Source organism: Lates calcarifer, linkage group LG10, assembly GCF_001640805.2.
Source record: "Lates calcarifer isolate ASB-BC8 linkage group LG10, TLL_Latcal_v3, whole genome shotgun sequence".
In the NCBI taxonomy this organism is placed as follows: domain Eukaryota; kingdom Metazoa; phylum Chordata; class Actinopteri; family Centropomidae; genus Lates; species Lates calcarifer.
Genome location: NC_066842.1, coordinates 13,059,017 through 13,179,641, shown reverse-complemented (window position 1 = coordinate 13,179,641; position 120,625 = coordinate 13,059,017). Strand labels below are relative to the sequence as shown.

Sequence of the window (120,625 nt, the reverse complement as noted above, 5' to 3'; positions counted from 1 at the left end):
GCTGTAGCACATTTGTATTTAAGCCTTAACGTCTCATCTGACAACACGGTTGAAGTACTGCTGCAATAAAATGCCGCGTCATTGTCACTTCATCCAGTTTCTTTCTCTCTGAGATACCTTGTCTGTAACTGGTCATTTCTAGACACATTTTAGATTCTAGAAATGGGAAATAGGTTCTAGTTCTTGATGCATGTCGCTTCACATGGTTTTTGTGAATAATAGTGCGTTGTCTGGTTCTGCTGCTTCATGTAGAAACATACTGATTTACAAAACAGAAAGTCATCAGGTACATGAAGCTTTATCAGATCTGACTATATCACATGTTTTTTTTTAAACATTCCTGGTGGTAAACTCATGCACTTGGCTCATCAGTGAGTCAGTGTTTGCAGAAATCTTCTCTTTATTATTGCTGTCTTCTTTTCCCAGGTGTCTTATTGAAAGAGGATCAACATGCTCAGGGAAAATCGCATTTAGTGCTCTGCTGTAGAATGTGATTGGTGATAGATCAGACTGTATTAGGTAACAAAAGACTTGAATTAACTGGCTGTCAAATCAATAACACTGTCTCTCCCTCCCTCCCTCCCTCTCACTGTCTGACTCAGTCTTTGTGTGTACGTGTTTGTGGGGATTATTGTTATATACTGCATATATTTTTAAAACTGTATCTTGGTCTTATATTTGGTATAGCAAGTTAGTAGTATGTTAACGTATTTTATAGGACAGTGGCTCCTGACTGTGGGGTGGGGACAACAGTACAGGTCACATGATTTATATCTGAGTTATGAAACAATTGACAAGATAGAAACACATGAAAAAATTTTTATGCTATTGTTGATAGGGAAACAGCATTCTTTTGTTGACATAGTCATAAGCAGTGCACATATATAACTGGTGATGATGGGTATCATGTAGACCTTACTTCATTTTGAGGGATCACACAAACAGTGGCTCTTTTTGTTGATTGTTGGGAAATTCATGCAGCAACATACATGACCGCCCTTTATCTATGTGTCTCCTATTTCCTCCCTCTTTATGTGTCTGCATGACAGATAATATGTGCATGTAGTTGTGTGTTCACTCTGTGTATTTCTGCATGCTTGTCTGTCATTGTGTGTCTGCTATGCTAGCTTGTGTATCACTGGGCACTCCTAAGGTCAGAACAGACTTAGCCTGCTTATTTTTGTCAGAGTCGACAGCCTGTTTGGTGAGAACTCTAATCTGGAGCTGTCAGAGTCTCTCTCATAAATGTATATGACCTTGTTACCAGGGAGACTTTGCTCTTTGTCAAATGAAGGTCCATCTAGTTTATTTGCGAAAAATGCGTCATTCGGGCTTCATGGGTTACATCTTATTTTGAAAGAGGGAGTTTCGGATGGTATATTTTATAATTGAATGTCTTAACTTTGCTTATCCCCCTGAGATTAACAAAAGTACTCAAGGACATTCTGTGGGGATTTACAACAGACACTTCAGAGCATGAAACTGCACTTCACTAATTTGAAGACAGACTCTCCAAACCATGACAACATGTTACCACTGAACCAGTCAGACATTTTCACCGGCCAAAAACACAAACTAATGACATTAGACATATAAACCTGACCACAGTCAAAACATTCTCTAGACTGGTTAAAGCCCTGATGAATGAAGTCCAAGCAATTTCCAGGAACATGATGAGTTTGAGCCAATCAGAACTGATATGGGATGTTTTTTTGTTTGTTTTTTTTTTTTACTGCAAAAATGATGCAAATCTAGACACTTAGCAGACTGTTTCATTAAACTGTACTCTACAAGAATACATGCTGTGTGATCTTGCCTTACTCACAGAGTTGCTGAATTAGATGCTGTGTTGAATATATGCATGAATGATCTTCAATTAGTTTACTTGGAGAATACAAAATACAATAAATATCACATTGAGATTTACATACTAGTTTTTGTGTGCACCAGCGTGCTAAAAGTCAGCATGTGCTAACCAGCATGATATATTATTTTGGCAGTTAGTATACATGAAATGACAACACTTTACTATTTTGTGCTAACAAGAAACAACACAAAACCAAATCAGCATGAATCAAACTGTAACTTTTGCAGCACCACTGTCAATGTTAAATTTGGACACTTATCATAGAGACAGTAAAATGTTGTTTTTTTTTCTTTCTGTTTTTGAGATTCAGGCAAAAGTGAGATTTTTAAACATGATTTTCAATATATTTCTAACCATTCACATTGTTGATATGCTGTAGTTGAACCATGCATGCTTTCTGTTTCAGATTTATTTAGCAGCACCTGCACAAACTCACTGGGCTGATGGTTGAGGATTGTAGCAGAGAGTTCTTCCTTTCGTGCAGCCATTTGATTCCACTGATTTCACACAGCTGTTAGGCCCAGATGTGCCTTTTTAGCCACCTGAAGCCCTCATGCTTTCTCCTCCTCACCAAAACTCAACCACAACCCAGTCTGCCACAAACTTGATTTGTACCTCCTGAAGTGGCTGCCAATGTCTGTCAAGAGGAAATGTGATGTTCATCCATTCTAAGTTAAGCTATATCTTTCCTACTTAAGGTATATTTTTAATGATAAGGTCTTCATTTCATGGTAGTAAATGTGATTAATTGGCAGTAATTTATGCTCTCCTTGGAGGGCGGGATGACATTTTATTCTCATTTCTGTATGACAACCCTCCCATACACCGATCCAGCCTAATACATGAGAAGAATATTAAATTGTTAGAGCAGGAAGTGTTGAGTGGATGTGTGGATATATTCATTTTTCTTGCAAACCCAGTGAATTGAGATAAGTGAGAATGAAGGCAATGATGAAAAAAGAAGAGAAGAAATGTATCAATTTATCACTTCAGACTGTTGTGTACCACAGCATCTGCAGCTTCACACAGGAGTAGGACTCAAGGAGATTAAAGTAGAGGCCAGGAGACAGAGAGAGCAGGGCATGTTTCCAAGGAAACAGGCTGTGCTAAGGACAAGGACTTTTTGATGGCAGCAGTGTCAATATTCAGACGAGTCTTGCTCTAGCAGATGTCCGCCTGATTATTCAGCTACACAGGGAAACATTCACATCTGAGATTTTAGAAACTTAACACAAAAGTCATGTACATCAAAGGTGCATTTATATTAATGGAAATAGAAGTTATAAAATCACAAGTATTTACTGCACACATGACAGACAGCTTTAAAGGTATGGTTCAACATTTTGGAGAATACATTTATTCACTATGTATGTTAGCCTTGATGGACTGGCCTCCATTTTTGTACAGATTAAACATACCAGATATAATGTGTTAACTATTAAACTTAAGAGGTGCTGGTTTTTTACATTTGGACAGAGCCAGAGCTGTTTTTCCCCTGATTAGAGTCTTCATGCTAAGCTAAGCTAACCAGCTGCAAGCTAGTGTCTCAACCCTTTTAACTTATTAAGATTAATGATTAATGTCAAAAATGAACATGATGGCTTGAAACAGCAAAAAAAAAAAAAAGTGTGCAGTGTGTGTGTGTGGGTTGTAATACTGTCAACAGATCCACTGCTGCTGTCTGCAGTTCAGATGTGGCAGACACTATGAAGGTTTGACATGTGTGTGGTATTTATGACTCCTTTCAGGCTAGACGGCCTACATTGACTTGCACTATGCATTATTTAAAACTCTGACAGAGGGTGTTTTCAAGTATGTCCAACTATTTTTCCCCTCTCTCTCTCTCTTTTTCCCCCTCCAGCTTTTCCCGCTTGTGTTCGACTGGGTGCCAAAATGTGGCTGCGTGCAGCAGTGCTGGAATATATCGCACATTGGTGGGAAAAGCAGAGGGGATCTCTGTGTGTGGCAGAGGCCTACACTTGGATTAATTTGTGTGATGTGAATTAATGGCTCACTGGAGTGTGGTTGACGCCCTTCGGTATCACCCACAAACTACGCTCTAGATGAGATGCCCGTTGCATTAGATCACCCACCGAGCTGTGCAGGGATGGTAGACGCAGAACCAAATGAAACGATCTTGTCACCTAAATCTGTTTTTGTCTGTCTGGTGCAATCTTCTCCAGGGTAATACTTTAGTTACAACTTCTTCTCCCCTTGATTGGACTGGAAACGCTCTCATCCCTCACGATTAACCTGGGTTCAAAACGTGAAAAAGACCCAGAAGTATCAGACACTCATCATCACTATCTCTCTCATCCGACCAATAATATGCTATTCTGGGAGCTCGGCTATCTTTCTTTGTCACTAACTGTACTCTACTTGCTTTTTCTTCCAGAGAAAAAATCATATCTTTCATGCGAAGGCTGTCATTGTACCTGGGGAATAGAGACAGGGGAAACAGATGATCTATGGGTGGGTGTGGGTGTGTGTGTGTGTGCGCGTGCACCCATGTCCATGTGTGTGTTGTTCAAACTAGAGGTGTCCTTTGCTTCCTGCATGTGATTAATATATAACCCTATTCTATAAGGTTCAGGCTTGAGAGTGAGATTACAGCCACACGTTGCCTTGAACACAAACACAGGCCCCATTCAGAAAGCCACTTTGTCTTCTTTTTAAGCAGTGAGCATTATTGCCTGTATCCCTCAGTGCTGAGTGAGGAATCAATCATGCTTTTATTTCTGTAATTTCAGGTTTAGTCCACTTCAGGAACAACTTGAGCACCAGATAGCAATTGGCAGCGTGACCGTACTATGCTTAGGTATTGATTTTCTGTTTTGTGTTGTTGGCTGTGGTATTTTCAAACCTGCTTTGTCTGAAGCCAAATCATTGTTTTTCTGTGCTTCTGCGCCTGCCGCGGACAACAATGCAATATGAGCAATAGACTGCCTTAATAGTGTGTCCTTAGAGGGACTGGAGAGTGTAATGAGTCTGGGGCACCGAGTTAAAAATAAGCTGAACTACAGAAAGTTCCAGTTAAACTTTATCTGTTTTTTAGAAGTCAAATAGTCAAGAGTTTTACTTGTTCTGTATTTTAACATGATGACATGCTGATTACAGTGTATTAAATGTCAAGTATCATTGCTTTTGTCAGTGCTTAAATAGGCCACTTGTAACATTTTAGCATCAATAAAACAAACACAGATGAGGCTGGCAACATCTACTTGGTGTTCTACTTCATGTGCCACCTGGTTGAATATTGTAGGAAATCTGCTCGATGCTCGACAAGATAAAACAGAAGGAGGAAGCTGCTCTTCCAGCTCTAATGAAGCATTCAGATTTTCTCACAATGACAGATGGAGGAAGAGAGACGCCAATAGAATAATCGTTATCCTCTTTACTGGAGAAAAACAGGATCATTTAGATGAACGGGATTTACAAGGTGCTAATGCTGACACGATTGCCAACAATATCACAGCAGAGACAAGTGATCATCTCAACTTAGGTCTATAATTTGTTCAATTATAACTTTTTTTAATGGCAGAGAGGTTAGAGAGACTCCCAAGGATCACAAGTATGAGAGCACACTGAGTCGAGGCTTTCATGATTCCCTGACTGCTAATTTAGCTATTTATGTTTTGATGCCTTAAAGATTTCACATAACAGACCACAGGCAACATGTACAAACAGTAGTTGTCAGTCAAACAATGCTAATCTCTGTTCTTTGGAGAGGTCAGAGTTCACATCTTGAAAAGAAAACAACAAACCTATAAGTGGTAAGAAACACACAAACTGCAGCGCTCGTGGCATTTAGGGCTGGAAACCAAACCAGGATATAAAACCACTGGCTTTTGGGCAAAAACACTGAATCACTCACCAACTCCGAAAAACAATTTCTAGTGTGCAACACAGTTTTTCCAAAAGAGTACTGTACAATATTATATTGCATTTTATGTCGATTTAAACTTTGCCATCCAGCCCTGGAACTGTTTCTATCTGTTCTGCAGCCATCTACATAGATTTGCTGTAAATCGATACGGCTGGCATCTGAAAATCCTTGCACTTTTAACAAACATAACAAAATATACAGCAAGTCTTGTACAGCTAGCAGCAAGCAATGGACTATTCATAGACAAAATATTAGTGCTATGATGTACGTACTGTATTTCTCTTATTACAGTAAAAGGGATTTTCTGAGTGTTGTCAAGTAAGACCGTGCCTGACAGCAATCATTTCACATTTAGCTCGAAAGCAGTGACCTTGAAACAAGGTGGAGCTGTGTATTCTGAGCTCTGGACGATTTGTCTCTCCAATTTCGCTGCAATTCTTGCAGTCCATCACTGTCATAAGCTCATTATTGATCAGAGACTGATGCGTCTCATGTTCACAGTTAGTTGTTTCCTACTTATATCTCTTTGCACTGTTATATGTGTGGCATCAGAACTGTAAAATAAAACAGGATCTTCAAGTATGATTTCCAGCAACAATAACAACATTGGTACTATCATATTGAGTGCACTCTGATGTTCAGGTGTCTTTATTTATGGGTATTTGTGAGAGGTCGTAGATAAATGATTTTCTTTCAACTGCAGTAGTTCAAAGAGACAAAGTGTAGTATCAGTGATTGCGACTCTGACTGGGCAGCCCTTGTGTCTCCCTTTATAGAGTCAGGAAATGATAAGTAGTTAGTGTCATAAGCCCCTTTTATACAGCCTGTTCAAGATGCAGAATTTTGTCCTGTATAAAAGGTACCAAGGTGGAAATGTGGGAGTGTTGTTGTCCCACCTTTAAACCAGGAGTACAAGTATAGTCACAGAGCTGAATCAATGTCTAAATAAAATGGAGATCCAGCACACTGACCGACACAAAGGTTGTGGTGTTACAAATCATGCCTCTGATTCCACAATGCTGACATGCTATCTAAAATCCCATACCGAGGCAGCTTTGTTTGGTTCAGTATAAACAATCAAAGGTGCTATAATCAAAGGTCTTCTTAATGGCAATACAGTGCAATATCTCTGTCTGCATTACCAATTGGCCCTACCAGGTACAGGCCAAGGGCCCTTAGACCACAGCATCTGTATGAAGTGACAGTGAACATTAATTGTTGAAAAGCCAACCAAATAACTACAAGGAGACCCAAGATAACTACTACTAGATGCTAAATGACAAAAAAGAGACAAAACAACTAAAAAATGACACAAATCAACAACACAAGTACAAAGTTGCTCCTACGTAGGAGGTTTGTAAGGTCTGTTTACATGTCTGCGTCTAGGGACCCATTGTCTCATCATCTGTCTGTGGCTGTAGGTTATAGGGTTACAGATAGCAACTTTCTGTTTAATGTTTTAAGTTGCTGCATCATTTATCACACCAAATAAACAATATAATTATTAACACTGAATACTCATTTTAGAAAATGTGTCCCCCTTCTTTAAAACTGTGCTGCAGTCTACATCAACAATCTGCTTTCCAACAAAACCCAAACGCAGCCTGAAGTGCTTCACTGTACAAATAGCAGCAGGAAATCATTCTAAATAGTACCCAGAAACGTGAGTATGTGAACAAAATGCCCCGTGCGAGTGTCTCAAATCATCCTGCAAATGTCTGAGGACTTCTATGAAGCATGAAAGGAACATTCATCTCATTTAAATAAGTCAACTACTCCAAGAGTATTTAGATTTCAGGCTCGGCAGACACAGGGTGACTCTGCGGGAGACGCCCCCCGGCATGTTAGTTTTCTGTTGATTGACTCAGCGGGCTCTCATTATCACGAGGAGAATGAGCTGTAAATGTTCTCACTCCCTTGTCTGTTTATTTTCAGGTTACACTGTAGTTGAGGAATGTCACTTCAATGCCAGTTTTGTTTTTCTCTCAAATTGAGAGGAGCAATTACCACAGTATTTGCAGTATGACATGCTGTATTTAGTATTCCCACAAGAATAATCACAAAACCTCTTTGTTGGTACAGTGAGTGAAACACTTGCAATCTCTTCAAAGCTGTGGCTCTACAGTTTATATACTGCCCTCTCCATTTCTTTTTATGCACAACACCTTGCAGGATCTACGAGTACACAGTGGTTTTATTATGTTTGTCCTCAGGCTACGATCTTCAAGTGAGATACCATAACTCTCAATAATGTCAGCAGCAGTGAAGCAGTGAACGACTGAGGACCTACAGAGGTCTGCAGCTAAAGAAAAGATATAAATGCTCTCATGCATCAAAGAGCTCAGAGAAATGTTTTCTCGTCTCGACTCGAACAGGAATCAATACAAGCTCTCCTCTTTTAACTCTCAAGTAAAGCCAAGGCGGTATTTTAACAATACAACCTCTCTGTCTGCTGAGGATTATCTGCTTATCCAGTTTCACATATTTATTTGACATTATGTGTCTACAAAGATGAAGAAATAAGCAGCTCTCAGTTTCAAACTTTTGTTTTTGACTATTTTAAGAAGATAATCAGTCAGCTGTTGAATTGAACAAAAGCTACAAGGAATTTTCATTTGTTCACATAGTACATTAATCCATACAAATTGCAAGCTTCTAATTGCAGCTTTTTTTGGACTGCAGACAAGAGGCAATGTAATTTAGCAAAGTACATTAAGGGAATGGTGAGGAATGTTGTAAATGAGTAGTGTGTGAAATATTTCTCTTCCCTGATGCACAGGGCATAAATTCTACACTGCGTTTACACTATATCTGTCTGATGCTTCAGTACGTTGCCCATAACTATATTCTGCTGCTTTCCATTTCAGATCATTTTGATAACTACATTTCTTCTGACAGATTCTTTAAGAAATGTAGAGTGCTGTGAAGTTCAGACAGTTCAGATTTACATTATTTTAAGGCAATGATTGAAACTGCTAGCGCATGTTTTCAAAGGATTAAATCTTGGCCAAAAAGAAAGAAAAAATAAAAATAAAAATAAAAATAAAAAACACACACAAAAATACAGAATTTCAACCCCTTGCAGTGCAGCCTGAGCTTCCAGCAGTTTACATTAATTAACGTGCCATACAGTCAAGCTCGCATCTTGAATTACAATGTTTTCCTCATTTACTTCAGAAGCTCTTATCAAAAGTGATAGACCTGGCAAGATCAAAGTGCAGCCTAGTGATTTTCCCTCTGGCACTTTCCAACTGGGAAAGCAAGCTTTTAAAGGACTTGTGACAAGCACATTGCCTTTGAAGCGGATTAGTATTGTTACCGTCTCATGTTGCACAATGATGTTCAGAGCATACTGTCCCCCAGAACTTGGTGGTTTAAACTATCTGGACGAAAGAGCCCCACACAAATTTCCCAGTAGTGAAATATTTGTTCTCACAATTTCAAAGCGGCCCCTTGAGCCCTATAGTGCCGCACTATGATCATAATGAACAGGACACTATAGGCCCCCAAAAAGCTGCTGCTGATAAAAACTTATTAAGCTTCTTTTTCATGCCCCTGAGGAAAGATTGATTGCACTAAGAGCCTTTTAATGCAAATATATTATCTCCCAAAAGTGATATGAAATCTCACTCTGAAAACTGCTGCTCCGACACTTTTATCAATGGAAACGTGATCAGAGGACATCTAAGACTGCAGCACATTTTTAATTCTGCAGCTACAGTATACAGCTGAATAAGTGGCTCAGTATTTTTTGTCTCGATTGAAAAAAAAATCTAATTGTTTCTTTCACCTTGAATATTGACATCATATTATCTCTTGCTGTTCACCGGATTCCTTTCAGTTTCAAACAGGGGAAGTATTAAAAGACAGTTCATCCTTGACTGCCAGACAGCTAATAATGGAAAATCACTGCTACATTATTTTCTCACCAGCAGCCAATTTGTGCACCTACTGTTGTTTATCACCAAGAAACTGGACCAAAGAGTAAACAAGATTTCTCAATGAGAAAAACACTCTTCGCATGATTTTCCTCAGCAGACAGAGTTAGGCCAGTATGAACTCGATGTTTGAGTTTGAGCACTTTAAAAGAAATAGGCATTACTGCATTCTTTGCGAGTTAGATGAGAAGATTGATACCACTCTCATATCTGTCTCTTAGCTTAGCATAAAGACTGGAAACAGGAAGCAGCCAAATAGCTTAGCTTAGCATAAAGCTTCGCATAAAGACTAGAAATGGGAAGCAGCTAGCCTACTGTCATGGGTGCTAGTAGGCAGGTGTCGTTTCAGACAGACCAGCCTAGCAGACCCATAAAGCTCACAAATGAACACACAAGTCAAAGTGTTTTGGGGGGTTTGTGTCTCTGACTACTTCTTGGATGGGAGCAGTAACTTTCTGTCCAGCACATAACAACCAGTAAAACCACAATTTGTCAAAGATTTTGTGCAAATGAAACAAAAGAGATTAGAATGTGCTTATAATTGAGTTTTCGAGGTGCTGGTAGTGGCACTAGCCTCTTATCTAACAAACAGATATTAGAGTGATCTTGATATTGTTCATGTTCAATCTCACCACAAGGAAAAAAAATACTATTACCTTTATCAGACACCAAATTATGTTCAGGTTTGTTGCAAATTATTCAGTTACTACCTGCCTGGAAACATTAATTCCCAATCAGTCTGACTGATTTAAAACTCCCTTCTCAAATAAAATGTTTAAGTGACTATACATAAGAGCTACTACCATGCCAGTGACGCTAAGCTGAAACACAAATGTGATTTCAATAGAGCTGAAGCTGATGAATAAACAGTTGCTACATGTCTCTCCCCCTTTTTTTAAGTCGTGTGAGTAAAGCAGGGTCTAGGATTAACAAGGACAGGTTGAATTACAGCTTGAGTTTGGGGGCAATTCAATAGGAAGTGAATCAATCTGAGGATTAATTGTTGCACCACATCCTGAGCAGCAGACACTTGATACAGCCAGAGGGAGACTGCTATAATGGAAGTGAAATACAGACAGCACACAGCTATAGCTGCTTAACCCTTCACAGCTCTGACAACATGTTTTATGTCTGATTAAAACACTTGTTCAACGAGAAAAAAATCCACAATAGTGACACGAGATCAGCTAAAGCATTGCAGTGAATTTTTTAGGTATTTTGGGTGAAATCTCTCTAGGTTGTGGGTTGTGGCCTTTTGAGGCTCAAGGATCTATGACAAATATATATGTATATGAAGGATGGTGAAATTGGCCTTTAGGTGGTCAGTGGTGTGTGGGCCAGTGTGATTTAGTTCTGTTCATTATTTCCTATATTTCTGTTGTCATCACTGTTCTATGAAAATGATTCCAAAACTGCAAGATTTGTGAAAATTATTTTATCAGACAATCTAATAGGTTGCAAGAGGGTTATTTAGCATAAGAAGTATGAGAATTTCCTCAACCCACAAAGGACCTTAAACCTTTGGTTTATGAAAAAGTCAGAATAAGATAAAGTGGAAAGTGTGCATATTGTATGTGCATACACTATTGACACACGTGGATTATTTTCCTCAAGCAACTGAGCTGTCTCTTGTTTTGTTATCTCATGTAATATTACTGTGATATTTCAAGGCCCCTGGGATTATTAGATATTTGATGAGATTCGCAAACCTTTGTTTGCCTCAGACTATTTCATAACAAACACACTGTCTCTCTGTGTGGTTTGCTTTGCATCAGAATAGTTTCGAGCAATAAAGAAGGCAAAGGTTACACGTGCTCCAAATGAAACGCAAAGGTCATGTCGAGCAATGATCTCAAGAGATTGAAATACATGGATGGAGGCAAAAATATGTTTTTCTGTGCATACAATATTTAGTTTTTTTTTTCTGGATTCAAATGTCATTTTATATGAAGTATCTTGGCACCAGTGACTCCAGTTGACAACTCTTGAATTGCAAACAACAACTGACAAAATAATCACATATCTAAGTCCATTTAGTAGCTGTTCTGGAGCTTTCAGTATCACATGATATTCCCCAGTTCTAGAGATCCAGAGATTTCTGATGAAGTTTCTCTTTGGTCTTGGTCTTCCCAAAAGTTTTGAGTGTCTGCTATGCTGTTACTCCACGTCAATAATACTTTTAAATGAATGTTAGGGTGTATTGACTGATAATATTTTGTGAAGCCATGAACTAAAGCACAAGAAGAAAAATGACTGAGGTACCGCTGTTTTGTTATTTTAATGAAAATCAGTGATCACATCTGTTGCTGCACATATTACATTCTCTCTCCATCTAAGGTGGACTTCTTGTCAGACAGTAAGTGTACACATATCCCCATAGAAATCTTGCAGATTTTTGCCCTAGCTGAGCTTTATTGCAGGAAATTGATTCCTCTTGGACATTATTCTTCCAAAAAGATGCAGCTATGATGTGAAGCAGGTATACACTGTCATTTGTCCAGTGTCTCTGCGAGCGCTCTTATGCTTTGACTTATCGCATCTGGATTGGCTGGAGAGAAGATAGGCTCTTAAACAAATGGCTGCTGTCAGGCAGGGGGAGGCAGCCTTTAATGAGCCTGTCTTCACAATTGGCATGGTCCTGTGTCAAGCCATTATGAAAAAAACTGTGCCTCCAAACCTGTTCTATATCAAATCTGTAATGCTTTAAATGTTTGGTTTTTCTCATTACTATTGAACTGAATATGTTAATGCTTTTATCCTTTAAGAAATGCTGCAGGTAAAGGTGCAAGATTTCTCACAGAGCAGTGTCCCTGGAGTTGGAGAGTTGGGTAAACTGCTCAAAGGCACTTCAGCAGGGCAGGTGCTGGCTGAACCAGTTGATCAACACTTTCTGAGCATGCTGCCCGTCCAACTACATATATAGTGTATTCTTTGTGTTGTCACGTCTGAACAGGTTAAACTTACTGTAAACTGGCTGCTGATGAATAAATGAGGAATGGAGTTCATGTCAGGAACATACCACAAAATGAACAAAGCTAATTTATGCTAATTGTTAACTCCAGGCAAAAATCTGTATTCTCGGATGCTTTGGATGTAAAGTCATAGCATTTCACGCCTCATTAAAATTACTGACTTACTTCGATAAAATGTGAAAGCTGACATTTGAAATAGAGCTCAAGCTCAGTTACGTTGTTAATACTCCAACACTTTGGAAAGACACTGGTTTGTTGTCTTACCAGGAATTAGTTGAGAGTATTTTTTTAGGGTTAGCTTGGCACAAACAGTGGAAGCAGAGGGAAGCAGCTAGCATCGGCAACTGGAGGAAAATGTAAAAAGCTTGACATACTTTATGTCTTGGACAATTAAACACAGTTAGTTTCAGAACCAATCTGCCCTGGGCTGAAGCATGTAGCCTAGTGATAATGGTTTAGCCTAGGAAGTTTTTGCTAGGGACATCTACAATGCCTCAGGGATTACTCAGAAGAGATGTATATATTTTGATCAGAATATGAACATATTTCAGGAAAATAGCCTAAGTTCATCACAGTAGACTTTTATGATTTAATGCAAGAAGGTGGACTGACAGTGATGATGCTGGAAAAATCTTTACAGGGCTATTTTCAAATACAATATCCACTAGGTAAAATCGATTTGTCTTCATGCTTTAATCTCTTACAGTTATTCTGTGTTTTTAAGGCATGGGCGGGGGGGTCACCAATAACAAAGGATCTTCAGCACTGCTAAGTAATACAGTCGTCTTATCTTAAAGCCTCTCAGATTAAGATAAATGGGTCAATTTGAAAACTAATTAGCTAACCTAAAGCCTATGCATGTTTCTAGAATATCTGCCTTTTTATCACAGTGTGTGCCAAACCCGCGATTGGCTCTCCTCTCCTTTGTTCTCTGGAAAGTGAGTCTGCTTAGAGAGAATAGAAATGATTGATTTGCAATACTGCTCTCTCTCTGTTCCTGACATTACTAAAATACCCATTCAGTATAATGCCCCAACAAGACAATGAGGGAAGTACATGGTAAAAAGCTATAAGATACGCAGTCGTACGAATCTCAATTACTTTATCACACAAAGGTTAGAGAAACAATTAAAGACATTAAGTCAGTGAGGCAGACAAAGCCTTCATGAAGGTTTTGAGTTGTCAAATGAACAGAATATGTTCCACAGAGAGTGCATTGTGTCTTTGAAGACTGGAGACAGATTTATTGCAAAGGCGTATCAAAGCAGGCACCCTCTCAGAGATAAATACCTCCATCTAATTTTTTTTCTCTCTGAGAGATAAGGGCCCAAGCTGATGATCCTGCCTTGCATTTCAGATGGCATGTGTTCTATCTCAGAATAGACTTTGAATATTCCCAGTGGTTATCCAGACCCGGGGCTCTCTCTCTGTTTCCTTTTAATCATGCAAAAGGCAGGTAAATTGATAGGGGAGTTCGCCTGAGTGGACACAGTTCAGAATCGAATCAGAATCAGCTTTATTCACCAAATTCATGTACAAGTAGTCTGACTTGCTACCACTGGTGCTAAGATACATGCAGCTGAGATGCAATAGGATAGAACATGATGAGACAACTTGTGCAAAAAGGGGTCACAGTTACCAGGCATTAGACTGCTATATACAAATACAAATAAGAGTCTACAGACACACCAGTAACCTGTAAGAGGCACAGAAGTGTTAAAGTTTTCATCACTTCACAAGTTCAAAACCAATAATGAATTGTTCCCACTAACAAGAATTGTGTGTAGCCAAACCATGATACAGCTTATTCGTCTTAGTATTGCAGTAAATAGCATTAATACAGTAGTCATAATGTAGGAATGCAATGAATGTTGAAGGGTTGATCAAAAGCAAAGCTTCACAGAGTTCTACTTGGCATGCTCAAAACCCCGACGGTGACAAACACAGATGCAGACACCCACAGGATTAATTTCTATTCATGATAAAGCATTGTTTTTTTAAAGAAATGACTTTGAACAATAATCCAGGGAATTCAGTTTTTGTTTTGCACCATGTTATAACAAACACATTAACAAGCCAGTTTTGCATGATACCAGCTGATATTCTGTTTCATGCTTTTTGCTGTCCGATGTCAGCTTTGTTCAGATTTGGATTGTGCCGGTTGTCGTGACTCAAGTCTGCATTAAGAGGTGGGAAACTAGTTTCAAACATCTGTCAGCCAGTTAATGTGAATACTGCAGCAGAGATTTCTGCTCTGCTGCTGTATGGAAATAAGGCAGTTTTGTTTCACACCATTAAACTCTCCCAGTAGGCAGAAGTGTGTTAAATAGTCATTTACATTTTAAAGTGCTTTATGAAGAGTAAACTGAGAATTGCAAGTCTGTTAGGAGTGTCAGCAGAATAATAAATCCTCTGTTTCATTAAGGTTTCCTGGGAAAGCAAAGAGGACGGCTCAGCGTTCATAGTCAAAATGTAAACTATGTACAGTATAATTCATAAGCTGTATACATCTTTCTTATATCCATCATCATTATTGGCTTTTGGGGTTTAGTTGAGGCAGTCCATTTTTCCGTGGTATAATGAGCGTAATTTCCTTTTTTCTGGCTTTTTTTTTTTCTATATGAGGTGAAAATAAATTGACTCTCTCTCTAAGTCTGGGTTTTGTGAATCTGAACACTATAGACAAACTTACCAAATAACCCTTGAAGCAGGCAATTGCCGGAGTAATTTCGTACAACTGATCACAATTACCTGCGTCTGCACTCCAAAGTGCAGAAGTCACAGAACAATTTTGAGTGTTATCTGCTATTATTTGTAATCTCCAGCAATGATGAGACGATTTAAAATTATAGTATATATACGATAAGTGCATGTAATATTTATTATTATTGTTATGAATGAGCACAAATATTATTTAGCCTTAAATAAGAAGAAGAAGTGATATTTTACATATAAAAGCCTGCCGTTTGTAATAAGCATCATTCACACCAACAAGTGTCTCCCTCACATGGTTGAAACACACTACAAAGTCTCTCTTCTCTTGCATGGCTTATTAATTATATAACATTTCTGTGATTTGTGTGTTATTGTAAATGTTCCAACAATCATGAATAAACACTTAGGATCACATAATCTATTTTCGTTACTGCTTTTCCTCCCACTTTTCCCTGCCTGCCTGTCACAGTACAGCATGAAATTGTAGGGAGAAAGGGTTGATTAACAATCATTTTCCAAAGGCAAATACCCTCATCTGCAGATGAAAGCTTGAGCTTGTCTGTCTCTCATCCTCTTCCCTGCTTCAAAGTGGCAGGGAAACAAGTCATTTTCTGTCATTGTGTTTGGCACTTTGTCTCATATATGCTCCAAATTTCAAACGACAGGAGCCATATAGATTCAGACATATATCGGGCTGGTTTTTCCCTTGCATGCATCTCACTCTCTCTCTCTGCTGCTGGAGCAGAGCTGCACATAATGGTTGGCTCTGTGCTCCTGCCTGCTGGACAGGCTCTTAAAGTCAGGCATGGTTTTTGAGGGTACTTCAAATAGATTAAAAGAGCTGCCTTGTTGTTTATGCAGACACAGAAAACAGAGCTGATGAAAAACACTGCTGATGTATAAGTGCATATACATTCACACCCACTGAAGGATAATTTTATCACACACTGAAATCCATTTGATGCTTCACTGGATGTAATGGGAAAGGGAAGGTCCTCCAGTCACCTGTGCAACATTCAGTACATCTACACTTCATCACACTGTTCATGCTCCCTGAGAAATGATAACTTATTCTTACTGAGGGAATTTCAGTATTCTCAGTACTTCCGATGCACATATGACTATAACTTTCTATTATTTTCACTGTAGTTTACTGTTAGTTACAGATTCTCATTTTCTTGCCAGTAAATTGGATCACACAATATGTCATCAAAAATACAACATCCACTCTCCAGGTTTGTCTACAGCTTTCAACCAATTAACACGCTTTTACATGTTTTTTTGTCATTATATTTTTAATGCCTTTACTGCATCTTTTGAAAATAGACACTCAAATAGCGAGCTCCCATTCTTCCAACTCCATCACTGCCATTTCATAACCACCTAACATTACTCTACCCTATAACCTCAAAATAACATAAAAAGTATCAACGAGATTATAGAGGAAAAGAGAAAATGGTAACACTGTGCAAGAAGACACAGAAAATCTTGAGTAGTTTCTACGGGCGGAGTGAAGGACGAATTGGAACCGACATGAGAATTGATGAATCCAAAATATCTCTGTATGGAGGACTATGCAGTAGATAAGGATGAGTTACCACCTGGGAGACTCTACATTAGTGAATCATTAGGTAATGATTAGTTACTCACCACTAAACTACATCTAACCTGACCACTTTCTTCATGAGTCGTTCCTGATTAACTCTGAACCAGCCACTGAGCATCACAAAACTAGTACCGACTCATTACGTACTAATTATTTAATCATTAACTACTCTTGTTTGCACCTTCAAGTAAAGTATAGTGAGAAGTTGCTTGTGATACCTTGTTACTTCATTATTACAACCAGGAGGGTCATTTCCGATTACTCTCTCTCTTGTTCTTCAGTAAGTATTAAAAGATTTTGAGTATCTTACCATTAAGTGTTGAATCCCAAAATACTGTCTGACTATTGACTGTTAGTGTTCGTTTACTTGGATTCCCAGAAGCTGTCACATGTGCTATTTCACATTTCATGCAATTATGTACATCACTTACTTGAAACAGGTCATTAAATAAAATAAATTAAAGTACAAGACTTGTTAATAATACAATCAGCTGTAGTGCAGAATGTATCATAACCAGATCTCTGCTGACTGCACAGTCTATAAACATAGCGTAAAACAAAACATTCCCCCAATTAATAAACTACATAAATGTTGCATCAGTCAGGAATATCCCTACTCATTTTTCAGGATTTAAAAAGAATCTCTAATTACTCATCCTCTGTACATAACAGTTTTACTTCAGGGTTGTGGTAGAGCTATCTTTTCTGTTGTTATTTGTCTAGTTTGGTAATTCACATTCCCAACATTACCAATGAACTATCATTGATGATTACAAAGGCCTGTTTTCCAGTTGCTATTTAGATAAAAATCTTCTGCATAAATGTTACATAATGACAATAATGCCCTATATCGTGCCACCTACTGTACTGTTTAATTGAAAATGTCATAGAGGTATAGGCATTTATTCCTCAGCCATATGTTTTAGTAAAGAGTAAAATCAACACGTTCAACCTGCTGTCAGCTGCAGCTCGACTTCATGACAGGACTCTGACTCACTACCAGGCAGAATGACTGACACCTCATGTGATTACCTGTTAGTGTACTGGTAGTTTCAGTTTCAGCTGCAGTTTCACATTGTTTTCTCTATACTGTATTATTACACTGTCGAGTTAAAGCAGTTTGTTTCTGCAGCCACAACTGCTGATGCAGATATTGACTCCTTTAAGCTGTAATCATTTCATAAATTAAATCAAACTGTAAAGCTACTACCAGTTCAGATGAAGAGGCTGAACTAATTAACATGGTTAAGCTCTGCAACATCACTCTCCAAGGCACTGCTCTCTGGTATTAATTAGGTCACAGCTAAGCTGACAAGCTCCACTGGAAGTGAGTTAGTTTATTTTCTCACCATAATGATGTGAGGGCAGATGAGTGACGGTTCAAGCTTTGACTCGGTGTTTAATACTCTGCTCTTTGATTGGCTACAGTTTGATTATGAGAGTGACTTATCAGTGTGTAATGAATTCAAATCCTATCTCATAGTTGGGTAATATCTATCGGTTCAGTTATTGATATTCATTCATACCTCACAATGATCATCTGCAACCAGGTTGCCACAGACAGTCTACAGTTGCCATGGAGATGGCCGGAGATTTCATCAATGTCACTGCAGGTGGAAGCAAGCAAGATTCCAGGTTTTAATGTTTGTGTCAACATGTCACAGGTGAAATTCATTTCTGTTAAAAAAACAATAACATGCTGAACCGCAATGTAAGTCAAACTAGTTTCTTTTTAACGTTTTGAATATCACATTTCTTGAAATTGCTGCGCCCCTGTGTCATAGAGCGCGCCATTTCCAGCAGGACAAACAGGTTGTGGATGTGTGGGAATATGCACCCAAAGCCCATGAAGTATTCATGTAACCCGTTTCCCTCTGTCAAATGTCTCACCAGAGACACACTATCAGCCTCATTGCCTTCTCTGGGCCCCATCAATAGACTGAAATTAATACCACTTTAAGTATCTTCAGGGCAATCTTTCTTTTTCAGAGGCAATGAGATTACATGTATCTCTATTGACTTGGTGTTATACAGTATGTAAGTGATCTATTTTAATAGGATTAAGGCATGTTGTAAGAGTACTAGGACTCGAAATGTGTGAGCAGCAGTGTGTCCATTAAGTTCTAATGTCTGAACCTTTGGCTCACAAGCTATTGCTGTCTACTCATGACTACCCAAGCCTCAAAAAGTGCACAGCAGTGCCAGACAGCCAATCGAATCATACGGCACTAATTAACTTTCAAGACTATGCAGAGTCATTTCATTACAAATGCTGTTTCCTTTCATCATATCTCTTTGGCCATGTTTCAGCAATCAGTCTCTGAAAGATTGAAAACTAAATTGAGTTTGTGTGCAATGCACCTCAGCTGTCGGTGAATGCTAATTTTGCTGTCAGCAAGTCAAACAACAGAGTGAAAAAATACTACCTGTGGATGAGGCTGTGCAGCAGCACTGACATTAGCATCCTTTTAATGGCACATAGAGCTCCGACACTAATAATTATCTCATCAGGTCAGTATTGTATAACAATATTAAGCTCAGTATCCATGGGAATCACATCCACATTAGACAACTCTGCACCTCATCTGCACTCACATCTATGAATGCCAATATGCAGTGCCTACGTAAAGATTTTGTGTTTGGGTTACCTCATGCAGGAGATCTGGATTTAATGTTTGCCTTTTTATATATATAGTCACGATCTTTCCCTAACCTTTAGCTTACTACAATATCAAGTAAAATAAAATGTCTCTTTGTGTTCACCTGATGAAGTCTAACATCCACTCTCCTTTTAGTTCTGTCATGGTCTCCACCTACTCCTGAGAAAAACATCTGCAAGAGATTTTGTTGCTTATTGCTCCACTATGTTCATTGGCTAGTTGCTAACTGTGTTTGTGTGTCATTTGGTGTCAAGCAGATAATGTACAGTGGGTCTGCTTAAAAAAAAAACTGCCAAAACAATGAGCTGAAAGACGATGTACCACAGAGCAGAGAGGAACTGCAGAGCTGGATTGAACTCTCACTTACAACAAGGTTCATCTCCAGCAAGTGACCACTTTGACAAACAAGTAGGTATTATATCTTACATAGTGATCATAGCTGCTTTAACTGTTCTGTAGTCATCATATGCAAATCTTGTAGAAAACTAGAATTTTAAAATCATTGTCATTGGACATTTAAGAACATTTTCAGAATCATCCAATTAATATTGAAGTTCTTGACAATAGGGTTAATAATATTTTTATACTTTTATCTAGTTGTTATGTTTAAATTTAACAGCACATTTAGCTATTGTATTGTAGAATCACAGAGCCCTGTTATCCTCTCCAGTAAAAGCTGATTTTGTGTCCTGTTTGAGCCGCAGTGACTGTGTGACTGAGCGTCCTGACCGCCGGTCAAGTAGCTTTGTCTGATGACTTAATTAAGGTCACAGGCTGAGAGCACAGTTTGCCCATCCTCTGCCTTATTAACATATCTCTTTGTTCAATACGCTGATGTGAAGCAATGATTTACAGTTAATCAGCCTCACGGCATTACACCTCTTATTATGTGTCCTGAAAAACGCTCTAATGAGATTTCATTTAATGGAATATTTTGTTTACAATGTGACTTATTTGACCAAAACATCATCTATAACATTTTAGGCAGACACTCTCACAAACAGCTTGCACTCTCCATTGCTGCTGCATTGAGCTCATTTACCCAGCACTGAGAGAAAGGTGATAGCTGACAGTGTGAAGTAATCTGCTCTATTGATCATGCTGTCAGAGAGTGACTTCAGTAACTGCAAAAGCAAACAGAGCGAATATTAACCCTTTACTAGGAGGGACAGGAGACGGACAAACAAAGCAACAACGTTATGAGGATGACACCAAAACATTACAGGGTTGTACATTTTGAATATATTCAACAATTTGCTTTCATAACATCACACCTCCCTCTCTTGTGTGAATTTGGGTTGGTCCTGCAGCATGCTTTTACCTGTAAGGAGAGGAGTGCGCTGCGAGGATCATTTACTGACACTGGCGTCTATGGTTTTGGAGATCAGAGGGTGAATCCCGAGGGGGTGTTGATGCAGACTTGTGCTTTGGTTCGAGGATCTGTATTACGTTGCTCCGTCAAGCCCCCCCTTCCATCAAGTTCAGGGAAACAGAGCCCGCTGTTACCCATAAGCCCATGTGTCATTGAATATTTATCATGTATCTGATTTGAGGGGGAGAGATTCCTGAGATGTGGCAGCCCCCCCCTGAGGCCTGCAACTCAACACCCTGTAATAGAAGCCCTAAAATGTGGCTGTCATTTTCTGCCTCTGGGACATGGTTAATTAATTACACATTGGCCTCTACACTTTAACTCTCTGAGCAAACCTCTCCACTTTATTTCACAACTTTATCTAGACTCTGAACTGGCACTGTGGTACTGTATAATACTGTATGTATTCATCTGAGAGAATATGAAATGGAAACCAAATTCAGAGAAGACACAGAGCAGCCTCAACATTTCCTCTGACTGTCAGACAGTAGCTGTCTCTATAGCATTATTAATGTTAATAAGTCGGTCAGCTGATGGAGAATGCAGTGCAACCACTGATGCTCTGTGGTTGCAGCAGACAAACAGAGCAGATGGCAATTATCAGCTTCAGCATTTTAAATTTGTCAGCTCGTTTACACAGGAAGAAGTAACACAACAGATTAGACAGTAATGTGTGAAGGGCATCTAGCTTAAGCTATTTTGAAGGTCTCTCAAATTCAGGTTAAAACATCAAAACAAACAAGTGGGCAAATCAGATTTCACAGAACGAGACTAAGATGGCTACAGCCACACTAGCAGTCAGAAGATCACCAAAATGATTACAATTCGTCCTCCAAAAAACATCAACCTGGTGGTGACACTAGAGGAACAATCAGAAGACCATCAACGTAATTAGGGTTCAATGTCTGGCAGCCACGAGTGTCTGTGTAAAATGTCTAAAATGTGTTAATCCGTTTAGTAGATGTTGAGACATTTCACAGGTTAAGTGAAAACTTTGACCTGCTGATGACACTAGATTAATAGTCAGAGGATCACCAAAGTTAGAGGATCACCAGCGTCAGAAGGATTCATCCTCTGGGACCCATGAACATCTGTACAAAATGTCATGGCAATTTGTCCAAAGGGTGTTGAGATATTTCATTCTCCTTTTTTCCCCCTTTTTTGGGTTTAGTCACTTTTTCAGTTGTGTAAGACAAACAAGTGTTTGATCAAATTGCTACAAACATTACAACCATTATTTTTGAAAACCCCAAAAATGTTGATCTTTGCTACAGTTGCTACAGTAAACTGTCTGAAATTCTAAAAATATCAACTATTCATGTGATTCTTTGTTCAATCTACTATTTTCATGGCTACCAGAAAGATTGTGTGTCTGTGTGATGGTTGCATGCAGACGTCATACTGTATGTACAGCACTGTTAGCACCTTATGTGTTTGATGTACTTTCACTCCTCGTCGCTCTGTGCATTTCAGTTAGAGCCGCTCTGGTGTGGAGGAGATCGATTTTCTGCAACAGGAACATTAGTGATTCTCGAGCCAAGGGTATTAAACTCAAATCATTGTGTTCTATTGTTTGGCATGTCATATTGATTATCTCCTGGGTTTCACTGGCAAGAGTGAAATATTGTAGCCTCAACAGTCTTGCACACACTGGATCCATTTGAAAACAAATAACTTGTGCAAAGTGATACAAAATATCTGTTTAGATTTAATCTTTTCATTTGTGCCATGCTGGTGAGTAAATAGCACATATAAGTGGCAGAATGTGAAACAGCATGTTATACCAAGTTTAAAGGTGAGGTGGGTGTGGATTGCATGGAATGGCGACATAGAGTTCCCATGTGTTGCTGTCCTGTGGTTGCCCCATGGTTCAGATTTACAGTGGGAGGAACAAACTGACAGCAGCATCACTGCAACATGTTAATACAGCAGTGTTTTGCAGTTAGACAATGACAGCACAAAAGGAGGGAAAAACAGTTCAATTATCGATCCTCTGGCTCAAATCCCTCATTATTTCATAGTACCTGTTAGAGTGAAGTCCCCGAGGACGCAACGGCAGAGTCTTCACAGTAGACTGGCTCTGCGTTCACAGAGATGCTTTGTGCATGATAACAATGATGAAACCCCCATTCAGCTAAAATCAATATTCTGATCCATGAGTCACTTTTGCTCTTCTATCTCTCGAATTAGACACAGCAGGTACGGAGAGAAAATGTCCGTTTCTGAGGCTCAGTGAGTCTCACTGAGAACAAAGATTTTTCCAGTGCCATTGCATCATGTTAGTGAATGTGATGAAACTGACCTTTTTCCCCAAACGCAAATGTGAGTTTGAATTGTATAGTTTTCACCTCCCCAGTTCATCTTGTTATCCTGTGCCATCTAATTATGCAGCTTTTATTGCAGCAAACAGCAGTTCTGTCTATTGTCACCACACTCAGCACTGATTCATTGTTTTTAATTAATTTTAAATGTGAACCCATCAATACTCTGCAAATCTTCTGGGAGAAACTGATAAATACAAAAGCTCCATCCCCATTGTACCAGAAACAAAGCAACAGAAATCCATCAATTCACAGAAAAGTTAAAACAATAAACATTATAAAATATGCAGAAGACAGCATGGTGGCTTTTTCTTAGCTGTATTCATCTACTGTGCTTTGTTTTACTATCAGTGTGACATTTACTGTATAGGCTCCATTGAATATGTCACTCAGAAGCATTGTTTCCGTGACTGATGAATTTCGAGTCAAGACGAAGCATGAATTTATTACCCAGAGTGCATATATTACAGCACAAACAACATGTATATTTGACAGTCTACATTGGATCTTCTTGGGTAGATCTGAGCCAGGGGAATGTGGTGTGGAAAATATGGTTATTTGCCCTCAATTCAAATGCATCACTAAGTCTTGTTTTGTTTATGCCTGTTGAATTCTGCATTGAAGGTTGAAACCCACCATTATCCTCTGTTCCCTGGCTGAGTTATTCATCTGGGTCTCCTGTCGTGTCTCCTAAATAAAAAGCCTGCAGCGCCTCGCCAACCTCCCACTCTTCAAGCACTGCAGGGTCTCTCACAAAGCTAATGGTCACACCGGGGCCTGTCAGCCTTCTCTAAAGCTCATCCTTTGTACACGCTCTGCTCCAGTCTTACCCCTGCTGCCCTGCACCTTACTACAAATGTCAAAGAATATTGATTTGGTTCAGAGTGACAAAGTCTTCACTGAGACAGCTGCCTTTGTACTACTGCAATAAAGAAAAAGACCTGACCTTTATACATGCTGCAGCTAGACACTATCAATGATTCATCTCAAACTGAAAATTTGCAGCTGAATTTCCGTCTTATAAATGATTTCATGAGGCATATCCAACCGCCAGCTGCAGCACCGCAGTGGTATAATTGCAAAAATGCTGCCAGGTTGTGAGCAAGCCTCATGAATGCTGCGCCTCTGATGAACACGCCGTCTCTTTTAGAAACAAGCTTCTGAAGCAGCACAAATATTCCTATGAGCCTTTTAGCCTTTTAGTGCGGCTGATAAAAACAGTGAGGAAGCCAGAAGACATCAGCTATATTTCTGACTGATATCAGATTTTAAAAAGAGCATCAGAGCAGTGCCGCAGATAAACAAAGCAGAGGAGGAACAAAGAAAACAAGAGGACAACAAGTGGGCATTTGTGTTGGCATTTGAAAAACCACACATAGTTCCAGCTTTTACCTCTTCAAGATTTGTGACATATTTCAGCCAAAACCTCTGGTTGTAGAGGCCGTTGTTTGAACACCTTAATGTGCTTTGTATCATGGATACAAAAATTGAATATAATGTCCGATAAGCTGCCCCATTATTTGTCAGTGTGAAACAAAAGCATGGCGCTTATCAGAAATGTAATGACGAATGACGAATTGTTGCGCTGACTCAGTGTGGCATGATGCCCGGTGTTCTTACGTCTTGCATGGCTGATATCTAATTGTTTCGGCAGAAAACTCATTAGGAGTCAGTTGGCTGGAAATTCTCGCAAGAGAATCACTGCAGTCATCTGATAACCTCCACGTTCCCTTTCAGAGGAGTTTATTCCAAATCCTCTTACAGAGACACCAAGAACAAAAAGCCTCTGATTTCCCTGAGGTGTAGTGATATTAGCACACCTGATTATATTGTAGGAAGTCAAAATACACTGTGTATACTGTATATACTCCACTAAGGCAGTGTTGTATGTTCTGTGACATCTCGGTGACTTTCCACACTGATAGTAATAAATCTGAAGGGCAAACAATGACTAATACTTTTTCATTTATTCAGATAAATCAGGTAGGTAATTAAGTGTGTGAGGCAAATTAAACGTCAGTTATTGGTATTCAGTCGATTCTGACTCAAGGACTCTGATGGCTTTTTAAGTCTCTGATGAATGTGAGGCAGTGTCTGGATGCCTCATCAGGTTTTTCCTGCAGTCATCAGTCCGAGTTCAGAGGCAGTTTGCCCTCTGCCTGTACTTGTACGTATCCCGGTCCCTCTCCTCTCGCCCTGCTCACTCAGGGGAGCACTTCTCTGTAACGCTAGATGCATCCGTTGCATCTTCATCCCTCATTATTTTACCCCTCAAAGACCTTTGCTGGAAACAAGAGATGCTCCAATCTGAAAGAAAGGTTTAACTCTTTGTTGTGTCACACCGTGAGCTGCCGTGGCTTAACTTTCTGTCTAGACATGCTTTGATAAACTTGCCTGATATTAAATAAAGGACTCAAATTTTTTTTAAATATGTGAAATAAATTTTGTTGTTGCTGAGATACTAACCTATCGACACAGATGCCACCAAAATGCTCAGTGAGATTTTTTAGAAAATTATGTAGTGACTAGTGGCTAAAATTTATATGTTTATATAAAAATAATATATCATGTGCTTGTGTGTGAAAGGTGCCACTTGTAGTAATGAACCCACAGAGAATCATGACCTGACTCTGCAGTTCTTCTCAACTTGACAGAATATTTTAGTATCTTTCAGGTCATTATTTTGGTTTACATTCAATCTCACCACTCTCATCAGCATCATCGCCAGATGCAGAGGTAGATGTCTATTAGCAAAGAAGTTCTATAAACCCACTGCACACGACCTTTCCAGCACCAAACAGCAGCAGACAAAGTTAGCAACTAGCTCGAACACTGGCAGATAATTCCTCAGGAATTAGTGGAGACCAAGTGCAAAAAAGAAAGAAGATACTGGACTTCTTTTCATCAGGTAGCCAGAAACAAGACTCAAGGAAAATGCTAATGTTGCTCCATACCTGCTGCTTGTTTGCTAAGACATTCACTGTATCATCTTTTTAAGTGATGTCACTGTCTTGTTTCCACTGCAACCAAGTGGCCAAAAAATCTGTTATTGTGGGTTACATTGCTTTAAGAGGTAAAAAAAAAAAAAAAAAAAAAAAGGTTAAAAAAAAACATTTCATGCTATTATTATTATTATTATTATCATTATTATATTTTATATATTAACAGAGTTATTGTCCTTACTGTGAACAGTTTCTTTCATTTATAGTTTGTCTAAATACAGTATGTGACCACAGTCAGGCAAAGAGTTTTAAAAAAGCTAATTTAAAAATCGATTGCAGATGCAGTAAAATTTGCTTTTCTTATATGTGCTTAAATAAATCTGTCTGATTGCACCACTAACAGACAAAACTCAATTGTGAAACCCAGCTGATGGTTTCTCTCTGTACTTTACTGCCTGATCTGTTCCACTTTTCAAAGACTCAGTCTGTCTGTCCCCAGAGGCTTTCACCCTGCTACATAATGATTGATTGCCATTTCTATTTCATTTAGGAGTCAGGCTATAGAACAGGTAAATGAATTGTGGGTGGGTGCCTCTATTCTATGAGAGGGGCACTGAATACAGCGTATAAATTATCACAGTTTGACTGACATTTAATACCCTGACATTATTTTAGCTGACAGACAAGAATTATTAGTGTGTCGCTCCGAAACAGCTCGGCTCAGTTTGATTGTGTCACAGATGACAACTAAACGTGCCTGATAAACAGGAAAATAGAGATTGATGTCTAAATTCTTGTAAAATAAATATTACTTTGGCATCTCTTTAGATAGTTTTTCTATTTCTGTTATGCTTTTGTGTACAATGGCCTGGAATTGCTTCATTTTTGAGAGAATGAAGGTATCAAAAACCTTCAGTGCCACAGAGAGAAAATGCCCAGTGACAGCCTATTAAAGACATTTTTTTAAATTGCAGAATAACAGTCAGTGTGCAAAATGTACAGGAGAAACTGAAGAGTGAGTTACCACTGCAGGCTTTGGCTGCAGTTTTGCAGAATTTCAAGTTATTCCAAGTGGAATGCCAAAGAAATCCATCAAATGATTATGTTGTGAGGTAAAATCAATGATGTGTTAAATAAATGATGTTGTTAAGTTGAAGGTGCATTAAATAAATGGTGTTAAGTGTGATGTTGGAATTAGTTCTAATCTAATCTGACAAGGTACCTCTGTTGCTGCTGGCGGTGCTCTAAACTGATCCTGATCCGAGCTGAGCCTTTTAATTGCACTTGAGAGGAATACAGGGAATGCATATTTTTCTAGAGAACGATCAATCAGTCAAAAGGTTTCTTTTGTGGAATTAAATACAAAGTGCTTGGACATGCTAATGAGAAAGGAACACTGATTATCAACAAACCTGGTGTGAAACAAAATGTGAATGTAATAAATTTATGTCTAGTGGTAAAAATCTGCAGTGAGGCTGCAGTTTGATGTTGGTGTTTCTTTCTTGTGTGTAGACAGAAACTTGCGGTCTGTGGCAGGAAGTTGGTGAGGAAATAAAAACTGCAGTCATTATTAATTGTCAGAGTTTGTTGTGCTGAGTGATCAATCTACTGGAGCTGGATTGGTGGGAGGTTGGTAATGGAGTTGGCCATCTGAGTTTGAGACTGAGTCTCTGCAGCCTGACGCACATATTGATGTGCTCCTGCTGCAGAGTAACTCACCACACTGCAGACTTAAGGATCATTCTAGTGTGTTACTTTGTTTTAGCATAGTCAGAAGAGCTTATGTATCTATATGTTTAAATATGCTTTTTTATATTTGTTTAGCTTGTTATCTTTGCCAGCTACATGTATTCTTTAGCCAGTTTGTTTTCTGAGTGTGAATATAACATTCAGTGTATTGCCTAAGATCATGGCCTGCAACATGCAATGCAATTCTTCCTAATTTACAGTGTACAGGAACAGTGTATACCAATGTATACATGTAGGCACAACGGTATGAAATGTGAAATTAGAGAATAAGGGGGAACAACCTGGGAATTTATGGAGAATTTCTACTGTAAGTGTAGCTGCCTGTGAGATAACTATTCCTATATCGATTCCTGTCTAACAATTGACTGCAAAGTATGTCTCTTTTGTGGTGCAGTTTATACTATAACTGGAGCTACAGTTTGCTCAGCCTCAAACTCTCCAATTCTCCATCCTCTCAAAGGTCAGTGCTGTCAGGGTGTTTGGTTTTAACGGCACAAATTAGCATGTTTAAGTTCACCAAAATTGAGCCCCACACAGTTTTACTTCCTCTTTGTGAGAATATCTACCCTGTTCCATTAAAATTAAGTGGTTTTGTTCTGAAATTTCACTGTAAATGCTGGTGTGAACAGGTCATTAAATTGCTATGTAAATGACCATAAATAAAATGAACAAACATACTGCACATTCGTATACAAAGCAAATAAATGCACTTCTATATGACCTGTGTTTCCTGATCTTGATTAAAATCAGTATGAAGTATCATCCATGTCTCACATACATATACTCACATTATGCAAACACTCATTAGCTCCATGTCAGGGGAATAAAGAAGCTGGAGCTGCAGGAAACAGGTGGCTTGCTTTCTCTCTCTCTGTCTCTTTTTTTTTTTGCCAAATGTGAATATTTTGGTCGTCTGCCCTGGACTGAGCTAAAGTTTGGACCTGCTGTGGTTGGCTTCTGGGCTTAGTTCCGCTAGGCACAGGGTCAGTGTACCAGAGTGCCATAATTACATTTGGCTCCCACTCCCACAACAGGATTAGATGATTTGTGGCCAAGAGGCCTTTATAATTGCCCCTGATTACCAGTTGCCAGTGCAGTGTAGAGAAAGGTCAGTTGGTCTGCCGTTCAGACACCCTTTTGGCCCATAATCCCTCAGCACCCCATGTCTGTGTCATCCTCCTCCCACCACTACATCTCTGAGCATGCACAGCGATCTGGATCACTACTGTTGCCTCTCATTGTCTGAATTTTAATTGTAACTCATTTGCCTTCGCTGTTCAGTGGATAGAAAACAGAAAACAAAGAAATACTGCAGCTGATGTTGTAGTATTTCCTCCATGTATGTGGTCTGTGTTCCTCTTTTCAGAGCCATGGGTCGCTCATTATCTTCGGCTGAAAATATGTGACCTTGTTTGGTACTACAAGAAAATAGACATCGCAGAGGTGCATTGTATGAAAGCAATTGCGTCTTTCCTCTTTCCCATTTTCGCCTCTCGTTAAGCTTCATAAGGGCTTTGAAAAATTCCCTCAAGCCTCCTCAGTGTTTTTTCCCCAAATGGAGGGATCCCCCCCCGACCCCCTTTTTTTTTGTTTGCTGCTGAAAGGGAGCCGCTTGTACAGAAATAATTAGCTGTATTATGTGTAGAGATATAGGCATCTCCCAACTGAGGTGAAAATCCTCCTATTCATCTTACTTCATGAAAGTCCAATGTATCTTTAGACTTAAGCCTGTCAGCACAGGCTTTTACTCCATAGAGGGTGAATTCAGCAAAAATGTGAGATAATCTGATATTATTTCACTGGCTTTGTTCCAGACAGTTTGCATATGTAATATCTGCATATTCAGCTGAAAGTCATGGAAGTATTGTTGTGCTGCTGTTATACACTAGATAGTTGGAAGTGTATTTATTAAACTGGCAACTTGTGAAATCTGAACAATGCCTGTGTATGCATTTTCTCTTCTGTCTGTTTTACATGATCTCAGTGCATCTCTGTTATTCACACTCCATTAAAAAGCTAAGTTGTGGCAAAGGATTACACTCTTAAAAACTGTTATATTAATTCACCGAATGAATCCCCAACCTGAGACACTTCTGCAGTCCCCAGGGGATACCTAGCAAGATTGTGGATGGTGAACGGTGATTTTAATATACAATACTTGAACACCTATGTATTTGTGTTTCGAAGAAAAATAAATACACAAATTGGATAACATACGACATGATGCTGTTCTTTACTATACTATTGTTTAGAGCAGAAACAGTTAGTCGATTAACCAATTTGTTGATTAGTCAGTTATTATAGATATATTGTAAGGATCTGGTTCCAGCTTCTCAATTGTGAAGACTGACCCTGTTTTTCTCTGTTTTGTATTGAATATCTTTTGGCTTTTACTGTTTTCTGACATTTTATAGACCACACAATTAACTGATTAATCAGGAATACAAATCAGCAGATTAATTGCTAATGAAAATAATCATTAGATGCAGCTCTAGTGGTGTCAATCTATTATTACGCCATCAACTCTCTAGCTGTAAACGTATGACTGCACTGGAACATACCTCGGTTTTCCAGTCAGTTTTAACACCTTAAGACCAAGAGCACTACAAAACTACTTATAAAGTGAGCAGAACAGTCGACAAAGTAATGAAAGGTTAAAATACCCAGCTTAATGCTAACTTGACAAAACCTACTGACACTGAACCAAAACATAAACAATGCCACACAATCACTGTGTCTTGCATGGATTCATGTGTGTAGCCACCGCAGCCTCTGTTGTTCTCTCTGCAGTGACATAGTGTTGAATCACCTAATCAATACAGTATTTTGCTCTTAGCATGTTTTTTTTTGTAATGCAGCCAATTAGAAAAGTGTCCTCCACTCTCACAGAGGCTGGTTTTAATATCTGCAGTCTCATAACAAATCCTTTTGATTTGTCTTTGATGAGCACTTCCCCCTGTAAAACCATGTTAGCTGCCTCTGGATGAAGGACTCTGAGTGGGAATTATAAAAAATTTATGTGAGAAATGCCACTTTAAAAAGTGTCAGTGAAGTATCACAACATGTGCGTTATTGTTCATCGTTGGGTGCAGCCAGCCCACCTCCTGAGGTCCTCGGCTTTTCAGATAATGTGAATGACCCAGCATGACTGTTTGTTCTCCAATTTGTTCTGCAGTTTCTCTGGGTCCTGAGAAGTGCCTTTGGCTTGAAGCAGTGCTGCCTCTGAAGCTGACTAAATTGCTTAACTGGGTGAGAAATGAAGATTTATCTGCACATATGTGAGGCGCTCTGGGTTCAGTGTTTCTTAACCTCCCAGTGCAAGCAGTCAAGAGTACACCAACTGAAGAAAATATTATACATTTGAGGTTTTTGTTCAAGCACAAATCAACATATATAAGGTTTCTATCCATTGCTTATCATAACTTTTAGTTTCACACACACTTGCAGTATAAAATAGTGACTCAACTTATTCTGTACTTACTTGGACTATTTTATTTATTCTGGCTCAAGCCCCACACTATCGCCCAAACTGCCACTCCACCTTCATTTCCTGCCAGGCCCCACTGTGGGCTCTCCCTCATCTGACCTCTCACACAGTGAACCCCATGAATGGACAATAGTGCCCTTCAGTGGGGCCCCATGACCATAGCGAAGCCTGCAGCTGGAGCGCATAGCAAGGCTGCTCCGGCCCGAGGGCACGCAAACAGCTGAGGAAGATCACTGAACTGCCAAGGGGATTTTTGGAAATGCTCGGGGAATCACAGATGTGAGGGATGAAATGTGGTCTCGACACCATGTGAGGGGATCAAGAGTTGGAGCTGTTTATTAGATGCCAAGGAGAAGCGGCCTTTAGCAGGTGCTCAGGGGCTGGATGGTGGATCTAGAGGAGGGCTGCATGAGGATGAACCTCTGGAAAGCCCCAGGGCTATTTTTCATTAAACAAAGGAAGCAGGGGATTAGGGCAGTTACTATAAAATCCACTGGATTTCTTCCTGGATGTCAAAATAAATTGACAAAATAATTAAAAAAAAAGAATACTATGTTTCTGGGTGAAGGAATAAAAAGCGAATTCTGTTTTTGCCAGTTACATGATTAAATAAAGTGGAGTTTAGTTTTGAGGTACTTGCACTTTACTTGAATATTTGGATGTTATGCTACATTATACTGCCCACTTCACTACATTTCAGAGGGAAATATTGTACTTTAGATGGATAGCGCAGACAAAAAGCTAATACTGAAATTCCTCATGTGAAATAACAGGAACTACTGTAACTTTGTCATAAAACTGTGTGTTTATTTAGGACCCCATCATAATAGTATGAAGCTAATTGAGAAAAAAAATACTTAATATAATGGAACATTATGAGTTATTCAGACCCATTAATTTTCATTGTAAAGATAGATCAAGTATTTTGTTTTGTTTGACCAAATTACATGCTCCATGTGGCTCACAGAGAGCTGATGGTGAATTTAATGGTGTTATGGAGCTTGCTGATGGAGTATTGACCTTTGCATTGCTTGTGTAATGAATGATCAATGTCTTTTAGTGAACAGGGGTCTGTAACATGCTGTCATTGCGGCACGGCTTCTTCTGACATCTTTGTATCGAAAACTTTGGCATCTAAGCAATCACTGTTTGGTGATTAGGAGCTTGTTTTGGTGCCTCTGTCTTTCCCCTGAAGGATTTCTAATTAGATGAGAAAATCAATTATGACTAACACACACCAAACATGTCTTATCTTCAGTTGCCAGAAAGATATTTGGTAGTTTGTGCCACGGGGCAAGTGCAAGCAGAAAAAAATATATATGCTAATGAGAAGCAAGAGGAAAAAAAAAGTCAGTGTGGGAATAAATCCATCAGTGTAGTCTCTGGACAAGATAAACAAGTTTAAAATTCTGCCATCATCATCATCATCATCATCACCATCACAAGCCTTCCTTCTCCTCCAGTCCTGTAATGATATGCTGTCCAAGAAGCCATTTGCTCCAGCCAGCCCGGCTGCACAGTGAAGTCGTCCAAATACTTGCCGGCGCCCCCGCTCTGCCTCTCCAAATGAGTTTTCATTAGCATAATGGTGTGTGCTGCTGCTTGGTGATTTCTTTTAATCAACCCCGGAGTCACTGGTAATTAGTAACAGACGACTAATGGATTCTGATGGACACTCTTGGCATTCTCTGACTTCTCGACGGCCGATTTTATAGTAAAAGGAATATCAGTGGCAGCTGCGGCCGACAAATGTATTCATATCGTGGGAATGCAGGCGAATTAAAATAGGTTGACATAGATTTTAAAACAGCTGTCTCGTACTGAATTCAGCACATTTCCATGTTTGCTCCTACCTCAGCCTTTGTCACTCAGCACTGGCTGTCCTCAGCAACATTTTTAGCTCATTCGATCTCAGATTTGACATCAACCTAATCTTCCCCCACAGGAAAAAAAAACTGTTCTCTGTGCTGATTGGAGGAAATTGACATTCCCTCCGCTGTTTCTATCTTTGACTGTGTCTCGCAGCTTTGTTTCTCCACAGGACATGTGGTGATTGGAGTTCTGAAAGGTAATAGGAAGACTAATATCCAGCAGTGCAGAGACACAGAGTGAGACACTCGATGCGTCTGCGGGGGGAGGGGTGGGGGGTAAAAAAAAGTTGTTAAAATTCATAGGACAAAAAAAGGAATCAACTGCAGAATATATTACACAGCATCGACTGTTCCAAGGACAGGAAAGGTCAGACTGCTCGTCTGGCACACTGTCTAGCAGTCAATGGGACTGGTGGGACCACATTGTAGAAAAATCGGGGATTAAAGCTGCAGAATGGCAAACCCCAAATCCATACACACAATCTGTGATGGCTTCACTGCATCACTGTACACGTGTATTGGTATATCTGTCCCCTGACAGCATGTGTGGGCTTTTATATCTGTGGCACAAGCAAGCCCATCCACAGTAGCCACTGACCCATTTCTCCTTTCAAAATTACCAGCCACACAACATCTTGATGCTGCTCTGCACTCGGTTGCTCTGACCTTTGATAGAGACAGACTTGGAGATCATGTACCCTGCAGACAGAGTGCTTGTCTCCAACCTAATCTGTCCTGAGGCCGAGATTGATGCCGTCCAGGGCTTAGAGACATTCAACACAGACATGTTCCTTCAGCAAAAATTCAACAGGATGTGTTACGGCAGGATTGCAAATTACCAAAGTTGTTTAATCACGGATTGATAAGAACAATAGTTTCCCAGGAGACCAGACTACTACGCATTTAGCTCCCAGACATACAACCTCCCATACGTCATTCTTTGTCGTTGTGTTTGCTTATGGCCCTACTGTTTCTTAAATATACACAGATCACTCACGCCTACACACATAGATACACACACACAGAGTGCCCAAACTGGAGCGAAAAATTCAATAACCTTTAACTTCCCTTTCTTTTCTCACGACTTTCCACTCTATCACCCTCTAACCATCAGCTCCAAACGTACACTCGCTTTTCTTCCTCAAAGTTCCTTGTTCAAAGTTATGGCAAAGTGAGATCAAATTCACGCAGAAACCCCACCCAGCCCGCCTCCCCCTCCTTCCCAGGGACTCAGTATTTCAACACAGGCCGGGAGGCTGGGTGTATGTACGAGTGAGAGCCACACCCCGCAGCTGTGCACCTGGAACTACTCCCATTCCAGCATGGCAGTGAACCCACACACCTGTTCACACCTGAGGCCTGCGCCTCTGGACCGCCACCTCCTCGCCTGCCTTTGTTTCATCCATCAGCTCATGAAACTGACACAGAGAGCAGGCAGTAGAGAAAAAAGAGAGAGAGAAGGAAAGAGAAAGAAAAAGGTGTCAAGACTATCCATGTCTCACCAGAGTAATGTCAGGTATGTAGCAGCCGGAGCTCAGTGAACCAAACATTATACGAAGAGGTCTGCGTCTGGTTCGATTAGACATTTGTGCTGTTTTTCTCATCACTGTGTAATCTCACCCAGCCAGTTAAGCCAACACCTAACACGACATGTTAGAAAGATGAATTCCAAGAAAATGGTCGACTTGTTTTCCTACTTGGCGATCAGTTCAGGATAGAAAAGGCCGTATCAGTTCTGTCAATACTTCATAGTAAGAACAGGTGTTGTGTGATAATTTGCAGCTGTATGTTCTTTATCACATCACTGAGCTGTATTTATGTCTGTGAGCTGCTGGTTATTTTATTGAGGAGGCTCTGCAAGAAAGATAAAAGAGCAGGTTCAGTGAGGAGGGTTGGTGTGTCTGTGGCTATGGATGAGAAAGGCTGAACTAAATTTCAGAATTTTATAGTTTCCAGCATCAGATTTCCTCTAATTGTGCAAACACTCATCACCATCCCTGGAATAATGCCTCTCTTTCAACTCTCATGCTTTTACTGGCTCAAAAATATACAGTACAGTAATGATTAGATATTTCACATCCTTTTACTTTATGTGTACACATAAAGTTACCCTGGACTGGACAAAATCACAACTGTCTTTGACAGCAGAGATTTTTAATTCCCAATTTCAACACTTACATTTATGCATTTTTACATAAATAACCCTTAAAATGCCTGAAAAGTTCAGCTTTATTTTTAATTTTGAGTAAATACAACTGTGGTAAAATATTCTAAAGTCAACTTTCACTAATTTGACTTTTCATTGATCTTTGGATGATGCTCCAGGGGCTTCCTTTGATGTTTATAACATGGTCAAAAGCTCCATGAAAATAGAATGTTATTTAAACCTGAAAACAGTGTTTCAAATCTCACATCTCAGTGACTCACTGACCAAAGACCAAAGTTAGAAAGAAATTTTAAGAGTCTTGGTCATAAATCAATAACAGTGTAACAATTAAAAACTCTGCTAATCTGCGTCATCAGGATTGTGTATGAGTGGTTTGATTAAAACTGATTGACAGGCATCTCCCTGCCAACACAAACAAGCAACTCAATGTCTGTCAGATTATGATTTAGATTCTTATGTTGTTTGATTCCAATTATGTAAAAAAATACCTGGCATCACCTTTTTCCAACACAGCCCCACCCTCCTCCAACCAGAGAGATGACTAATCAGAAAAACAGACCTGTCTCATGTGAAACAAGTTAGCACATCAATATGCATGACTGACAGTGGCCCTAAAGAATACTAGTTATAAAAAAAATCTGTTAGCTTTTTTTAAAGATTTGATCATAATGGTGAAATAATATGAGTTTTGTTTCTGTTTGTTATAAAATCCTTTTGGCCACCTGTCAGCGTCTCATTGCAAGGCCAGCACAAACACTCTTTGCTAATGACTTGACCACTCCAAACAAATCTGGGAGGTCTTGAGCAGACTCAGTTGCTCCACAGTGGGGGCTCCCTGCTCTCTCTCCCCCATGCCTGCTGACAGGTATCGTATCAGACCATCTGTTGTGCTCTCTCACTGGTGTTCCACCTTGACAAAATGGACGGAGTTAACAAGGGAATCATCTGCTTCTGCAAGGGATGACCACCAGCATGCACAAACACCACAGAGAAAACAGTGGACAAGAGCAAAATGGCATCTGTTCAACATGCCTCATTTCATTCTACATCAGTTAAGTTTCCTACATGTCCCAGAACAACTTTCAACAACTCCCAGAAAAGGAACATGAACTTTCCATGTTAATCTGTGACTATATAGTTTTTTCGGAACATTTTCTCCAACATGGTTGTATATCTTTCCCCCTCTGCTGATAATCAAAGGATTTTTCATCAGTGTGGTTTTACATTTGATCTAAGTTTTTGATGGTGGAAAAATACATATCTGATATCTCTCTTTGCTCCAGTTTCTAGTTTCAGTTTTTGGCTTTGAACTATAATGCCTGACAGGGACAGAACTTGGACAAATCATCTACAGAATGTCCTACCATTTTTTTTTTTTTTTTACAATTTTTCACACTTTCATTTGTATGGAATGAATCCACTGTCCCATATCAATGCAAAGCCCAACTACAAGTGATAAATCACTGCTATTCAAAAATATTAGAGTATGCTTTTTAGGTTCATGTATATACAAGCAAAGCAAATGTATTATTTTAAAGTTTCTTGTAGAGAGAGATGAAGTACTGCACAGATCTGGTATCATGTAAATAAAACAATTAATTAATAATAAGAAATAACTTTTGGTATTCTTCTGTATGACTGTATTCTGAGAACTGACCACGTAATTTTTCTCTGGTTTGTGTATAATTTGCTCATACATTATTATGGGCCTGTAATCTAATGTTAAACTCTATTGTAGTTGCCTAGAAAATACGTTGACATGACTCTACATCAACTTTGTTTTCATCATGTGAAAACGGAAAAAACAGAACATCTCTAAATAACAAAATGGATCCAAAAACTGAAGGTACACTGCCAATGTCTGTTTTTATTTATTCTTCCATTTTCCAAGAAGGGCATATTGGTTTGATTATCATCTTGATTTAAGTTTATTAGAGAATAAAGCAGTGTGCCTGAGAAAACAATAACGCCAATAGCACTGGAATGTCTCAACAATGAGCGCTGTTGTCAGTTTAAATGCCAGCCATGCGTCTCTGCTGGGAACGGATGTCGTTCCAGTTTGGCACAGATCCCACTGAGGTAGCTCCAAAAGGAGGCCACCTTTCATTCTCCTCAGTCTCTAAGAATAATAAACTGTATTCTCTCCCCTCTCTATTTGTATCTGACCAATGCTCTGTATTAGCCAAGGCCATCACTGGTGAGAGCCCAATTAGAGGTCTGAGACCGCCCCGAGGGCTTATTTTCTGCTCTGTGTTTTGGGAAGCCAGTTGCCAGGCACTGCCATGTGCAGTGAAATCATTAGCAACTCTCTGGCACGTCACTCTGGGACTCTAAATACTTTAATTCTCTGTGGTTGCCTCTGAATTGACTAGTTGGTCATCCACGAATAACACAGGCTTTTCTATCTGAACAAGCATTCAGAGTGCTGATATGGAGCTCTGCTTTTATGTTGCTGTCACATTAAAACTTTAGCTGCTCAGGGTCTAATTGGCAAAAACATTAAATTTATTAGTCTTTTTATTTTTATTAGACCTTTTATGAGTTACCTCTAAATCAGCCTTTGAACAGCTTCATGTGTTACACCTTCATTTGTTTTACTAGATGCGGTAACAGCTTGAAATATTTGTATTGTCATGTAATGTATTCAGTTTTGCAACAAGAATTATTACTGTTAAAGCTATGCCAGGTTCAACTGTAACATCATCTTTGCCAAACCTGCTGCTAACTCAAAAGTAAGGAGACATTTGAGGAGGAAAAAAATATATCCTACACATTTTCACATCATGTGACATGAATAACATGGCAAATAATAGCAATATAAACTGCCAAAAGTAAAAGGTCAGTGACTGAAGTCAACTAGAGATTGTTACATCAGTATATCAGAGACAGCTGGACTGTTCAAAACAGACCCAAAACACTTGTGGTCTCATGCAACAAGTGTTCATAGTGTAAGACCACCCACACAGTCAACACACTCTGACAAAAATCACAATTTGTTTTTATTGCACCAGCCTAAAAATATTGAAGAATTCCACCTGAATGAGCTGCTACAAGATATATGATGTGTGTAACATGCCTTTGCATTTTAACATTTTAATCCAAGCCTGAAGATTTAAGATTTAGGTCAGTAGGCATTATGAATGGAGGCAGTTAAAATACTATAGATTGTAATTCACAACAAAAGTATCACAGCTACTTGTAATGTTAAGTTGTCATGTTATCAAAACAAATATGGATGCACCTGCAGTGGCAATGGGCACAGAACAGAGCCAACTAAATCTTTCCATGATTTATTGGAGGAGAAAAATATTAGCATCAACAAAGGAAAAGAAAAGAGAAAGAAAAGAAAACATGTTGGTCTGGTCAGATTAACCAGTGAATATTGTTCCACTGTTAAACACCAAATCTGTATATTGATCATGTCTTTTCAAAATTAATATGTGCAGGAGATGATGTATTTTTGTTATGAACTTTAGTTACACAAGTGTTATTTCCTTTCCTACACAGACCTACAACCTTGTAGTACTTATGTTAGTGATCTTGATCTATTGTGGCACCATTTGGTGCAAAAGACTCAAACCAACAAATCAATCAACGTACATCACTTTGTACAGAAATAACTGGTCATTCATTAATGTTAGTTATTAGATCTGTGGGACCCTGTGAAATCCTTGCAGCACTCACCAATGATGGGTACGCTGGGGTGAAAACGATCTCACTCATCTCCTGTCCATTTGTGGGATTAATCAGGTGTGACTCCTGAGGTTCAACAGCCACAACCTGAAACATGTCGAGGATGTGGTGTTAATTTAGAGGTTGTGATAAACCAACAACATTAAAGGGGACTCAACCCAATCATCATATAATTCATTAGAAATTAACATGAACCACATAACCATCCTTATATTAAATACATTTTGCGTGGTGTTTGCGATGATGAAGATGGTGATGTGTGTTGGAAATGGTGTCTTTGTCTAGTCCATGGTTCTACATGTATTTTTTATGGGAGAGAAACATTGCTTTAGTTCTCTGTATCGACTTTTCTTCCACATAATATTCATCAGTATATGAACATATGTAAATTAATGTAGAACTGCATTATAAAAATACATGTGTATGTGTGTATTAATAGCATTAAACATATTAACAATGTGGAGGTCCCCTAAGTGCAAATTTACCATATGGCCTCAGCAACAAAACCACATAGTCTGAGAGGAGGGGGGGCGGAAGAAAAGCCCTGACCTTTGGCTGTCTACAAAGCATTCCCCAGACTATGGACCCATTGAACTGAGGTTCTTCAGAGGTTTTATATAAAGAGCATCTCTAATGTGACCGCCATGCACAACTCACCGCAAATACTAATGTCACCCAGGAAACTAATTCTCTGTGCAACTGCCAATGAGCTGTCATTACTCTCCAACTAGACTGCAGGATGAGCCCGCTGCATTCACGGCCTTGTTGTTTAGGTGCTTTGTTCTTATGTAAAACATGTACTCTTGTGTTTTCTCTCTTTGTCACACACACATGCACAGGCCTTCACACACACGCGCACACACACACACATACACATGAAACCCAAATGTCATGTGTCCGTCAGTGCAGTTTGTAAATCCAGTTGGTATTCTTGGCTTCACTCCACCGAGGATATCTGTCTCCAATTCAACATCTGTTTAACAGTCCTGTCAGCTGGAACAGTGGATAATCTCTAATTCTTCCAAATGTGGCACGAGTCGTGCACAACGCTGGCTACAAGTCAGGGAATATAAGAAAAATAAAAGCACATCCAAGAAGCTCTGCCAGGATATAGATTAACTGCAACTGGCTCTTACTTATGCATTTGGTTGGTACTATCTGAATTTTACAGTATCACTGTGCCTCCAATGGTCCAAAATATAAACACTGAGACTCATATTTAATTTATTGGCTGCGATGTTATTTTTAGTTTAGACCATATTTAGGTTTTTGAAGCCACTGGGCTGTCAGTTACTTCAGATGTTGTAGAAATGGCTGTTAGAAACTCTCAACACATTTTAAAAAGTCTTATCCGCTCATTGTGTTTGCTCAGCCTGTATACTCCATCTAACTTCTTGGATTTAGTTGGTGTTTTTATGATGTTTATCAGGTGTGACAGCTCTTTGTCGCGACGATCTTCATGCTTCATAATGTCTTCAACATAATCTACCGCAGACCCAAAAAAAGGATGAAAGGGAAAATATCTGCAAAATAAGTGGGAACACAGAGTGATGTGTCACCCATGCCTCTTGTGAATAGCTTGATTAGGATCTAGCAACAGCACATTTTTTTTGCACTTTCAGCCGAGACTTATGTTGTTATTCCTCCGCTCCACTGAGAAGGCAGAGGAGGGCTTGGTGTAAACACAACACCTAGAGAGGGCTTTCACTCTCTTTCTATGCAGGTGAGAAGCAGCAGCAGCAGCAGCGGCTCTCGCTCCACAATACACCTCTGGAACATGAGCAACCCCCCCGCAACAGCTATCTTTTCACTGGGTTCGGAGGGGTCACTATTTTCCCACCAGGGAAACTCTCTCTAAGTACATATGCGATGGATGCATTATGGCCTCTGAATGAGCATCGTAGCTTTCAATGTGCATTCCACTGGGTTTCTGTTCTTACAGAGGACCAGTGAATAAGAAATCAGCATCTCTATAAAACGCTCTTTTTGGCACACCCCACCCCACCCCTCCTCCTAACTCCATCTCCATCCGCCCCCCCTCCCCGCCATTCTGTGAAGTTTGGAATCCATAGGAGGTTTATTTGAGATGCAAGCGCGAGTGTGAGAACACTGGGCTTGGGAAAAATCCCTTCCTTTGCCCTGAATGGGGGCATTTCAAAAACCGGACGTTTTTTCAGGAACTCCTTCAGCGGCCTCGTCCTCTGTCAGCTGAACAAAACACTGCTGCCATTCAAGAGAAATAAAGCTTCATTACTAGCTAATTTGATTGAGTGTTATTGTGATAAAGGATTTGACTCATTTAAAGTCTCTCCCCCCTGTGTTGTTACTGTTTAGTCATATCAGGATAATAATTGTAACAGTCCTATCTGGTAAATATGTTCAAGGCCTGACAATCATTTGAGGGCACGGATCAGATGCTTTATCCATAGCTGAGGTTCTGCTTAGCTACTGGTGCTCAGAAATGAAAAGAAAAGTCAGTCACACAGTGATACCCAGCTGTTTCATTCAACTCAGCTTCCATTTACACTTTCTACAAAACATCAAAGTCGGTCGCCGTCAGAGTTGAATCACAGAAAAAAGGACTGGGAGGAGGAAAAAAGTGCAGAAGTCCCTTTAAACTCAACATCAAATTGGCTTTCATGAGGACCAGTTTAAATGTCACAGACGTGAATAATACATTGCATTTGGAGGTTATTGGGTTAATTTGTTATTTTAAGACTTAATCGTTTATGGCGTTTTTTTTCTATTCATGTAGTACAGAACATATTTTATGGTATAAAAAACAACCTTATTTACATGCACCCTCTCTGCACACATTTCAACAACTCAATGTTTGGTTGAGTCCATATTTCTCTTGCTCCACCTCATAGGAGAGACAAGAAGAAGTATTTTCTGTTGACACCCTGATTGTATTTTCAGTAAGGAACTACCACTACAGACCAGATGAAAGGATGATACTGTATTTGCAGAGGCCTTGCCAGTGCAGCATAATGAGGTGAATTCAATAACATTGTTGTAGAAACCATTCATAATGAGGACTAATGCACAGATATGGACAGCAAAAGGAGGCTGGCTCTGAATACTAACTCAGACTTGGCTCGTCTGTTGCCAGATTCTTTGTTGTTTTCCCTCCCGGTGGCTTTTGCTCAATTTTTGCTCTGCACCCAAATTTAGAGACTTCTAATGACATCGTTCAGACTTATTCAGAAGGGAGGCTTTCAGTAAGCCCGTTGCATAATCACCCACAGACTTTACATATCAATGTTGTTGATGCTGAAAATGAGTAATGCAGCTATTTTTGCACAGCACAAAGTAGTTTAATTCTCTTTAATTTTAGAAATATTTTGACAAATTAACTTCACAAATCTTTATTCTGCTGCTTGCCCAGGATTCCCATAGTGAGATTATGTCAAGTTGCAACTGATTTTGAAAATAATCTACAAACACAGTCCTTGTGTTTACTTCCAAATGAGCCTCTACAGTACAGTGCCTGGATGAATTGGATCAATGTGTTGTAACTGATGTTGTCTCATTGTGCTGAATATTACGACTTTCTGGGAACAAAGGTCCCAAGAGATGAAGTTGACACAAATCCAATTGTGCAGGGGACGTTGAACATTTGTGTTTCATTCAGTCTGCTGTAGCTGATTTGTGTCTGTACGCCTGGGGCTGAAACATGGTAGAATAACGTCATGTGAGCTCAGAAAAGGAAAAGTGTGTAAAATGACTAAGTCCTTTCTCCATCCAAAAATGATGTGATTCTGCATGGGGATACAACTAATGATTATTTTCTCAATGAAATCATGGTCATGTTTTAGTTTTTATCCACACAGTCCAAAATGAAAAAGTCTGTAGTATCATACTATGAAGTATTATATGGGACTGTATCTAATGATTTTCTTCATGAATCATCTATAAAATGTTAGAAAACAATGAAAAAAGATTTTTTTTATAATTTGTTAGATCACAAGGTAATGTCTTGTGCACTAAACATTCCAAAATCCAAAGATATTCGGTTTACTGCAGAAAAGTTTCAAATCCTCACATTTGAAACAACAGCAAAATGACCTTTCAGTTATCATAACATTTGCCGGTTTATTTTCTGTCAATCAATTAATCAATTAATCAATTAATCAATTAATCGTTGCAGCTCTACTATTAATATATAACAGAAGAAAACATAAAACTTGCACATTTGAGAGGCTAAACCTAGTCAGTGTTTGGCATTTTAGCCTGATAAATAGCAGAAATCGGATCAACTAATCAATTCATTGGCTAATGTTTCAGCTTTAATTCTTCACACACATCTTCTCAATTGAGTTCATTTCAGTGCACTGCTGTTCACTGAGAACAGATTGTATTGTAATTATAAAGTCATTAACTGATATCCAGTGCATCAAAATTCAGAAAAAAATGTTACCTTAATATTCGGTTTCTTTGCACTTTACATTCTCACTATAATATGTGCAGCTAAACAACGACCAAGCTGTTGGAATAAACAGCTTTTTGGGAGGTCTATCACTTTAATTAACAGAGAGGGTGAGTCTGACAGCTGTGATGGCAATGGGCGAGCCAATCACAGGTGCTGTGTGGGGCTCAGGGAGGAATGTGAGGGAGTGTTTGACAGAAGAGGCCATGTGCAGAAATAAGATGACAGGTGGTTGGCCTGATCCAACGCCATGCTGCCAAAATGAGTTTGCCTCTGGGAGCTCCGGAGAAACATGACAGTGTTAATGAAAATGGCAGCGTTTAAATGTGCTACGCTCCACAACAGCATATCCCAAGGTTAGGGTAGAAAAAGTAACGGCTTTAAATGAACTGAAATAGAAATTCATGAATGGCACGAATGGAAGGTATTTTTTCCAGCTGACCCGTGGACTCATTTGAACTTCACTGGAAATATCCAGACATTTTCTTCACACATGTTTCAGTTAAGTTTTAAAAATAAAAATGGCTCCTGAGCATCAACAGTCAAGCACTCAGATTTTCACAACAACCTGGCATTCTATGTGTGTTTTTGGGTCTCAGTGGGAGTTGCTCTAAATACCTCATAGCTTCCAGGAAGTGGAGGCAGACAGCCCCAGGTGCAACAGTACAAGAGTGACACACATGTGAGCACAGAAACATGCAAAGAACATGTTTCTTTTTTTTTTAAATGAAGGCTTTTTCCTAGGTGTGAAGCTTAGCACCATTTGTCTCTCAACCCTTTCACAAGAAGTATCTTCCATCAAAAATCTGTATATCCAACAAATGCTCGCTGACCCATCATTTACTTACAGAACAACAATGTAAAATATTACATTACAAGTTAAAGTCTATTATATCTTATATTATTAGATTGTTAATACTGATGAATATGTAAGCAGCATTATACTGTCAAAGCTAGTTTTAACTACTTTGTATTTTAAGTTCAGCAGTGCCAAACCTGGGGTTGGGTTGAGGGGTCATGTCTGTTTCTTAAATGAAACCACTCGGTGGAAAAGTGACACGAGGCCAACTAGACACAAAAATGTAAGTGGTCACACATCAAAAACACTGAGAGCCAGTGGTTTTATCTTTAATTATGTATTTTATAATGTAAAACCTTAACTAGCTGTCAGATAGATGTATGGGGGTAAAAAGTGTAACAATTTTCTATGAAGTGTGGTTACACATCCCTGTTTCCTTCTCCTGCCAGCAAGACCAAACGAAATTCATGCTTTTCTCCCAACTTGACACATTTTTTTTTACCCTCACGTTTCACTTACTATTTCATGCAAGAATGAAGACATCCACCTTTTTCTGGTGTTTTCTGCCAACCCACACATTAATTCCAAGTAAAATGTCTGTGATGATGTTTGGGATCAAACACAAAATAAGTTTCCAGACATCTACAAGGTACCGCAGGAGAATACTGCTAAGCACATACACAAAAACATTCCCAGTGGTAACCGTACAAATTTGTCCTGTGGGCATGTATTTGTGTATGTATGGATGTGTTCTCATCCCTGCCAGGAGTATTCCTCCATATCACTGTAGATGTTCTCAGTGTCAGCTAAGTTTCCATAGCGTTGCTGCTGTGTGAGGAGCTGTGCATGCTGGGGCCTGTCTCTTAAGCCTGCCATTCTGACACACACAAAGGTGCTGCTCATCCAGGCTTTGTGTCGAGGATTAGCTGAGCAGATATGCTGCAGCCACAGAGAGACACATTCAAAATTGCTTCTTCCGTTTTCTCACATACCCTCAACATTTTAAATGGACAGTAAATTCCTCAGAGTATGACACAGGATTGTCCCACGTGGAACAGTGAAATTATCAGCAGCAGCCGGTGCTGTCAGGGAGTCTAAAAAGTGAAATCTAACTACAGTAAGTGTAATTAGTGGAGTTGCCATGAGGGAAAATGGTTAAACCGATAATCCAGAGTGTTATTAGCAAACAAAGTAGACTGTCGGAAAATAATTTAACGAGCCTGACGAGTTAAGGGTTTTATCGCTGAGCTCACAGCTCAACACAAAGGGCGTCCAGTTGTTTCTAACTGGTTTTTGACCAAAGAACAGCATGAGCCATCAAGTCCAATCAGCATTGCACACTTATGTCACAACCCAGAGGTTCAGAGCGCTGGTCTGAGAGCAGCAGGAAAGGATTAATGGTCTCTGGAGCAAGTTGAGGTAGTCAGAAATAGACAGCAGAAATGGGTTAAATTCTCAGACTAAACTTTCTTTATCCAGGGTCCAGGTTCTTTTGAAACTGAATGCTGTTCTGAGTCTCAGTCTTTGCTTTCTCTGAGCTTTTATTTGCTCACTAAATAAACTGTTTGCAATTGTTCTCACAGTTTTCATGGAAGATGCATTATTCTCTGCTTGATCATATATCAATCTCTGATGTGTGTTTGCAAGAGAAGCTTGAGAAAGAGGACTTTAAAAGAAGAGTTAAAACATGGCATGAAAGCACTGATTAAGCAAGAATAAAGACTGATGTTGTCACTGCATGCATGGCTGTCAATATAATGGATGATTTTTAATGTCTACGCCAAATAAACCTCTCTTCGACGTATTTGCTTTGCTTTCAGTTGTGTTGATAAAAGCAAGAATCCAGCTGCATGGATGTCAGCGGAGCTCTGGATTGCTGTGAGGCCTGTCTATGCTCATCTCTGGATCTTCCAGCTCCCTTTTCTTACACCCTTCATGCTTTCTGTATCTGTCTAAGTCTTCCCTGCCTGGTTTTATTTGAGCCGTTTGCCTGTGTGGTTCCAATTGGATGCCTTAGAAGATTTTTTTTTTTTCTCTAACCTCCATTGTGCAAAAACTATACCGGCTGACAGTTGCCTCTGTGAAACCAGGGCTTCAGTTCTTTGTCAGGCTGCTGCATTGTGACAGAAGACTCGCAGGTGCAAAAAGAAGGCCCTGGTAAATGAATAGAAAAATATTGTGGGAAAGCTATGTGTCTGAGTGCGCATGCAAAAGAAAGACAGATTCTAAGAGACAAAAAGAGAAAGCAGGAAGACGTAAAATCTCCACCAACTCAGGATGTTTTAAAATAATAGAAATGAGCCCTGTGGATATTTCAATGGATGCATATGGGTCACAGGTGAGAGTACTTCATACAAAAAAAGATAATGCTGACAAAAAAACAAAACTGGAAACTCCATTCTTGAACAGCTTCTCCCACTACAAATCAACTTGCAAAAGTAGTCAATCAATACTGTTAAAATGCATCAGAAGACAAGTATGGGCAGATTCTCCAGGTTTGCACAGCAGACTTCTTGGCTCTGAGATCTGACAGAAATTGAGTTTCTTATCTAAAATGGCAGAGTGATTTCAGATTTCCTCTGCGTGGGCTGCACTGACTGAGAGTTCTCGATTTATTTCCAGTTTTCCTTATATGGATGGCAGTGCCAGTGTGCCAGAAACACACCCTTAAGGTATTAAGGTATTAAAGAGATACTGTGGATAAAATCCAATCAAACTCTAAATCTATCCTTGAATTTAGTCTCATCTTGTTTATTTATGATGTATCCACTGTCTATCTACTAGGCACTTATTCTCATATGTATGGGGTGTGGTTGTGTTTTCCATATGGGGTAAAGTTGGGTTTCAGACGAGAGACGCTGAGTGTTTGACTGCTGATACCCTGGAATTTGCTGCAAAGATACAGCTGGGATCATGAGTGCAGATCACCTTACTGTGAAAAAGAGACTGATAGCAGCTGGAAAGCAAATGAACATGTGTCAGCCATCTGGAAAAGTCACCCAAAACACTATGCATCCTCTGTGCTGAGACAAAGGAGTCATTTTACTTTATGAAAAGACTTGTTCCCCTTTTTCCTCTACAGATGAGGCAGAAAACCATGGTTACATTTTAGTCAGTTACAACACAACTGTGATCAATGCAACAAATTCTGGCTTTTGCATGCTCACTGAAGTCTCCATCAAATCACATCTCACATTCTATAGACTTACAACATGTCCACCCCCACATTTGATGTACATAAGCTAAAAATTTTCTGGTTCCTGTGCCCTTAAATTTGTCTATAGACTCTACTGCGCTTTGATTATGTGCTCCAAGTGAACTGCACCTGCTGCTGTCAAAAGCCACTGGCTAAAAGCCTGACTTTGGTGATTATAAGAACTTTATAATCTAACAGTTTTAAACTGATTGCTCAGCCCTGAGCCCAACCACGAACAGAAAATCCCTAGCATTTGACACAGAACCAGTCCTCATAGGTTGCTGACATCATGCATGGTATCCATTTGCCTCACTCAGGAGAAAAATCAGGCTGAATGCTGATTACAAGAGGGGTTTGATGTCCAAATACATCTGACGGCAAAAGTATTTATAGCTGTTCCAAAAAGCCATACACAAAGACTGGGTAGAGTCATGAAGTGTATTTCCATCCACCTATTTTTATGCCTATTTGCAATCTGCATGCAAAAAAAAAGCCTGGTGGAAATGCCAGAATTGGTGTATGAAAACGAAATGTCAACCAGGAGAATAAATCATGACATTCATGTGGCATGTGACAAACATCAGATCTGTATGGAGCGATCATCATTAAATTAATATAGAAAACAAACAATACCATATTTCTATCACATTTTAAACACTGAGCAACTTGGCTGTGGAGAGGGGTAAGACATGATAATCGTTTAAATATGGGCATAACAAAGCACACTTGCAGACAGTCTGTCTTCAAAGGCAATAATAATGTTGCACTTGGTTGACATGAAAAATGAAGGAAGTAGTTGTGCGAAAATTGGGAAAAAAAAAAAAAAAAAAAAACTCTCTCAACTGCTACATAAGAACTAGCCAAAATTGCTCATGTTTGTTTGTCCAGGCCAGGCCAGTTTCAGCTTCAGATTCTCCTTTGTAGATTGCTCCATGTTTCTGAGCAGCAGATATAACCCAGTCCTCAGACAGGGTGGGTGGACTGCTGACACATTGTGGCAACGGTTTGTTTCAGTCAAGGGATTACTGGTGTTGAATGCTGATTTCCTCTGTCATGGGTAAACAGCAGTACAGCCAGACAGTATGAGGTGCTACAGTGGTTTTGCTGCAGGGTGCAAGTATAAGATGAAATATGAACCCATGTTTCAAGATTTAAGGTTTAACTAATGCCAAGTTCATACTCTTTTGAGGCCAAACTGTACAACTTGGAAAGTTAATTGCAACTGTAGTCATTTGCACCTCTACCTAAATGCTACAAGGAACACACTTCAAGGTATTCTACCTCGTATTTAGACTTGCAGATATTTGATTACAGTTCAGTGTGTTGCATGATGACACTGCCCTGCTCCACGAAAAAAAAAAAAAAAAAAAAAATAGAGCCAGAACCACCTTTTTAGCTGTGCCACCTTGTGTTTGTTGCCGGAGGCCTATTCAACATGAACCCCTGTTGTGCCAAGGCGGTGGTCTCATTAAAACGAATGAGGAAGCCAGTGCTTTTCACCGCAGTGTTATTGTCGGACTGAAAAGGCCCCTGAGGCTGTGGAAACCAGTTATACTTGGACCAGCCCTTGAGCTCATCCAGGTGTGGTTTAATATTCAGAGGAAGACCTTGCATTTTCCTCCTGTGGAGGTATGTAGTATAAGCTGTCACCAAATGATTGACTTCATCTGTTAGTGTGATCAGTTTGTGCCAACTGGAAGGCCTCACTTCCCTTGACAGCACAAAAACAGTGTCTCCTTGACTATACAGAGACTCCCCAGTCTTGCTACTGACTTTGGTGACATTCACAAATTAAAGCTTGTTTTCACCCTTCTTGTTCGGCTAGTGCACATATAACAACTTGCTTGCCTTTCGAATGTGCAGCTCACAAGTACAAAGAGCTCATTTTCAGAGTCTCCCTGGCTCCTCACACCTTCAGTAAAGCTGAAGTGGCAGCTCCAGCTCCTATCAGGGTGCTGGACATAATAGCCATGTGCTAAATGGATGGCTGGGTTCTTCCAGTCGACTAACAAGAGGCAGCAGCACAGCCTTGGGCTCTCCCACTGGCAAAGACCTGCTGACTCTGGCTTCAGGGGAGATTTTATTTCCTCGATCGTGCAGGACTTTGGAATCTGCGCACTTGATCTTTTGAAAAACAACTATTCAACTGGCATTTCTAAGTGCTATATGAAGGCAACTTCCATGGCCTGTGATATCACAGCTTCCTGTCATGGATATTCTCAGTTATTGTACCTACATGCCTTTTTGGACTCTTCCTCTACCCTTGGAGCTAATTTGGCAGCTCAGTGCCTCACTGGTTGCACAGGTCAAGAACAGTGCATGCTGTTTATGATAGCAGCACGGGATGTTATTTTGACTAATAGTATCTACACTGGTGTTGCACTAAACAATTGAATTAATTGGATATTAAGTGCTTTTTGTTGAGATTAGTCTGCTTTTTCCTCTTCTTTTTCAAAGCCAAATGTTTAGCAGATTTACATGCCCTGACAGTTACAGTAAGTGTCTGTCAGGACACGTGATAGCTCTTCATAAAAGGTAACCTATTTTACCTAATATGTCATTTATCATATCATTGAATTTTCAACAGCCAGAGGTATGCTTCTTCCTCAGTTTGCTTTGATTGGCACAACTGAGAGGAAATGTAGACAATGAATGGGCAAGTAGAGGCAAACAGATTGAACCAGATTTTTCCTATATTAGGCATGAAAACCTTTAACATTTGCTTTCTCTCTTTCACCACAGAATATAACTGAACTGCCACCTCACAAGGAGAGGTTGTAAATCATTTGCTAATATAACAAAATGAATAACAAAATGGTGGCACCTTGTCTGAATATAGTTTTTAACAGTCACGTAAATGTAAATCTTGACACACACTATCTATACAGTATGTACATACTAGCCATGAACCACAAAGGTAGTTGAAGACATCACATTTATTTAAAAATGTTTTAAACCTCACAGTTGTACATTATTACAATGAGGTTAAATATATGGCGACTCCTACTCTCACTTTAATTAAAGTTACTGGTGAGAGGACCAGCCTGCGTGTTGAGGCAGAGGAGATAAAGTCAACGTGGCCTGAAGGCAACTATGACTCACTGATGTTATTTTGGCTCTGGCATTGGGATTTTTTTTACTGAGTGGGGGCTCGAGTCTCCTCCTGTTTCACAACTTTTTTCAGGAGAGGCCATGCTGTGTGAGGTGTTTGCCACAGAGAGCTGTCACTAAAACATCAACAGTCTCCATCATCATTCCGCTGCCCGGGCAAACACCTGACCAAACAACCAGACACCATCTCCCCTCTGTCGCGGGACTCTAGTATGAGCTCTGAGGGCAGGGCTGGCCTGTGGAGCTCCACGCCCGTTCAACTTACTCTTAATTAACCTCATTGCATATTAAGCATAATCCTCGAGCTAAGGCATCTACATAACAAATCAAACCTTTATAGCTTGTTCAGCACTAATGTTTTTCTTTTTTTTTCTCCTTTTTAGGGTCTGATCCAATTAACCTGCTTCTACTGCAACAGTCGAGAAAGAGAAATTACAGTATCATTTTACATATAACGATCAATAACAGCATCATTTAGCCCGGGGGAATGGTCTACTGTCTCAGAGGGCTGGGGATATCTGTAAGTCTTTTTCCTGTAATTAGACATCCGTGGGCTCTTCAATTAATCTGAACCCAAAGCGCTGACATTTCCACAGCTCATTAATGAACCACAGCACACTTTACAAAGATGGAGTGGACTACAATTCTGCACAGGGATATGAACATGGATGACACACACCGCTGTGGCCCCTGCCATCTTCACTAACAATGCAAGAAACATTTCCAAATGTTTGGTAACATCTAACGGGGAGCAGCTCCTTCTTTGGCCTGACAAGGAGATAGCACACATCTTAATGAGTTTCAAATTAATGAGTTCTTTCAGCCACCACTAAATTCCACTCTTCAACAGTTTTAAGGAGACTATGAATATTTCAGCATGGAAATGATCCTTTTCTAGGCCCTAGAATTGCATATTCATTCCCCTCCACTGGCTGAAGATAAAATTATGCTCTTGGATGGATTGTCCTAAAATTTTAATCGAGCGACTGACCCATGATAATGGTTTTGCACTTAAATAGGACTGCCAATTCATATTGCGAATAAAATTTACTTTACTGACAGATATTGGTGGGAATGACTCCAGACTTTTACATCCAATAATAAAAAGAATGCAAATTTGAAAGGAATTAGTGTATTAAAATGTGAAATGAGGCGAGCTGTGGGATTTGTAGGAGCAGCTAGCTTGACTGAGGAACTTTACAGTCAATGTGTGTGGTCAAAGTAATAAAGAGAGAGAGACAGAGAGAGAGGGCTAGAGGGCTAGAAGCAACTGGGCTAAAGGAGACCCATGAAAAACTTGCAAGCCAACAGTGCCATAATGCTGAAGGGTTACTGGCTAAGTTGGTTAGGAATCAATTTTAGATTGTGTCTTATTGGATTTTAGCCTTATGTGTTGTGTTAAGCCTGGTTTTCTACAAGCAGAATGTGAATCGACTCATATGATAGACATTAAAATGCTTGTAGGCAGGAACAGCAAAAACTACATGCATCAGATTCCCTGTGCAGCTTGAGAATAAATGCCTGATTCCTGTTTCTTACTTCTGTCAGTGCATGGAAACTGCAAAGAGATTTCAGGCTGCCAGTAATTTGTTTGCACCTGCAAAAACTTGAGCTTTTGGCTGCAGCTATTGTGACAAGACGGGACAAAAGGAAGGGCAGGACTGTAGCCCCTGCAGCTGTGCATACAGGACAACACTACAGGACACTAGTAAAGTTCAACAGCCGAGCAGATAGAAGCAAAGACATAAAAGGGCTGTGAAGAATTCAGACCGGCTGCTTATTTTCTAACACCCAGACACCGGCTGCATTCACCTATAAATGCACATAACGCAAATAATTAGACAAAGACTGTGAATCAGCTCATTGTGATAAAGTCTCTCTGTGCTTGTGTGTTATCATCATTCTGCATTTACACAGGTCAAGGATGGATAACCAGAGTTTATTGGTGCTGATAGGAAGCTATTCCAAGACATAGAGAGTTGCTGTGTTGTATCTCTGCAGCACAGAGATACAGTATTTCTGAACAGAGTGCTGCTAATCCATCTGAAACAGTGACAAATGTAATGGGTTTCCTAAACGTGTTAGCTTAAACATTATTATATTAATCCATGCAGTTCAAAGAATAAATGTGATTCACACAGATATCTAATTTTAATTTCATTTTAATTGGAGTATGAATTGGTTCACCTGTTTCCATTGTTTCTATAAAACGCAAAAATGAAATAATTGTTTTTATGGCAGTGATGACAAATATAGGCATAATGCCAATATTTTCATTATTTCAGACACCAATTAGTTGTGAATTACTAGAAATGAAATTGCCAGGAAGGCATTTCACACATTGTGGAGTTAAACCTTATCTAATTTTATACTCATACACTGAATATTTAGATAGTCCTCTACTTTTTGCGCAGCAGGAAATTAAAAAAGGCAGCTGTTTTATTGAGATAAGCCTTTTTTTTCATGCATTTATGGCATCTTGCATGCTAATGGAGCCATGGCTGCTCACTAGCATGTTTTCTTAAACCCTGTCAGGTGCAAAATTGTGATGATCATCCATGGTCTAAAACAGTTACTCATTCACTAATGTTCCTCCCTGAAATTTGGCTTGATGTGTTGTGTCCTTCAGTGAGATCACTTCTGTTTAGCAGCAGAGCTAATTATTTGTCTCACAGTCTGTACACACTCTGTCTAGTTCGGTCCATGTCTGGAATTAAACAGTGTGCATAATTCTCACTGGACTGCAGTCTGGCTTTTGAAAGAAAAAAAAGAAAAGAAAGAAAGACGAAACTCACCTTCTCTTCTTAAAATGAGAAAGGAGATTCTGTAATGAGGGTTTACACATTCAAGCCCAGTCCTCTGTGGTGCACGAACAGGCCAATTTGCAAGCTTCCTACATTCATATTGTTACTGACTGTGGCAGTAATTCCACACAGTGTCTGAACCCCACATATCACCTCTTAATAGAATTTTTTGAATTCATGCTCACACCTTACAAAGACGGTGCTGCCGGCTGCACCTCCCCCTCTTTTTAAATGCCAATCATGTACATGAGCCATACATCTTAGTCTATTTGTATTTTCACCGAACACCAAGGGACTCTTACTGGTTAACTGTGTAACATTTCTATCATTTAATAGCCTTTTAGAGAAGAGAGACCTTTGGCAGAAGCAGAAGCTCAGCTAGACAATGCTCTTCAGTCATATTTGAAGCAGCCAGTGAAGCCAATAAGCAATACAATAGTCCACACTGAGGGACATGCATATGTAGAATAAGTACATGGATATTACTCCTTATTTAAGTCAGGTATTATTGTGGATGGAGAGGACAAGTCCACAAACAGAACCATTTCTCTCATAATTCATACTAAAAGCAATACATAACCTACAGTATGTGATGGAACATTGTGTATGTAAAGCTGAGAATATATTGTATATTGCCATTTGGCCTCATAAAATCAAAACAGACACAAGAGATTTCTTAAAAATAGAAAAAAAAGAAAACTAATTTGGTTTCTTTCATTTCAAATGTAGCCACCCATTAATATTGCACATTAAGGCGGCAAATAACAATTATTTTCTCAATTGATCCATTCACTGTTTGATCTAAAACTGTCAGAAATTGTTGAAATTGCACAACACCATGTTTTAAAGCCCAAACTAATGTCATGCAAAAGCTGGTTTTCTCTGGCCAAGAGTCCAAAGCCTAAAGATGTTCAGATATTACCACATAAGGTGAGGAAAAGTAGCAATTCCTTGCAACAGAGAAGATCAAATAGGAAATGTTTTGTATTTTTGCTTGGAAAATTGATTCTACAACAGTCAACTCCACATGACAAAGGACAAAACAGAGTGCAAGGGCAGGAAAATTAACATATCTCATTCAGGTGATACTACATCACAGGAGGTCACTGCCTAACTGTCAGATCTTTCAGAGGCGTCCAAACACAATGCAGCATGACACCTCAGAAATAAGAGGCACGACACGCCTTGATGGGCTAATGCTGCGTGGGCTCAAAAGGCAACTGGAAGGTCAACAGGAGCATATGATGTTTACTAATCTGTGTCTAATGCAGAAATACTGCAATCACTGACTAGTTTCCCGCAAGTCTTTCATAATATCATCCACCACACCCCCACATGTGGTCAGTTCCTACACACAAACCTGAATTTATCTCGGCTGAGGAACAACGCTTTGACTGAGAATCAAGACAAACAGGTACTGAAACTGAATCTGTGCAGCTGAAATCATGGTTGTCCTTTAACAAGAAGACACAGTGAACTTTTGATCCTATAGAGGGGAAGTACAGCATGTGATAATCTAAAGAAATCACTGGGTGACTCCTCTGCATCTGTTGAACTCACAGTACGTGACTTACGATTAATCACGTTGCAGTGTTGCGTTTGAGTAAATCAATCAGTTTTTTCTGGATATATAATCTTTCTTTAAGGTTTTCTTCATCTCTGTATAGTTATGGTTTATAAACATCTGAGACAGCCTGAGCTTAGCTGATTTTTACAATGGACTAAATCACAGACTAGTAAAGGAAATCACAGAGAGCCCCAGGGGCTGGCATTACTGAACGCTTCTTTCATTTGTGCTATAATAGTTACATGCCTGACTGTCATGGATTTGTTCTGTAAAATGAAGCAGAGACTGAACTGCGACACATTTAAAAAATTCAAAGCGCTTTATTAATCCAGTGATATGTAAAGTAGATCTGTTGTGTTAACTCGCCATAATACCTCAGCAAGGCAGCGTCTACACCAGCTGTGTTTGAGATGGGGGCCTGCATCCGGCACCTCTAAAACCATTCTTTTCACACTGGGGTGTCACTCTTTCATGTTCTTCTGCTACATCAATGTAAAATATGCTGCCTCTCAGCGGCCATCTGGAGAGGGCAGGTCTGAGCTGTGATAGTAAACGAGTGGATTACAGGGGTCAGTTTCTTGCTGGATGCACAAAGGGGATGATGTAATGTGACAGCTCTGTCCGGTAGCCGGGTGAAAATAACATCTACTGCACCGGCGTTAAATAGAAGATGAAATCGCAGGCTCTCTGTGACAGGTTGTGACTATCAGTTCTGCATTATTTCTGTTGGCCTGTCAGGACAGTAAGAATACTAAACTGGTCATTTTGCTGCTTGAGTCAGATACTGTAAGGCCCTGCCCTCCCTGGTGTGATGGATTTTCCTGATCAGAGGGAAACTGGAGCAGAGAGAACCAGTTATGCTGTGAGGAGTGGGGGTTTGAAAAGCTGCAGAGGAAGGGGGGGTGGTGGTATTTTCCTGCATGCAGTCTGATCCTAAAACACAGGTGCAGCCTCCATGCAGCCCTCTCTGCCTTTGAGCATACCCCACCCCTCCTCCTCCCTGCTGCAAAGTGTTTGTCCATCTGATCCTCCATTAAATCCTGATTATTATGGATTTGTCTTTGTCCAACCTGTGATTTGCAAAGATGAGGGACTTGCTAAAGGTTATCTGGTGAGGGCGTAGATCTGACAAGGGGGCTGTTAGCTGGCAGTCAGTGACAAATTAATAAAACGGTGTGAATATGGAGCAGCAGTTTTAAAATCGTATTTCTGGCGTCACATGTGCACGAACAAAAAGTCAGCACCGTGAGAAAATAAAGCACATATCCTCACTACATATCAAGGAAATAACATTTGATTTAAGTTAAAGCATTGCTGGGGATGCGCGGTTTTAGTTTCAGTTGCTTTTATAAAATAAGACTGTAATAGTCAGTTTTGGCTTGTTTTTCAGTGCAGCTGTCTGAGTAGGTCCCTCAGACTTCTATTCTCTCAAAGCGTCTGAGAGAGAAAAAAAACTAGTAGAGATGACGGGGGTTCACAGCTGAGATTTGGGGCTCCCAGCGGCGTCATGCAGAGCCGATCATTGTCTCTCTCACACTTTCTAACTAGCCATTTCACAACATCCAGACAGCGGATCGAGCCGTACGCAGCAGCAGCAGCGGCAGCAGCAGCTTTGCCCTCAGGGCTTTTCTCTCCCTCCCCGACGTCGACCATATAACTAACAATTTGGATTCAACGAGCGGATGAGGGCAATTACTGGACTCACTCTATCATAATGTCTCCTTTCCGATCGACTGATAGTCAAATGAGTTGAGCAATGGCTGAACAGATCTGAGTCCACCGGGTGCGAGAAGTGGCTGTTTAAATGAATCCCAACTAAAAAGAAGAAGAAGAAGAGGGGGAAAAGCACTTTCATTCAACTGCAGAGCAGACTTGGAGAAGCTGATCGGTGGACATCATGTTCAGATTGGCGGATTTTACACTCAGAAAGCCACTGAGTGCGTTTGATTTCGGATTACTGTGACACACAGGACGTGTTCTTTAAGGGGGAGATTTTTTTTTTTAGGAGTCTGCTTCCTCTCGCTCCTGTTCGCTGTCCTCCGGGTTCCTGCAGGACTCCAGAGTCGCGGAGAGCCCATGCAGTCGCCAAGGTTGGTTTGTCTTATTTGTTCAAGATTTAATTAGGATTTTAACCAACATTATCTGAGTTTATTTCACGCAGGGGTCTCGTCAGCTTTTGCTTTGCTCGGTGGGGTTGCCGAACTATATCTCTATGTCCCAAAAATGTTCAATTTGTCAACCATCATACAATCAGAAGAGCTGGATTTCTGCATTAAGAACTTGATCTATTTGCTGGTGCCACACAGGAATCTGGCAGAAAGCTGAATTTGTAAATGCAGCTGATCATAAAAACTATATTCACTTGATTCTTGCCTGTTAAATATTAGCCTACAGGACACAGGGTTAACATCACGTAGGAGTATTTTATTAATCATATTGTCAACACTTATTACATCTATGCCAAACCAAAAATACCACTGAGGCTACTTTTATGTGACATGAAATAAAGGATGGTCCTCCTCAGAGCAGTGCAACAGGGCAAAATGCGCCTGCTGGCTGCAGATTTTCACCTTTTAAATCCCAATCGCATGACAGCTGTAATTAGACCGATAACCGAGCTGTCTATAAAGCTCAAATTTAATGACAGGTTTGGTTGTCCTCATAATGCCATGTGCGTTTGTGTCATGATTTGAGGTCTCATATCAGGGCTCATAACAAGCGCCATCTGTTGGAAAAGAGGATCAGTCCGCTGTGACTGTCAGGACACATGCACAGGGAAATGTAGGCTACTGCTCACAGTTTAAACACTGCGCCACAGAGATGTGACAGTTCTCCAGCATATTACTTACTTTGTACCATATATCAAAATGTCAAGCTTTCGTCAGTTGTAAATGTCTCTGACAACAGGTTTAACAGGTGATAGCAGAGATTTAAAGCAGCACACCATAAAAGATGAGTGGAATATACCCACTGGATTTATGGACATGTCTTATTGCTATATTATGTCACCTTTACCTGTTACAGCATGTGGGACACCTGATATCTTGACATACTGTTTCTATACAACATTTTTCTCATTTATAAATGGTGTGTCGTTTCAGTACATGGATATGTAAAATCCATTAAGTAAAACTCAATCAGTAAAAGCAATCAAGCAATTTGTCAGTAAATCAGACGCTAACACTGTAATCCAAAAGCCAAAATATAGGTCAGCAAAGGCCTGATGAGAGAAGGCCACTGAAGAGAAGAGGTCCTGTAACCTAATTTGGATTGGCAGTGCAGTCAAAATGGTAATACTGTAGCCTTCCTGATTAGAATAATGGCTGCAGCTAATGATTTTTCAGTGATTTTTTATTAGAGATTACCTTAGTTTATCAAAATGTCAGAAAATATAAAAAATGTCCATTACAATTAATCATAGAGCTGAAGGTGATGTGTTAAAATTGCTCCTTTTGTCCAGCAATCAGTCCAGACTCAATTCAGTCTCCATTCAGTCTGCAATGATGTAAAACTGAGAAAAACGACGACTCCTCGCCTTGGAGAAGCTGTAACTACAGTGTTTGCCATTTTTTGCTTGATAAATGGCTGAACTGATTAAACTGATAATCAAAATAGCTGCAGAATAATTTTGTTAATAATGTTGATTGACTGTTAATTGCCTAATCAATTAAAAAGTAATTCGAATAATTAGATATTTCTTATGAGAATAAGGCATAAATAGGACTGTTCTGACTAAAGAAATGGATAATGGACTTCAAAATAATTCATTATCCAATTATATACACTGAAAAATAAATCTGTAAAATAATTTGTTTTGTTGTCATTTTGCAGATGAATGCACTCGTGAAGTATCTAAAGACCAAAGATTAGTTGTGACTATTATAATACTAGAGATGTTATTATCAGCCATTGACAAATAATAATTTGCTTATTTCTCATAAACACGCCAAAAAAATGACTGATAGAAACAAAACCCTCTTATTGACTCCTCAATTAATCAATGACCTGTCTGAAAGGGGCAAACCATGTAAAAAGACAGATATCAACATCTTGAGATTATTATGTACAGTCATAGTGTACATTTGTCTGCGAAGTCACTGCAACAGGTGAATACATTCTACTGCAACATCTGTCTGCAACATCTATTTTTCAGATCTGACTCACGGATACATTGATTCTGAGGTTTTTCCTACCAGCAGTCGACTTACACTTGAATCAGTCACACTTTGCCTCTACATCCACATTGTCGCTGCTGAAAGCCAAAAATGTTCCACAATTCATCAAAACATATCACCGGGCAGCTTATACCTTTCAGCTGCAGTCATTCATTTCATATGCGAGTGGCTGGTATATTAGAGCTGGAAATCAGTCTGCACAGGGCCACCCTTGTTGAAAACATGCGTAGGCTCAGACCTCATTGTACACGAACATATCCATCATCCATGAGAGGGACAGCAATCACAAAGACATTCACCGCTCTATGGAAAAATACTGTACAGCCAGCCACAACCTGAGTGCGCAGCCATCTGTCTGGGAGTATTTTGTTTTAAATGGCAGTAAAAGACACCAGTAATGTGCCATTTGTACAACTGAAAGGCAATCAAAAGAGGGGATATTATAGCTTTTAGAGGAGGGGATCACCACCACCCTCTTCTCTGAGTAGTGGTGGAAATGTATTCAAATCATTTAAAGCAACACGCAGAAAATACTCTTATTACATGTAAAATGCTTTCTTTCCTAATTTACCGGGAAAATGGGCTTACAAATCAAACATGAGGGCACATCTTGAGGTCATTTTCTTCTTGTTGATGTGTTAACCTTCAAGCATGTACTTCGGTTTTGACTTTGGCTACTTCACATACTGCTGGGTTGTTTAACTACAGCAGAGCATCACATTTTATGATTCTTCTAGGAATTTTCTCATATAACAACCTGAGGATGAGTTTATATCATATAATTACAGGCATACTACACATAATGGTGCTTAAATGCTTGTTCTGATATTCCTTTTTTGGAAACAGTATATAGAGCCATCATGTAGAGAGACAACATTTAAAGAAAATATGATTGAACACTTATATGAATAAATTGTGTATAATTCTAGTTTTTGTTTGGTGTCTAGTCAAACATTTTGCAGGGAGGCGGGGTTGTGCTCGGGGAATATAGACTCATGACTGTCAGAATTTCTAAAATAATTATTCAGTTTGATTTGGTTATATTTTGGAGGTTAAATTCCCTTATAATCCTGTAAAATCCAGATCACTTCTTTAATTCTTTCCCTCACCTAGCTGACAGTATCATACATAGAGATGAAGGTATTAGTTAATGTTCAGTTCGTCAATCAACAGAAAATGAATCGACAACTATTATGACAATTAATGAATCTTTCCATTTACTTGCCAAGCATAAAAGGCAACTGTTTGCTAAATGTCTTTGGGTTTTGGACTGTGAGTCAGCTAACTCAAGTAATTTGTGCATGTCACCTTGGACTCGGAGAAGCTGAGATGGGCATTTTTCGCTACGTTCTGACATCTTAAAGACTAAACAATTAATTAACAAAATAATTTAGCAGATTAATTGATTTTTAAAAAAAAAACTGTTAGTTGCAGTCCTGATCATATATAGACCATATGTGCTTATTCCACTCCTCATTGATGCTATTTAAACGCTGAGTGAAATGTTCAAACCCAAGACTCCCAAGAGTTTATGTCTGCACCATTTCATCAAATGGAAATATTCTTTTTGATCATTTTGTGTACACTTATTCAATATTCAGCCTGAGATATTTGGTATCTTTGGAAACTTTGGAACCTACATTAGAAAATATAAGTAAAATTTGTTGGATTACAACAATGTTTGACTGCACTGCACAAGTTTGCTCTAGACACAGAGGAGGACAGGAGGTAAACTTCGCTTATAGCCACCGTTTTAGGTTAATGTATGTCATAGTAGTTGTAAACATGGTAGGGAGTAGTGTTATGAAAAGAAAAAGCTGTTAATTGACAGATCTCAGAATATATCTGATGTTTGTTTATATTGTTGGTGTTTTCCTCCTCTCTCCTCTGTATTAATCCCCTCAGACATGCTCTGTGGAGGTAGGACACCGTTTTCCTTTTCAGGTTGGCCCTCCACAGTGGGCTTATTGTTGTGATCTTTGCAGCAAATCAAACCTTTCTTATATGGCGCTGTGGACTGCCACTTAGTGGGTCGTGAAGACTCGGTCGTTGTCGAACAAGTCTGCACATTGAGATGTAATTTGAAACTTGGAGAGGGGGGTTTAAGGGCAGAACAGGCAGCCGTGATTGGTTCAGTGTGTCCGCTTGGCCCACAGAGGCTGCACCTTCTCGACACTCCCTAAAAGGAAGATAGGTTGCCTGGCTGCCTGCAGCCGTTTGTCCCGCACTGAGTGTTAGCTAGCTAACTCGGCTGTAGCCGCAACTCTCACACCGAAGAAGAGGGCAAAAATAACAACTTCTTACCTGCTAGTGATGAGAGGACGGGACAGGCGTCTTTTATGGACTTTTTTGAATTTTCTCAACGAGGACTTGGCGGCTCTAACTCTTCTATTCTGTCCTTCCTTGAATCGGTTTGACCAGGGAGAGGAGTGAAGTGCGACCCCGAGCTGGATGGATGGTTATGGGGAAAAGAGGAAGACCCTCGGCGCTTGAAGTGTGCAGAGTCCTCGTCGTGTTTCTCTCACTCTTCCCGTCCGGTAAGAAACGACTTTTTATTCTTTTACGTGAAATTATTTGTATCTTTTACGAGACGGTTCACATTACAAGTTGAACTTTGTAAATCTTAACGCAGTCTCTCCAGAAGTTACTGGCGCTGTAACTTAACAACTACTTCGCTTGTTTTTCCACGTTGGGCAGCAAAGTTGCGAGGTCCGACCACTTTCTATTAGCGGAACTATTTTAGCGATTTTATAATTGAGCTAGGGTTCCGTAGTATATCATAAAATAACAACGTGTTAGATAAAGTATTTAAATTGTTGTAAATACAAATAAATGTTTATAATTCGCCTGCAGTAATTGGTTTGAATCCCTGCAGTTTCAATGCAAAAATGATTGAAATGTATTATATTTCAGAGATTGAGGGCGAAGTGCTTACGTGCAGACGCGTGGAGAAGGTTGAAGGTTTGGAAAATATGACAGCAGGCTTGAAAGTGAACAAGCTTGCCGTCACAGCTAAAAAATGCGACTAATATCGGTAGTTTTAGGCAGTGTTTTATTTTCTTGCATTTTATTTCATTAAAGAAAGACCGAGCACACTGAGAGTTCTTGTTTGAGCTGCTGCAGCTCTCAAACCTTGTTTTGTTTGGGGGATGGGGCATGCCTCAGTATTTCACATCAGCGTCTTGAACGAAGCGCTTTTATTCCAACCTTTAGTTTGGTCAAGCGAGAAATTGTATTTTCAGATGTTTTAAACTTGAAGAAATTTGTATAATTTATTTGTAGAGAATGTGGTAGTGTTGAATGGGCCTATCGAGATGTTTTAAAGCTCTACATAACTGCTATTTTTGAGAAGATTTTTGACAAAACGCAAGAATATTTCCATTAAAATGTGGCACTGATGTGACACTGTAATATAATATTAGGAACCCTCATTGTAGTGTTTATATGGACTTAATATCCTTAATTTAGTATTAACATGACTGCAGTGGGTCACTTTTTGCAGTGGAGACAACTCATTCACTCACCTTGCACATTTGCCAAACCCTTATCAGTTTCCCTCTTAAGTCACTTACCGTCAAACAACAACGTGATAATGCACTGATAGTGGAGATCAAGATTAGTTTATTGCCATCTATCAAATGGGTGACAAATGGAGAGGCGGTGTGGGGGTTGGAGAGAGCTGCGGTGAGGCTTTGAGGAGGGATATTGTTTAAAGTGAGACTTCAAAGTGTTGATATGCCTCCCCCCTCTCCCGGACACACTGGGGAGAAACTTCTCATAGCCCATTCAAATAAATGCTCTATTAGTCGAAGGTAATACTAGTCAAACATGGTGTCGCAAGAGGGCATCCTGGGAAATATTTGAAGAACGTTTGTGTAAAGAGTTGGCCGGATGTGGCATTAAAGCTGGAGACAACAATCTACAGTCAAGCGGCCTTTATTATCACTAAAGGTGTAGATTAGGATCCCAAATGGTGTTTTTACTTGTACACAAACCAAAAACCACAGGGTGTGAAAGGGAAGTAGACTTTTCTACAATACACAGGGAGGTTACCTTCTATCCAGGTTAACCTGAGGGAGGCTCAGACCTGAGGGAGGTCCAGACCAAATGTATAGATTTGTATAAAAACAGCAAATCTATACACAAATCATGGCAATTAGAGCTTTGTTATTACAATGCTATCAAGTATCATGGCAGCCTTTGGTTTGCTTCTTTTGTTCATATAGTATCTTGCTCCTCCCCGACAGTGAGTCTACAGTGCAAGATCCTCAAGTGTAACTCAGAATTTTGGGCCTCCACCTCGAACTCTGGACCGGAGGAGGAGTTTTGCACAGCTCTTCGAGCGTACAACAGCTGTGTACGCCGGACCGCACGTACCTGCAGGGGCGACCTGGCCTACCACTCGGCCCAACATGGCATAGAGGATCTAATGAGCCAACACAACTGCTCCAAGGAGGGGCCAACATCCCAACCACGCGCCCGGACCCCGCTTCCTCCTCCGCCCCCTCCGCTCCCGTCCGACAGGGACCGGGAACCCTCTGATGGCCCGGAAGTGTGTCACTATGAACGCAGTCTTCCACGCAACACGTCACCGCCCAACTACACCCACTGTGGCTTCTTCGGAGACCCGCACCTCAGAACCTTCGGAGACGACTTCCAGACCTGTAAGGTGGAAGGAGCCTGGCCGCTCATCCACAACAAATACCTGTCTGTCCAGGTGACCAACACTCCTGTGGTGCCGGGGTCTTTGGCCACCGCCACAAGCAAGGTAGGGATCTTTTCTGTCCTGCCTGTATTGTGTGTTGCATTTAGGTCAGCAACTATAAATCTGTTAATTGTATTGTCAGTCAACTAGGGCTGTCTGCTCATTATTTGCTCCATCCATCCAATCAATTAGGTTTTTTTTGTCACAGAAAAGCAGTGAATTTTAACATGTGACTCACTGGAACTCTTGGAGGATTAAGACAATTAATTTTCTGTTTTTCCTCTAATCAATTAATCGGCCACTCTTTTCACCTCTGGAATCAATAGAAAAGAAAAACAGAAATTTTGACATTTTCTATGCTAAATAAAAAAGAAGTAGACAAATTGATCGATAATGAAGATGATCTTCAGTTGGTGTCCAGGCTCTACTGATTTTACATTAGTTGTTTGTGATTCCAATTATCACAGCATTTTCAACAAGTTTTAGGTCCTTGAATGTCAGTGCTGCAGCAGAATATCAAGCTGTTGATATTTTTGTATGCGTGAGTCACTTCTTTCATGTGGTCAGACTGTGAGAGCTGCTATGGGGCTCCTTTTCTGTCAGATTGGGGGACTTTGGTTAGTGTTTGGATGAGATCCATAATGACAGATGAAGAGGCCCAGCCCAGCACAATTGCTAAGATCTTGATAAGCTTTATAAATGAGATGTTAGTGTTATAACGGCAGCGCTGCGTTAAATGTTAACATGAGGCTCCATTTTCACTTTTCACTGTGGACAGCTCAGGCTGATGTTTGTCCTACTTAGAGTATAATACTGTACTGAGTGCAGTGAAATGTTGTGTCTGCACAGAACTGTAGATATTTTCTTTCATAGCTTTATCAGCAGTGCATTCCTCATTATTGTTGTTTTGTTTAATGGTACAGTGGTTATTTTGGATGGCTGTCCCTAAAAAGGATTTCAGTAGAACTTAAGGTCAAAAACAAAGAAGTAGGACTATTTGTAGTTGGCAAATTCACTTAGAGTTGGTCCAGTTTTGGCAATGTTTTGACAGCAATGATTGTGGACCTCAGTCAATGTGCAGAGTATCGTAGCTGAAGTCTTTAGACTGAGGTATAAGAGGACTTTGTCCTTAATCACATTTGTAAGAAAGTATAATTTTCTGTAATCAAGGTTTTTTAATGATACTCTATTAAGCATTCATGTTTTTTTAGCTTTTAAAGTAATGCCATTTTTATATTGCTGTTCTTGGAAGCAAATGAGACAGCTTTTTTTAAGATCTTGATTCTGGACAAAGGGAAAACAAGGCAGCAGCCAATGCCACCTGTGCAAACAAGGCCCTTCTGGTAAAAGATCTGCATTTGCAGAGCTCTGTGTTGGTACATTGCTCTCGCTACAGCAAATAAAACTGTCTGGTTATTTCTATCTTCATTCTGATGGAGGGATAATAGAGGCATTTTTCTTTTGTTTGTTTTCATTAAAAGCTTAAGAAAGGAACCAGGGAAAAACAGACGTCGATGTAGGTGGGAAACGTTAGCTGAGGGTAGAGGGAATTGAGACTGAACCTGGTGCAACAGATGACTTGTCAACCTAAGAGAGTATTCTTTAGACTACCCCAACCCCCCCGTCCTCTGTCCCGAGCGAGTAGACATCAGAGTCCCTAATGCTGCCCCTGGTATCGCCGCTGTGACAATGGCTCATTGGTGTCCTGATGAAACCAAGCTTGCAGAGTCCTGACCAGTCTCACTTAATTAGCTGCAGAGTATATCGCTCTGTCCTGGCCCGACGCCACTCCCTGGAGCATAGTTCTGGGGTTCACAGGCAGGTTTTTCAGCACTATGAATGGATCGTCTTTGTGTCTGCAAACTGAGGCCTGATTTTACATGGCCGAGACTCATGTTTTTTGAGGGCGTTTACCTTGGCCTCCCCCATGTTGAGCCAACGCTGAAATTTGACACTTAAGTGGGGTAGATGGCACATATTGCACAAACTTGTTCTTAATGCAGAAGTATAAGCACTTTCCTTTTTATATCTGATGTTTACATTTGCTGCAGTTTACTACGTTTCTATATGTGAGCCGAAAAACGCAGCAGTCCATGACTGCATATGTGCCTCTCTGAGAAGCTTTGTGTCAGAGCGAGATGGTCATGTTTTCAACATTTTAATGACATTTCTCTCATGTCTTTTCATCCTGCAGCTGACAATCATCTTCAAGAATTTCCAGGAATGTGTAGACCAGAAGATGTACCACGCAGAGACAGATGAGCTGCCAGCTGCATTTGCAGATGGCTCCAAGAACGGAGGCGATCGGCATGGAGCGAACACCCTGCGCGTGGTGGAGAAGGTTCCCGGGCAGCACGTGGAGATTCAGGCCAAGTACATCGGAACAACCATAGTGGTGAGGCAGGTGGGCCGCTACCTGACCTTTGCCGTGCGGATGCCGGAGGAGGTCGTGAACTCTGTGGAGGAAGGGGATAACCAGGACCTCTACCTGTGTCTTCACGGCTGTCCGGCCAACCAACGCATCGACTTCAGGAACTTCAGGGCTCGGGCGGCGGAGGCCCACGGCGCAGGCAGAAGCAGGGGCAGCGCCGGGGCACAGGGCTTCACCTACCAGTCTGCGAAGGCCAAGTGCAAAGAGCGACTCCCAGTGGAGGATCTGTACTTTCAGTCCTGCGTGTTTGACCTCCTCTCCTCTGGAGACATTAACTTCACCATGGCAGCCTACTATGCCTTTGAGGATGTAAAAATGCTCCACTCAAATAGCAACAGATACCACATCTTTGAAAAGGATGCTTTTATGAGTAATGCAGCACAAAGGGGCAAAGATTTACTTTCTCTCTTCCTCATCAACCTCCTGGCTGTCTTATTGTGGATTGAGTGTTGCACAGTTCATTTATAGTCCCTTTACAACAATATCCTCATGGTGTATCTGTCAGTGAGTGTTTAGAGTACCATCGCTGTGTCGTACATCGGCTCCTCTCTCCTGCTCTGGTTCTGTGACACGACCTGGGGTTTGCCAGTAAGCTCATCCTAGCCCTAAGTCTCATTTTAGTTGTGTTGTCATGTCTTGACTTCAGTCTAATGACAAGGGGAGTCCACCTATCATCACATGTATTTAGCTGCTTCATAGGACTGGTCTTTGAAGAGAGCAGCGGTGAGAGAGCCCAGCTACCCCCAGAGCTCAGGATATCCACCTGGGATTAAATCCCACATTCTCACCGGGGCTGCATGCCTGTGGGAATCCGGACAAGATGATCTTTTGCAGAAAGAGGAGTTTGCTGATCCTCCCTCCCCTGATCCCCCTCATTGGTGCCAAGCCAGTGAGGCTCTCTGTGGCTCATGTGGCGAAGCGAGAGGACCTGACAGGGGCTTTTGTTAACCTAAGGCCAGAAGCAGCTCTATGTTTGATTAGTTTCCAGCTTTGGAAAAGCCTGAGCCTTGTGGAGGAAGCACTCAGCCAAAAGGATGTCAGAGCAGCGTCTCCAGTTGTCTGCTGTGGAGATTAATGGGTCATATTGTTAGGTTATATGTGCGTGTGTGTGTATGTGTGTGTGAGTGAGTGCATTAAGTACAGTATGTGTGCAGAATTCAGCGTCTGTGGTTAATTTTGTGTGTGCAGTTTGTGGGGTGCAGGAGTTCCCGGGAATGAGATAACAAAAACCTCCAGTTGGGAGAAATCTTTCCCAAGTCTTCTTGTTGCACCCAGAATTCCAGAGACGGAGAAGACGAGGAGGTGCTCCACAAATGGACTCTTATATGCCAAGTAGCAAATCCTAAAAGGGAACTGATAAAAATAATCTCCTTTCATCTGTACATCACTTCCAGTGTCACACAGTTGTTCCCTCCATTGTTCGAGCTGACGTGTTGATCAGACAGTGTTTGTATTTTAAGTCTGTAATGTGAATGTAGCTAACAAGACAGCAAAAGAACAAACTTAGTTAAGGGCACTCAGAGCGTTTACACAATGTAGATCAGCCAATCAAACTACGACACCTCTTTGAGAGCGTTTTTTGTGAATTTAACTCTCCATTTCAAGTAACAGTGTAGTAGATACTCTTCGTACTAGCTGTAAAGACGTCACCTCTAGTCAGCCAGTTTAGCATTTTTATAGACTACCAGTGTGCTGACCCGACTGTGGCTTATTGACTAAATGATAAGCATATGTCTGTAGACGTGATATCATGGCTTAAGTCATTGCCAAAGAACAAGCCCTTGTGCCAACATTTCCTCAGCAACTGAATTTTTCATCTTTCAGTCTTAAACAGCTCACATTAGGGGGGTTCTTAATTGTATATAACTAGTGTTTGTGGGTGAATGTGCGGTACACAGAAAAATTACAGTAACACACTGTAAAAGCAGCATTTGCTTCTGTTTTTGCAGTCTCACTTTTTTTTTTCTTTTCTTGTGTTCCACCTCACTACAAGAGGTTTTCATTTGAACTTAAGCTCTCAGCTGCAGTATCTGCTAACGTGCAAGTCATCCCTGTAGATGCTGTTAACTACTCGGGCACAGTTTGACAGTCATTTATTCTTTACACTGAAGTATTTGGCAGGCCTTACTACTGCTATTTGGAATATGTATTGGTGCAGTTCAACAGCAACAAAAAAAATATCATACAAACAGATGATTGTAATGTTGAATCTTGTGTTAATAGATGTAATTTGTATTGTGAGTTTTACAGTATATGGTTCTACATGTGTAATGTGAGATTGTACATATGTTTTGTGAGTTGTTGAGTTTTAAATTTGTATATTACCAGTTGTGTTTTGAATTTATCACTCCAGTTTTTGTACATCAGATGCTTTGGTGAATGTGAACCTTTTTCTTTTTTTCTTTTTTTTGAAAAGGGATTTTTGCAAGAACATGAACGCCACAGAACAGAATATTCAGAAACAGCATACACACTTAGTTTTTGTAGAGATGTTGGTTGTCATCTTTTTTTTTCTCCTTCCTTGGTTGTAGATGAAGTAAAACACCCTGAATGCAGCCCACCTTATCTAGAAAAGGGAATGTAGAAATTGTTCTGGGGCGTTCATGTTTTTGAGTTTAAAGCACTTTATGTTTTCTCTTTCATTTAGCTCTTATTTTGTTTGAAATTCAGTGTCAGACTTGCAAGGGTTCAAAAAGAATTAAAAAAAACATAGCTGAATGGGAAATGCCAGAAAGATCAAACTGTGTTTGTATGTAAAGCAAATGTGGTGCCACACGCCAGCTGTTTATAATGTAAATTATTTATTGAATAAAAGAAAATGTCTTGTTAAAGAAGTGTCCTCCTGTCTCATTTGGTGTTGGTGTGAGAGCATTTTTTGAAAAATCACTGTGTTGCTGTAATTTGCTGCATTTGACTGCCTCCTACTGTAGAGATGTGGAAATGAATGTGAGCAGATCTTCCAACTTTTAAGAGATGGTCCTGAGTTGTCTTCAACTTTGTAGCAAAAATGTTTTTAAATACGCACTATTTTGCAAAACACACTGCCAAATTTAGATTCTTTAACAAATTTATTGTATGTCTTCTGAAAATAAAATGTAATGGGTCAAGAATACACACACAATAATAATTTGGTTGCATGTCCTTTTCAAACACCTTAATTAGCAGCGTTTGGTTAGCCATCAAAAAGCCTCTGGCAGGATTTTGGGTGGATCTTTGACATCATACTTTTTTTGCAGTGGACTCATCTTTTCAAGTCAGTCTACATGTATGTGGGGTTGAGGTCAGGAACTTTTCTACTCACCACAGTTGTGAAGAATGGTTATATCTGAGTTACCGTAGCCTTTCTGTCAGCTCAAACCAGTCTTGCCATTCTCCTCTGACCTCTATCATCAACAAGGCGTTCCTGTCCAAGTAAACTCTAGGGACTGTGTGTGGAAATCCCAGGAAATACTCAAACTATTCCATCTGGCGTCAACGATCACAGCACAGTCAATGTCACAGAGATCACATTTGTTTCCCCATTGTTCAATATGAGCATTCAGTGAAGCTCCTGACCTGTAGCTGCAAGCTGCCACATGATTGGCTGATTGCACAAACAAGATACAGGTGTGCAGGTATTCCTAATGAAGCGTTTGGTGAATAGAGGTTCAGGTAATGTCTTTCAAACTCACCTTAATTCTTGTATTTCACAGCTCAGCTAATATAAAAATGTAACTAAAAAAAAACCAATTGAATATAGATGTGGTTAATATGAGCACCAGGAGGAATCACACTAACATGCTACATTATATGATGATGCAGTAATGGAAGTTTAAATGTATTTATCACTTAGATTTAATCACTCAGCTGGAAATAGAAATAGAGAAGCTTTCATTGTGTAACAAAGTTTATTACATATGTCCAAACATATGTACAGCACATTTGTCATGAAGAGTGGTTTTGTCACAAATATAAATTATTTAGACTTTCTTTAAAGAACATATGATACAGGAACTGTAGCTTGCTAAACGTGGAAGAAAAGATGTGCTGGCTGATCACTGTAACAGGTTGGCTAAATGCCCCGGACAAAACACACAATTTCTTTATATTAATGTTTGTATTTTCCTCTCAAATCATCGACTCTTTTAGAAATGACAGAACCACATTACGAGTTACCAGAATGCATGGTCCCTTCACCATGTTTCACTGAATTGCAATTTAACCTTTCAGAGCAATTTCCTTAAAATGTGACTGTTTAATACTACATCCTGCCTGTGTTAGACCCCAGTACTGTCCATGAACCAATATACAGTATGATAATACACACATAAATAAGGCACAAATGGAGAAGCATTAAAAAACAAAATGAACCAAAAAAAAAAAAAACGAATGAGGGCCAGAGCAGGACCAGATTTGGCACAGGAAAATAGTGACCAAGGGTAATAAACATAATGAAACATCATCAGCAACTTCCTGATAACCCTTTAACAACCTATCAGCAACAGCACAACTGCCCGTCAATCAAAAATATTCCCAAACTATAGATTAGGAAAGAAAATGTTTTTTATCACATAGTATTTTCAGACATAATTGAGTACTTACATTGGTGGAAACATGGGTGAATTAATGAAACTACATGGAAGTACCATTCTTACCCATCATAATACTGAAAGCCAAAAATAAAGGATTGTTCTAAGTCATAGTGTTATGAACCTTTCCACAAGTTGTGGCAATAAATACTGCTTACAAAGCTTCCATTTCATTTTGCCTACTAAGAGGAAAGTGATTAAAGTGAACAAAGCGAGAAGACTGCAATGATTTATATTGATACACAGTTAAAGAAATAATGAATATTTGTACACATGAGAAATGTCAATTGGTTAAAAACCCTTTTCAAACTGTCTGCTGAGTGTTTCGAGGAAACATACTGGCTTGATTGATCATTCAAATTTCAAGAGAGGCCGTCCCGTCACGTCACCATTTTAACCTGCATGGTGTTACTCCATGATTCGGTTCAGCTACATGTTCAAGATACACGTTTTTTAAAGGTGCCGATGATAACACATTACACATTCTTCTTGTACTGAAATCTTCTAATGACATCATTTGCAAGACTTAAAGCTAAACACAAAAAGAAAAAAAAAAAAAAATGTCCATGTCATGGTTCCTTTGGGAATAATCCCATACATTTACCATTCAAAAAGGCCAAAACCTTCAGGCACTTTTAGGATTGAGATCAGTCATCAGTTCATGTATCCTAAATTCTCCTTAGATAATAGTCCATGGGACTAAGCATCCATACTCCACTCAGTCTTACCATAACTGACTGATCAAGTCAATTCATTTAAATAAAGATGTTTGTTTTAGTATTTTTCCATCGAGAAGATGAGAGGAGGAAACAGATTTCTTCCTTCAGGGCACAAATCATTCACAGCCACAGTCACTGAGGGGCATGGGGGCAGGGGGAGCAAAATAGTTTGGTTTTGCTGGTAAAGAGGGTACATGTTGATTCCCTTTCCAACTGTGAGCTTATGATTGGCGAGTCCAGACTTGTCCATCAGCAGCAATATGTGGCTTTGACCCTGGACGAAACACCCAGATCAGTTTCTTACTAAGCCCAGCACCCGGCAGACTTTATGTTTTCCTGTTGTTCCAGTTTGGGTCTGCCGCGGCATTCGGCTCTACAGGTCGCTCGAGCGGTGAGCGGGAGTCCTGGGGAGACTTCTGAGCCTGCGGGGAGCGAGGGTCCAGCAGTGGAGGGGGTTTGTCAGGGTGGAAGGGCCTGCTGTAGTGCTCCGGCCCGGGGGGACCTGCTGGCCTGTGCTCAGGCATCCTCCTGAAGTCCTGAAGAGGGCCTTCTCGTCCCTGGTGGTAGTTGGGACGGAATTCGTCAGGACGTCTTCTTTTGGGGTCTGGATGCCTGAAATATCAATCCAAGCAAATTCTTAGAACCATGCACAACGAAAAACTAAAAACTAAAACCAAACATATCACCAGGTCTGAATAATCCTCACCTGTCGTAATAAGGTCTGTGACCTCTGTGGTCCCGGTCGTTGCTATACTGTTCGTATGGCCTTTTTCGAGGGGAGCTGTTGTTGCGATAATTGCCTGAGCTGCGATATGCGTCTCCATGTGGACGTCGATCACCATAGTGGTCCTTGTAGCGATGCGGATCATATGGATGATGTCGGTCTCCCTGCCATGACTGGTTGCTGTTACTGGGGTAACTGTATTTCCGGTCTCTCTGCCAGTCTCCTCGATCTGTAATGAAGTATGAAAAAGTTCAAATTAAATGACCAATGTTGATGATAATGCTATCTGATCTGTATTTCACTGTTCAGAAAACGATACCTGTGCTTTAAACAAAACCCATCTCTTCACACGTACCGTCATTGCCAAAGTGCCGCTTATTAGCTGCATTGTATGGTTCTCTGTGGTGCCCATGGGTGCCTGGATTTGGGTGAGATGTGGGTTTGGAGGTTGGCTGTGTACCCATAGAGTCTCGACTAGAACCAGAAGGTTCTGGTCTGAAAGATTTCACCCTCCCTGCGGGATCGTCCTTCTTCTTCTGCTCCTTCTGAAAATTTCAGTGTTGGTTACACAAAAGAGATCACATTTACTTCAGTAGTCTTAATAAACCAGTGTGTTAACACCTTGAGAAGGGAGCAACTTGCCTCTTCCTCATGCGATCGCTTCTTCTGGGCCATTTTATAAAGCTTGTGAAGCTTCCTTGCACCAAACTCTGTAAACTTAGACACAAAAATCCAGAGGTTTCTGCCAAAAAAGGCACAAAATATTTATTAGCTGAGGTATACAGTTTGGCATCATGATTCATTTCACAAAGATCATATCCGATCACCTTACCTTCGCCATATTTTGACATGTTCAGGATCACTGTAGGCTTTAAGGCACTCTGTGATTCGGTCTCCAATCTTCAATAGGCATGTGCGTGTGTGCTGGAGCTGCTCCTGGTCAGACAGACCCTCATCTGGTTTATCCAGCTGCTTCAGGGCCTTTTTCACCGGCCTCATGCGCTCCTTACACTAGACACATATACAAATTGGCTAGGTTATTGAAATGTGCACTGCTTGACTCCATGATTTCTGCAGCTCAATTGGCTTAATCTTTGCACAAGAAATAAAGACTTAGAGAAAAAGAGACTCACAATACTGAAAGTTTCCTGGTCGAGTTCATCGTCCTCCTTTCCTTCAATGGGAATGGGCTCAGACCCAGCTGTAATGTGAACTGGACCTTGAGTCTTCTTCCCTTTGGCTCCTTTAGCCTGAAGGAGAGAAATACCAGACGTAATGACAATTAATCCACATCCACTCTTCACATCTTTAATAGATTATTCACAGGGTTCAGATCCAAATGCAGAGGGCCTTGACTTTTGAGCTGCAAGTTGAGTTTTAAAGCTACAATGATGTGTAGCACACCAAAGATTCATATACTGTATATAAATATGAACACATAGAGGAAAAACCTCACATCCATGTAAATTTGAAACACTCTTAAGATAATGTCATGAATACTTTTCTGAAATACCTTTTCTTTTCTGGGCTTGGTGCCCTTCTTTTCTTTGTCCCCGTCCTTCTCCTTTTTAGGAGTTCCCTGTTTTTCTTTGTTCTCTTTGTTATCTTTTTTCTTTTGTCTCTTCTTGGCGGGGGACTTTTCTGTTCCATCATCCTGTTCAAACATGAGAAAAGACAATTTAAGTTCAACTGACACAAATGCAGCGGTGTGTTGATGCAGAGGGGGAGTATGTTGAAGGAGAAAGACACTGAAGTATGTTTATGTTTAAATTGTATTACAGCATTAGTCTCGTTATTTAATAGCCATACGTCATACTTCTCTGTTGAGGTGTTGTTTCTTACTACACAGGATCTGATTTATTGTTTGGTGAGTAATTCATCCACTGAGTGTTGTAGCATCATTATAACACTAGATGGAAATGTGGTGCAACTATTTTTATTTCCTGTACCTAGAGAGCAGGCATGGGAAGTAAAAAGCTGTATCTACATAGCCTCTATTTGTAGTAATATTTTTAGGAGGAGCACATAAGCTACAATAGGGTCCTACACATAATGACAGCCATCCAATGTACTTTAGGCACCACAAAGCCTGGACACAGAGGTATAACTCAGCCTATACGTAACAGGTGATACTTGAGTGATCATCTTATTGCTGACCTTGACTTCGCCCTCTTCTGATGGGTTGTCAGACAGGCGGGGGGACGAGATGTCGTTGCCCTGCTCGTCCTTGAGAATCTTGTTCTCCTTTTTCACCCGGGGCTTCCTCTTCTTCACTTTGACCTTTAGAAGAAGAGATTGCATGAGCGATGTGGGAGGTGTGCGGCTTTGTGCACGGATCAAAGACAAACTTCATGTGGTGAAAACAGTACGGATGAGTGAATCTGCCATTAATAGCGACCTACCTCCTCCCCTGTTTTAGATGTGTCTGTACTGTCTTGTTCTTTTTTCAGCAGCTTGAGAAGATACTCTGCTCTCGCTTGCAACTGCTTGGCCTGAGGCTTCTTGCTCGGGTCATCTGGGAGAATCTGTGGAGAGGGAAGTAAATGCTTCATTCGTCTTCTGATAGACACAGCAGATTTCAAGAGTTGCTGATAATGGTGTAACGACAAACAGAGAAATCTGACTACATTCACAATTTTGGACCAACTTTTTTGATCAGATCAGGTATTTATTAAAGCTTTCATCAAACTACATCAACAAACTAAAAAAACAAAAAAAAAAACAAACAAAAAAAAACCTAAACTGTCATTATTCCTCATTATCACCAACTCTGTGTTTAAGGTAGATTTGAGATATTTACCTTATCAGCCAGTTTAAGGTCGGGATCCGTCTTTATCAGATCCCAGTTGCCGAAGCCATGCTCATAGATGCCAAGCAGGAGCTGAACGTCATCCTGCAGATCCCAGTCCACATCAAAGTGGGCTACCTTGACCCTGCATGTCAGCTTGAACCTGTGGGAAACAGAGTGCTGTCAAATTTAATCTGCAGCACAGACGCACCTTTTCTGAACATCTTATCTTGAACACAACACAAAGCCCACGCTCTCCTTTGTATTCACAGCACTATCTTACTTATTTCTCTCAGCGGGGTTGGGTGGCACCGCTTTGTGCAGTGGTTCAAACTCTTCCTCGTGCTGGATGATGGACTTGGCGTTGACCTGCACTCCTGAGATCTTGATATTAATTCCTCTCCGTTTCCCAGGACCTTTGGCTGGAATAATGATAACATGCATCATTTTCGGGGCCTGGAAAATACTGTAATCTGAAGGGAAATCTAAACACATGAAACCAACATACCTTCAACTGGGTTCTCTTTCAGGTGTTCCTCGTGCTCCTGCACTGCAGTCACACAGCTAGAATGAATCAGCTCACCAAGTCTCTTCAAGTCTGCTATGGATTTGTCCACCAGCTCAGAGTCTCGGGCGATTGCCTCTAACCTGAACACACAAAAGAGCACTTGACTTCATGGCTTGTTGGACGAATTAATTGGCAATCAAATGATCTAGGTATACACTGATTATTAATATAATTTTACTATATGCTTACCTTTCAAGTGGAGACCCAAATTTCTTGTATGCCTTAATGAACCTGTTAATGGCATTATGATGAATAAATGATTAACTGTGATCATGAAAGGATGACAACAAATGCAACTGAGCAAGTGTAAGAAAAATTTGTTTACAGAATACTTTACCTGCGGATCTCGGCATCAGTGAAACCCTCCACGTTGTTTTTGCGGGCTCGGGGTCTGCCCCTCTTCTTTGGCTTCTTGTCATCATCGCTATCGTCCGTCTCGCTCTCAGAGCCTGACGAGCGGTGCTTCAGCTTGGAGCCCACATCACTGTCGCTATCATTCGCCTGAGCCTGAAAGATGCAAGAACCAAAGTGGAACTCAAGAAAATGTGACCCACAGTGACCTGAATTAAAAAGTTAAGAAGCAGGAAGAAGATAATCCTTTATTAGTCCCACAATGGGGAAATTTACAATAATGGTGTATTATCAGTGCTTAAAAATGGGCAAACAACATTTTTATTTCTCAAATGAATCTGTAAATCCTCCTCTTACCCTCTTGTTAGAGCTCCTGCTTCTGGGCAGCATGAAGATGTCCTCCATCTCCCGCTGCTTCTCCTCCTCTTCAATTTTGCGTCGCTGCTCCTCAGGAATAATATCATCCCATTCCCTTATGGGCTTCTCCTCAAACTCTGGAGTGCTCTCTTCCATGCTGGAGAAATTGGCCACCTGCAGAGAGGAGCGAGAGAGTTGACAAAGTTGAAAGGGAGGGATGTCTGACACCGGAGTTTAGATCGGGGTCTGAAATGAAGATCTTGAGCAAAGCAAAGCAAACTTGCAGATACCTTGAACTGAGAAAGAAGTTCGTCTGTAGCACTTGAGCCCTGGTCACTTTCTCTTGTTTCTGCCAACCTCAGGATCTCATCGATATCCATCTCCTTAAGATACAAAGATGTTCTGGTTAATTTACAAAATATGGAACAAGTATTTTAATCCAAGATAATTCACTCATTGTCATACCTGTGGTTCAGACTCTTCTCCTTCTGCCTCTTTGAAAAGATCCTCTGCTCCAAACTTGAGAATAGCAGTCAGTTCTTCTTTATTGAAAGGGTTTGAACTGTGAAAAAATTGGCAAAGCTGAACACTGAGAGCTTCAGCATCTCAACAGTAACTAAATCAACGTGAAAAAACCCATAAGTAATTTCTGACATCTTACTTGGTGTTTCCTGAGTTGCTGTCCAGTACAGTTCGACCAGTAGTGTCCATTCTCTGAATGACAAGATGGTCCAAAACCATCTTCTTCTTTGCCCTCTCAATGATGTCCTCCTCCACTGTTCCTTTGGTGACCAGTCGGTATATATTCACCTATACAGGGAGCCCACGTATATATTTTTATACAATAATCTTATTAATTGTGAAGTATATCTACGATGACAGCTATGGGTTTGAGCCATGGATTACCTGTTTCTTCTGGCCAATCCTGTGAGCCCTGGCTTGAGCCTGCAGGTCGTTTTGAGGGTTCCAGTCAGAGTCAAAGATGACTACAGTGTCTGCTGAGGCCAAGTTAATCCCTAAACCTCCAGCTCTGGTGGACAACAGGAAACAGAAATCCTACAAAAACAGATATAAGTGTTACTACAGATCTCAAGTTCTTCCAAGTAATCATGTTATTTCACCCTTTTTGCATCATTTATCAATTACATAATTTAGTCACAGAAGAAACCCAATTGTGGGGGGGTGCATATTGACAATAAATGTAATAAGAACAAATATTATTTCACAAATATTTAGCAGAAAATCTAATTATAAGACTTGCAATCTTTGTTAGTATCAGTTAGTAGTATTAGGTCACTGGGATACATACCTCTGAGCCCTCTGCATTAAAGTGGTCAAGTGCCTGTTTTCGGATTTCTCCCTTTATGGAACCGTCTAATCGCTGAGGAGGAGAGAGGCAAACAGAGACATTTAACCTCTGTAGATTTCCTGGCCAGCTATCTGCCTATAACCTTGGCATCACTCTACTTTACATGCCATTGTACTTGTCTATATGTTCAGGCTGATCACAACGGTCTACCGCAAAGACTAAGTCAGCAAAAACAACCCAAGTCGGGTGACTTGCAGGAGTCCGGCTGGTCTTCAGTTGAAAATAACTTGTTGATATAAATAACCACATGAACTCTCAGCCTGGCGGAGTATGCATGCAACAACACTGACATCCGATCCTCACCAGAGTCAAACCCGCCCAACACAACAACCCCAAAAGCCCCTACGCTGTAAACACCAATAAAGACAACACTCAAAACCTTTAGTCTGACCTCATAAACTGAGTCAGATGCAGCTTTGTGCTAGAGGAACCTGATGACAGGTGACAACAATAGGACTGCCCTGTTTTATGGTCAACCACACACTTCCTTTTGTGCAGCAAACCTTAATTCTTTTGATCTGTGATACGTTAATACCAACCACAAACTCCTATCGGGTGGTACTGATTTTTAGACATGGACGTAGACCGCAGTATCACTCAGAATAACTGTAGTGGCACAGAGTGGAACCAAACACGGCCCTGACACAACATTATTGTTAAGTGAAATCTGAATTCAATCAAAAACTGTGCAAATCATACCTGGAATGGGTAGCGGTTCTTGGCGAGGTATTCAGCCAGAATGTCCAACATCCTGACCATCTGGGAGAAGATCAGGACTCGATTGCCTCTTTCTCTGAGTCTGGTCAGCAGCTTGTCTAGCAGCACCAGTTTCCCACTGCCCCTCACTAGACTCTATGACATACAAAGTTTAGGTGTTAGAGCTGTAAATGAAGAAGAATGAAGTAGCACTGCGCTATCTGTTAGGACTATTGTGTTTTCTTCTATTACAGAGCAGCGTTATCCTGAGGTAATGCTCGGAGCTAAACAGGGTTCATAAGGAGACTTACCTGCAGGTGTTCCTGTTGTGTTTCAGTGTCTCCGTCTTCAGGCTGTTTAATGAGGAAACAGTGGTTGCAGCATTTTTTGAGCTCCATAACGATGTTCAGGAAGCCAGCGGAGCTGCCTCGGGTTCCTTTGGCAAGGGCTTTGTAATTCCTCGTTAAAATCCACCTGGAAATATTCAGGAACAAATTAAGTTAATAGAGAGAAGAAATGCAGCTACTGCACAAGTGGTTTATGTGAAAGACAGATACAATAAAAAGGTTTTTTAAAAAACTATAAATAAAGTCATACTTGTAAAACTGTTTCTGCTGTGCAGTCATGTCCACACGGAGGATCTGTTCCACCTTGGCAGGCAGAGATTTTTCCACATCTTTCTTGACACGTCGGAGGAGGAAGGGCTCAAGGACTTTGTGAAGACTCTGATAACCATTTTCCCTTCCTTTCCCATGTTCATCCTCAAAATCCTCCCAGGAATCAAACCTGCAGCGCACAATGGAGATAACAAACGTCACTCATCTCTGGCCGGACTTTAAAACGGATGTTCTTGTTCAGTTATCATATTCAACGGCTAGAACCAGGACGTACTTGTCAGGCATGAGGAAGTGCAACAGCGACCAGAGCTCTTTGAGGGAGTTCTGCAGTGGAGTGCCGGTAATGAGGAGTCTGTGGTTGGACCTGAACTCCATTAATGTTTTGTACAGCAGGGAGTCATCATTCTTCAGCCTGTGAGCTTCATCCACACCCAAGAATGCCCAGTTAATGTTGCCAAGCACACCCTGGAGACAAATGTTTTGACATTCTAAATTACTGATTCTCCCCACATAAACAGAGACTGTGTGACAAAAATATACTGTAAACACAATCACACATTTGATTTAATTTATCATCATCACCTACCTTATCTTTAAGTAGAATCTCATAAGTGGTTAAAAGTGCATTGAAACGAATTCTTTTCGTTTGATGGTTCACCCACTCGTAGTCACGGATCTACACAAAAAAGAAGTACGTTTATGAAACCAACTCTGTGCATACCACAGTAATTAAAAAAAAAAAAAAAAAACACCCTCCACACCCCAGACTAATCCAACCTACTGTCTTCCTGCTCATGACGTCACCGAGGTAAACCACCACATTCATGTCTGGGGCCCAGGTGTCAAACTCCCTCTGCCAGGAGGTGAGCGTGGACAGAGGCACCACCAGTAAGAATGGCCCGTACAGCTGATGCTGGTGGAACAGGTAGGACAGGAAGGAGATGGTCTGGATGGTCTTTCCCAGTCCCATCTCATCAGCAAGGATAACACTATTGCACCTGGAGGTGGAAAATAAAAGGATGGTTGTCTTTCTTTCCCTTCCTATTTTCCACCCGGTCTTTTTCAACCAACACACATTATTATATTTAGCACGGTACCTGCACCAGGAGTGAGCCAGCCAGTTCAACCCATCCAGCTGATAATCCCTCAGCTCTAAGTTCTCATCTCCGATGTATGAAGGTTGTTTCTTCAGAGCGACAAACCTCGGCCTTTGCTTTAACACCTGAAATAACAGAAACAAATTTCTTCAGTTATGAGCAGAGAAATCTCACCACGTCAGTTTTAGCTTTTACTTATTCAGTTCTGACAGTGAAGGTCAAGCTGTTTTGACTCTTACCTTGCAGTCTTTGGACGGGACAGTTTTGCTGGAGTTTCGGTTCGTGAAGCTGTCTATGCAGTGCTGAAACTTCTTTCTAACCAAAGCTCCGTCTTCCCAGCTGCACTCTGAATAGGGCAACCCCATCCACTTACACAGATACTCTGGCTCATTGGAGGATGGTGTCTTGTGACTATGAGCTGTTGAAAAGCACAGACACAGTATTAGACAACTAATTGTGAAAAAAGTAAAAGCAAATAATACTTAACAGAAATGTACAGCACAGGAGACTATAAGAAAATGGACTTACAAGGAAAGTCAGACGATCCTGGCGTCTTTCCTGTTTTCGTTGCTGTTAATAATAAAATTAATTTTAGTATACCTTGAGTGCAACATGTAGTTGTGTGTATATATATATATATATATATCAAATACCACCAGACAACAGCAAAAACATTTCATAATAACGTCTTACCGATGATACGCTCCACAATCTGAAACTGCTTGTTCAAGTCAGCAGTGAGCTCCTGTTGGCAGTTATGAAATTCTACATCCTCAGGAGACGCTTTCCTCAACCTACAAACAACGACAGGATAAACAGTGAAACTTCCTGAAAAGATGTACATCTCAAAATGAAATGTTAATGCCAAGACAAGGATTTTCACCATGAGTTGAGCTCCTCGCTTTTCTTTTTATAGTTGTCCAGTTTCTTTAGTCCCTTGACCTTTTGCTGTGTCAGAGAGTCCATGCTCTCCCATGTGTTGTGGATGTAGGACCAGCCCTTCCACTTAATCAGATACTGAGTCTCCCCCTCATCATTCTCAGGGTCAAAGCCCTCACATGGGTCCCCATTTTCTTCTATAGCGTATACAGTAGTGGAAGCCCCAGTGGCTAGAAGAGACAAAAATAAACTTATAGACTGTGCTAGAATTTATTTTAATGAGAAACAACATGGTTTTCAAAATCGTGAGAGACGAGTGAAAATGCATCACCTCCTTTTTTGCCTATCCTGGTGTCCATAACCTTCTCAATGGTCTCACTGTCATCGTCCTGCTGCTCCTCGCCTGCGTCCCCCGTCATTTCGATGAGGTCATCAGAGTCTGTTTCAAAGTCGTGTTGGTCCTCTTTATAACTGTAACACAACAGAAAAACAAGTGTTTAACTGTTGATGCCGTTGTATCACTAATACTAATAAATCAATGCCAAGGAAAAATTACAAACAAAGAAAATAAACAAAAATCTCTGGATGGAAAAAAATACTTTGGGTTCTGAAATGCACCTTTTGACTTTTGTTGCCCCCCGTCTTCGAGTCTGTCTCTTGGGAGTGTCTTCCTCATCGTCATCATCATCGTCCTCATCATCATCGTCATCATCCTCTTCAGCCGATGACTCTGGTTTCCTGGACTTTCTTCCTTTCTGAGACAGCTGCTTTTTGACTGTTGATGATTTGGTCTGAGGTCTGCAAAACACAGAGTTAAGCACACAAACATGCAAGCCACTTAGAGATAAGGAATCAATCTATCAGGATCATGGTCAAGAGTGACTTTGCTCTCTTGACTTGTCCAGCGGCTGATTGCCAAACGGCAGCCACAGGTTTTACAATTTGAAAAATGTTTGTACCATGTTTTATGATTAGATTAAATTTAGAATTTAGATCACATCAAGCTGAATGATTTAGGTGTATACTTCACACCAGTGTAAGGGGAAAATATGTCATCAAACAACTGCTCACACAATATGGAATGATTCTGAGATGACCAGTGGGTAGCTGTCTGATGGCCAGGCTTCGCTACACTCTTACCTTCTAGCAGGAAGTCGTCTGGATCTAACTTTTTTCTCTTCCTGCTCACTGTCTGTACTGTCGGAAGCCTCCTCCTCCTCCTCCTCCTCCTCTTCTTCATCATTTGAGTCATCATCTTTCCAGATATTTCTTACAACAAAGAAATGCCACAAGTTCACCCTCAAGGGCCATAACTGCTATAACCAATTATAATTTCATGAAATACTGGCCATAGGGTGTTCAGCACAACCCAATTTGATCAGGGATAAGCCACTGATCTGACCAATCAAATTTGATGCAGATGTATAAATATCACCTAACTGGCTGAAACTAACTGAGCCCATTCTTAGCCAAACAGATACCCATTTACAAATAAGCATTAAATGATAAGAATCACAATATGAACACGCACTAGCAACAGAATGACACAAACAGACATGAACTGTGAAAGGCTACTGCATGGATTGAGTGTTAAATAACATAAATCTTGTTAACAAAAAAGTTTTGTAGAAGTGTCTCAACATGACAGAATTAAAAAGGATTTGAAAGAATAATGTGCTGTACTATCAAATAAATAGTATAAAAGTGAAATAATAACAATACATATCCCAAAAAGGAGTTCACACCCTTCATACTTACTCCTTTTTCTTCCGCGATGTTTTTCTCTTGGGGCTTTCACCCTCAGAATCACTGCTACCCTGTAAATACGGTCAATACATCAGATACATGTTTCAAGGTAGCTGCACTTCCACATGATATCCACTAGATGGCGCGCATGGCTAATTTAACAGAAAAAAAGATAATGGCGCAGAGTTAAACCATGCGTGTTTGTCTCTTTTGTTTCATTCTTCGTCTTCCAAGCTTTCATTTACATATGCTTACCCCAGCTCCAATGTTTAAACGAGCTGGCTCCTGCCTACTGCGATTTGACCTCCTGACCCCATACACATCTGGATGCTCTTCCCACATCTGTAAACAAAGAAAAGCTGCTATCAGAGAGCCTCTGATTTTGTGTTCCACTGTGCAAATATAACGTGTTCCAGTTCCATTCTAATTTGCGAGTCTGAGCTACAGGACTGCAACTAATGATTCATTTTCATTACTGATTATCCTGCTGATTGACTCAATTATTAGATAAATCAGTTAATCTATACAATTCCAGGCAATAGTGACAAATAGCTCAGTTTCCCAGAACCCAAGGTGATGTTTTGAAATGTCTTATTTTATAAGACATATAAAATAAGACAATAAACCCAAAGTTATTCAGTTTACATTAGTTTATAATTATATAAAACTCAAAAGGCAAATACTCACAATGGAGATGCTGTAACTGGGATTTTACGCATTAGTTAGTCTGGAAATATGTTAATTCTATACACTAACAGGAAATTAACCAATGCATGTGTGATGAACGTCGACCAAAACTGTAACTTTAGAATTGTGCAGTAACAGCCCAATTAAATGTCAACTGTCTCTTATCGTGCATACTCACTCCTGTATTTTTAGTAAACTTTCTCTTGAGGTTTTGTCACTTTTCCAATGTGAACACACTACATATTCATCTACACCTTGAATTATGATGTGGTTTGGAACTGGGACACAGCTACAGTCTAACACAGATAAAAAGACAATATGGCTGAAGTAAGGATGAAACTACTGCTATTGTATAAGTCAAACCTTCATAATTACATTAATCAGCAGTCACAACAGAGGACTTAAATACTCCTCTGAAGTTCAAAAACCTTTACCTTCTTCACATCTGCCAGACGCTCCTTCTTTCTAACTGGCTTGTCTTTGACTTCTGCTGTGGTTTGTTGTGATTTGGACTCTGCAGATTCACTCTCTGACTCTGAGTGACTCTCGGACTCTGAGGAGCTGTTTGACTCGGAGTTGTGGGATCTCCTCCTCTCACTGCCATGCTCGCTCTCTGACTGACTTCCCGACTCCGACGCAGAGCGGTTGGATTCCTCTGAAGCTGAATTGCTACAGGAACAAGAAAATTTTCATTCTTTTGATTTTTCTATGCTTTATGTCGAGCTAATGCTTGTACAATACTACACACTCTACCACAAATTTGTCTTAAAATTTAAACTCAAAGTGCACACACTCTCATTAGGACATAAAGAAACTGCAAGAGCTTGTTACGTGAGTAAAATGTGACTCTAGCTGCGAGGAAACAGAAACCTTATTGCATCATGCCCCATGGTCCTTACTCAGCTAACGGTCTTATAATAACCTCATTCTCTCTAAGGCACACAAATCCTCTTACAGTCATTTTGAAAAGCCTCAAGAGTTCATACACCCACTTTCAACACTAAAATAAGGAGTTAAAAGTGGAACAAATGTGGGTTACACCCACTGAACGGTTTTAAAGTCTTTCCACTATGCTAACCTCCAACAACAAGAAAATACTACAATAAACATAATAACCTTTATCAAAAATGTTCAGAAAGGAATAAAGATTAACAATAAATTAAAAACACTACAGAAAAATTGCAGAAGTATTCTCACATTTAGGAGCCTAACTCACATCCTCAATAGGCTTACTACCAAATTCTTTGAAGAAATAAGAATCTTACAGATTTATACAATAAATATACATGAGTCCAGTATCTAGCCTCATTGGATCCTAATCTTTTTTTAAAACCATGACCAAACTGAAGCAATATCTACTTGTTAGCCCTCCTGACATTATTATCTTAGCTGAACATAAGTTGAGAACGGTCGATCTTTCTTTTCCTCTCATTGTTTCATTTGAAGGATTTTCACAGGACTGAAAACTCTGAACAGACTCAACATTTCACAAGAAAAAGGAAAGTATCTGAGAAATATCAGGAAAATAATGTTTTAAAAAAAAAAAAAAAAAAAAACACGACAGTAAATGAATGTGATGGTGACCTCTCCTGTCTGGGTCTATCTGCATGCAGTATTATGTCTGAGCACATGGGGGCACTACATCCATTCAGAATAAATCTCTATGAATCACTGCTTTATGTGGATTTTTTTTTCCAGAGACCTGTGGGCTTGTGTCTTACAAAGATTAAAATTAGTTTACTTGTTACTTCATTAGAACCTTAAAGATCAAGGGTGTTTTTCTGAACAAAAACACCCTTATTCTGAAATCTAAACAGATTTGTATTTATCTTACTAAATGTGGAAAGAATAAACATGTCTATATTCTACAATATGGGAATGATAATGAAGGGGAACTTGAATTAATTGGTACTGACTAAAATAAATAACTACCGTTAAATGTCACTGGACTTCACGGCCTGTCCCTTTCGCAGCTTCAATGACCAAACTCGGAAGTGCATGGCTCCTTCCGCTTTAAGTGAGGTCAAAAGTGGGAGGGATGGAGACCAAATCTCGAATTACTATTGGCTGACGTGTTGCTAGGTGGAAATTCAGCCTATAGCAGTGCAGCCTGCAGACTTTCCAAGGTCTGAACTGTTCCTGTTCCTCCTCCATGTAGTTCTCTGAGCTGAGTTTTAACACAGATAAGTGAACAAGCTGGGCACACAAAGCAAGGGCCATTTTGTGACTCAGGAGAGCACCAACATTGTACCTTACTGAGATATAATTTTACATAAAGTCACCAGATTTTTTGTTGCTCTTTCAACTGTTCTGCATGCTCCCAGTGTTCATGTATCTGTATGAAAAGTTAGGCTGTCATCAGCAGCAGAGGACATATTTCACTCACAGCTAAAAATACTAAAATGGCTGCCACAAGATCTCACACAAAAAAACTACAAGTGTGATGTAACCTGCTGCAGTGTACAGTCAGTAAAATGCTTTGAGGGTGATTACCTGCATTTAGCATCCAAACTTCTCTGTGTCTTTATCTAAAAACACAACAGTCTATTGAGATCAGGCTGCATTAATTGTTGTTGATAAACATGGCAGCAATTCTAATACTAAAAACCTAAGCTGGAATGCAGATATTAATGCAATAAATACAAACATCTGTTTTTTTTTTTTAATAATGGCTAGACACTTCTTGTTTCTGCATTCCTGCATTGTCCTGACACCATGCAAATGACCTGATGTTAGTTTTTAAAATCATCTTTATTGATCAAAATGTAACGTTTCCACTGATTTTGATGTATGAAGAAGAGTTACCTGAGGACGATAAATACACACTTGCAAATGTTAACATTTTAGAAGAAAAGCAGACAATATTGTAAAAACTGTCACCACACGTGTGTCTCCAGACTCTTGGCCACAAGGGCTTTATAATTTACCTGACAAGTTATACACATATAGCCAGATTTAAATAGAATCAACATTGCTTGGCTGTAACATTCACAAGCATCAGACATGATCAAAAATGATGCTCAAATTAAAATACCAATCACCATATAGCAGATAACATCTGATTGACACAAAAGTGACTTTTAAACTTATCTAATGCTTAAAATAACAGTTAATTTATGTGACAGGTGTCATCAGAGGATAAAATATCTTGTTTGACAAGGTAAAGCAATAATTCAATAACTCTACTCATAAATAACCATTCTGTGTCAGAGAAATATTTAAATTGAAACTGTCTATTTACAAAAGGCCCTTTAAGAAAGAATAACCTTCCCCTGAAAACAAAAATACAGCTGAAGGTTAAAATGGTCTTACATGAGCATGTGAACACTGACATAACTTCTTAATACACAAGAGTGAAGTAGTTTTCAGATGGTTTTATAAACCATCTAAAAGCAAATTTATTTACAAGGCACTGGAATCTTCATTAAGGGTTTTAATCAGCAGAAATAACTAAGCATAAGTAAACTTGGATTTCTTATAACTTTGTCAAAACTTTGAATACAGGTTCAAATAAAAAGCATAGTTCGATATAAAATGAAAATTTTGGTCACATGCAAACTGATTTCATGACAAAGAACTAACCATAAAGAATGTTATCTATAGCACATCCAAAAGTATGGATATATAACTGACCATGAGTGACACCAAAGCAAAACATTGTTTCTGAAATAAATAAAAACGAAACAACAACGTTGATAAAATGGTGCAATGCAGTACCAACTAGTATGACAAGGTCATATTACATTATAGCGAAAGGACATTAAACATTTGTGACAAATCATTTGCAACATAATACAGAACAAATCGAGTTTTCCTGTGGTCTAACACATACATCTTGTGGGCTATGATCTCTTATCACAGGCCTGAAACCTCAGTATTGAGTTAAGAAATGGTAGGAAAATCAGGGTGTGGCTATTAAACAATAGCAAGGTCATTCATGACACTGGTGCACTTCATCAAGACCACGTCGCAAATGTATACACAGGTGATCAACCATGCTTGACAAGGTAAACAATCAAACCACATATGGGAAAATGTAAAAAAAAGTGTAGGGTTCATACCTTGATGCATTGCTATGAGCCGAGCCTTCATCCTCTTGTTTTTTGCTTTTATTCTTCATCATCGTAGTATCCTGAAAATCGTTGATAGGATGATCTTTTGTCCTGGTATTTACTGTCAAAAAGTTACAGGAAGCATGAACTATCATACAAGTCCCACAAGATTGCCTTTGCTCAGATGGCAGTTAAAACCCAGGCGGTGCGACACGAGTACAGAAAAAGGCATTAAATCGAAAGATTTGAGGATCATTACTTTAATCGCTAATTTAAATATGAGTAAGAAAAATGACAGGTGCTGTTACAATAAGTTAAATATCCAACGCATGTCTTTCAATATAGTCCACGGATCAAGCCGCATGCAATTAATTCTAACTGCGTCATCAGATGAAGGATTAGAAAAATGAGATTTAAGGATGAGAAAATCAGTAAATTATGAACTACACAATGTAAACATACCAATTCAATGTGAAGAAAGGTGGTAGCCTATAAATGAACTATTAGATTCACGTTCGCTCTTATCACAGGGTTTAAATATTTATCCGACTCGAATGAGAATAACAGACTGTAGAAATAATAACAATAAATTACAAAAAAGAGCCTTGTTTCAAAAAGCTTGTAGGCCTTTACAGTCTTCATCTACTGTCAGACTCAGAGCGACAGAGGCGAGCAGCACACTAAAAATGGAGGCGCGCCATGGCTGCCAGAGCCCAGTATGGAAAACAACGACAAGCACTCCCCTAGCACAGACGGCTCCTACGACTCGACAAAATACAGCCCGAAAAACCTCACAAAACGCCAAAATTTCCGCTAAAACACCGATCGCACTAACACATCCCTCAAGTTTTCATCAGAATCAAGCGGTCTCGGTCGAAAAACAAGCACGAGAAACGGTCTGACGAAAGCCCATGGCACCCTTCCCAAGGCTCAGCCGCCATCTAGAGCTCCTTCCTAGCTCTGAAAGCTTTGCCTTTGATTGACGTTATTTCCATTTACCCCACACTCAGGTGATGTCTAAGTCCCACCCCTTTTATTATGTTTAAAATTTGCTTTTATATTAACTTACATATATTCTCAGCACCAGGACACAAGCTTGACAGTGAAAGCTTTCTTTCCATTTCATAAAAAGGTAAAATGCTGAGAAGCTGTATAAGTATATAATTTGTTTTGCAGCAATTGCATCACTTCCTGCTCAGACAGGAAGGAGGACGACCAGGAGCCATTTTAGAGAGCCCTTGGAAACCATTTCTGGTCAGACCAAAATCCTTTTATGTATCTTACAGAAGGAATTGTATTCTCCCACTGTTTTTGAATTAATTAAGATTTTCCAGTGGGATTGATTAAAGCACAGAGGTGCATTTTCACCAGCAATTTCTCCTTTATCTCGTCAATCGAAGGGATAATTTCCTTTGCAGAGCAACACCAGAAAAAGAAAGAAAGCATTACTTCGGGAGATTCATCAACTCAATACAAAGCTTAAGCATTGACGCTAGCTCATATTTACATGGGCAAACCCAGATGGTTTGTGACACAAAGTCAATGCAAACCAAAAACATTTGTTGAATGGATTAATTGAAATATTAAAACCAACTGCCGAGCTAAGGGACTTCAACGTCATCAAAATATTACGCCAAATATCCTCTATGATATTCTGGTTAAGTAGCTAATGAAACAAAGCCAGGAAAAAATACGAGGACATACACTTTATTTAAAAACAACATTTGAATATCAAATGTACAAAGGCTGATTTTGTGTTTCCCAAGAACAACAATGTAAGTTTTCAACGAGTCCACTATACAGCCAGCAACGGGGTTCCAGTGTCCATGTGGTTGTAAAAAATAAAAATCCAAACGTCAAAGTCCAGTCAGAAAAAAGGTTTCATCTTGTCAAAATTTGGCTAACTGCCAAATCACCTGCCATCTTCACGTTAAACAACGCTGTCTCCACTTCTGCAATATCCAGTTGAATGGAGTCTTGATAGGATAAAAAAGAAGGAAAAGTTGTAAGCCCACAGTGCAACTGAGATGAATAATGATTCACTGTCCAGCAGTTAAAGAAGGCATGCTAAACTAGACTAAGATTAAGGCACTTTAGTAACATCCGCAGCTAGCTTCCAGTTGCGTTAGCTAGCACTGCTCAAAAATGTGTTAACTCTGAAATATGAATGTTTGTAAGAATACATAAATGTTTTTTTAAAAAATAACTGAACCAAATTGCTATTCCAGTGATTTATTAAAAGTCAGCATGTCGGCATCATTTATAGAATGCAAGTTACAGACTTGGTGGGTTTGTAATTTAGCTTCGCAACTTAATCATTTTAAAATCAAAGCTGCTGAAATATTGTCTTGCAGCCAAACTGTGATGGACAAAATTACAAGACATGCACAATATAATTTTTTATGCATGTCATGGAAGTAGCTAAATAGATTTGACTGAAGCTTCCATAACTGCGAATCGCTAGCACAAAGTTACACAGTGAGAAGCGCAACTGGTTATACTGATGATGTAATTTCTATCAAATTTTTGTAGGGTTCAGAATTGATATGTTTGGTGAATTCAAAATATTTGGCAAAATAAAATCTGAGTTGACCAAATGTTCCAACAATTTGCAAAAGAATTCATCAGCTGACCACCAGGGGTATGGTGAGTCTAGAGTTAGCCTAACTCACTTCATTCGTTATGCGTAAAACTTAATTACACAACAGCTGTGATGTTCAAACGAATTAAGATCAGAACAACAAAACACTGGCGTGTGAGTCAACAATGCTATACGCAAAATAAAATCCATTGCCTGAATTGGAAGAATAATTACCAGAGCCACCAAAGCAAAGACATGACTGACCCACAGATGGACAACATAATAGCATCCAATAACTATTATAGCAACCTTTCAAACAATGGTAATTTACTTAGATCCAAAAAATATACCTCACAGCTCTTGAAACATTAAAATACGGTAGTGAGATAAAAATAATTGTGATGTGGTATTGCTCATGTTTTATCACGTTTTCAACATAAAAAATCAAAAATGAAGAATATAGCAAGTCCAGGAGAAATGTGGCTCTTTCTACAAAGTACCAACAGGTGGCAACACAGCCAATGTCCACATAAATCCACAGTAAAAATAACTTATAGTTAAGTTAATTTAGCCACATAATGAAAATTATTATGACTGTACTACATTGGAGTAACTTTTACAAACTTACCCTTTGTTTATGCACTCTACCTGCTAACATATAGAGCTTTAACTAGCTTTTAGAACTGGAAGTGAAAAGCAGCAGTAAATATTCCAGCTACATATGCCATTAAGGTCAGCCTAAATTAGGAGGGAGGTATTCTCAACCCCTTTAGAAATCCAAATGAGATACAGAGAACATAATATCTCTAGGTCAGACTTTCTGTTCATTTTATTCGTGAGCTCAGCAGGTGAATAAATATTTAGGACAAACATGAAAAACTTACAGAGCTGTCTTCTTTGTCTTCAGAATTTGAAAATCTTCACACCAGTCCATGTCGCCAGTCGCTGTAGAACAGATAAGGAACATAGATGTATTAACATACATCAAACCCACACAAAAGTGACAAGTAAAGCAGCTTGGTGGGCTTTAACTGGTTTGAGGTGTTAAGGTTCTCTAACTTTAAATGTTAACTGCAACTGACAAATATGACTTTTTCCAGCAAACAATAATTTGAAAGTGAGGAATGCGTTTATCTTAGAGACTAAATATGCAACTTTCTCCAACCTTCACAGCAATAACAACTATTGATTAGTAGCTCAGGTTATATACAGCAAATGTTGGAAACTGACTGAAGGCCTAGCTAATACAAAGCTTTACTCTCTTTTTTAAATAAATGAGTTATTTTAATTATCAGTCAATGTTTTTTCAAACGTTCTGTTAGTTTTGTTATTTTTCAAGAACCTCATTTTCACAGAGCCAGTCAATATTTTACTTTATTGAAACATTTGATAATATAATCTTCCTAATCACTGTTACTAACAAGGCTTACTGTCAGACAACTGTTGTGATGATTAAATCAATACTGTGTGATTTAAAATGTCTTATGGATGTATGGGAGGCCAAACACAGCAAACAAGGAAAGTTTAACTGTTATTACTATCTCACCTTCTGACTAGACATTACAACTGATAATGTGAATTAGTACCATGGATTACACAGGGTCCTCAAGTTTTTCAAAGGGTTTTGTAACACTCTGTCTGTACGGTTCTTTTTTTCAAGGGCAGAGAAAGGCAACACACCTGTGGTGCATGGTCAGTGAAGCACCCTTAATTTGTTACTAAAGCATATGCAGACCTGAACAAAATATACGTCACTCTCTGGAGGGTTTACAGTTCATATGCTACATGGTACCTTTACATACTCTTGGGAAACTCGTGCTCAATGTTGTCAACTCACAGGAAAACTTTTTTCCCATTTATACATTATTTAAGAAGTCTACCAAATCTCCCCTGTTAAATCAAATTATATAGCTAATACTGTTAACTGTGTGGTTTGCCTTTATATTCTCTTTGACAGTTTTCTAGGCTTATGCTTTTTACTGTATGGAGTCCTGTGTGTTTCTACAGCTACTTCTTACACTTAGAAGAAACAAGTTAGGAAGAAAAATACAGGGAAACGAGAAATTATATTTCTGTGGTCAGAGCAACTTGTTATATGGATTTTTAGACAATGTCAATGGAAAATATCCAACTATGCATCTTCAGACAATTTAACATTTTCTCTAACTCATTAGCCATGGGCTCTGAATTTGTGCAAGTGTTTTAAAGATGTGACTTGGTTACATTATTGGCTGCAGGTATTGATCACAACAAGTAGATAGTTCGTGTTTACTGTCATTGTTCCAGAAGTTCCATTTTGTTGCATCGCTAATCTCAGGAAATTATTGTCATTAATGTTAAGTCACAATTTAAGATATTTCTCATGTTTAGTAAATTTGTCTAAAGTTCATCTTATCTTACTTTAAGACTGGCTAAAACTTTTTTTGGGGTGCCCTGAGATTTTTTTCCAGGTGACACAAATTAGAAATAATAAACAATGCAGATCAAAAGAAACACATGGCACCTACTATTAAATGTTGAACAAATGGGTACTGATAAAATTCATTTGACATTACTCTTCATGTTGCCCTCTTCCAGCCATGATTGAATATGTATTTTTAGAGTGCTACAAAATAGCCAGATTAGCCAATGGTTCTTCTATAGTTACCCTACAGTTAAAATGTCACCAATTTACAGACTTATACAACTTAAAATATAAAAAAGTACATCTAACTAAATTTGGAAATGTCTGTGCAGGTTGTAAAACTACTGAAACGTAATGGAGAACAATTGAAAAATGTCCTCAAAGCAACTTGTGGTTCATATGTTTAATGTTATCCGCAACACCTTTAACTACGACTGTTAGTACAACTCCAGAAGCCCCAAGTAGTGAACTGGTAAAAACATCAATGACTGAAGCTGGACAAAAGTTCACACAGCTGGTGTCATTATACCATAAAAACTGAAGCATGAGCATCTTTTGGGATCACAAATGCACCAAATTCACTTCTTGCCTAGCAGCCAGTTAGTGTTGTAAAATTTCAGTGTTTTTAGAAATGAAAGGTGATGATTGTTGTCAGGTGTTTTTGTTGCACTGACTACAGTTATCACAACAAGCAACAATCATAAAGATTTTAAGTGCTTCACTAGTTAGCTAGCTAGTTGAACATCAAAATGTTAGTTTAGCTGAACATTTATTACGATAAATATAACATGGAATCTCTCTTTAAGTGTTTAAACTGGTTAACTCTTAAACTATGTCCATAATGTCAACACTAATAACATATTACAAAATACTGCACAGTGAGAGATCACCACTGATGGCAATTTCTGACCACACAAATGATTCTAGTCGTGTTTTAGCAGTATACTTACTTGACAAACTTCATCTCAATAATATGTCAAAAGAGTTTAAGTATGTTAGAATTTATATGAATAGGATTTACATATGTATTTGAATATAGATAAAATTGTTTGAAATTGACCGCAAAGTTATTCTCCCACAGTGAGGATACAGATATTTTAAATGAATGTATATATCATCATATAATACACTAGGGGGCAGAACAATCCTACCCTCAGACATGACTTATTGTTTTTAGTCGAAATGAGCAGCAAGAATGCACAGAACCTACTAACTAACTACTAACTACTACAAGTTATGCTAGGCTGGACGCCCTAGTAATGACACTGACATAGAAGTGAAAAATTGCACTGTTTACTCAGCTTTTTGTTTAGCTATGTTAACGTGGTTATGTGATTTGATACATTTGAAGAGTTCGATGCAAGTATAACATGCAAGGAATCTCTTACAGACATTTTAACTATCTTAAGAATGATACTTACAAATCCCCATTGAAGTGCGAATCAACCGAATCCTTCATTTCACGACTCCGTGATGGCTAAACATCAACCCTTTAAAATAGAAAAATAATGGTTAAGAGAGGAAATGTTACAACAGCACACCCTACTGGCAACACGTATGTGGCAGTACAGAGTAAGAAGCTAGTGAAACAACAGAAAACACTCAAGAAACATACCATTCAGCTCCGATAGGATGCTCTACTTTCTTCTTTGACGCAATTTGCGAAACATCAAAGGGAATCCCTGCAAAATATAAAACACCATTATCATCATTTTTGTAGTAACAGTTAACAAAACTACAATTTACATTGGCATGAAAAACAGTCATAAACAGGATATTTGTTTTAAATATCTTTTTGTGATTAGTTTTGTGAATGTTTCAGAGCTCATTAACATATTAAGAAAATCATAAATAAGTCATTGCATATTTAGGCGTGAAAATGCTTCATCTTCGCGTGTCTTGGTGACTCAAACTGCAACTTAACTAGTCTTCAACAGTAACATCCTATTGAGAATAGCTTGAAGAGGACATTTTGTTATGTGCAGGGTGGTACTAATCCTTTGGATTTTACAATGTAGCTTAAGATACACATTGCTATAATAAAAGGTTGTAGATCATTTGTTTTATTATGTGTAGTATTTGCCTCATATGTGGATAAATCAACAACCTTGTCCGTGAGACCGTGATATTAAGATGATTTTATTTTTTTATTTAATTTTAATACAGTATTTAAGAGTTTCCTCAAATTCCTACTTTAAGTGAAGCTTTCTAACATAAAATCTTTCTTTACATGTCTTACAGGTGTAATGTAACATAGAAAAACAAAATGAATGTACATATTTAAATTACTTCTCTATTCAGTACCTCAAAGGGTTAAAAGCCAACACCCTATTTTGTATTTCGAAGTATATCTAAGCTTTTATAACATATAGGACCTTGATTTGACAAACAAATCAAGTATGGTTCAAGTGCAGTGTCTAAAATGCAAGAATAGTTGACAATAGTCATATTCTGAACATTTTGACAACTTGTCAGGATTTATTTGACTAATTTTTAAATAATAAGTTTTCAGCATCTAACACTTGCTTAAATCTTATCATTAACTACATTTGTACATTCTATGGTGAGATCAGGTGAAAAATTACCGATTTTTAAATATTTTTTTGATTTATAATTCGATGAAAAACCTCAAAAAACGAATATACTGAAAATAAACAAAAATATGTTCAAGCTTGTTGTATTGGTGTCAATCAGTCTCAATACAACATTTAAAAAACGAAACACTTGCTTATTTTTGTTGTTTTTGTCGAGCAAATTCAGACAAGGGCATTTGCCCTTTCAAGGACAAAGCAAATTTTAAATGCGTAGGTTGAAATAACTCCAAACAGGTCGAGAACAAATGTGCTTGTCCAAATATGAACTAAGTTAACTCGAAACAGAGCTAGCAAACATGTAAATTCCGTCAACTAAAACAGAAATAAAAGCATTTTACACTTTGTAGATCGTTTTCTTTATTCTTCGCTGACAACACACCATGGCCATTTTTACAACACTGCGTCTAACCGTCGTTCTTTCCACCATATTGCCATACACCCCTGACTCGTATTTTACAGCTACTAAAGTATGATTACTCGTAAGTTCTTACCCATTATCCAGGTCGTGTCTATCCCCCGTCATCTGCCTCGGCCAGTGTCGCATTTTTGGGCGATTTTCGTCGTTTTGGTGGGTCTTTCGGCCGCATCGTTCCGCCTTTCGTCCTCTTCGCTCTCGACGCCTTGCTCCTCTGTTGTGTGTGTCCTCCTCTCCGCCTCTGCCTGAGCTGATATCCTTCAGCGGCTCTGCCCACTTTCCTCTCAACGTAAGCCAAACTCCACTTCCTCTCCAGCCCCATCTAGCTAGCCTTAGCAGCCCACTAAACCCGCAAAAAAACACCGAAACTTTTCTTGCCTGACCCCGAATTCACGGTGATGTGTTTTAAACTTTTATGTATGCACAAAAACAAACGTTAGCAAAACATGTTTGTTGTTGTTGTTGCTTTTATTTATTAAGGACTACAAAGCCTTGTAGGTTAAACAGCAAAATCAAACTGAGCTAAAATCGGACATTAATACGTAGTAACAGGTGTTGTAAACAAGTAACCTGTGAAGCAACCTAAAATATGAAATAAATAAGTTTTTTTTGTTGTTGTTTTAAAAAGTGTAATAACATGGTGTCACATATGTGTCATTTTAAGTGGCAGTGTATTATTGTACATATGTACATGATTGTTAAGAGGTAGAAAAACACATTTTCACCAGTGCTGTCAGCCTTCTGTCTCACCAGCCAGACAAGACAGGCAGACATACACTTTGCTCAAAACACTTAGCTTTAGGTAATATTATATTATGTATATAATAAGCTTTGTTTTGCCAGAAACACGGTCAGACCTTCTTTGAACCTTCTCCTTTGTTGGGACCTTACTAGATGGTTAATAAATAATTGGTAACATGTTAATTATGTGGCTTGTGTACAACACAGTTGAGACATCAAACTTTCTAATATTAGGAGCATTTCACAGAGATGAAAGGGTGACTGAGAGATTGAGGCCATGCATCACACCATTCTGCCATTCACACAGGGTTTTTTTTTTTTTTTTTTTTTTTTTTTTTGTTTGTTTATTTGTTTTTATTGTTTTTGTATTGAAGTAAAGGTTCATTTTTACAGATATGATCTGTAATTGTCTGGAAAGCTGCTTCAGGATTAAGACCTGTTTTAAAAAGTGTAACAGAATATGAAGGCAATGTCAGATGCTTTTCACAGATCAACCTTGTCTCTGACAAAACGATTAAATCAATGAAATACATCCTATTATTTGATTATCTGGAAAAGCTTGACAAAATAGAATCAAAAGTTTAATGGGGACAACCAAACTTGGCAAAATTTAGCTGTTCAGTCACTGCAGCCTTTGTTGGACAGTCTATGGGGTCTGTGGTATGTACTCCACCCCCATCGCTGACCAATGAGGTGTTCACAACCACAGCGCATGCGCTTTGCAGTGGAAGATTTCTTTAAAAAGATCCTCAGCCTAGCAACAGGAGTGCCCTGCAAGTGTATTACAAAACCAGACATTACTAGTGAAGTGAACATCACCTTATATTGACTGGCTGGTTGGGTGGGTTTGAATAGGGAAGTGCTTAACCACCATCTGTTGAGATCCCAGAAAAACAAAGTAATGTCTTTTGCCTTTATCCACAAGTCACTTGAATGTTGCAATATACAACTGTGTTTTTAGATATTCAGAATTGGAAGTGTACTCATAATTGTCACTGCTGCTGCAGCACAGAGCTAGGTGAAGATCTCTCTCTTCTTCAATTTGGTTTCAATAAAGGCAGATTGTTAATTGTGTTGAGCAAATAATTGCTATTAGTGCAGCATGACAGAAAATGAGGAAAATGAACAAAGTGCTCTTCAACTGATCTGCCTAGTTCAGGCAGTTTTTTTGTTTTTTTTTATACTGTGCTTGACACAGTGTCATTTTTGAAGAACTTTACCGGCACATTAAGCAAATGTGTCTCATATGTTTCATAGAGGAGTTCAGACTTTGATCAGTGGTCAACAGGGACAGCTTTCACAGTATATGTGCCTCATGTTTACAATAGTATAATATCACTCGCTGTGACACATTAACACACTATGAACTCACACTAACCTGCAGAAAGGTTCAGGGATGGAGCTATGAAACATTTCTTTGTCAGAGCAGGAAGACAGAAATGCAGCCATTAGTTCTGTAAGGCGAAAAGTACACAACACTGTTGAGGAAGGGTGTGTCTTAACACACTGCAAAACCAGCACCACCAACAGGCAGAATTACATTCCTGGGTGTTGGATTTCAGATAAAAGCATACACTAAATGTCATGTTAAATGGCAAATAACCTTTGACAGTTGACATAAGAACAGGAAGGCTATGTTCTTGTGTTTACTTTTCACTCAGTAAGACAAATCATTGTGTGTGCTGGTGGGGTTCTGTTGTACAACAAACAGCTTTTGAGACTCAAATGATCAAACTGTGGAGATAAGGCATGTGTTCAACTGTTGTTCTTTGTACGGACAACATGACTAAATTCTGTGACTGTTTTGTAGTCTAAATTCAGTTTTGTCAAATATGTAAGATAGGAGTACAAAACGCTTCAAACTGTGTTGTAAGCCAGTTTAAAACTATGTCACATGATCTCTGTAGTTATGGTCTGAGCTGTTTCCTTGTGCAAAGTTCAGGCCGTCCTCTCAGAATGTGAAAACCCCCTTCAGCTTTAGATTTATATCATTTTTGTGGAAGCCAAGTCATGCTTCAGAGAATCTAGATATAGCTAATGCACAGGTACTTTACAACAGATTGTGACTGTGGTTTTTTGTGCATGTTAGTGTAAAATGTTTTTACTTGCTCAGAAGCTCACCTGAAATCTTAACAGATCTCCCCTAAAATAAATCTCAGCTACCTTTTTCTTATAAATGAGGAATGTTACAGATCCTAAAGGCCTACTCGAAGCAATCTGAGCTGAATTTTGACCTTTGCATTGGAGGAAAAAATGCTTCAGTATGCTGCCATCTGGTGGGCTTTGATCAAATCAAATAGCTCTTATGTGAGTACAGTAGAAAGGCCGCATTCCCAGTAGTAGGTGTACGGAAATGAGGTCAGGCATCAAAACCGACAAAACTAAACAGGCTTTCTTCCATCTTTGTTTTCAAATAAAAGGAATCAGCACAAAAAATGCTGAATGAGTCTCATGTTGTAGAAAAGTAGTTTTAACTGCAAGTTCCCCCACCCACCAGCCATCAGAGGGATTATTTGTAGTAGTGAATCAAAGTGTTGGTCTACTTTTTCAGTAGGACTGCGTAGATTGTAAACCCAAAGACTGCTGAAAATAAAAATGGGGATCAATCGTAAATTGTGTCTGTGTGGCTGTGTGCCTAACTAAGAGACAAAGACCGAGATGAATTTTCTGTCATGCCCATGGAGTTGCTTAAACATTATCACTGTCACTCATCAACTGACTGCTTACCACTGTTTTGTGTCGTCAAGATTTTCCCTGGAATCTGCGGTCGTGACCCGGGAGTCTGCTGCCCTTGGAAAATTGTGTCTACTATGGCCCATGGGTAAACAGGGAAATGTTGCCTTCAAGTGCTGTCGAAAATTTTTTGTCGACCTTTAATGTGCAGGGAAGTGGAAAGATGCAGGATCTGTGACACCTTGAAGATGTGACAACCTACTATTCAACCTACACACTGTGTCGGGAAAGTAAAGTAGAATTGTACTCTGTTGAGTTTTACGTAGACTGCAGAGTTAGTGCTGTTTTCAGCGTTTTGTCATCAAACATATTTGCTTGAATATTGGATACAGACGCACCTGTTGCATGTTTTCTCCACTGGATTCATAGAAAAGAATAGACCACAGGGCCTAATATCCGCCATTGGCTGGTGTTTCTATAGGGGTGTGACTCCTCAGCAAAAGTAACCATGCAGTGATATACAAGAAATCTAAATATAAGGTTTACTCTGAACAGGGCCATGTCTACCACTGAGGACACTAGGGTCTGATAATGTGGGAGACATGATGTGTTTTCACAGCAGCTTGTTTTTTGCAACATCTATATCATTGATGATAAAAACACTTGAGAAATGTTTTTCTTTTTGTGCAATTATCCAAACCCTGTTTAGTTTAATGCAATACTGTACACCATGTGTGTATTAGTAGCACTTCATATCCATATATTTGATGGATATATATATATATATATAATATATATATATTTATCACCAACTCAATCATTTCTTCTTCTTTTAAGCTGCTGTAACGAGTGATTTCACCCTGTGGGCACCAGAAGAGTTTCATCTCTCTCTATCTATTACAAAAACGTGAGCTGAAACGCTTTTCTTCATGACAGCAGGTTCTGTAGGAACTAGGAATTACGAGGCTGCCTTGAAGGCAACACAAGCCCACATAATGCTGCTCTTCAGCACCAGGAACAGTAGGGCCAGCCCGCAGAGCTCCTCCTGAGGCGGATAATCCCCATCTCTACACGGAGTCCTAATGCAATCAGGAAGGAATTGCTATAACTCACCTCAAGGAAAACAGATTTTGGAGGCAAATGCGAGTAACGACCTAGAAGTCCACCCATAGGAAAAAAAAGTCTTGACGAGTGGAGACATGGATATTTGCGTTTCACATTTTCTTTATTGTGTATATAGCTAAATTTGACATTGATAAGCCGATCCTCTATAATGTGACAGCTGTTGTCGCATTTCATCTTGTGTGGAGAAACTACTTATTCAGCATCCACCTTTGCATTTTTTTTATTTTCGCAGCACCATGGTGAAATACAATCTGGTTTTAACTTTTATTATTGCGGCTCTTTGGCGGGTCAGTGGCGTACCTCAAACTATTTTTCCACCCGCGATGCAGTTAAATTCAACATCATCATCCATCATCAGCGAAGATGAACAGACGAATAATGTCACAGATGCTTCTGCCGTGGGATCCCGGATTTCATCCCTAATGACGCATCTTCCAACTCTGAAGAACATTGTAATTTTCATCTGCGTGCTGACAGCTGCTCTCATCACATGCCTGGTCATCAAAGTGGTCAGGTAGGAAAAAGGCTGATGCAAATGTTTCTCTTCGACGGTTACTCGGGCCCTTATAATGATGCAGTCACACCGTGATCACTGTATAAATGTCGCTCTTTGAAATCTCTGTGGTTGTTCCTGGCAAATGAATCGATTAGGAGCATGTGGTTGTGCTAGGCTCCATGTGACGGTGGAAGCCAAAGAGGAAAGATCAGGGCCTTTTAATACTGTTCCTACGGGGAATTTCTAGTGTGGAGGCACTTGAGTAAGCAGTAGCCTAACGTGATAGTGCTTTATGTGGGCTATTTTTAACCTCATGTGTCTGTGACCTGTGAATCTAATCACTTAATTGAATTGCATTGACCACATAAAACTTATTATAGGTGTACAGTGGTCAACTAATGACTCTTTTAATAATGGATTAATCTGTTGATTAATTTTCTGATTAATCAATAATTTTATCTATAAAACACCAATACACAGTGGAAAATTCCCATTGCAAGAACACAGAGCCTGGTGTACTGTCATAAGATTGTGTTACAATCACAAACATTTAAGAAGCAAGAATTAGAGAGTGTTTGGCGTTTTTTTTTTTTTTTTTGATTGATTAATTACAAATTGAGCATCACAGTTAATAGTGATTGATGTTGTGCAAGTTAAATATTTGTTTCAGTAGTATTTAATCTGAGGAAAACATTAGGGTATTAAGACTAAACCAGCAGCCAGTCTGAGCATTATTATGACCCTGAGAGCTCAGCATTTACCAATTTAATCTACTCCAGCTGGCAAAGCTAAAGTAGGTTTACAGCTAGAAATGTAGGCTCAGTCAGTCCTAAATGGTGATGATTTTACTTCGTGTACTCATCTCATGTTTGGCACCATTTTCCTTCCCACAGATCTGGGAGACGAATCAGGAAAACACGAAAATATGATATCATAACTACGCCTGCGGAGCGCGTGGAGATGGCCCCGCTTAATGAGGAGAATGATGATGAGGATGACTCAACCCTCTTCGATGTCAAATACAGGTTTGTTCTTTTCAAATCCCTCCAGCAATGAGGTGTTCCTGAAACATATATTCATGCCATTCTAAGACCAAAGATAACTTTTTTTACTTTCTACTGCCAAAAAAAGTATAACTGTGGGCCTATACCCATTGAGAATGCTTTACACATACCAAAGAAGTTAGATGTAAAAAAAAACAAAAAAACACTGCCTTGTAGTACTAGTCTCACAGTTTTGCCTTTTTCTCAATGCCTCTTCTTATCTCACCTGTTGCCATTGTAGTCATAAAACATTTTAACCTTGATTTGCCTAGATAAAGCAACATGACTTTGAAACTTTGCATGGTGGCACTGGAGTTGTGGCAAAGTCAATTCAAGTACTGAGATGAAATACAAAACACTCTGACAGACTGGAATAATGCATTAAAGTATGCAATTAAACCATGTTATTTCAACTGCATGTTTTTCTTGAAGAAACACACTATTTTTAAGAAACATTGTTTTAGTCAGAGTCCGATGTTGACATTAGGTTTCACCCTTCCGTCCTTTCAATTGTTCTTTAACACACAACCACTTCCTCAAAGGAAGATTTGATGTCCTGTTTACCTGACTTTCTCGACTTCCAAGTCAGACAGGACTCTGCAGGCGAACGTTTCCTCCTTCAACATGTAACATCAGATTAACCTTTTAACTTTTTTTTCTTTTGCAGGTGAATCCCAGCGTGAACTTCAATATTTGCTAACTCCCATTTTGACAACTCAAGTGATTTCCTTTATTTTTTTTTGTCATGGAGTCTTACCGAATCAGCAACTTCATATGCTGCTTGTGCATGGCTTTTATCTGTGTTTAAAGGACTGGAGCCGCATAGATATCATTGTTTGCTGCTTTACTTCTATCACGTTGCCCAAATAACTTGCCTGAATCCTTCCAATATTAAAGGTCAGGATGTTTCATGGTGTGACTTCTCCTCGCAAGTCATTCAGTAATCAGGCTGTTGGCAGCCTGATTGCTCCGTAACAATTCAGTACGTGGAAATAACATTTGATTTTTTACATTGTCTGATAGTTGCTATCATTAACATTTAATTTTTACACCTGAGCTACAATATAAAGTATGTTGGAGTGAGGAGTTTATGTAGGAATCGATGCCTGCTTTGAAGCTATGATCCACCCTCATTAGATTGCAGGGTTAATCACATTGTTTTGATTTAATATATCATCTTTAAATAAATACTTGGTGGACACTAAAGACCCATCAATTGATGCACAAAATGTTATCATGCAACAAATATTGTGCAGAGAATACTCAAATGTAAATGTTTGCACAATATGAAGAGTCTAGTTATATACGCAGTAATTGATATTTTTAACCAAACTTTAATACCAAATATATCTCTATCTACTAACCACTTTATTGTGCATATATACTGTTGAAGGCTTTCTGTCCTTATGTACGAAGTAAGCGTATATTTTTTTACTGTGTGTTGTTTGAGACATTCCTATTTTGCTGCTATCTCAGCTAAAGTTTTACGTTTTCAAATTTGATGAAAAGCTCCAAGAATATCATCAGTATATATTTGTAAGATATTTATGGAATACATCCATATGCTGTGAATGTGAATGCTGTAATCCGTTGTGATCAGGTGCACTCAGTAGTGTGAGAATTTCATCTGGTCAACTTACCACTAAACAATATCAACAGCAGGTTTAAAGACTGTAGTGAAGTAGTTATGGTGTTGAACATGCACAACGTGCACCCAGTGTCTTATTTTATAAGTCAAAACAATCTTATATCACCAGTTAATGTCAAGTTGTTCAGTTAAAAATTATCCACAAGATCTGGTAGAGTAAAAGAACAGCTAGTCTAGTGTTATGTAAAATCCCCTCACAATAATTCCCATTAATGGCTCACTGACTATTGTAATGTTTAACATAAAAAGGACCATTTCTTTCCTGAGGAGTTGCTTCTCTGTGCTACACAGACTCTGGTAAAGAGGGACTCTAATTTTTCAATTGGATGTAATCTTTTGAATATTTTTCAGAAATCAGTGGCATCATGTAAGCCATTCTCATCAAATGTGATTTTCCTGGGCTGAGAAAAGTCAGTACAAACAGATGAGTATTTCAGAACAATAAGTAAAACCAAAGTAAGCAAAAGCAACGTTCATAGGCTTTTGTGCAGCTGACAAACACTAGCACTAACCTTTGATGGACATATTTTGATGTTTAGCTTTAACTGTTGTCCTTGTCAGGGAGTATGAAGTCACTTTTATGAATAATGAAAGGCATAGCTGGTTTGTAATATTTGTCATATCTTTAATTCAAACACCAAATACACAATAATTAACCAAAAGTCTGATTCAAAATAAATGAAAGGAATAGTAGAGTTCACAAACCCTCCTTGTCTCTGTCTGCATGCTAAATGTAAGTACAGGAAACTAACTAACGATGCAGAGTGCACCTAGATTAGGTTTCTGTAGCAAATGTGAGCGTGGGTGTTGTAGGTGACCTTCTGTGTTAATCCAAACTGTTATTTGATAGTGCATCATGGCCTACAGATGCAGCTGTTTTCAAACGACCTCCATCCATGGATCAGTAAGAAAAAAAAAAAGGAAAGAAAAAAAGAAACTGTAGTGGCTAATCGTGCATGGCCTGTTCAGCCCCAGCCCTTCCAGGAGAGAGAACATTCTGTATTCCTTCTTAATTAAAAACAAAAGCTATTGACATTCACAGAAGACTGGATATATGTTTTGTCATTGTTTAATATTCAAGTGGTATGCAGGAGCGTTTGTGAATGTCTGATAAGGTTTTTTATCATTCATTAAGTCATGTGTGAATCAAACTTTCAACCTTATTTTTGATATAATGTTCTCCAGTGTAACTTTTAGCAGACTGTTTACTACTTCATTGTGCTTTTTCTTCAGACTGTATGACCACTGTTCATTTCAGTATTGTGTCATGTTTAAGTCTTTCACTCTCTGGGCAGAAAACTGCAGATCCATTTTTGTGCCTCTGCTAATTTTGTCTCAGGAGAGTATGTCACCCCTGTGCTTCTGTATCCTCTTCCATCTTGGCAAAATCGTTTATTTTATCTTTATTTGTGTGTGAAAACGTGGAAAAACCTGCTCATCTTAAGATGCTAATTCGGGACTTTTATTAGACCTGAATCGTCTGCTACAGAAAGTTCCTCTTGTAAAATGAATCAAAGTCAGTGTGGTAACTGTTTGAAGACTGCAGCTAATTTCTTTAGTCCTGCATTTACACCAAAAACAGTTAAATGTTCAAACTGTTTTGGAAGTTTATTGAAAACAAGCCCATGCTTGGTTTCTGTCAGAGGTGTTATGCGTACCCACGGCTGTTTCCTCAGTTTCCATTTCTTTGAAACACTACTGAAATAAAACTGCTTCCTTTGAAGTGTTAAACAGTTTTAAGGAAGAGGCTTGGAGTGTGTTTTTTTTTTTTTTTTCCATTCCAATCTTTTGTGTATTTTCTGCCACAGAAAAGTACATTCACATTGTCATAACTGCACAATTTAAGTGTCCTTGAGTCATTCAGAGTATTTTAAAATCAACATTTGAAATATATTCAAGTTGTATGCATTAAGACAAGACAGACATGCAAAAGATAACAGTTGTTTCCTGGGGTTTGAACATTAAACAGATGTTAACATACAGTATACATGAGAAAACGTCAAACTATACAACACAATCCCCAGATTCAAAGCAGAGACTACATGTCAGTAGAAAGTTTTCTAAACTGTGGCAAATTCCTAACTCTGGGTTAATTAACTTAATAGTGTTGGTCACAGAATGTTTCTATTTTTGCCGAGGTCAGACGGGCTTTCACAAATAAACCTTTCATCGCTTTTGAACTGCTGACGTCTCTAGTACAACTTTCATGTCTATTCTTAACTTAATTGGCAATGTAACAAGGCTAACATGCAAGTCAACAGGCGCATCCTGTCAAAACAACACTTTTATGGACAAATCACATGGCTGGGAGCACATGAGAGGCCGCTTGTTTAGTTGCAAAGCTCTTGGAATATCTCAAATACTTCTGTTAATTTTTTATTAACAGAGGTATTTTTGTTGCAGAAAAATACCCAAAGAGTTTGGCGTAAGGGCCAGCGTCAAGACAACCCCTAAAGGGGGAAAAAAAAAAAAAAAAGAAAACCCTGAAAACTCAACAAGTGAACTTCGAGACTTTCACAGAGGTGGACCTTGGAAGTACAAAAATATAAGCATTAAACTGATGTACTAGTACTAGACAAATCAGTCTGATAACGGGCTTGTATTGGAGTTTCGTCCCTGACCACAGCTGTATACCTGCAATTAAATGTTTTTTTTTGCACATTCTGTTTAGGGTTTTTTTTTTTTTTTAGTGTCTATTCATATCTGGGTTTCAGAACTGAGTAGCACTACTGAGACAATCATGTTTAAAATATACCCCATCCTGTCAAGAATAACTTAAACCCTGGACATTTTTATTCTGGGCCTGTCTGGTCTGGTTTATCATCAAATGGTCAAATGAATGTTCAAAGTTATTAGTTATTATAGGCACAAATACTGGCAGCATAATCAAATCCACAAACATCTCTACTATCGACCTACAGTATATTGGTTGAATACTAACCCAAACACACTATACAAGTATAATTTCTACATCATTTCAGTTGTATAAAGGCATAAAGTTATCAGCTCCTCCTCCTCTCAGTGTTATTGCACTGACACCACTGCTAAATGTGACTAGGAATTCATTTAAAGCACATTATGGGGCTCATTTCTTACAGTGTTTGTAAGAATACCACTTATACATTCATTTAAAAAAAAAAAAAAAAAGCAAAGCTTCTCTTATTACCACCATACAACTACAGTCTGACTTCACGGCTAACATTTCCAGTGCAGACAGGGCTGGTGTTCTATGAGAAAAGTTTACAAAGTAGGTTTACTAAGTCTGTGTAAACATTCTTCTTATGTGAACAGCTGGTACGCTCCTCTATTCTCACAGAAGATGAAGTTCCACTTCTTCATTTGGTTCTCGCAGTAACCAAGCATTATCACACGGCAGTTCTGGTTGACCAGACTTTCTGATTTTTTTTTTTTTTTTTTTTTTTTTTTGGTTTTAATGTGAGCACCAGTTAAGGTGCTTTATAAGAAGCTACAAAAGCGTACATGTAAAATGTCCTATCAGAGAAAAGGTTATCACAAATTAAATTATCATATCAACTCAACATATCAAAAAGAGCCTAATCAAAAGTGTTCATCATATTACAAACAAATATCTGAGCAGCTAACCAACATTTTTTATCATTTATCATCATTCTCCCTCAGTATTAAGTGCTTCCATCTTGTGGCCCAACCAGTGACTCACATGAACCTTAATTCAACAGCTCTTCATGCTGTTGACATTCTGGGTAATTTACAACACATACTTAATGAAGCCCTGTCATATCATAAAGTGGGAATATTAATTTATGGCATCTTGTGACTAATTTTGAAAACACAAATATGTGTTTTGAATCCTTAATTCAAAGTTTGTACCCACAATGGGAACTGCAGGTTAAAATTGACAGTTTAGGAGAGAATAAGGGGCCAACAGACTGACATGACAGGATCTCCATGAAGAGCCGGGTTACACCAGCAAAAAGGAGTTAGACAAAAAGGGTCTCATTATTTTAAAGGTTGCCATAGAAATCTCATTAAAGGTAAAACACACCAGTGAAACGAGTCACTAAAAGAGCTCGAAATAGAAAAAAAAAGTTCATTCCAATTACTGAAAATAAGTTAATTCAAGTTTCAGAAAAAGTACAGTAACAAGAAAACTGTTAGTACAAAGTCTTCTCAGTCAAGACAGTGGTTTCCATGGCAATCTTCCATCCAGCTATTTGCTCTGGAGCTCCTCCGGTGGTCTCCTCTCAGCATCACAGGTCCCAGTGTGGAGCCGGAGCGCCCCCTGTCTGTGCAACGTGCTCAGGGTCCTGAACTCCAAAGGCATGGTGTGAGGACTAGAGCTGGAGGTGTACTCATATTTTAGTGTGTCGTAGTAGTGGTATTTGACCGGTTTGCCCTGTGGGTCGAGTGGAAAGGGCCAGAAGCCATAAAGATGGATCTCCTCGCAAAAGCGCGTGGCCATCGTGTACATGAGGAGGCCGGTGGTCGGACGTTTGATGTGGACATTGTTGGTCAGCCAATACCTGTCGAGAAAGACACACAGTATGACATTAAGCTAAACTTTAAACTACAGAAAGAGGAAGAACACATTCAAGGTCTCCAGAGCTCTTTTTTAGTTAGCAAACTGAAGTCAGTTCACCGTGAGGCAACAGTCCTTCAGTAAGACCTCTCTCCCTCTGGATTTTGATATTAAGCCAGATATCCAGCGTGCTGGAGCACACAGAGAAGAGCTGAATCCTAAAAAGTCACACAAGTAAAAATACAGAGGTTACTGGGTATGTCTCTTTGTTGTAGAATAAACAAACTGGCCCTTCAAGGACTGTCTGCTCACAGATCATCAATAAGTAAACCTTTCTTTTTCTCCTTTTATTCTCTTTTTGCTCAGTGGATGCACTGCAAAAAAAAAAAAAAAAAAAAACACATCACTTAGTCTAGCAGTCCTAAAATCTTGCTGGGAGCTGGCAGATTAATTGATAGTCAATTCTGATGAAAAACATCAGAGTTTACATCATTTATCAAGTAAAAACATCAAACATTCTCTTCTCACAAATGTGAAGATTTTCTACTTAGTCTGTTTTGCTCTTTTGATGATTAATCAACAGATTGATACAAAAAGTAATCATTACTCACAGCCTTATTCTTAACACACAGTAGAACAAGGTTATTGCACTCATTTGCAATTCAAAACATACTGTCTGAAGAATACTGAATCTGGTGTAATTTCCTTAATACCAGTGCAACCATCTGCATGGGAAACAAATCATTTCTATCTGTCTCAGTCTGTTTCAAGACAAAGACACACCTGAAATAATGGAAACTGTGCTGTGAAAAAATGATTTATCTCCCTACATTGACAGAGATTTAGTCAAAAAAAAAAAAAAAAAAAAATCCAGAAGGCTGAATTTGAGATTAGTTCAGGCGGATGTTTTTTCTGCAGAGTGTTCACTGAGCACATATGTTCTCTTACTGCAGCAGACTTTGAACAAAACTGCACCCAGCACACTGTGAAACTATTCAGCACAATTGCTTTCTTCTACTTCAGCTGCACCTGTGAGCTTCCCATGTCAGTGAGATGCCACATGCTGCTGCCCTCAGGAGCAACTTCCAGGGGACAGCTGGTCAAACATTTGCTGCCCTCAACTTCATTTTCCTTTTCTGTCACTAACCCCTCTTCTCCAGCCTCAAGGCTATCGCCACCTCCTCCAGCTCTCCTGACACTCTCTGTGATTGGTGTGGAAGGTCGTGTTGAGATGCAGAGGTTGTGCTATTTAAAGCAGCCCTTGTGCCGTGAAGGGCAAACAGTGGGCAGGCTTACAATCCAGCCAAACACCACAGCAGGTGATAAGCATACAAACAACCAGAGAAGATGGTCTAATTATCAGTGAAATGATCTGAGGTGGCATTTAGTCGGAATGAATAAGCAGACTCTTTGCCTTTTCCTGCATACAATTGGGATTTAAAGTTCAGCCTTACTAAGAAAAGGACAAGGTCAGGGGGAGCATTTATCAGACGCCACTATAGAAAGTACAAAGGCATGCGTTTCATCTGCAAGAAGAATTCAGGAAAATTATTCTCTTTGGTAAAACACTGATCTCACAGACTGTCAACTACAAACACGGCCCCAGTTCTACCACTTTGCAATACCAAGTGTTAGTTGGGGCATACAAAATAGCATAATTTGGTCAGTGACCAGCAATGGTTGTTAGGCTTTTAACAAGGCAGGAAAGATCCAGAGCAGAGTCTAGTTGTGATGGGAGAGAGACAGAGAGGCAAGAGAAAAAAAAAAAAAAAAAAAAAAAAAAAAAAAAATCTGCAGAGATTTTTCTAAAAGCCTGAAGGCAGTGGGAGCTGTATTTAACAGATATGCAAAAAGCACTGCTCAAAAAAAAAAAGATCCTTGACCAGCTCTAAAATAAATCAACACAAATAATAAGGATTAACAAAATGCACACACTAAACAAGTTCTGTTACACCACAGTTTAACAGCTTTGCTTATTATCTGTGCTATTCCTGAGCCCCTGCAGAGGCCTGTCAACAACAGAATCTAAATAACAATTTGGAGCTAACAAATGAGCATGCAAATTGATCTCTTCACAAATTCATGTTTTCATTAGAAAGCATTTTCAGAAATGTTGACTGTAAGTCAATGTCAACGTCAGTGTAAAAGGTTGAGGATGAGTGCAATGTCAAACAGTGGAGAAATGAGCCTCAACAACAGTTTGTTATTTTGGGAACACGCTTATTTGCTTTCCTGATGACAGATGAGAAGATCAATTGCACGAGCAACAGTTAATGCAGTCGCAGAGCTGCAAGGCTGTGGACTAACAAACAAGACACACAAGAAGTGTTGGTCGGTATAATTCAAAACTTTGAATAGAGCAAGGCAAACTTTTTCCCCCTGTTTCCAGTGTTTATGCCAAGCTATGGGAGAGGTATTGATCTTCTCATCTGACTCTGCAAGAATTTTCCAAAATGTCAAACTAAGAGAGACAAAACTGACCCTAGTCTACAAATAAAACCTAAACCCTGTTACTCTTTTTAGAACCATCTTAAACAAAGGAACAAACATTAACAAACAGTTAATTAAAGACAGATGTGGTGAGACAACTCAAGCGAGGAGACAAGAGTAGCATTCTCACACTGACTGCCCGCAGTGATCAGCTTTAACGCTCGGTTTAAAAATAGCCTCCCTGGCTGAAGATTAGAGTTTGCCAACCCATTGATTATGCTGCTCACAGGTGTTCTTATCCGGGCATCTTACCCTCTGACGGCGTGGAGGAGGCGAAGCGAGGGGAAGGCAGTGCGCACGTCCACGGTGTGCAGCAGGATGAGACGGAGCGCCCACTCCACGCGCTCCTCCCCCCCTTTGGCCATGAAGGCTGGGATCCACAGCACGCTGCCGCTCAGGCTCCGGAGCCTCTGCAAGAAGCGATCCCTCCACTCTTCACTGACCAGGTCCTGGAAGGCCCGCTGAACCACTGAGGGGTTCATGGTCACCAAGTTGGTCCGCCACCCCACGTCCCGAGAGTACTCCTCCACTGGTGCCAGGTTACACCTTAGGACGAGTAAGCATTAGTCAATCAGTACCAGTGCAAGCAAATGTGGCATTATTGTTGTATCTAATAAGAATATCTGGTTTCTCTGTCTTTTGATATGAAACCTCACACGTGAACTTAAAAGCCATAACTGCTCACTTTACAAGAGAAAGGGATATCAATCATACTATAATAAAACATGAGTAATTGTTGGGTGGTACGTCAAGAAGCACTGAAGCTGAAACCACCTCAGGTGGCCCAACACCTTAGTAAGACAGCATGTGCCCTGCAGAAACTTCTATCAGGAATGAAATAAAGCAGAAATGGAAGTGAAATTCAGCAGAGTAGCATTTCGTTGATTGATGTTAACCTCGGCCTCAAAAGCAAATGCCAGAAAACACAAAGACGGTAATTATCTTCATAGCGAAGCATCTCTGTTCTCTAAAGCGTGGCAGGAAAAAAAACACCAGGAGTGTTTTTGTTAAAAATCTTTGCATACTCGAGTTTATTCTTGCTGTCCACTGAAAACCAGTGAGAGTGCGTTTTTTTTTTTTGCATCGCATCGCATTTGTTTAGTTTGAGAAGCAGGATCATTTTCTCGACCCATGAAGGAACTGTCCACTCTTCAGTTTATCTGAAAAAATTCTAAACCACCAAATTTCGACATGGTTTTCACTGGACAGTGGGAATCACCAATATCGATACCGATACTGATACTGACACTTTTTATTATTAAAAGTAGCTAATATACTGTTATGTGGGGGAGGAAAACGGCTCATTATTTATGCATCATTGACAGGCTACTTCCAGATATGTTTTAATTGCCACCTGTTACACCTCTTAATTACCACCTGGCTGTTAAAACACGAGAGAGTTTCTAATAGTGAATAACAAATATTTCTTGCGTCAACCCTCTGAACTGAGGGAGGTGATCGGCATGCGCATGCACACGACAGCAGCAAAGAAGCAAAGAGTACATGCACTAATGAGAGCGTTCATGTTTCCAGAGTGGAATGTAACATGAGATGGATCTACTACTTTTGGCTTTGATCCTACTGACACTAGTATTGATACTCAAAACAAGACTCTAATATCGCCAGTATTGATACTTTGAGGATCAATCCACCCACCCCCACTGGGACAGGGACATAGTGTTCTTTTACAGCTTAATGGCAGCTGTCAGTACTCCACAGCTGCTAATGTACCTGCTTGTCGAAACAGTTGGTTCAGAGATAACGACTGAAAACGTGACAATGTGCACCATAAGCTGACTTCAGTGACATTTCTTACGTTCTAATAAACTTCTGGAGTTTAGCAAATCCTTCCTTGACGTTATTGTAACACTGAGCTAAAACCATCTAGTACCCTCAAACACTGTCAACCTACTTTATGAGAACCAAGCACAGGGAAGAGAACTATATTTAGCTGAGACATTATCTCCCAATCTGATACGTGAATGCCAGTGCAAATTCCTCAGCTTCTCAAAATGCCACATTCCCTGTTGTCTGCCTTCAGCCAATCCATTACCGCCATGGCCCGGGCATTATTATCATGCCGTTATGGTTGAGAAATCGTGACCGCTTCTCATCAGCATAACGTTGACACACTTAGAAAAGACCAGATACAATAACAACAGAATCAATTTCAGAATTAAAAAAAAAAAAAAAAAAAAAAAAAAGAGACAGAGAGACATTTTGAGGCCTATTCAGCTATCGATCAATCAGCTCAATGAGGCTTCTTCCTGCTCCATTTATACAACAACACTGATTTATGAGAGGATGTTTCTCACAATAGATACCTCTGCATGTTTTGTTAGACTATAGCTGTACACAGAATCCCAACCAGAGTACTTTTTATTTGCATCTTCCATTAGAATATAAACCTAGACAGATTTATTTGTCGTCCAATGACAAGTATGAATAGTGATAAATAACCCTCTCAGTGACTCTTGACTACACCCAAACACAAAAGAGAGTCGACTGATGGCTTCACAAACATAGTCCTGTGGTAAATGAGAGCAGGGCCCCTGAGAGTACCCGTGTTTCTCTGAAAAGCACAATGTGTTGCCACTGGATGCAAAAGCTTTTCAAAATGTCAATTTCATGTATAACTGTGCATTTAATTGCTCTCATTCTGTTTGTTTCCAACTTAAAGTCATTAAAAAAAAACCTTCTTTCAAAAGTGCAATTAATATATTTCCTGCTGTGTGAGCACCAACTCCAAACCTGAACTCCAGAAAGTGATTATCATTCCAATGTGAATTATACCTCTAAAAAGTGAGATAAACCTAGAGCCGAAACTAATTTGCTAATCCATTTCAATTACCGTCCACTTTCACTCGCAGGTTTTATGATTTATTTCAAGTGGAAGACTTCCACCCCTGAAATCACTTATGCGGTTTCTGTGAGGGAGAAAAAAAAAAAAAAAAATACCTGATAACAAAGTCGTGAGAGTCAATCTCAGGCCCACAGCTGCTGTTCAGCAGGATCCCAGAGTTTCCCACAATGGCACAGCGCCTGTGATGTTGGTTTTTCATGGGAGATACAGTTGGCAAGAGACGGTAGAGATTTTCTGAGATGTTTGTGGTGCTGTGGCGATCAAAAACATAGTGGATGATATCTCCTGGTTTCAGTGTGCCCTTCAGAATCGAGATGTCTCTCTCCGGGTCCAGGAACCTCAGGATATTCTTCCTGTTAAAAAGAGAAGATACAGACTAGTTATGAATGGCTCTGCTTAGTCAGTTGTAAAAACTTGCGGAGACAGTTGTGCAGAATTGTGAACCTGCCTGATGAGGTTGGAGAGGGTCTTGTTGAAGGTCCAGTTGTTTGACGAGAGCTTGGCAGTGTCATTGTAGCTTGGACGAGGATGATTTGTATCTGTGCTTGATCTTGTCAAAGCAGTCGGATCCACGTGTGCTGCAGCCTTTCTAAATGAGGATAGACAGTCATGTTAGCGACAATGAACCTGGTCTTTAAAATTCTGATTGATCAGAAACAAAAAGCTCGTCATTTCTGTGAATTTCTGCCTTTTTTCCCCAGTTAAAGGGTTTTTATGTACTTTTTCCAAACTGAATTGAGGGTTTAAGGACATAGCGTGTCATATTTTGTACAGATTCACAGCACTCTGAGACAAATTTGTGATTTCGGCCAACGTAATTACGTACATTTACTTAAATACTTTAAGTGCAAATTTAACTTAGCATTACCATTTACACTACACACTTTTGTTCCAATATGTTTCAGAGGGAAATATTGAGTTTCTTACTGCACTACACTTATTTTGCAGTTTTGAGTTACATTGTGTTATCTTTTAACACACATAAAGATTTACACACAAAGATCAACTTACTATCAACTTAAATATCAAATATAATGTATTGTTATAGTTGAATCTACCAGCATTATAAAGTAGTTTATATTAGCGTTGTCTCAACCAGCTACAAGAGTTGAATGCTATTTACACGTATTTGCTGCATCAGTAGTTGTGTTTTGATAATAAATTTACACCCACAGGTGCCATTTTCTGCATAATGAGTACTTTTGATACAATTCTCATGTATCTTTAATTAAGTACAAGTAAGCAAGCAGGACTATTGTTTGTTGTGTTGAAGCATTTTTGCGCTGAGGTGTTAATGCTTCCGTGTAACCAAAGTATCTGAATACTCTTTTTTTTTTTGTAGGTAAACAAAACTGACTTCCCCTGACATGTCGCCTCATTGACGTTTAGAATAAACAGAATACAATAGTGATGTTATTTGAAATATTATTATAATATAATTATTGCTATAGCAGATGTTCTCCTTATCACATGGATACCACCACATTTATGGGTATTTATAGCAGCTGCCTTCTTTCTGTAAAAAGTATTGAGACACTCACACTGTGAATGACTCACTGTGCTATCAAGGCTGCAAAGGAATCAGATGACCACTACCAGCTGAAAATTATAAGAGGCAAGTTAGCTCCCCTCTGGTGGTCTACATCTTACAGTATGTGTGTATGTACTAATCTATGTGTGTGTGTGCGCGAAGATAATTGGATTTCAGACCTGTGCGGTTTAGGCATGAGCCTCTGCAAGTTCATCTTCTTTGAATGTCCAGTATTCCTAGGGAAAAGAAAAAGGATTTAGATTGAATTATGAATCGCACAGTGCGGCTTGAATTCCTTGCTGTTAATGGACAGATGCTTCAAATCCTTCCTGTAATCATGTCTTGTATCAGAGCACCCACTGTATTCACTACCAGGCATTGCTGTACGTTCTTCTTTTATGATAGAATGAAGGTGAAATACACACATCAAGGTATTTTTGGAGCAATCCACTGTGGGCCCATTTGCTGATGTAATGAGGAGAAATGTGGACTTAATGAAGCCCCATTAACACTGAAAGGATGTTTTCTTTTCACAGGGAAGTGAGCAATCTCTCCACAGGGGTGCTGAATACACCAGCCAAGATGCATTTACAGTAAACATAGTGTATATTCTTTTAGATTTCTAAGCACCAGTCTATTTTGCCATCATGACCATGGCCACATATGATAAAATCATGACAAGCTGACAGCAGCTGTGTGAAACTGAAATGCACTACAGAGCTGCTCTGACAGACAAGAGGGGCATCTCTCGTTCACATTTCACAAACCTGGTAGCCTTTAAAGATATTGTTATAAATACATTAAGCTGCATTTACGCAGAAGTGCAATTGGTTCTGGTTCTTCTCCCACGGCGAGTCACAAACCAATATGACCTCATTACAACGTGAGCCACAGCGGGGTAATTGCATTCAAAACAAAATGTTCTTGCTGAAAGAGAAATGTGAGAATCCAAAAAGATTCATAGAGGGGGAAAAAAAAGTATTTTTCTTTTTAGGCCATTCAGGTAACACAGCATCTTTACAGCTGTGATGATAATAGTGAGAAGGAGAGAAGGAGGATGTTGCACTGTTGAGATCTGCTTTGGTTTTACATGTGACAGAAGTATTTTGATGCTAAATTAAGAATGTATTTTCTTTGCGGGGTCAAATGCAAGTGGGGCATGTGTGTGACTTGGAAGATTTTTGCTGCACTGCTCAACATTTCAAAGTCAGAAAAACGAAAAAGAAAAAAAGAGGAAAGCCTCTTTTGTTCCCAATCTGTGCCCCCCCTTCTCTATCTCCTCCTGCCTGTCTTTCTCTCTCTCTCGCACACACACTCTTTTGCTCTCTCGCTCTCTCTCTCACACACACATACACACACTTTCTGTTATAGTGTAAATGTATCCTATCCCGCTTGCAGGCTGCTGCAAGACAAATAGCCTAATCCTTGGAGACCCAGGCAGGCTGCTGTCGGAGCAGCTGCTATACTGCTGCACCCAAGTGTTACAAATGAAGGAAACAAGCCTCACACGCTCCACATTCAACTCAAAACTTCAATTCAGTTCACATAAATTCATTTATATCACTCATTTCTTCTTTCCCCCTCACTTTCTATGTTAAATCCTCTGAGAGAGCCTGAAGGTAAAAAAAAAAACAACCTGTCGGGCAAGAAAACAATAGACTACACTGAACAGACACTCTCAAACACAATGCATGGATAAATTACGGCGGGCTACTTACGCAGTTTCTTCCTCCACTTCTGCAATATCATCAATTATCAAAACCACAACCAGCAGCGTTACAAAGCCGAACAACAGCGTGCGGAATACGAGCGGCATGGTTGAGGGGGAGGCTGCAGCCGGTAGTCCCTCCTTCCAGCAGACACAGTGTTACATTAACCACCTTGTGTTTTCCATTTATAAATCGAAAATCCGCTCAGTCATCTTTCCCTTTGTTCTTATCGCCGGTGTCGGACACTCCCAGGCGAGCTGCGGTCCTTTTCTTTACCCCCCCCTGTCTGCCACCGCCACCACCACCACTACTACCTCAGATGATGATTGCCGTGTGTCTGTTCTCCCGGCGGGGCGACGCTGCTGCCTGCTCCACTGTTACCTCTATTCCCCAGTCAAACTTTGAAAGCGTGCACTCACACAGCCTGCCATGGGAGCAGCGAGATGTGGACCACATGCAGTCTTAAAGGCGCAGGGGCCACGCTTGTCCACTCCCCCCACCAGCTGGTTTGAATTTCACTCTCCAGGTGTTGTTGGCTCTCTGAGAAGAGGTGTTAGACTGCGGTAGTATTCAGACAGGCAGACAGGTGTGTGTGTGTGTGTGTGTGTGTGAGGCAGGTTTTGCACCAAGCGGAGCCCCACGTCCAAGCACTGGGAGAGGGGGGTGGTGGGGGTGGGCAGATCGCACCTTCATCAGCAGGGGATGTGTGGTCTGTTAGCCTACATTTTTAAATAGAGGCCAAAGCTTCAATGAAGCTCTTGTGGCCACTTAACACAGACAGGGAGTCCTGGATCAGACATCTCCAGAGGGTAATGGGGACATCTTTTAATAGTTCTGGTCACCAGTGGTGGGAAGTAACAAAGTACAGTACTTTACACATTGCTTGATTGTTTCGATCTTATGCTTCTCTAAACCTCTTCTCCATGACATTTATTTATCTGTTTTCATTGCTGGTTTGTTTGCAGATTAAGATTTTACATCTCAAAACATATGATAGCCAGTGTTCACCATCCCCTTTGGCTTGTGACTTCTTCCAAAAAAAAAACAGTGTGTAGTTGCGGCACCTTGTTGTCATCAAAAAGTGATTTTCCCTCTACACTTCTTTGATGTAAAATTAGCCATTATTTCATGAAAAAGCAAAGGTCAGAGAAAAGTTTTGAAAATGAATATAAATGTGCGCAGAAGAACTTTGTGTTTTCCTCTTTTCACCCCTTCAGATTTATCTTTTGACCACTGGAGGGGGTCTGACCCTTTGTTGGAAACCACTGTGCTAAATCACCAACCTGCATGTAAAGTAGTTAAATCTAGCACCAGCTTGACCATAAAATGCTGCTTACGCATTGATGCATCACATGTGACAATATAATAATGCCATGTATACATTTGCAATACTGTAAGTACATTTCATCCATCCATTTATTTTCTATCCCTTATCCGGAGTCTGGTCACAGTGGCAGCAGCAAGGTAGTCCAAACGTTCCTCTCCCCATCAACACTTTCCAGTTCCTCCTGGGCGACCCCGAAGCATTTGTAGGCCAGATGAGATTTGTAGTATCTCCAGCGTGTTTTGGGTCTTCCCCAAGGCCTCCTACCAGTTGGACATGCCTGGAAAACCTCCAACAGAAGGCACCCAAGGAGCATCCTAATCAGATGCCTGAAGCACCACAACTGGCTCCTTTCAATGTGGAGAAGCAGCAATGAGCTCCCTCTGGATGTCTAAGTTCTTTATACTTAATCTACTCATTACTCAAAGCTCATGAGCACAGGTGAGGGAACATAGGTTGGAATGTAGTCATGGCTTGATGAAGCCAACAGAACCAGATCGTCTGCAAAAAGCAGCGAGGTGAGTCTGTCCTCCCCTGCAGCATTGATCAAGTATGTCAGCCAAGACACAGCCAAACAATGTGCAGAACCTTCAATATCCCGGGGCCGATTTCATCCATACCTGGCAAACTCTGCCTCCTCCCGAGAGGACATGTTGGTTGGGTTCAGGAGTTCTTCAAAGTGTTCCCCAGTTAGAGTCAGGAGTTCCTGAACATAGCTTTAGCTTACCTCCTCCCTGAGGCATCTGATGGTTTGCCAGAACTTCCTTGAGGCCAAACTGAAAGTCCCTCTCCATGGCCTGAGGAGACTCCTGGGCCAAACATGTTTGAAAATCTTCTTCTTCAGTTTGAAGTTCTCAGGTTGCCACCGCAATAGACAACTACAACCTCCTAACCTGAACTCCACACAGCCACCCCCACACTGAAGGCTCTGCATATGGCCCACTTCCTTTTTAGGAGAGAGTCTGAGATGAAAATTAATGTGTCTTTCTTTCTTTTTTTTTCAATTTTTTTGTGAGACATTCATATAAATGTTGGATGCTGTTATCATTTCAAAAAATGTTCCTGAATCTTACATCTGTCAGTTCTTTTGAATGGCTCAGGAAATTTCTTTTTTTTCCCCGCACGCATAAAATGGCAGGAATGCTGATCTTGGAAAAATAAATGCATCAGGCCATTACTGTTACTACCACAGATTCTGCTGTGTTGAGACTTTTCTTTGAAAATATATATTTTTCAAAGCTTATATTTATCCTGAAAACGCTAGCTGGGCATGTTTGCTCTTTCTTGCAGTTTGCCACTAAAATGTTTGCTACACCTCAAGCAGATGAAATATTTGAGTTACACCAAGGACAAATTTACATTACAGTTCACTAACTGCTGCTTAATTAACTAGTGATTAAGTGTTGAGTAAACACGTGTTAATTAACATTTTAATTATGCACAAGTTACAAATGTTCGTCCAATGGCCATTTTGATTATACCAGCTACATTAACCACAGTATGGGGGAACACTTTAGCCACATGTTGGTGGTTGGTGTTTCAGTACTTCCTTAATAAATAACTAAAAGTAGAACATTAATGCATAGCGACTACAGTTTACATTATACAACATTGGTATCATCATCATCTTTCAGGACTATCCTTTAGTCCTTCTTGTTTGTTGGACATTGACATTGCCTGTTGTTCTAATTATCTATTTGCTGGCAATCACTGAAGCATGCTTGATAGTTAATGCATGAATAACACATGGTTTGTTGGTGTTAAATTGCAAATGAGGTATTAATTGGTTAAAGCAAATCTAAGGTGATAGCTCAGTCTGTTTTCAAATTTCATGCATACATGTCTGCACAATTGTATTTCATAGACAAGAATAAAAGACTGATTTACATAAAGTGAAAAGTGCAGCTGGAGCCTTGAGAGTACACATAATGATGAGAATAATCATAATCATATTTACCCTGGTAATGATATCTAATTCTATCTAATGCTGATCCATGTTAAAGCTGTTTGTTATGCATTTTATACACACTAAGGTGATTTGACACTTTGTGTATTTTCCTAAGTCTCTACTGCATCCCAAATTTGTATTCATCTTTTATACTTTTTTTATTCATCTCTATACTCTTTTTGATGTTATTGCTGAAAAATCTGCATCCAAGCATGAAAATCTAAATGTCAGCAGGCTGAACTCAATCACTCCAGCAGATTCATATTCATTGGAACGTATACAGTATGTCCCTCAACATAAGTCAAAATTCTCCACTGAGGATTTATTGCTTTAATTTTTCTGCTAGAGTTGTTGCATAACAGTTCTTCTCACTGAGGCACCCATTAGGCTAATTGACGCCTCTTGATTAAAAGAGAAAACTCTTGCCTGCAGCAGCTTCTATTTCGAGGTTGGTGGCTTTGTGTGTGTGTGTGTGTGTGTGTGTGTGTGTGTGTGGGTGTGCGAGTGTGTGTTTTGACTTTCAACAAGGACACTTTGCCAGAGACTTGCAGTTGTATTTTGTGGTCCTTTGATGTGAGGAGCATCAGGAGTGAGGTGTGTATCAGAGAGTATTGTTAACTGAGGCAGATGCTGCCGATACTGTTAGCTGTTGTCATGCACCAGCTTTTTTGTCTTGTTGAAGAGTGTCATTGTGCTATTGTTAGATTTTATAACCACCTGACAGGCACACACAAAGACACCAGCAGGAACACACTATACACTCTACCATTTTTCAAAGCAGGTTATATTTACATTCACAAGGGCTCAGAAATGATAGTAATCATGACATGTTGTTTTCTTAAAAGGCTGTTTCTGTGCCTG

At 39.6% G+C, this 120,625-nt stretch overlaps 4 protein-coding genes and 1 long non-coding RNA gene across 9 annotated transcripts; 2 read left to right on the top strand and 3 right to left on the bottom strand.

The window, feature by feature from the left end:
- Window positions 1-18,305: 18,305 nt before the first annotated feature.
- LOC108875255 (uncharacterized) lies at window positions 18,306-61,753 on the bottom strand. The gene is made up of 3 exons (XR_001959845.2): window positions 61,632-61,753; window positions 39,238-39,333; window positions 18,306-18,591 (listed from the first exon to the last, which is right to left on the bottom strand). It is a non-coding gene; the product is annotated as an uncharacterized LOC108875255 (long non-coding RNA).
- rgma (repulsive guidance molecule BMP co-receptor a) lies at window positions 56,202-69,297 on the top strand. Its single transcript, XM_018664044.2, has 4 exons — window positions 56,202-57,242; window positions 61,749-61,864; window positions 63,575-64,095; window positions 66,227-69,297. The coding sequence occupies exons 1-4, from the start codon at window positions 57,229-57,231 to the stop codon at window positions 66,929-66,931; spliced, it is 1,356 nt and encodes a 451-aa protein (XP_018519560.1). The 5' UTR covers window positions 56,202-57,228; the 3' UTR covers window positions 66,932-69,297.
- A 1,034-nt stretch (window positions 69,298-70,331) lies between these two features.
- chd2 (chromodomain helicase DNA binding protein 2) lies at window positions 70,332-96,035 on the bottom strand. 4 transcript variants are annotated; one of them, XM_051073382.1, is made up of 42 exons: window positions 95,752-96,035; window positions 94,282-94,348; window positions 91,147-94,156; window positions 87,691-89,657; window positions 86,123-86,157; window positions 84,064-84,298; window positions 83,198-83,284; window positions 82,955-83,013; window positions 82,337-82,465; window positions 81,815-81,994; window positions 81,528-81,667; window positions 81,201-81,426; window positions 81,011-81,111; window positions 80,846-80,887; window positions 80,557-80,735; window positions 80,318-80,442; window positions 80,002-80,218; window positions 79,807-79,896; window positions 79,495-79,685; window positions 79,201-79,389; window positions 78,915-79,077; window positions 78,607-78,759; window positions 77,848-77,919; window positions 77,445-77,594; window positions 77,200-77,348; window positions 77,004-77,100; window positions 76,829-76,921; window positions 76,539-76,712; window positions 76,168-76,337; window positions 76,020-76,061; window positions 75,771-75,910; window positions 75,546-75,684; window positions 75,275-75,425; window positions 74,877-74,999; window positions 74,632-74,754; window positions 73,988-74,128; window positions 73,608-73,724; window positions 73,307-73,485; window positions 73,117-73,216; window positions 72,830-73,019; window positions 72,457-72,703; window positions 70,332-72,362 (listed from the first exon to the last, which is right to left on the bottom strand). In XM_051073382.1, exons 7-42 carry the CDS (start codon window positions 83,282-83,284, stop codon window positions 72,077-72,079), a joined length of 5,154 nt encoding a protein of 1,717 aa, XP_050929339.1. In that variant the 5' UTR covers window positions 84,064-84,298; window positions 86,123-86,157; window positions 87,691-89,657; window positions 91,147-94,156; window positions 94,282-94,348; window positions 95,752-96,035; the 3' UTR covers window positions 70,332-72,076. The 4 variants fall into 4 exon arrangements, with proteins under 4 accessions (XP_050929339.1, XP_050929337.1, XP_050929336.1 ...); XM_051073380.1 differs by lacking the exon at window positions 86,123-86,157 and having other exon boundaries at window positions 87,691-87,802; window positions 88,144-89,657; window positions 95,752-96,033; XM_051073379.1 differs by lacking the exon at window positions 86,123-86,157 and having other exon boundaries at window positions 95,752-96,034.
- Window positions 96,036-100,088: 4,053 nt separating this feature from the next.
- Window positions 100,089-105,145, top strand: fam174b (family with sequence similarity 174 member B). The gene is made up of 3 exons (XM_018664315.2): window positions 100,089-100,728; window positions 101,604-101,735; window positions 102,421-105,145. The coding sequence occupies exons 1-3, from the start codon at window positions 100,451-100,453 to the stop codon at window positions 102,422-102,424; spliced, it is 414 nt and encodes a 137-aa protein (XP_018519831.1). The 5' UTR covers window positions 100,089-100,450; the 3' UTR covers window positions 102,425-105,145.
- A 1,902-nt stretch (window positions 105,146-107,047) lies between these two features.
- On the bottom strand, window positions 107,048-117,089 carry st8sia2 (ST8 alpha-N-acetyl-neuraminide alpha-2,8-sialyltransferase 2). 2 transcript variants are annotated; one of them, XM_051073377.1, is made up of 6 exons: window positions 116,502-117,089; window positions 114,963-115,019; window positions 113,697-113,841; window positions 113,348-113,601; window positions 110,642-110,935; window positions 107,048-107,903 (listed from the first exon to the last, which is right to left on the bottom strand). In XM_051073377.1, exons 1-6 carry the CDS (start codon window positions 116,597-116,599, stop codon window positions 107,591-107,593), a joined length of 1,161 nt encoding a protein of 386 aa, XP_050929334.1. In that variant the 5' UTR covers window positions 116,600-117,089; the 3' UTR covers window positions 107,048-107,590. The 2 variants fall into 2 exon arrangements, with proteins under 2 accessions (XP_050929334.1, XP_050929335.1); XM_051073378.1 differs by having other exon boundaries at window positions 116,807-117,084.
- Window positions 117,090-120,625: the final 3,536 nt, after the last annotated feature.

What these genes read in the sequence shown, in the direction of transcription:
- rgma (XM_018664044.2), top strand. An exon ending in TCTCTCACTCTTCCCGTCCG is followed by an intron (nt 61,865 to 63,574) that starts GTAAGAAACGAC and finishes CCTCCCCGACAG; the next exon opens with TGAGTCTACAGTGCAAGATC. An exon ending in TGGCCACCGCCACAAGCAAG is followed by an intron (nt 64,096 to 66,226) that starts GTAGGGATCTTT and finishes TTCATCCTGCAG; the next exon opens with CTGACAATCATCTTCAAGAA.
- chd2 (XM_051073379.1), bottom strand. Translation starts at nt 87,836, where the DNA reads ATGATAGTTCATGCTTCCTGTAACTTTTTGACAGTAAATACCAGGACA. An exon ending in GCTCATAGCAATGCATCAAG is followed by an intron (nt 84,299 to 87,690) that starts GTATGAACCCTA and finishes TTGTTCCTGTAG; the next exon opens with CAATTCAGCTTCAGAGGAAT. An exon ending in ACATCGCGGAAGAAAAAGGA is followed by an intron (nt 82,466 to 82,954) that starts GTAAGTATGAAG and finishes CTTTGTTGTAAG; the next exon opens with AAATATCTGGAAAGATGATG.
- fam174b (XM_018664315.2), top strand. Translation starts at nt 100,451, where the DNA reads ATGGTGAAATACAATCTGGTTTTAACTTTTATTATTGCGGCTCTTTGG. An exon ending in CTGGTCATCAAAGTGGTCAG is followed by an intron (nt 100,729 to 101,603) that starts GTAGGAAAAAGG and finishes TCCTTCCCACAG; the next exon opens with ATCTGGGAGACGAATCAGGA.
- st8sia2 (XM_051073377.1), bottom strand. Translation starts at nt 116,599, where the DNA reads ATGCCGCTCGTATTCCGCACGCTGTTGTTCGGCTTTGTAACGCTGCTG. An exon ending in CTCATGCCTAAACCGCACAG is followed by an intron (nt 113,842 to 114,962) that starts GTCTGAAATCCA and finishes ATCCTCATTTAG; the next exon opens with AAAGGCTGCAGCACACGTGG. An exon ending in TCTCACGACTTTGTTATCAG is followed by an intron (nt 110,936 to 113,347) that starts GTATTTTTTTTT and finishes ACTCGTCCTAAG; the next exon opens with GTGTAACCTGGCACCAGTGG.